Source organism: Ursus arctos, unplaced genomic scaffold, assembly GCF_023065955.2.
Source record: "Ursus arctos isolate Adak ecotype North America unplaced genomic scaffold, UrsArc2.0 scaffold_23, whole genome shotgun sequence".
NCBI classification, from domain to species: Eukaryota; Metazoa; Chordata; class Mammalia; order Carnivora; family Ursidae; genus Ursus; species Ursus arctos.
In genome coordinates, this window is record NW_026622908.1 from 41,977,523 (window position 1) to 42,109,792 (window position 132,270).

General features: G+C 55.4%; 13 protein-coding genes and 1 pseudogene across 29 annotated transcripts; 7 read left to right on the plus strand and 7 right to left on the minus strand.

Moving 5' to 3' along the window:
* Window positions 1-5,194: 5,194 nt before the first annotated feature.
* AP5B1 (adaptor related protein complex 5 subunit beta 1) lies at window positions 5,195-16,170 on the minus strand. Of its 2 annotated transcripts, none has more exons than XM_057317410.1 (3): window positions 15,737-16,170; window positions 7,900-8,067; window positions 5,195-7,795 (listed from the first exon to the last, which is right to left on the minus strand). In XM_057317410.1, the coding sequence occupies exons 2-3, from the start codon at window positions 8,047-8,049 to the stop codon at window positions 5,312-5,314; spliced, it is 2,634 nt and encodes an 877-aa protein (XP_057173393.1). In that variant the 5' UTR covers window positions 8,050-8,067; window positions 15,737-16,170; the 3' UTR covers window positions 5,195-5,311. The 2 variants fall into 2 exon arrangements, with proteins under 2 accessions (XP_057173393.1, XP_026338974.2); XM_026483189.4 differs by lacking the exon at window positions 15,737-16,170 and adding an exon at window positions 8,410-8,482.
* On the plus strand, window positions 15,444-26,681 carry OVOL1 (ovo like transcriptional repressor 1). The gene is made up of 5 exons (XM_026483204.4): window positions 15,444-15,529; window positions 15,920-16,095; window positions 23,036-23,253; window positions 25,011-25,200; window positions 25,459-26,681. The coding sequence occupies exons 2-5, from the start codon at window positions 15,996-15,998 to the stop codon at window positions 25,752-25,754; spliced, it is 804 nt and encodes a 267-aa protein (XP_026338989.1). The 5' UTR covers window positions 15,444-15,529; window positions 15,920-15,995; the 3' UTR covers window positions 25,755-26,681.
* LOC113244095 (uncharacterized) lies at window positions 17,764-54,977 on the minus strand. 12 transcript variants are annotated; one of them, XR_008961098.1, is made up of 12 exons: window positions 53,033-54,977; window positions 51,627-51,682; window positions 47,602-47,881; window positions 29,793-29,868; window positions 28,224-28,398; window positions 27,644-27,825; window positions 26,669-26,784; window positions 25,080-25,172; window positions 24,687-24,807; window positions 24,159-24,441; window positions 20,942-21,028; window positions 17,764-18,126 (listed from the first exon to the last, which is right to left on the minus strand). XR_008961098.1 is itself a non-coding variant. In XM_044378420.3 (8 exons), the coding sequence occupies exons 3-8, from the start codon at window positions 47,680-47,682 to the stop codon at window positions 25,139-25,141; spliced, it is 645 nt and encodes a 214-aa protein (XP_044234355.1). In that variant the 5' UTR covers window positions 47,683-47,881; window positions 51,627-51,682; window positions 53,033-54,977; the 3' UTR covers window positions 24,902-25,138. The 12 variants fall into 12 exon arrangements, 1 of the variants encoding a protein (XP_044234355.1); XR_007188746.2 differs by having other exon boundaries at window positions 26,688-26,784; window positions 29,793-29,920; XR_007188748.2 differs by lacking the exon at window positions 24,159-24,441 and having other exon boundaries at window positions 26,688-26,784; window positions 29,793-29,920.
* Window positions 54,978-55,380: 403 nt separating this feature from the next.
* On the plus strand, window positions 55,381-67,316 carry SNX32 (sorting nexin 32). The gene is made up of 13 exons (XM_026483186.4): window positions 55,381-55,564; window positions 63,094-63,198; window positions 63,589-63,699; window positions 63,840-63,961; window positions 64,161-64,284; window positions 64,446-64,550; window positions 64,744-64,849; window positions 65,020-65,095; window positions 65,342-65,381; window positions 66,159-66,245; window positions 66,364-66,523; window positions 66,606-66,691; window positions 67,017-67,316. Exons 1-13 carry the CDS (start codon window positions 55,529-55,531, stop codon window positions 67,068-67,070), a joined length of 1,212 nt encoding a protein of 403 aa, XP_026338971.3. The 5' UTR covers window positions 55,381-55,528; the 3' UTR covers window positions 67,071-67,316.
* Window positions 67,317-68,384: 1,068 nt separating this feature from the next.
* On the minus strand, window positions 68,385-71,971 carry CFL1 (cofilin 1). The gene is made up of 4 exons (XM_026483187.4): window positions 71,850-71,971; window positions 69,615-69,922; window positions 69,265-69,341; window positions 68,385-69,048 (listed from the first exon to the last, which is right to left on the minus strand). The coding sequence occupies exons 1-4, from the start codon at window positions 71,850-71,852 to the stop codon at window positions 68,936-68,938; spliced, it is 501 nt and encodes a 166-aa protein (XP_026338972.1). The 5' UTR covers window positions 71,853-71,971; the 3' UTR covers window positions 68,385-68,935.
* Window positions 71,972-73,003: 1,032 nt separating this feature from the next.
* On the plus strand, window positions 73,004-79,698 carry MUS81 (MUS81 structure-specific endonuclease subunit). 2 transcript variants are annotated; one of them, XM_026483175.4, is made up of 17 exons: window positions 73,004-73,081; window positions 74,394-74,586; window positions 74,674-74,803; window positions 75,039-75,124; window positions 75,673-75,771; window positions 75,889-75,957; window positions 76,120-76,205; window positions 76,734-76,874; window positions 77,045-77,140; window positions 77,232-77,353; window positions 77,446-77,543; window positions 78,051-78,167; window positions 78,266-78,361; window positions 78,525-78,653; window positions 78,726-78,829; window positions 79,350-79,433; window positions 79,525-79,698. In XM_026483175.4, exons 2-17 carry the CDS (start codon window positions 74,452-74,454, stop codon window positions 79,589-79,591), a joined length of 1,659 nt encoding a protein of 552 aa, XP_026338960.3. In that variant the 5' UTR covers window positions 73,004-73,081; window positions 74,394-74,451; the 3' UTR covers window positions 79,592-79,698. The 2 variants fall into 2 exon arrangements, with proteins under 2 accessions (XP_026338960.3, XP_057173269.1); XM_057317286.1 differs by lacking the exon at window positions 75,673-75,771.
* A 673-nt stretch (window positions 79,699-80,371) lies between these two features.
* Window positions 80,372-86,708, minus strand: EFEMP2 (EGF containing fibulin extracellular matrix protein 2). Of its 3 annotated transcripts, none has more exons than XM_026483179.4 (11): window positions 86,573-86,708; window positions 86,128-86,245; window positions 85,850-85,898; window positions 84,988-85,194; window positions 84,251-84,373; window positions 83,851-83,967; window positions 83,585-83,704; window positions 82,207-82,326; window positions 81,993-82,119; window positions 81,547-81,742; window positions 80,372-80,672 (listed from the first exon to the last, which is right to left on the minus strand). In XM_026483179.4, the coding sequence occupies exons 2-11, from the start codon at window positions 86,236-86,238 to the stop codon at window positions 80,511-80,513; spliced, it is 1,332 nt and encodes a 443-aa protein (XP_026338964.1). In that variant the 5' UTR covers window positions 86,239-86,245; window positions 86,573-86,708; the 3' UTR covers window positions 80,372-80,510. The 3 variants fall into 3 exon arrangements, with proteins under 3 accessions (XP_026338964.1, XP_026338962.1, XP_057173270.1); XM_026483177.4 differs by having other exon boundaries at window positions 80,372-80,669; window positions 86,573-86,656; XM_057317287.1 differs by lacking the exon at window positions 80,372-80,672 and adding an exon at window positions 80,932-81,012 and having other exon boundaries at window positions 86,573-86,656.
* Window positions 85,736-93,523, plus strand: CTSW (cathepsin W). The gene is made up of 11 exons (XM_026483181.4): window positions 85,736-85,791; window positions 90,039-90,195; window positions 90,478-90,562; window positions 91,412-91,525; window positions 91,916-92,070; window positions 92,165-92,261; window positions 92,360-92,440; window positions 92,545-92,670; window positions 92,867-92,931; window positions 93,007-93,210; window positions 93,292-93,523. Exons 1-11 carry the CDS (start codon window positions 85,772-85,774, stop codon window positions 93,400-93,402), a joined length of 1,215 nt encoding a protein of 404 aa, XP_026338966.2. The 5' UTR covers window positions 85,736-85,771; the 3' UTR covers window positions 93,403-93,523.
* Window positions 93,524-93,689: 166 nt separating this feature from the next.
* Window positions 93,690-97,790, minus strand: FIBP (FGF1 intracellular binding protein). The gene is made up of 10 exons (XM_026483184.4): window positions 97,567-97,790; window positions 97,165-97,363; window positions 96,856-96,982; window positions 95,896-95,996; window positions 95,275-95,408; window positions 94,830-94,938; window positions 94,690-94,753; window positions 94,330-94,416; window positions 94,145-94,242; window positions 93,690-93,816 (listed from the first exon to the last, which is right to left on the minus strand). The coding sequence occupies exons 1-10, from the start codon at window positions 97,649-97,651 to the stop codon at window positions 93,747-93,749; spliced, it is 1,074 nt and encodes a 357-aa protein (XP_026338969.1). The 5' UTR covers window positions 97,652-97,790; the 3' UTR covers window positions 93,690-93,746.
* Window positions 97,791-99,824: 2,034 nt separating this feature from the next.
* Window positions 99,825-100,828, plus strand: CCDC85B (coiled-coil domain containing 85B). Its single transcript, XM_026483174.4, has one exon. The coding sequence runs from the start codon at window positions 99,982-99,984 to the stop codon at window positions 100,588-100,590; it is 609 nt and encodes a 202-aa protein (XP_026338959.1). The 5' UTR covers window positions 99,825-99,981; the 3' UTR covers window positions 100,591-100,828.
* A 612-nt stretch (window positions 100,829-101,440) lies between these two features.
* FOSL1 (FOS like 1, AP-1 transcription factor subunit) lies at window positions 101,441-107,228 on the minus strand. Its single transcript, XM_026483172.4, has 4 exons — window positions 106,961-107,228; window positions 104,787-104,984; window positions 102,932-103,039; window positions 101,441-102,515 (listed from the first exon to the last, which is right to left on the minus strand). Exons 1-4 carry the CDS (start codon window positions 107,048-107,050, stop codon window positions 102,096-102,098), a joined length of 816 nt encoding a protein of 271 aa, XP_026338957.1. The 5' UTR covers window positions 107,051-107,228; the 3' UTR covers window positions 101,441-102,095.
* Window positions 107,229-120,125: 12,897 nt separating this feature from the next.
* On the minus strand, window positions 120,126-122,340 carry CUNH11orf68 (chromosome unknown C11orf68 homolog). Its single transcript, XM_026482878.4, has 2 exons — window positions 122,204-122,340; window positions 120,126-121,528 (listed from the first exon to the last, which is right to left on the minus strand). Exons 1-2 carry the CDS (start codon window positions 122,338-122,340, stop codon window positions 120,772-120,774), a joined length of 894 nt encoding a protein of 297 aa, XP_026338663.2. The 3' UTR covers window positions 120,126-120,771.
* Window positions 122,341-122,543: 203 nt separating this feature from the next.
* Window positions 122,544-126,821, plus strand: DRAP1 (DR1 associated protein 1). 2 transcript variants are annotated; one of them, XM_026483170.4, is made up of 7 exons: window positions 122,544-122,821; window positions 123,070-123,142; window positions 123,258-123,351; window positions 123,643-123,762; window positions 123,862-123,976; window positions 124,213-124,301; window positions 124,650-126,821. In XM_026483170.4, the coding sequence occupies exons 1-7, from the start codon at window positions 122,780-122,782 to the stop codon at window positions 124,753-124,755; spliced, it is 639 nt and encodes a 212-aa protein (XP_026338955.1). In that variant the 5' UTR covers window positions 122,544-122,779; the 3' UTR covers window positions 124,756-126,821. The 2 variants fall into 2 exon arrangements, with proteins under 2 accessions (XP_026338955.1, XP_026338956.1); XM_026483171.4 differs by having other exon boundaries at window positions 122,550-122,821; window positions 123,883-123,976.
* LOC113243940 (cytochrome c oxidase subunit 6B1-like) lies at window positions 125,270-131,655 on the plus strand (annotated as a pseudogene).
* Window positions 131,656-132,270: the final 615 nt, after the last annotated feature.

The following is a 132,270-nucleotide window of genomic DNA, read 5'->3' on the forward strand; positions in this document are numbered from 1 at the left end:
TCGATCCCAGATCGCTGGGATCACGCCCTGAGCTGAAGGCAGACGCCTAACCGCTGTGCCACCCAGGCACCCCATGGGTGCCCAATTCCTGAAGCACTTGTTGAAAAACAGAAAACTGTTTCCTATGGCCTTGATACTTGAAGGACAACTTGTTTGAATATAAAATCCTTGGTTCACCAAAAGTGCTGGCCCACTGCTGTATTGCTTTGTATGTTGGCTTTTAAAAAATCTGATGCCATTCTGATTCCTTTGCCTTTGTGAGTTATTTGGTCTTTCTTCCTGAAGATCTTGAGCTTTTTTTTTTTTTTTTTTTTTTTTTGAGAGAGATTGACAGTGAGGGAGCCAGTGGGGGAGGGGCAGGGTGAGAGGGAGAAAGAAAATCTTAAGCAGGCTCCATGCCCAGCGCAGAGCCCAACCTCACTGAGAGCATGACCTGAGCTGAAATCAAGAGTTGGAAGCTTTGGGGCGCCTGGGTAGCGCAGTCTTTAGGCCTCTGCCTTTGGCTCAGGGTGTGATCCTGGCATTGCGGGATCGAGTCCCACATTGGGCTCCTCCACTGGGAGCCTGCTTCTTCCCCTCCCCCTCCCCCTGCTGTGTTCCCTCTCTCGCCGGCTGTCTCTCTGTCACATAAATAAATAAAATCTTAAAAAAAAAAAAAAAGTTGGAAGTTTAACCAACTGAGCCACCCAGGCGCCCCTTGAGAATTCTCTCTCTCTCTCTCTTTTTTTAAAATATTTTGAAATCTAATGGTTTTATGAGGATATGTCTCAACATTGATTGTTCTGGGTTAATTTTCCAAGTTTCCCAGTGGGCCCTTCGATGTGCAGATTTTTTGCTCTTGGAAAGTTTTCTCGTAGTGTTAAATATCAGCTCTGGTTCACCGTTTCGTTTTTCCTCTAAGACTCCAATAATACAAATGGGATTCCTTCTTTGACAATCTTCCACCATTATTGTGTTCTGACTGCGACTTCTTTATCTCATTTTCATTCTCTTGGTTGTTTTTCTTTCTTCAGTGTCCCTTATTATATATTTATTTGAGCCTATTCTCCTTTGGGCATCTTACAAGGTAATCTGTATTCTGGATAATTTTGTCTGTTCTTCCATTTCTCTCCTGAGTTCAATCAACCTTCTTCATTCTTTTCCTGCGTTCTATCAATTTCCATCCTTTTCAAAATTTCTCATTCTGGGTGAGTTTGCGCATCCTCAAACACTTGTTCTGAGCATAGGTAGCCTGTTCAGAGTGCGTGTTCAGCTTCCTGCTGCTTTGTGGCTGTTAATTCAGGGATGTGTGTAAATTTCCCTTGGTTGATATGCAATGAAATTCATTTTTTGGTGTGTTGCAATGACTCCATATGAACCTGTTAATCTTTCCTTGCTAATTTCTGTGGCGCTGGGCATTTTCTTCCAAGTTTACTGCTCCCTCTTCTGCCTCATCTGCGGAGTCCAGATGCTTTCATGGGTTTGTTTGGAGAGTGGGGAGGGAGCTGTGGGTCCTTGATTTTGTTCTTTCGTCTTGCAGAGCCATGAAATTTCTCCATTTGCTTCTCCTTTGACAGCCAAATGCCAAAAGGCGCTTCTCCCTTCCTTTTTGCCCTTTGCTCTCCCCAAATCTGTGTGTTTCAAGACTGCCCAGTCAAATCACCACGTACTTTGAAATCCCTGTCTTGTAGTCAAAGCGCTGACCTGCCCTAGACATGTCTTTACCTTTTCGGACTTGAGGTGGACTCAGTCTTTCTGGGAGGTCTTCCATCAAGCGGCGGCCCTGACTAGCTCCCCTCTTCTCTTCTAGTTTCTCTCTGCCAGTCTGCCCAGAGCCCGTGTAGGGTGGGGCTGGGACGGGGACGTGGGAGAGCATGAGCTGTCACTTGTTTTGTGCTTGTTTTTACTTACAGGTAGTTTTAAGCTCGAGCATTTTATCTCCAGGTTATCCTGAGGGTTGGTTTTGTGTGATTATATCTTTCTCTTCTCTTTATTCCATATTATTTTTTTGGCGTGGAGGCGATGGGACCCTGTGCTGCTACCAGCACTGTCTTTACCCATCTGGAAGTTTGTCTCAAAATATTCACTTCTCATCTCTCCAGCTTTGGGCCTTGCTAGTTCAGAGTCCTTGGTACCAAGAGTGAATGCTAATGGACACAGCCCTGGTTCTTTTGAATGGGAAGGGAAGAGCACTACCTTGTCATTTTGCCCTCTTCATGCCTTGGAACCAATAGCTCTGAAAGGATGACTGGTCCTGGTGATCAAGGAAGAAATTGTTGTGGCCACACAATGGAGAGGGAGGGGGAGTCCCCAGGACTGCCAGGCCCAGTGATGACGTTCACTCAGAAAACTAAAGACACTCAACGCAGGCAGACTTACCAAGGACTCAGGCCTCTCAGGGATGAAGATCACCTTACTAGGTCAAGAGCCTTGAAGGAAAAAAAAATATATATATATATATACACACACACACACACACACACACACACACACACACACATATGTATATAAAATGGATCATAGAAGAAATAAGTTATAAATACCAATCTAGGGTTGAGAAAGAAAATACAAAATGCCCGATTATATCTGAATTTCAGAGAAACAACTTTTTTGGGGGCGGGGGCACAAGTATGTCCGAATGTTTGGGACATATTGATACGAAAAAATTATTTGTTGTTTCTTTGAAGTTACCTGGACACCCTGTACAATATTCTTATTTGCAAAAGCTGGAAGCCCCAGTTACGGCCTTGTAACTCACTGCACAATACTTTCCTCCTTGCAAGTAAAATATAGCTTAACCAATATTCCTCCCCATGTCTTTTCCTCTGTGTCATGTGAAGTGTGCGTTATAACTGATTACCTTCCTAATCCAGTGCGTTCGCTACAGAATCCCGGGACGGGGTCGTGACTCAACTATCAAGCATCTCCACGTCCACGAGCATTTCTGCAGTGGCCATGCCAGGGTGGGGGTGGGGGGCCAGGAGCCCGAGTGCTGGCAGGGAATGTTTTGCCCCAGAACCGACACTCTACGTTTCAGTAGCCAGAGCTGGTCTCAGGGCCGGGCCTAACCTCAGGGAGGTGGGGAAAGGTATGAATGTACCGGGAAGTGGAGAACCAGCAGCTGGCCCACATTGCTAATGTCCAGACAGGTGGCCAGGGGCTGATGGAACTTGGGGTCTTCCCTTTTGGGAGGAAGTCTTGGTTGTAGGAGGGGTTGTTGCGGGAGCAGGTGGTTGTTGCTATGACCTTCGGGAAGCTGGAGTGTGAGCAGGGGTACGTGGGCATGGAGCATGCACAGGGGTGGACCGTGTGGATGGCGTGGGCTGGAAACTCATGTCCATCCCTACCTTCCTAGGCGTACCGAGAAGATGCAAAGCTAAGAACTTGAATTACTCAGACATCACTTAGTCCAGTTAAGCACATGCGTGCCTTGTGAATTCTGCTCCTAGTGAGTATCCCAGGGCAATTGTTGCAGAGACACGTGAGGGGACATATATGACGTCCACTGTGCCAGGTGTGTGTGTGTGGGGGGAAGTTGGAGGTCATCCGGGGCCCAACAGTGGAGAAGTGGGTGGATGCATGGTTGGCTTGACAGACAAAGGGATGGTTGGTGAGTCCTTACACAAGCCAGTGATCTTAATCTTAGGCTAAGGATTAACCCTACCTCCCGCGTCTGAGGCAAAAAGAAAACAACTGTTCTCCAGACTCCCCTCTGCTGGAGGTCCGTGGGAGACGTGCACGGCCCACTCACTGATGCCCTCTGAAGGACCTGGGCAGAGGGAACCAGGCCGAAGCCATCTGGCAGCTTCGGGAGCTCAGCCTCTCTGTAGGGTGCCCGCACGCCGGCTTCTTGGGGGTCAGGAGGCCGTGCTGGCAGCCCCACCCGCCTTCCAGCGGCCGTCCCGGCACCAGGTGCTGAGAGGAGCTGGACGGCAGGCAGGGAGGGCAGTGTGTTCTAGAACTCACCAGTGCCGAGACTGGCTCCCCGAGGCCCCCTTCTCTAGCCTTCCCAGCCGCCTTGGAAGGAGCCAGGTGTCCGCAAACAGCTGGATAAGCTTGTTTCCTGGAACCAACCCCTTCCCGATTTGCCGTAGCTGGCCCAGATCACACGAGATCGCCATACCTCAAACTCGGGACAGACCTCCGGGCCTGACCTGGAACAGCCCTGCTTGTCCCAGACCCTGCTTCCCTTTCCCATGCTGCCACAATTTGGAGGGGCAGGAATGGCCCACAGGAACTTGTGGGCCGGAAGCCCAAGAGGAAGGGGCCCTTCGCCAGCAGAACAGTTAGGCCTGAGCCCCTGGTCCTTCAGGGCCCAGCACTGCTGACTCCTGCTCCTGTGACCTCCCAGGGGCTGGCCCCAGGACGGGGAGGCCTGGCCGCTCTGTGGCCCTCTGGCCTGTGCAGTTCTCCCTTCTGATGGTGTGGTAATGGAAACCTGCTCCGAGATGACAAAACCCGATTACTAACCAGCTGGGTGACCACAGGAAAATCATTCAACCCCTCTGGCCTACAGATTTCCTCATCTGCGGGGCCCTGCTGAGCTGTTGCAAGCATGCCGTGAGGCACCATCGTCTGTGGAAAATACCAGCTTCGTGCCTGGCAGCAGAGTTGGCCTCCATACATTTGAACCCAAAGTATCTCACATGTTTGGAAAAAGGACAAGGGGGACTAGTTTTTTCTACCTGGAAAATTCTCAGGTCCGCAGGTTGGGTTGGAGTGAGGAAAAGTCGGCTTTGCTGTAGCGCATGTCGGGGGGCCTCCCTCTCGCCGGCTCCCAGGCTATGCTGACGGGCCCTTCCTGGAGCTGGCTCCGAACACCACAGCATGGGGAGCCCCCTCCCCGGGAAGGGGCCACCGGACCACTGCAGCCTCCTGTTTCTGGCCTTTGGACCGTCGTCCTAGCTAGTCTGAGCTCCCTGGGGCAGGGACCCCACCAAGCTCTGGCGCTGAAAAGCCTGGTCCCCGGTGAGGAGGCCTAGGGCCAGCTCCCACGTTCCTAAGTTGCTCCATGGCTTTGGGCTGAGCCCCAACCCTCTCTGGGAAGCAGAGACAGGATATTTTTTCTCCTCCTTGCCGGGCAGGAAGAAACTTTGGAGCCCTGCAGTACGGGGGTTCCTAGTCTGGAAGTTTTCCAGGAGCCTCTGCCCCCCGCCCCAACCCTGCCGTGTGCATGCCCCCACCCAGGGCTCAAAAGAAAACAAACTAGTGAAGGTCATTGGTGAATGTAAGGTTTGTTTCTTTTTTTAAGAAAGGAGCCACAGGACTGTGTTCTGGCCCTCAGTGCCCTCCTTGGGCAAGATCATCTCAGGGTCTGGCCTGGCCTCCGGGTTCAGACAGCGGCTGACAGCCCACGGAGGTAGTCCCCGGCCAGAGGCAGCACAGCCCAGTCGTCTGTCCGTAGGGCCACGGGCACTCCGTCCGCCTGGGCCGCCTCCAGTCGCAGCAGCAGCCTCGAGTCTGGGGGCAGGCGGATGGCCACATGGTAGCTGGTGGGGGGCTGGGCCACCACCACAAAGGGCTCCAGGTGGCATGACACCAAGGCCTCCAGCCCCTGTGGCCCAAGAGGGCACCAAAGGCGACTCTCGGTGCCCTTTGGCAGGCAGGAGTCCCAGAGCTCCTCGAAGAAGCCCCGCTTGTCCCCGTCGGGGGCCTGCGGGAAAGGCAGGAAAAGGTCAGCGAAGTTCACAGGCAAGGGCGGCAGGTGGGCATGGCACGTGAGGCCAGCGGGGGTGGCGTACAGCGCACGCACGCCCAGCTGCGTGGGAGCCGGGCGGCGGGGCTGCAGAGGCAGGAGCAGAGGGGGGCAGGGGCGGCCCGGGAGCAGGCAGGGCACGTGGATGGCCCCCAGGGGTGCGTAGAGCTGTCCTTCTACACGGAAGCGCAGCTCCAGAGAGTAGACGGGCTCCAGCACCTCCACGTGCAGCCGCAGCACAGGGACCGTGCCCACTGCTTGGCGGGGCCCCACACTCAGCCGGATCGGGGCCGGGGCCTCCTGCACCATCAGCACTGCGGCGAAGCCCTGGTTCTCGGCCACCAGTGAGGAAGTCAGTGCAGGGGCGGCCAGCGAGGGGCCCAGGGCCACCCCCAGCTTGGGCCCCGCCAGGTGGGCCAGGAGGATGTAGTAGAGGCGTGCGTGGTCCCGCCCATCGGGGTCCTCCAACTGCCTGGCCAGTGCCTGCAGCAAGTCGGCCAGGCCTTCCCCGACACCCGCCCGCAGCAAGGCCCGGCAGACCTGCAGCAGGGCCTGCTGGAGGCCCCAGTCCGTGCAGTGGGCCGCCGCGGCTCGCAGGAAGCCGAGGGTGGCACTTGGAGTGTTCCCGTCTGCCACTTTCGCCAGTATCTGCAGGTGCCAACGAAGGGCCTCGTCCCTGCCCGGCCTGGACACCACCTCCTGCCGCAACACCGCTCTCAGGGGCTCCCCCAGCTCAGGGCCCACCCTGTCCAAGAGATCCACAAAATGGGGAGCCAGCGCAGGCCGGGCTCGGTACAGCCGGGCCAGTCCGTGGGTCAAGGGCGTCAGCACCGCAGGCTGCGTGGCTAGACAGTGAACGACCAGATAGGAGGCCTGGAAGCAGAGAGTGGCCAAGGCCCGGGGGCCCGCATCCAGGGCTGCCCTCTGCCGCAGGCCAGCCAGCAGCTCCTCCAGGTACTGCCGGGGGCTCCAATCCTGGCCTTTCTCCTCCTTTTCTTCATCTTCCGCACAGAGCAGGCACAGCAGATGCAGGCGGGCCAGGAGGGCCATCGGGTCATGCAGGAGACTGGGCAGGAGGCCGCGGCACAGCCGGGGCCCCAGCAGCAGGGGGGCGGCCTCCTCGCCTGTGGGGCCTAGAGGCCAGTTCTCAGGGAAGTTCAGCAGGCAGTGCAGGTAGAAGAGATGGGTGGGCAGGGGCAGGGCTGGGTGCTGGGCGGCCAAGGTGAGCCGGCGGAGCAGCAAGGCCTCATCCTGGGCCGTGAACAGGGCTTCGCCAAAGGCCGCCTTGAGTGCCAGAAGGGCATGCAGCAGCGTCAGCTGGGCCGTGCCCAGAAGCCGTACCAGCTGTGGCTTGAAGAGCACTGGTGGCTGCCCCCGAAGACCCCGCAAAGCCCAGCCCAGCAGCCACAGAAGCTGGGCCTGAGCCACCGGAGTGAGCAGGTAGGAAGAGTCCAGAAGCTGGGCCACAGCAGCCCGCAGCTCCCGGGCCTCCTCAGGACTGGGCTCCAGCACTGCGAGGCCACACTCCTCCTCCTCAGCTGCCGGCCAGCTGGGTGCCTGGGGCTGAAGGTGGGCATCCCCTTCCTCGGCTAGTGCCCAGTTCCAGGGACCACCAGCCGTGGGCGTATCCCCCGCCACGAGCAGGCCCTGCAGGCCCGCCCTCGCCCTGGCCTGTATCACCAAGGTGTTGCGCAGAGCAAGTGCCAGCAGCAGGCTGAGCGGCTGGACTGGCCCTTCCTGCCCCAGCAGGCCCCGGAGCAGCCCCAGGCAGCCCCCCAGCAGCCCAGGCTTGCAGCTCTCCAGCTCCCGCAGGCACTCACACGCTGTGGCCTGCAGGGGGCGCTGCTCCGAGGCGGGACCAAAGCCTCGCCCCAGATCGCGGCCCGAGGCCAAGCCAAGAAGTAGGGGCAGGAGCCGGCGGGAGGCTCCCGAGGTGGGGCCCAGCGCATCTCCTGCCGCCAGGGCTGTGGTGGCCGCCAGTAGCAGGGGCCGCCGCAGGGCTGAAGGCCGTGGGGGCAGAAGGACCAGGGTGTCCAACAGGGAGGTGGCGGCTGCCTCGGCCGCAGCGGCGTCCGGCCACAGCTGGGCTGGGTACTCCAGGCTGAGGGCCAGCAAGGAAACCTGGGGATGGGGGATTTGGGTGGGAATCACGAAAATGAGGTTCGGGGCGCGGTGGGCTGAGGTGACCAGATGGGCCAGGGCAGGGGGTGCACGCAAGGGCCTACCTTGGCCTGTTCGCTCAGCTTCTCACTTCTCAGTTCGCTCAGCAGGTCACGACCCAGATCCTCACCCTCGGGACTGGCCATGAAGGCGGACGGGCTGGTCCGGAAGGCGCCCAGGCGCTGGGCCCAGGCTTCCCGGCTCAGGGGTCCCATGGTCCGACACCCAGGACCCTGCAAAGAAGCCAGGGAAAGTCAGGCCCGTGGCCGCCAGAGGGCGCCCGAGCAACTGCGCGCACCCCGAAGGGGCCGCCGTCACCCCGGGGCCGCCTCGCAAATCTCAGCCGCCCCCTGCCACACGCAGACGCCGGCGGGTTCCCCGCGCCCGGATCCCGAGATGAAACCCAGAAGTTTCGGGGGCGACGCCAGAGCGGCAACCAAGGGTCCCCGCGGGGCAGGGCCGCCAGCGCGGGGTGCGTGCCGAGGGCTCATTAGGCCGCCCGCCAGCTGCCGGCACCGAAACCACAGCGCCGCCCCGGCCCCCGGCGCCCGCGGTAACGGGCCGGCCGCTCTCACCCCGCCTGACTCAGCCGCCGCGGGCGCTCAGGCCGACCGGCTCCTTCCGGGCGGCGGCGCGCGGCGGGGCGGGGCGCACGGCGCGTGGGCGGCGGGGGCGGGGCCGTAACGGGGCCACCGCCTCCCCTCCCGCCCCGCCAGCAGGTGCCGACTCGCCGGTTTCGCTGGGGCTGAGTAACTGTCCCGCTGCGCGCGGGCCCCTCTTCCCCGAAACCGCCTCAGGCCCGGGCAGAGGCGGTGGAGTTGAGTGGGCCCGGGCTCCCGGATGCCGGGGTCCCGTCCGCTCGCGGGCTGCGATCCAAGGGCCTTCCGGGGGGCATCGCCCGCCGTGCCCGCGAGGATGGCAACCAGCGCGCCCCCCGCCGGCGTCCGGGCGCTCCGCACCCTCCGGGGGGCGTGGGGTGCGGGTCTCTGGGCTCCCAGGGTGCCCGCTGGGGGGTGTGCAAGGTGCGGTCCAAGAGCGCCCGCAGGAAGTGCTCCTCGCAGCCCCGGCCGAACCGGTCGGGCGGGCGCCTCAGGGCTTGGCTTCGCTTCTCCGACGCCGGCCCCGGCCCCCCACCGGCTGGGCTTGGGGGCGCGGAGCCGGCGCCGGGGTCACCGCGGGCGGAAGCTGCTGACCTTTGCCTTAGGCCATACCAATAGTTGACAGGCGGCAAGGGCTGTGGCAGCCGAGCCAGGGTGAAGCTGGCAGGGCAAGGCCATAATCCTGGGTGAAGCGGGGAAACAACGGGATGCAGACGTGCCGAGCAGCCGGCCCGGTGGATCGCACACGGCATGCCTAGCACGGACGCGGAAACAGACTTCGCCGCCCAAGACCCAGGGCCAAGCAGTGCACGAACCCAGCACTCTTGAATTCCAGTGGGCTGATCAGAGCTGTTTGGCGACACTCAGGGGGCTTGCCTGGAGCTCACCAAGCAGCAGTGCCTCCTGGGCCCAGGACCCACACGGCAGATGCCCCACTGACCGCTGGCTTCCGGGACCCAGAACTGCGGGCGTCCAGGCCCCACAGGCTACAGTAACGCCTTTGGCTCTAATTAGCCGCCTTTGAAGATGAAACAGACCTGAGCCCCCATGTTAGCGCTGCCAACTAGTTTCTCTCCTTTCTCCAGGCTCCGAGGGCCCCTCCCTACCCCGTCCTTCTGCCCTCCAGATGGGAGGTGGTAGGGAGTGGTGCAGTAGAGAGAGCTGGAAAAGAGGCTGTCTGGGTGCCCACGGTGCCAGGGATGCCAGGGGGATGGAGATGGATCCACCCCGAGGGACAGGTCCAGCTGGAAAGCCTGGTCCCAACTCCTCTGGGCCCTGGCTCCATAGTTGACTCACAGGCGGCAGCCCCAAACCACTTCCCTCTAGGTGCCTCAGTTTCCCCATCTATAAAATGGGAGTGATGACTCCCGCCCAAGAGACTGTGGGGTGGGGCAGCCTGGCTAATTAAACCTAAGATGAAAGAGGCCAGGATGAGAGCAGCCTTGGGAGGGAAGGCAGCTTGGGGGTAACAAGGAGCCTGTCTGGTTTCCCTGTCTGAGGCCCAGAGGGTGCTGATAACTACACACCCCTAGCCCTCACCACTCACAGGGAAGGAGGAATGATTATTAAACCTCTTTTACAGCTGAGGAGACAGGCTTCAAAGGGTCAGGAAATCTGCCACTGGCTTTGGCCCTCATTCCGCCTCTGACAGCAGCGTTTCTGAGCCTTGGCTCCTTGGGGCCGGGGGTCTGGAGGGAGGGAACCTGCGTGTGGTTCCCGGTGTTGTGGTGGGTACATCCACACGGACTCCCAGGCTCAGAGCAACCCTGGGGCACCTGGGGATGGGTATCATTCACAGATGAGGAAACGAAGGCCCGGAGAAGTGCAGTCACTTGCCCAAAGTCACAGAGCCCCTAAGAGGTGGAGCCTGGACGTCAGCAGACAGCCCCTACTGCCCCTGACTTGGCCCTCCTTCCATACCAGCTACCGTCAGCCCTCTTGGGTGTCCAGGTCCTGGGATGGGCTTCCCCCTTACCTGCCTGCCCAGATGTCCCTGCCCTGTTCCTCTGTGGGAGGGTGGCACTGGTCTGTCCCTGGCACAGGCCAGGCACAGAGCTAGGCTCAGCCCACCAGAACCAAGGGCATGAATCTGCAGTCAGCAGGCCTGTCCAGGAAAGTGACCTCCCAGCCAAGTGGGCCCACATGTGGGCTGCAGCCAGGTGGCTAAGCAGGGAACTCCCGCACTCGATGTTCACACCTCATTCCTTCTCTTCCTGCTCAGTTTCCAGCCTCCCGGGTGTAGCCCAGCTCTGGGGAGACAGCAGACACAGGGCTTGGAAAAGAGAAAGTCAGTTTCCCAAGGGGTCCTGAGCCTCAGTTTTCTCATCTGTAAAATGGAGACATGGCCAACCCATCTTCCCAGCACTGGGTGCTCCCTGGGGATACAGGGATGCTTTAGAAAGAACACATCGATAGGCAAATCCATAGAGAGAAAGCTGAGTAATGGATGCCGGGGGTTTGGGGAAGAGAGGAATGGGGAGGGACTGCCAATGTGTACGGGGTTTCTTTTGGGGTGATGGGAATGTTCTGGAAGATCGTGGTAATGGCTGCACAACTCTGTGAAGATACCAAACCCCCTGAATTGTATACTTTAAAAAGGTGAATCTTATGGTATGTGAACTGTATCTGAATAAAGCTACTACAATGGTGTTAAAAGAAAGAGGTCCTTTGTATACAGAACTTTCGAGAGGAGAGGGGGTCAACAGACAACAAACAAACAGGACAAACCAAAATTTCACAGAGGAAAAGGTGCTGCAAGGAAAACAGGACAGGGTGATGTGCCAGAGGTGACCGGGGGACAAGGATTTAGCTAGGGTGGTCAGAGGGGCCTTTCGGAAAGGGGGGAGGGACACTTGGCTGAAACCTGAATGACAAGAGGTAACCAGTCATGGAGTGGGGAGAACCGTTCCGGGAGGAAGGCGCAGTGGAGGAGAGGCCTGAGCAGGACCAGGTTTGGGCGGGCTCCGAGGATGGCGGGCACACGCAGAACCAGCAGGAAGGGAGAGGTGAGCGGTCAGGAGGCCAGGAGGGACCAGAGTGCACCAGGCCTCCAAGACATGATTCGAGCTGCCCTGGGAGCCGCTGGCGGTTTGGGCTACGGGAGACCGGGAGACCGCTGGCTGCGGGTGGGGGAAGGGGGCCAAGGTGGCTCAGGAGGCTGCCCTGTGGCCAGGTGAACCGTGACAGGGCCTCGGCCCAGGGTGGTAGCTGCGGGGCTGGAGGTTTGCGCACAGGCTGGCTGATTTGGGAGCTCCCAGGACTTGGCGGTGGGTGGACGTGGAGGGTGAGGGAGGAGGGGGACAGATGACTTGGGGCTTTGGTCTCCGCGATGGGGAAGGCTGTGGGAACTGAATACGGTCTGGCAGGCCAGGCACGCAGCCACCAGGACAGCCTCCCCTGGCTCCTTGGCCTCCTCCAGCAGGAACCTTTGGCTTCTCCCTGCACGGCTCCAGGGGCTCCGGGGGCCCAGATGGCTACTGCCCCCCCCCCCCGCTCCACCGAGGGAGCCTTTGTCCACCCCGATGGCGGGACGGTTGGGAGGCCCACGGGCAGGACCTCCGCAGCGGCGGACGAGTCGGTGTCCGGCCAGTACTCGTGGTTTCCCAGGGGCTTTGTGGCCTCCGCGAGGCGCTTGTGGAACAGCGCTGGAAAGGCCACGGTCTGAGACACTCAGAGGCCTCGGTGGCCGGGGCACCATCAGCCTTCTTTAAGGCTGAGTCCCTTTTCGAAGGCTGCTAGACTTCTGGGCAAAAGCAAATCAACAACATCTCTTGACCGCTTTGAGGAACAGAGCTGGAACTGGGAGCCCCACTTTACAGATGTGTAAACTGAGGCCCTGACAGGTTAGGTGGCTTGCCTCAAGTCCCCAGAGACTAGAAGTCTGGGGCAGCCCAACTCATCTCCCGGACGGAAGCCCTTCTGTCTTCAGCCTCCCTGCTTCCCAGCCCCTGCCCCACCTCCACCCCTCCAGGCTCCCCTGCTAAGCTTTTTCGGAGAACAGTTAGGGGTTGTTCCAAGCCTTCTCCATCTAACTCCTGCCCCAGCTCTCCCCGGGCTTCTCAGGCTGGGAGCCCAGCACCAAAGGCGGGAGCCAGCCACCATTCTTTGGGGAGCACAGTCCTTGCTTGCTTGCTTGCCGGAGTTCTGCCTTCCTTCACACCCCTGTCCACTGTACCAACAAGAGAGGTCCGCTCAGAACACCTAGAATCAGCTCATGGCTCTGTGTGCAGGCGGTCCAAGCCACCATCACCTCCTACTTACTTGTCTCTCTAGTCCTCTGTTCTTCCACGGCTTCCCACCACTCTGAGCCTCCCATGACATGGCACAGCTGCCTCTTCAACCTCAGATCCCACACCCTCCCGCCCCCTCACAATACCGCCTCGTGTTTTGGTTCATCTCACAGACACTGGGCTCACTTCCACTCTGGGGCACCAGCTGCTCCTTCCATGGATCCGGCTCTCCCCTGCTCGCACAGCTGGCCCCTACCGCTTTCTCAGGTCTCAGCACCCCTGCCTGTCACTATCCCAGCATCAAAGTCATGCATCACTCTAAAAGTTTCCTTCTGTCTTGCGTCACAGAATCAGTGCCAAGCAAACGGTAGGTGTTCGATATTTGCAGACTGAATTAAGGAATACGAGTGGATGATATCCGACACTGTGTGAACGGAGCAGAAGGTGCCTGCCGGCACGGAGCCCACGGGTTAGCCTGCTGTTTATCCAAGTTCACGCTCATTGTCTCGTTCTGGGGCGGCTTGTGAACCACAGACTACAGCCTATGGCTCACATCTGACCCGCAATCGTATTTTGACTTGTCCCATGTTTTTTGTTTTTTCTTCTCAGCCAACTTTTAAAAATTGGTACATTTCACACACAAATCTGGATTTTTGGCTTTTTTTCAAAAATGGACAGATGTGGCCACATTGGGTTTCTATGCTCAAATGACATGACTGTGACTGTCCCTTTCGATAGGCACATTCCCCACCGTCCCCACCATCTCTCTCTCTCCCTGACACCTCGTGTCTGTGGCCTTCTATCACCGAACCTACCCTATTGCTTTCCTTATAATAAATTTGCTCCGAATCCATGCCTCTGCCAAAAGTTGGAACATGAAAGCCTGAACGGGTCACATGAGTCAAGAGAAAGAGATATTCATTCATGCAACAAATATTTATCGATAATCCACTATGTGCCAGGTACAGCTGTAGACATGGAGAAACAGCAGCGGACAGCATGGGGGATGATCCCTCCCTCCGGACATGTGGAACATTCTTTCTGCAAGTGGAGACATTTGAGTGGTTCCTTCCTAACCGCCCCTCCCCCCCATGAGAAAGACTGTGCTTCTTGTGTCCCAGTCATCAGTGAAGACTTCTTTTACACTAAGCACTTACTGTATAAGAAGCCCCTGTCCGGGTCTGGCACAACCAAAATGCTCAATAAATACTTGTTGAATTAATTCACTAAATTTACCTCCTAGACAGACTGTGTTGGTCAATGTTGTTTCTCCGGGATTTATTCAAAAGGTAAGTGCATAGTAGGTGCTCGCTTCATGCCAGTTGAACCAAAGGGTGCAGGTAAGAAGGGAGGGCGGACAAAGTACATTTGGGGTGCAAGAAGGCAAAGCCCTGGGAGAGGAAGGGGCAAACAGGGCCGTCCCTGCCACTGCGGGAGCTCACAGTGACCCCAGGAGGTAGGTGACAGGATTCTCAGGTGATAGACTAGGAAACAGGCTGGAAAGGAAAGCCCCTTGGCCAAACTCACAGGCCCCAGCAGGGAGTGAAGGAGGAGGCCCATCTGCCCCTGAAGTACAGTCTCCCCACCAACCTACGGGTGCTCCTGGACCACCTGCGGGCGGATACAGAGGGCCTGCCCGGAGTCGGCCACCAGCCTTCTGCCCCCTTTTGACGCCTGACTTTTGAATTGTGTGAATTCATTTATCAGGCTCATTTCCTCTTCATCTGTTCCAATACACGTTTAACATGTGGGAAAGGTGTATGCGTGGTAGAGATCCTGAAATGTTTATTTTATATGGGGGTAGAAGTCCAGCTAAAAGGAGGAAGGGGGTCCCATTCCTGACTGCAGTAGGCCAGCTGGTAAGAGTGGCCCAGCCGAGGCCACAGTAACTTGGAAAGAACAGTGCTCGGAGGGTGGGCCTCCCTCCAGCTAAACCTGGGGGCTGGGCAGAGCTTGTTGGAGGGTTGGGGGGAGGGGGAGGGTGTGTGTCCTAGGCCGAATGTCAAGAGGGTGGGCTGTGGGGGGGGAAGCAGACAGAGCCTCTGCCTTGCACTGGCTGCAAGCAAAGTAGGTTAGGCCTGACTGTTTCGGACGTCCTCAGCCTCCTCGGCCTTGTTGCACCTGAAATCTGGCCCTCTGGGACCAGGGTGAGGGTGTTTGCGGGAGTGTAAGGCCCGATGAGTAAGGCGCTAGGGTCTGGATCCCAGTGGACTTGGAGAGGTTTAAACGCTCCTTCCTCCACGGAGCCTTTCACACTCCCCCCGGCCAGAAAGCGGGCTGCGGGCAGGGATCAGCGATCTGCTCTCCGCGGGCACTCTCCGCTTTGTACTGTGGCCGCGTCGTCCCCGCGGGCCCGCCCACCGGTCTACGCGCTCCTGGGGCCTCGCGTGCCTGCCCGCACGGAGCCGGAGCCCGGCAAATACCTCTGGGCTGAACCACGAATTGCTCAGCCAGGCCTTCGGGATCCGGGCCGCCTGGGCCCCGGCCCGGTTCAACAAGTGTGGGCGGGGCCGCCGGTTCCCGCCCGACGGCTTCGCGCCTCCCCAGGCGCCCGGGGCGCGCCGAGCCAGGCCGGGCCCGGCCCCGTTGGGCGAGTTTCATTTCATCACCCGCAGAGCATGCGAGCGCGGGTGCACATAACGTTGCCCCCTCCCCTCCTCGGCTCCTTCCGAAACTCCGAAGCTTCTGTTTGCGAAAGCTGGCACTCCCGGCTGGGAGGGCCCGGGAGGGCGGCGGCCCGGCCGGCGGGGCAGCCGGGCGCTGGGGGCCCCACGCCGGCCCCCCGCCCCCGCCCGGCCACCCCGCCCAGGCCTCGAGGCCACCTCACCGGCAGCGGAATGGAAACCGGTTCGACAGGTAACAAATAGGTGGGTTGTCACCGTTATTTCCCAACGCATGCGCCGTCGCTCCCCGGGACGCTCCAAGCTAATTAGCTCAGATCACCCCCCCACCCCGCCCCAGCCACCAACACACACCGCCGCGAGCCAATAAAGCGTGAACCCGTCCGTCCGGCTCGCACTTTAAGACTTCCCGAGCGGCCGCGGGGGACGCCAGTCGAGCCGGGAGACGCTTACCTGCCACTTCCCCCGCCGCCCGGTGCACCTGGCTGCAAGGGCCTCCGTTCGGAGGAAGGGCAGCGACGGCCCCGCGGAGTTGGAAACGGGCGCGCGCCGTCCCGGGCACAATCTCCCCGCAGAACGTGGGGGCACTCGGACGACTGGTTCCCTGGACTGCCCCCTCCCCTCCCCCGCCTCCAGCTCGTCCGGGGAAAGGTGGGACGGCTCCCGGCTCTAGTTACGGAAGCGGACGGTGCCGGGCGAGGAGGGTTCGAAAATGCCCCGCGCGTTTCTGGTGAAGAAGCCGTGCGTCTCCACGTGCAAGAGGAACTGGAGCGAGCTCCCCGACGAGGAGCGCGGCGAGATCTACGTGCCAGGTGAGGCGAAGTCCGAGGCCCCGAGCCCTCCGCCGCCCTCGATCCTGCGGCGCCCGCGGGGCTGGGGGCCCCGTCCTAGAGGCGGGCGTGCCGAGCGCAGCGACGCGGAGCCCGGCTGCGGGCGCAGCTGGGGCGCCCGATTTAATGTTTAAGCGGCCTCGGCCCCGTTAGCCAGCGGCGCGGGGGGAGGAGGAGGGAGGAGAGGGGAGGGCAGGGCGGCGGAGGAGGCGCCGAGTGGGGGCGGGGGCCGGCGGGTGGGGGCGAGAGCCGTTCCCAGGCCCCGCGGCTGGGCTGGGGGCAGGCGGGTCCGTTGCGCGCGGGCCCGCGCGGAACCGCCCTCCCCTCCACCGGCCGGAGCTGCGGCGCAGGGGAGGCAACGGGGTGTGTCACCTCTCAGGCGACCCTCCACTCTCACGTCGTAAATCCAGAAAGCCGGGACTTTTATGAGGCGGGTGGAGGGCACTGGAGCGATGCCACCTTGGGGGGGGGGGTTAGGGAGCGAGCTGGAGTTTCGGCCGCAGTTTGTGCAAAATATAAAAGAAGACTCGTTTAAGCCGCCTTCATGGATCTCTCCGTCTTCCCCGCACTCTGGGGGCCAGAAAGTCGTGGTGAGGGTCTGGCCGCCGGGGGGCTCCCAGCCAGCCGCCCGGCGGAGTGCGCGGAGACCGTGGGGAAGGCACCCGGCTGCAACCCGCTTGTCCTGAGGACCAAGGTGGGATCAGGTCTCACCGCTGTTAGAAACGCGCCTCCTTCTAGAGGACAGGGTTGCAGAGGACATAGTTGAGTGGAAAGGGTTTTTCGGGAGCCCAGCGCACAGCCAGGGGACCAAGCCCCCGGGGCAGCTGGTGCACCCAGCTTGTTTTTGGAGGACTCCTTGAAAGCGTCCGAGTCAACTTTGAATGAGTAACCCGAGTTGTTTCTCCCAGTGGCATCTTCCTCTGGAAGCCCTGAGAACACTTCTGTGCCTTCTGTCCTCCTCCACCCCCAAGAAAATCTTTAGTCAGGAGAAAGCCAGCTTCCCTCGGAACTCCCCCTCCCCACGCCTTGGGGGTGGGGCGGGGGCCGCGCTGCACACCCGGCCCAGAGCCTCCAAGGGAGGGGGGGGGTTGTAATTAACCAACCGACTTTGACCCTTGATCTGCAGGCTCCCTGGCACCGCCCCAGGCCTTGTAGGAAAGTGGTGAAATGAGGGCGGTGAGGGGCCCTGTAAGGGCCCTTGCCTCAGTTTCTCTCCTGAATAAATTGGTGGAGGCAGTGGGTGTAGTGGTGAGATCTCAGTGGCCTGACCCGCCAGGATCCAACGGCCTGTGACGCTGTTGGGAGGTTTCACAGCTTAACCTTATCTCAGGCGCCCTGGCGCTGTTTCTACCGCCTCCTTAAAACAAGGGGAAACTGAGACCCAAAGGCAGGTGAGCTGCCTGCTCACCTGAGGTGGATTAGCTGTGGGCCCAGGATCCCGTTTATAGTTTCCTGCCTGACCAAGGTCCCTGGCGGTCGGCTCATTGGTGGTCTACCTCCAGAAGAGCCGGGAGAGGAGCGGAGCCCCCTTCCTCCCTCCTGCCTCCTCCCTCACCTGTGTTTGTCTTGCTGCTCAGCTGCTCCTTCGGATCTGATAAACTGAACTTGGACTGTGTTAAAGGTGAGCCGAGCCTTGCCGGAGACTCAGTGTGCTGTTAGTTTTAGTTTTATTTCACATCCCAATCAGTAACAGATCATGTGTTGACTTCTACAAAGGACAAAGAAATTCCGTTTGTTCGAATCATTGACTTCCTTGCATCCGGGTGATTTTCCCCACCACGTTCTGGGGGCCGTAGTGGGAGTGTGGGGGAGGCCTCCAGCCCAGGGGCTGTCCCATCAGGTGATGGCCAAGGAGGGCTTCTGGGTGGTCTGGGCCACCTGCTGCTGCTGTCCAGGTGAAGGGAGCTGTGCAGGCCTCTCACCCTACAGGATCAGCCCAGATGCTTGGGTCCGGGTCTAAAGCTGGAGGGCGCAGGTGAGAATTTGCCCTCATCGTTCTGGGGAGGGAGAGTCCTGTGGGGCGAAGCAAAGGGTAGAAGGCAAAGCACTTAATTTAGCCTCTAAAAGCCATGTGGCCCACTGGAGAGTTTTCCCACAGGTTTTGGAAATGAGAAAGGGAATGTTCTTGGGCCACGCTTGGGTGCTTCAGATGGCTGGAGAGTGGGGAGTGTGTTTTGTGGTGGCTTGTCCCCTGGCTGAGCCATTCCATCACTAGCCGACCATGACCCCAGGAGCCGGCTGGGCACGTTTCCTTCACCCCACCTCACAGACTCAGCACGTTGTGACCAGCTAAGCATTGACCCGGGTCCTGCTGGGAGAGGCCCCGAGGGAGCTGGGGAACAGGGAAGCGTTTGAGGTCTGACCTTCCTGCCAGGGCCCTCTGAGACCCTTATGGCATCAGAGAGCCCCTGGAAGGAGATACTTTTACTGACTGAAGGCTCAGGGCGCCAGTCTGACCAGCACTCTAGCCTCTCTCCCTCAGGCATGATTCTGGAAGTTCCCACCCCCAGGGCAGAACCTTTTCCTGGCCTCACTCCCCTTCCAAACCCAAGGGAAAAGCCCAGAAGTGGGCACAGGGGTCTGAAAGGTCATAGCGGAAGGGAGATTGCAGGTTTCCTATTTGGGCCCAAGAGCCTGGCCTGAGCCCTTCACTCCCCACCCCTCATCTCCCAAGGCATTTCTCCTTTGCTATATCAGTATTAATATGCAGGGAGCAATGCTGGCTTCTCGAGAAGGAACCTAAGCACCTGTACCCAAGAGCTAAATCCCATCTCTTGGACTAAAGGGGAAGCCAGAGAAACAGGGATGAAGCCCCATACTCCAAGCCCTTGCTGAGTCACAATGAAAAGCCAGGAAGGTCCTTGAGGGTAGATGAGCCTGGAGAAGCCTGAGAGCTGAAATGACACCCTCCCAGATGGGGGCATCTCAGGGCCTCTTCTGGGCCCCCATGCACCCCCTTCCTGGCGTTGGGGCCTCTGCAGTCTGTCCTACCAGTTCACCAACACACGCCCACCCCAGGGAGGCAGCCAGGCGGAGGTGCGGGAGACGGGAGTTGCTCAGCCCGGCTCTGACTGCGCAGTGCGGGAGCCTGGGCTGCTGTCTGTCCGGGCCAAGGTGGACAGGCTTCTCGGTCCGCTTTGGGCCCCAGAGTACATGTGTGTAGGTGGGAGGGAGTGGGGGTTGGGGGGAGATCAGGCCTCCAGTGAGGGTCATGCTTCTAATTCCTGGGAAGTGCTGGCAGGGAAGGACATGTGTGCCATGCTCTCCAGGGAGCAAGGCTGGGAGCGTAGGAAGCCAGACAGTGGATGGGGACAGAAGAGCAACTTGGGCCTGGGCAGTGGCCTAGATGGGGCTCCTGCCTGGCCTGTGGGGCGCTGTCCCGTAAGCTGCCAAGCTGTTTGCTCCAGGCTGGGGTGACCTGAGGCAGACTCCTGCCAGACCGTTTGTCCCAGAAAGAAAGCAGGTGAGAGCAAGTCCTCTGGGCACAGGGAAGACTAGAGCGAAGGGTGGCCACTGTTGATGTTCATTTTCGTTCGGAGTCCCACAGGGGTGCCCAGCCCCGTGCTGGCCAGAAAGGTGGGGGAGGAGGCAAGCGGAGGCACAGTCCACGGCTGGTGAGGGCTGCCCACCCTGGCGCGGGGCTGAGGTGCCCAGTATCAACTTCGTTATGGACACAGTGAAGAAGGCAGTTGGGAAAGGGGAGAAAGACACTGCCTGCGAGAGCAACTTGGCATTCACAGAGTGGAAGCCAAAGGCTGAGGAACGGGCCCGTTGTGTTTCCAGGGCTGCCCGCCTCTGCCAGTTGGCTGGCACTCACTGCCTTTCGGGCACTGCTAGCTGACCTGCCGGGGCTGGAGGAGGTGGGCACAGGGGACCCCTGCCTTTCCTGATAAGGGGGCAAGGCCACCTCACAGCAGCATGGGTCTTGCTGATACACTGTCGCTCCCCATTCAGAGCTGAGTCACCCCCCCCCCCCCAGGTCAGCACCAGCTCCCATGTGATCAGAGGTTAGGCATCCTCACATGGGCCTTACCCGCCCTCCCTAGAGAGCAGCCCTGACCTGAGGCCTGGCTTGGGGTAGGACCTAGCCCTCTGTCCAGTATTTGGCCAGCAGCTTGCAGTCTGCGACAGAGGGGACTTTCTGGGGGCGAGAAGGGGGGAGCTGGCCCTTGGGTGGAAAGCTGCCCTGGGCCCATGCCCTCAGCGTCATCCAGCAGAGGTGAGCTGGGCCAACGGAAGGGGAGCCAGCGAACCCCTGAGGGAGTACAGAGAGGGCCAGCTGGTCGGCCTTGCCTGTACCCCACACCTGTGGGCGGGCAATGAGTAGCCACGGCCTCCGCCTTGCCGGAAACATCTAATTAGGGGACAGAGAGCAGCCCAAGCAAGGCCCAACCAGTTCTGCTTCCTGCCTCCTGCCACCCAGTGACACCCAGCGACAGGAGCGGCACGCCGATGAGCATTCCGTGTGCGTGCGGCAGCGGTCGGGGCATGCTCTCGGGGGGTGGCGGGAAGACAGGTTTGGCGGGGTGGCTGGGATGAGGCAAACATCCCCATCCTGGCACCCCGTGGCTGCCCGGCCAGCCTCGCTGGCCCCTGGCTCAGGGTAGAGGCAACGCAGAGGCCAGACCAGGCAGGCTCCCTCCCTGCACCCTGTTCCTCTGCACCAGCTCGGCAGGGTTGCTGTGGAATAGGAGAGGCAGGCATAGGAGATAGGTCTCCCCAGCTGGCGTGGATCTGTGGATCTGTGGATCCTTAGCGCCCTCCCCGTGAACGCCGCCACCCCCCAGTGGCACAAGGGAGCCAAGAGCACAAACTGGTTAGCCCTCACCTGCTGTCACTCCTCCCTCTGCTGCTGCTTGTGCAGGAGGTGTGGCCAGGCTCCAGCTTCCAGGAGCTTCACTCACGCTAGCCGATACTGAAAGACAGAAGAGGGTAGAGGTTTCTGTTTGTCTCTACCTGGATTGAGAAATGGAAATTGTCATTCAGCTTTGAATTCCTGGCCAAGATCTCTCTCCAGTAGCTGGTAAAGTGGCATCGGAAGCTGCCAGCACTCTGACACACCCCTGCCCCCTCCCAATCCCCACCCGGTGTGCACGGACAGCCGTCACTGCGGGGAGGCCGGAGGGACCCCGAGAGCTTGGGCCTGCGGGCCAGCCTCCCAGAATTCAGAGAGAGGCGCCAGGGCAGCTCAGAGGCCGGGCCAGGGCCAGGCACTGGTGAATCAACTCCCGGAATGAGGTGGCTCGTTAAAGTCCCCTGGACAGACGGACGCCAGTGCCAGCAGAACGGGTTCTGGGCGGCAGGCAGGCGCATTCTTCCCTTGTCAGACCTTTGTTGTGTTTTGAGGGGGCGAGAGTCAGGGCCTCTCCCGAAACTTCTTTGGTGCTTTCATATTCACTCTTCCTCCATTAGTAGTTCCTCGACCTTCCCTGTCTTCTGCCTCCAGCCCCCCTGCCCTGGGGCCACTCTCCCTGGGCCCCCGGCCTCTCTGTCTCAGCAGCTCTGGGCAGGGGGTGTGCTGGGCCTTGTTCGCAGGTCTGAGACTTTACTCGGCCTCCTAAGTCCTTCTCCCGGAAGCACATGCATCCTTTCCTTCCTGTGCCCCTCTTGATTTTTTCCTTTTGAAGCTTGGAAAGTGTTCTTAGCTTACGGGGCTTAACTGCCGCGGACCCTTGCACAGCAAGACGGGCTTGAACTGCGCACAGGGCCACTCAGACAAGGTTCTTTCCGCAAATACAGCGCAGTGCTGTAAATGCATTTTCTCTTTCATAAGACTTTTTCGTAGCACTTTTTTTTCTCTAGCTTACTTTATCGTTATGACACACAGAAACATACAAAGTACGTGTCACTCGACTGTTTCTGTTCTCAGTAAGGCTCTGAGCAGTTATGTTTTGGGGGAGTCAAAGGTTATATTCGGATTTGCGACAGCCTTGTTAAAGGGTCAGCTGTATAGAGTTTAGCCCTTGGGAAAGACAAATACTGATAAACGAACGCGTTAACTAGTTTGCCCCCCGCTTTGCTCAGCTTCGAGCCCGTGCCCTCTGTGCGCTCAGGCAGCTCTTCGGGTTCTCTGCTCCACAACTGGGGGGTGGGGGGAGGCAAGCCTCTCTGGCCCCGGTTGGTGTGAGGTGTGTGTCGCGGGGAGCGGCCACCGCGCAGGGCTGCCAGGTATCGGCGCCTTGGAGGGCGGAGGCTGGGAGCCCAGCCCTCACGGTGCTGCAGCAGCGAGCGAGCGGTCCCCGCTGTGGGGGAGGCTTGCATAAGAGCTGGGCACACGGCCCGGAGACTGTTAGCGCCATCCACCTGCCGCTCCCTGACCTCCTCCCTGCTCCACCTCACCTGGCCTGTTTGCCTGGCAGTGGGAGCGGCGAGCCTAGAGCCCCGAGGAGCTGCAGCAGCAGCGGACGCCAGCCAGCCCGGAGGACCCCCCGGTCCCCCCCAGGCCAGCAGCTAAATCGGCCCGAAGCAGCAGCAGCCCAGAGTGGCCCAGGCCACCAGGGACCCTTCAGGGCCAGGGATGGATCCCTGGGCTCAGAGCCTCTGGTGGTGCCCCTTGTCCACGCAGGAGCATGGATGAGACCTGGAATCCAGAGGGACTGGCCCAGGTGGGGCAGGCGGACAGCTCTGGAGGGATAATTGGCAGGGCAGGTTCGGTCCTCCCAGTTCCGCTAAGACACAAATTACTCAGCGGGCAGGCCTGTGGGCTGTGGTGCTTGGCGGCCGTCACCTGTAATTACCTTAATGGGGCAGGAGGGAGGGGCAGCATGTACGGGCTGGGGGCAGCCTGCTCTGCCATGTGCCTGCAAGGGGCAGGCGGAGGCTCCTGGGCCCAGCCAGCCCACGGCCAGGCCAGCTTCCTGAGAGCCCACTGAATCCTGTTCTCCCCACCAAACCCCTCACCTGGCTGTTCTTCTCTCTGCAGTCAGTCTGGGCTTCTGCCCACCACAGCCCTACCAGGAGCCAGAGCCGTCGGTGGCTGAACCCCCATCTTGCCCCCTGGTTTTGGACATGAGCCTTCGGGACTCCAGCTATAGTGTGGCCCCGGGGCCCTGCGTGGTAGCCCAGCTGCCCTCTGAAGACATGAGTCGCTTGGCAGACCCCCAGAGCAGAGACCATGGCTTCCTGCGCACCAAGATGAAGGTACTGACCCTCCCACTGTCTCCGAGGACCAGGAGCGTGTCTGTAGACCTGTGTCCAGCCCACAACACTGGGTACAGTGAGACCCAGGCAGAGGCTGGCCTTGGATCTGGGTCTAGGTTTCTGCTGAGAAGTGGACCCAGCGGGGCACAGGTGGGTGGTGGTGGAAAAGAAGAGAAGTAGGTCTAAAGTAACAACGTCATGCATTGGGAAGAAGCAGCAGGGTTCTAGAGACATTTTGCCCTTTGGAGTCCATTCCAGGAGTTGTTTCGGTTTGTTTCTGGCCTTAAGGGGACCCAACTCTTTGCACGTCCTAGGATAATCGGGAGACATGAGCCCAGCTCAGCCCCTTCTCCTGGCTTCCCCTCCGTGCTGCGTCCACAGTGAGCTCTGGAGTCCACTTGGTGGTTAGCTGTCCCTTGAGGCATGTGCCCAGTGGTCTCCACCTCACCCAAGTGTGCCACTTCCAGCCCCGTCGGCACCTGAGGCCTCGCATCTAGGGGAAGGGGGGGCGGCCTCAGCGGTGGGAACCGTAGGGAGGGCGTGAGGCAACAGAAATGCCCCTGCTTTCGAGGAGCGCAGACAGCTGAAAGGTCTAGGGTCTGGAAGCACCTGCCGGTAGCGATCTAGTGGAAGGGTTCTTGTAGCTCTATTCTGTGTGCCAAAGGACTGAAGAAAGCTGGCAGCGGAATGCCCTTGCTTCCTCCCTTCCCTGTGTAGGCCAAGCCTGTGTTGTAACTAGAGGGGAACCACCCAGACATGTGCTGCTTGGTTGGCCAGGGAGCCAGCACGGTGGCCCCGAGCCCCTGTGGGCCCTCCTCTCATCCCGTGGACCCTGGTCGGTAGGGAGGGCTGGGGGGAGGACACAGGGCACAGGATGGCCGCGCACATGAGGAGTGAGTCCTGACCTGAAAGGTCTTGACTGGCTGGCAACTGGAGGGCTTTCCCTGGGGCCAGAGCAGTAGAGGAGGGGTGTGGTGTGACAGGGTGACGGGATGAGGTGCCAGCAGCAGGGCCACCCGCCGAGCATAAGCTGCCTCTGGACGGTCATGGCCGTGGAGGATCGAGACCATGTCTCTCTGTGCCAGCCACACGGCCGGAAAGGCACTGCCGCCACTCGGAGCAGCACCCCTCCCGAGGGGCAGAGGGTGGCCAGGATTTGCTTCCATATGATCCAGGGCCAGGGGGAGGCTGGGAGGGAAAGATAAACCAAGACCGGCCCTGAATGACAGTCACGGTACTCAACTCCACGTCTGAAAAGATTTGGGATTTTCCGTAGTTACAAAAGAAATGACAAGGTTTATAAGCAAGAGGGTTGTGAGGACGGCAAGGGGCCTCCGGTCATAGCGTGTCAGGCCTGGCTCCAGAAAAGCCAGGGGCTGGGCTCCAGGCTCTGAGCGGCGGCCTCGGCCTTACGGGGCTGCCCCCTGTCTTACCTCAGAGAAGGCGAACAGAGGGTACAGGCACAGACCCGCCGCTTCGAGCCCAGTGAAGGGAGGCCTTCCTAACAGGTGACGGTGACCCCCGCTGTTTCTACACGTAGCTCGCTGCCCGTCTCTAGAGATGGTAAAGGCGCCGGGTGGCAGGGGATTTGGGAACCGACAGGAGGCCTGACCATTGACCCGAAGGTCCCTTCCAGCCCCTGCACGGCGGATCTGTGAGCCAGCGGGGGGCTGGGGGCCAGCGTCTGTATCCTCCCAGCATGCCCACCTGCAGCCCCCGCCCCCAGACAGCTGTCACACCACCATCCTCGCCCACAGGTGACGCTGGGGGACAGTCCCAGCGGAGACCTCTTCACCTGCCACATCTGCCAGAAGGCCTTCACCTACCAGCGCATGCTGAACCGCCACATGAAGTGTCACAACGACGTCAAGCGGCACCTCTGCACCTACTGCGGGAAGGGCTTCAACGACACATTCGACCTGAAGAGACACGTCCGCACCCACACTGGTAAGAGGAGCCCCTTTGTGGGGGGGCAGTGAGCCCCGCCAGCCCCTTCCCGGCGGCGGATGCACAGCCCGGGAGGGGTGTCCCGGAGCTCAGGCCGGAAGTCCCCCTCGGCGCGGCTCCGGCCCCCAGGGAGCTGGAGACAGGACAGGCCTCCTCTGCTCCTTTTGCCCCGGGTCAGGTGGCCGGTCCTCCGTGCGTTGGGGAGGCCGCTCACAGGCCTCCTGTGGGCTCCCTGACACCGGCGCCGTCCCCCCGCAGGCGTGCGGCCCTACAAATGCAGCCTTTGCGACAAGGCCTTCACGCAGCGCTGCTCCCTGGAGTCCCACCTCAAGAAGATCCACGGCGTGCAGCAGAAGTACGCGTACAAGGAGCGGCGGGCCAAGCTGTACGTGTGTGAGGAGTGCGGCTGCACGTCTGAGAGCCAGGAGGGCCACGTCCTGCACCTGAAGGAGCACCACCCCGACAGCCCGCTGCTGCGCAAGGCCTCCAAGAAGGTGGCCGTGGCCCTGCAGAACACCGTCACCTCCCTGCTCCAGAGCAGCGCCCACCTCTGAGCAGGCGCCCGGCCCGGCTCGCCTGCCCGCTGTCTGGCCGGGCCGCCCTCCCGCCGCCTCTCGCGGGACGCGGTGACCGGCCCGGAGCCCCCGCGCACACGTGCCCGCTCAGGCCCCGCACGGAGCTCCGCTCACGGGTGCATTCTCGTCTGCTGGGCGAGGCCCGGCTGCCTTCGGTGGGAAGCAGCCCCCCTGCAGAGAGAGGACTTCCCTCCCGGAGGCACATGAAGATGCTCCTGCCGCTTCCTCCTGGGAGCACAGCGGCGGGAGCACCGGCCCCCACGGGCCCCCCCGCCGCGGACAGCAGAGGGAAGAGCCCGGCGGTGGAGAGCAGCCGGGCAAACCGAGGTGCTGGGGGAGCCAGCCGCTGCCTGCCCCGTGTGCCTCTCACGCTCAGGGCTGCGGGGGGGCGGGCGGGGGCCCCTCTGACAGGGAGAGGCGTACGCGTGCACAGCTGTGGACGTGTGCGTGCACAGGAGGCCTTTCCACACATCACCTCATTGTTAGGATATCGATGACAAGGTGCCAAGGAAGTTTTATTTCCTTTTTTTAAAGATGACACATGTACAGATATTAATATATTTTTGGTGCCGATGGCGGCTATTTTTAAGAGAGGATGGAGCTGGCTTTTTTCCCTCTCCATGCAGTTCTATTTATCCTGGACATTTCATACCTCCTCTGTGCCTTGGCTCTGGGGGGGCCTGTCCTGAGTCACCCCCATCCCTCCTGTGTCCCGGGATATCTCACCGGAGACCCTCCTCCAGTGCTGCCTGGGGGCCGCACTGCACTTTTCCACCTTCCCCTTCTGCTGGGGTCGCCACCGGCTCCTCCCCGCCTCGCTCTGCCTCCCTCCCACATCTGTTCAAGGCATGCCTGGGGGTAACCAAGAGCCTGCTTGCCTCCTAATAACAGACCTTTTGTGCATCAGCTCACCATTGCGGAGGCCAAGAGTTTGTCCAGCTGCAGCTGTAGGAGAAAGGCCGGTGGGGTGACGAGTCTTTGATCCGCCCAGAGTCCACCGTCTGAGACACTAAGGAGAGAGCAGGACCAGGCTGCAAGGCCTGCCCTTTCCCTGTTGAGTGAAAAACCCTAGGGCAGCAGCAAAAATGGGGGCGGAATAATAACCAGACCCATCAGAGGCCTCTCGGGAGGACTGTATTAGAGGGCTTCCAAGTGATATTTGTAGCCTATTTTCTGACACTCTCGCATGGCTAGGCTGGGCTGTGAGCCCGTAAGGAGCGAGCCATCCTGGGGCTGGTTGGCTCCATCGGAGGAAATCAGCCACCAGGCTTTATTGGTGTGGCTGTGTTTCCTGCTAAAAACAGGAAAGGGGGTGTGGGTCAAAAGAGAGAGGGGCAGGGTTGGAGCCAGCCTGCCAAAGAATGAGAAGGCAAACTCGAGAGAGGTCCAAAGAAGGCAGGGGGCCGGGTGGCGCAGTGAAGCCGAGCCCCTGGGCAGAACCTGCCCGCGGCTGCATGGCCCCAGACCGAGTGGAAGACGCTTCTCAGAATGCCCTCTGACTGTGTATAGATTGTTCTGGAAGCCTCCTGTTTTATTTTACTTTAGAGTGTCCGGGAGCTGCTGTGTTCTGGGAGTGCCATAGTATGAACTAACCTCCTTGGGGAAGCCCTCGTTTACGTCTCCGTGTCCCCGCGCTCCCGCAGTCGGACGGAGTCCTGATGCTTTGTGTCGTCTGCTTTATTTTATAATTCCCCCCCAACTATTAAAATCAAAGAATTATCGTTTTCCGCGTTTCTGCTTTTTTGTCTTACCGGCCTCTTTTTCCATCTGCAGGGAAATTAATCAGAACTGTTGTTGCATTCTAATCCTAGTCAAAGCTTCCCCCTCTTACGGGTACAGTGAGCCTCAAGCCAAGCCGAGAGTCTGACCTGCATAGATGGAGCGGTCTGCCCGTGATCTTGGCACTCGATGCCTGCTGACCCCTGGGCCACAGTCGCAGGGCCTCCCCTGAGCTTGCTTCACGGGCCCGGCGCTCCCGCATCCTGACGTGGCCCTCCGCCAGGCCAGTGTAGTCGCTAGGGGTCCAGTTTCCGCTTCTCTTCCTAGCACCCTGCCAGGGCCGCAGAAGGAAGACGGTGATCCCCAGGGACAGGGCACAAAGGTCACATCACTTCCGGGTCAGGCACCTAGCTGGAGGGATGGCCACGTTTGTACGGCCCGTATTCTGTGCCGGGCACACTTGTGTTTCACCCACATTAGCTCGCTTGATCTTTCAGCCACGGCCCGGAAAACGCTGCCATCAGCGCGGGCAGAAAGAAGTTAGGAAGTGGGCCCTGGGTCTCCTGATGGACTACAGTGGAGCTGGGGTGCGAACGAGGCAGCCTGGCTCAGGGGCTGTGCTCGAAGCACCCTATGCCTGCTGCTACAGAGACCAGGGTGCAGATGGCCCCTCCGGGCCGTTCAAACCAGACCGAGTTTACAGGTTAACGGGCCTTCCCCGTCACCTACCTAGGATCGCTTGGGGAGACCTGATCACTCTGGGGACCCTGGTCCCCGGGGTCCAGTTCAGTGTTCTTCCATCGCGTCTCCCCTGCTAGATGGACACCAAGGAGGGGGTTCGCTGCCAGGCTTGGGCCTTCGATGTGATGTTCCAGGAGGTGTGAAAAGGGTTCGTGCCCTGGTGCTGTGGAGGAGAAAGGAAAACACGGGTCTGACCTGGACGGCTCCCTGCGAGAAGCCCAGAGGATTGGCAAAGGCCCCTAACCCTCCTTATGTCCCTTTAAATAGCCAGAGGATTTTTATCTCGAGAAGCCTCCCAGTGTGAAAGGCCGATCAAATCCCATTTTTACCAGTCCCAAGATGAGCGGAGCCCATTGTTGGGAACCCGGATGATTAACTGCTATGTCAACTTCAGGAGGGGCCGGGCCGGGGATAAGCTTCTGGGAAGCCAGGGGTGGGGGTGGGGGAATGTTCCTGGGGCTCCCTGTGAGCTTCTGCTTTCTCTCCCACTCTTTAGAAGCCCTCCAGCATGGGACACCTCTCCGAGGAGCCCTTCCCCCATCTCGAGGGCCCGTATGACCCGCAGACCCTGTAACATGGGTGCCGTGAGAGAAAAAGGAAAAGTACGGGGCCCTCCGCCGGCTGGGGAAATGGGGCCCCGCCAGCAGGGAGAAGAGAGGAATGGGGGTCAACATATAACCGACGACACGTGTGTCACCAGACTACAAAGGCTGAGGGGCCCAAAAAGGAGTCTTTGGCATCGGAAAGAGTAAAGACTTCTTGGAAGAAGTGGAGCCCCAGCTGGGCTGGAAAAACAGGGGATCTGAGTAGAACCGAAGAAGCAGGAAGGTGTTTTGCGGGGGTGGGGAGAGTGGGATCAAGCCCAGAAAGGAAGAGGTGTGGGCAGAGGGTCTCACTATTTCCATCAGCAGTCTGCGTGCTTGCTTCGTTCATTCAGCTCCCAGAGCATTTTGGAACCCCGCCCAGGTGCCCGTCAGAGCTTATAAGACAAGATTCTGACAGGAGAGGGGCTGGGGCCTAGCAAGGGGGCCTTCCCGAGGATGAAAGCAGCGTCCTGTTTTTATGGCCAAAAACCAAGCAAACAAATGTCGGGTGGGAGAACGTCATAACAACAGGAAGTGCTCGGAAGGTGTATACCTTTCATTTTTACGTATTTTCTAATTTTTTTTTTTTTTTTACAATAAGCATGTATTATTTTTACAACCAGAAGAAAATAAAGTTGTAAAACAGTTTAGGGGGTTTAGTCGACACAAAGTTCAACACATCAATGGGGAGATGGGGCTGCCTCCCCCCCCAAGCCAGCGTGATCTTGGACAACATCAGGAGCTTGGCGTCAACAACCGGTCTCACCTCCCTGCAGTCTGGGCCGGTCACCAGTCAGCGGGTTTGAGGCCCGGCCCTGTCTCGCGCTGTCTGTGGGGCCTTGAGCGAGTGACCTAACCTCCCAGTGTCCTCATCTATAAAATGAGATGGGTTCCTGAGTTCGAAAGTCCCTTTCTGATATATAGACTTTATCTCCAGTCCCCCGTCCGGGATGAAAGCTTGGAAGGAACTCACTGACAACTTGCCGAGGAGAGGAGGGGGCGCCGGAGGCTGAGAAGCTGGTCGGTGAGTGGTGACGAGCAGCTATGTGCTGGCAGTGAAGAGAGGGAGAGCCTTACTCTGGTGGCTCCAGCTGGCAGAACCTGGGCCGAGAGGTAAGGATTAGACGGGGGCAGACCCCACTGCAAGGAGTAGAAGACTTCCAAGCCCGGGCAACGCTTACCCAGGGGTGGCTGCATGGGGTAGCGGGGAGGGGAGGGGAGCCCCGGGCACTGTCACCGGAGGGCTGGGGCTGCGAAGCCATTTGTTAGCGATTTCTAACAGGACTCTGTCATGGGACTGAAGGCTGGACAAAACAATCTTCAAGACTCTTTCTACCCACGAAATTCTAAAAGGCCAGGCCAAAGTGCAGTGGTCATGACTCCCAGGCCTGTTTACCATTCCCAAGAAGGCAGAGCCGGGGTGGAATGCTAGTGAACAGAATGCAATGGGAAAGACAACACTGGAAAGAGACCAGTGGGGGGCTGTCTCGTACGCTGGGCTTGAGGTGATGGAGACCTGGACTGGCTGGGGGAAGCAGACCCCTTCTCACTGCCTCTGGCCCTGGCCCGTCCCCTAGGGCCACCCAGAACCAGGCCACTCCCTCAGGAGATGGGAGTCACCTGACCCAGGATGTCCCACGCTCTTTGAGTCCAAGACCAATGTGCCTTCCGCCGTTTCTCATGCCAGGCCCCCTTCCCGAGTTTCTAGAGTCTGCTTTGACATTGCATCCCCCATCACCCAGGCTCACACCTCCCAGCTTTTTTTTAGTTCCTGTAGCCAGTCAACTCCTCTCAATGCTCCCTCTGAGACTGCCCTTCTTGCCTGGCAGCTCTCCCCCTGGCTGGCAGGCTCACTGGCATGTGGGGCTCAGGCCGTGCGCCGCTGCGGGGCCGGCGCTGGAGGGGAGGTCGGCAGACGCGCGGAGCCTGGTCCGGGCCAGGTCGGTGCATTGAGACATCTTCCAGGTTCTGTTTCCTGAATATAAGAGCTAGGTCTCAAGCGACGGATTTCCTCTCTTCCTCACTTACTCTCTCTGCATATACTGGGCAAGAGCTTCTACCCTGATCAATCTTGCCAAGTCCAGTAGAACACAAATCAGGGGTCTCACCAGGCGCTCAGAGGAGAGAGCAGGGGGCCAGCTGGGCCGCCTCGATTGCAAACGGGGCACCACTGGCCCTTAGACCTCTCCCACTTCAGGCTCCAGGGGCCGCCACCCCCACCCCCACGGAGAAGAAAGCTGGGAAGTGAGCGCTGCAGGGTGGGCTGCTCTGTGTCCGCGCTGCCGGGCCTCACTGCCCGCTGGCATCAACAGCAGCCACCCCATTCCTGAGAGCAGAGGGACGCAGACAGGCTCCTGGGGCACCCGGTGTCACTCACTGCTGACCCCAGAACTCTTGGAGCGTCCGTTTGCCTCAGGCGGACACGTCAGCAGTCCTCTAATAGCAGCTAATCACCGCTTCCACTCGCTGAGCTCCTACTACGTGCCGGGCAGCATCGAGCTTCGCTTCCCTCTGACGTCACCACTAATCCCCACAACGACCCTAGGAGGTAGCTATTACTGTTCTATTTTTAGACAAAGAAATTGAGGCTCAGGGAGATTAAATATGTTGCTCAAGGTCACGTGGATAGCGAGGAAATGGAAGATGTTTTCCTTTCAGTTCTTGTTCTCTGGACCCTCAGCGCCTACTCTGTGTCAGGCACTGTGCTGATGCATTGGCTTTGCAGAGATGAACGAGGCAGGGGGCCCGGGCTCCGGAGGTCACCTTCCGCTGGGGGAAACGGAGGTGGCCCAGTCCGTGCGGGGGGTGGGACAGGTGCACGAGCGGGTGAGCCCTGAGGACGGCAGGAAAGGGGCCAGGCTGCCCCAGGGCCCCACCCTCGAGCAGAGGTCTCTGGAGCTCCCCAGTGTCACCCACGTCAGCAGGGTTGAGAAAAGGAAGGGAGAGAAAAAACCCGACACGGTTGAGCACCCACCTCCCATCCGTCTGGTGTACTAGGCACCAGCCCCAAGGTCGGCGCTGTTGCTGTCTGTCTAGACGAGGAACATGAAGCCTAAAGAGGTCACATGCTGTCAAGGTCACCATGGCCACCTGGCACCTGTGTGGAACCCCCAGCCTCTCACTGTCGAGCATCACACTGTCTTCCCAGAAAGTATGTGGAGATAGAAAAAGAGGGAGTTCTGGAAACTCCTAAGCCCGGCTGCAGGGAAAAAGCCAAAGTGCTCTGCAGAGACCAAGGGGGCCAAGAGCATGAGAATCTAGCTCCTACCATAGAAATGCCAGGTGTCTCGTTCCTGTTAAAGTCACAGCCACAGCCTTCTTCCAAATACGCCAAACCCCGAGAAAGGGTGGGAGGGGAGCCACTTAGGGGAGTGAGAGCGGGTCAGGGCGTTCCAAACCCACAGGAGCCCCGAAGTGAACACCCAACATCCACCCCCATGTGTACCCTGACCTCCTCCCTGCAGTCCCAGCTTTCCAAGGTGGTGATCTTGGCGGGGAACAAGCTCATCCTCTCCTCACCCCCTTGGCTTGTCCTGTCCAGCCGGCTCCTGCCCAGCCCCCTCCCGGCCTCCCCCGCAGTGTGGGGGGGACTCTAGGTAACAGGCCTGGGCACCTCCTCCTCCCCACGCGCAGGCTGAGCTGCTGAAGGACACCAGGAGAACTGGTAGGACCTGCGTCCCTTTTGCCAGAGGCACAAACAAATCTGCCAGCGGTAATAACAGGGCAAAGGAGCGGACTGCCTGAGACTCAGGAGGAGGACCGCAGGCTCACCGCCAGCCACCCCTGCCATGAAGGCCTTGCTCAGAAGCAAGAGGGGCCCTTGGAGAGTGCGGTTCTCTCCACTCCTGCCATGGGAGACCTAATACTTCCTCCCCCACAAGATGGTTCTCTGCTAATACTAACACCCCCTAAGCATTCTCTTCCAGGGGTTCTGAGTGGCTCATGTCAGGGTTTTCTGAAATGTTATGCAGGAGCCTCAGGGGGTCCACCATCACCCCCCCAGCCAGAGGCTGGTGTAAGGGGAGGAGGTAGTGAGGTTTGGGAGGTCAGGGCAGAAGGGATGAGAGCCATCCTTACCAGCCCTGGTGCCTAGGTGGAGAGGAATGGCGCTCCCTAAGGAGGCCAGAGCGCGTGTGGGGGTGAGCACTGGAGGAGGAGCCTTTTACAAGGTTTACTTTGTTTGGGGGGAACTTGTTACAGAAAAAGTAGAGGGAAAAGAGCGAAGCACCCAGGGTCTGGTTGGGAGAGTCGGGGGAAATCCGTATGTACCCAAATTCAAAATAGTGCGTTGAAATGCGGTGTAAATGAGTTTGAAGCAGGTACAATTTCAGCCTCAATAGAAAGAGTTTATACATATCAATAAAAAAATACACATTGTTGAAAGCTGTAAATAGTATGGATGGGCTATTCATGAATGAGCTTCAAATGATAAAAATCATATGAAAAAATTCAGCTTCATTCAAAATCAAAGAAATGAAAATTAAAATCAGATCTAGAAGTCTATCATAAATCGGGTCATAAAAATGAAGAAATAGGAACAATCTAAATATTTAACTCTAGAGTACCATTAAGAATCATAATGAAATACTATGTATCCAATAGACATGATGTTATAAAAATATTTACTAACAGGAAAACGTTTGCAATATGTTAAGTTTAAAAAGCAGATTCTAAAACAGGGTTATAGGTAGGCCCATTTTACATTTTGGTAAACACAAGTGAGTCCACGCATACATCATAAAAATTACAGAAGACTGAACACAGCGTTTATCGTTCTGAGTTATTACTCAGTGGGGGAGTTCTGATTTTATTGTCTGTTTGTATTTTGTACTTTTCCTACAATGATCCCATTTTGATTTTGCAAGGACAACTTTTGGGGGACTTTGAAAGAGTCTTTGGCAGAGGAAATGTACGAAGAGGCTGATGTTGGAGGTCCCCGGGGTTCAGAACTAGAGGTCAGTAAAAAGATCCAGGAATGACAACTCTGCTGTTACTCTGAAATCTCTAGGGGGCCCCTGACCTTGTAGAGAAAGCCCAGAGGACTTGCAGTCAGAGGATGAGTGGATCTTAGTCTACCAGTTGACCCTGAGGAAGACACTGTATCTTTCTGAAACTCGATGTCTATAAAGTGGAAATAACAGTAACGCGGGATTATTGTGAGGATTAAATAAGATAATTATTTGCTTTGTGAGGTACAAATCCCTAAACAAATGTGAGATGTTGTCGTTAATAACATTCATCTCTGGCTCAACCTTAGCAGGAAAGCTGGCCAACTGCAAACTGGTCAAGTTCGCGCTGGCTGCTGAGAATGCTGGGTACGTGAGAGGTGAGGGGCAATTTTCCCATGTGGCTCAGGCAAACTGATGTCCTGGTCCGTGGTAATAGACTATGAAAGGCAAAGAAAGTAAACTTACTCTGAGCTCAGAGGAAGGTGTTTGGGGACCTTCTGACTGCCCTCTAAGGAAAGAATACATAGCCTGTGATGAGAAATCCCTGGTTAGTCACGTGCTGGGCACTGGGAAAGAGGAGAAACAGCCCGAAGTACAGAGGTCTATAACTCCCTTTACCTACACTTGTTTACTGATGTTTTGGCAAGATGCTTGGGGGCTGAGTTGGGTGGACCAAGGATGCCACAGCTTGTCATCTAAGGAGACTGGGAGAGGTTGGGTGGTGGTTCTGGTTAGATGGGTCCGCACCCTGCACGAGACGAGGGAAGTCATGGCTTCTGGGCGGAGGCGGTAGGCACGCTCATGAATCATAAACCCCTCTCATTCATAACTGGTTAGCTGGTTCTTACAGGGCCACGCACGGTTTTTACGCAGTATGGTGCCAAACGTACACCCTCAAAGAGCACCGCTTTCTTCATCCCACTAGATGAAAGGGATTTATTGACCAGATGACAAGCTTTCTGCGTACCGACCACATGTGGACACTCCGTCTTGACCTCGCCACTCCAAGGCCTTTAGATGAGACGCACGATCTTCACTCTCCTTTTCTTTCTTTTTCTGCTCCTTTTAGGATGCCCCTCCTGCCTCTCTTCCTGTTTACCTCCTCTTCTGCTTCGGAGTTGGTTTCGTTGCTCTTCCTCTCCTTGTTCCTCAGGTTGCCCTCTCCTTCTCACAGCCACCTTCCGTGGTTCTGGATCCAGGCAGCATCTTCTTCTGCGCTCTTCATGTCAGAGGCACCCGCCACTCGGGGCCACCCGATGCTGGGGCATCCTGAGCTAGGAACGCCCCCCTACATCTGCAGTGTGAGGCTGCCCCTCCCGGGGGGTCCCTGAAGCTTTGGGTTCACGAGCTTCTTTACTCCTTGTTTCACCTAGTGCCCCCCTCAATTATCTAACAGGCCTTTTCAAATCTTTCTGTAACTAAGTTTTTCTCCTAATCCCCCTGGCAACTCTGCTCCCCTGCCCCCCAGGCCCCTCTCTCTTCTGCGGGGGGGCCGCTAATCTATCCGTACCTTGCCGGTGCTGACATGCCCTAGACCGAAAGCGTGTTCCAGGTGTGGCTTCGCCTCCTTTGGTGGGGGGAAGAGGCAAGGACAGTTGTGTGCTCCTGTCGGCTGCCCCCACCTCCACTCTAGGCTTTTCTAGGCTCTTCTGTTTATCCCTGCGATCCAGCCGAGAGCCAGGATGACAGTGTTTTCTGTCTCTTTTATTCCTTAGAACCTCACCCCACTGTATTTTTTCCAATCTAGATCTCATTTCGAAATCTCCTCCCCAAAGGGTTTCCCAATGCCTCCCAGTTTGGAACCAACCTGCTGTTTACAGTACACCCAGATCAGGAATAGAGACGTCAGGGGGCAGATCTGATACAACGCCCCGAAGACACTCAGGAGCCCGAATCAGTCATTGGACTGGTGGCACCTGAACAAACAAAGCTCTTTCCTCCTTATCTCCCAAGATGGAAGAAACCAAGTAGGCTCCAAGCTGAGAATAAGGACTGGCCAGAAGGCAAATGCCAACTTGGCCACATTCCTTGCCCGGGGAGACGTGTGAGGAAGGGCGGTCCCTGCAAGCCCAGCCTGCACCAGGGGAGATCTCTCGAAGCAGCCCACAGATGCTCTGCCCCTCAAAGTGCCCAGTCCCTCCCAGGGGCCGTTTCATAAGACTATGCACCCTAGTTCCCCACACAGGACTAATGGGGTAGATGTCAGGCCCTAGAGACCCTGAGTCCGAAGCAGCCTCTAGAACAGAGAAGTGGGTTTTGTTGTTTGTTTGTTTGCTTGTTTTTGAACAAGTAGAGCGGGTTGTTCCCTGCATACAAAGGTGACCCACCAGCCACCTTGGTAACCTGACAGCTCTCTGTCACCAGCAAGGAGGATGTACCTGTGGTCCTTCTTATTCTCCAGAAGAAGCTGAAGGATCAGTTGGGGGTTGAAAGGGAACCCTGGATCTCTGCATCACGTTCTGGCCAACAAGATGTTCCAGCTGCTGAACGTGGAGCCTGACCCAGGGCTCGATCTCAAGACCCTGAGGTCATGACCTGAGCTGAAACCAAGAGTCTGACACTCAACCGACAGAGCCACCCAGACGCCCCTCAAAGCCCCAGTTCTGCATCTGATTCCCAGAGAGCCAATCCCTTCATCTAATGAACAGAGTGCAATACGGACATGAAGCCGGCCTCTGGAGTCTCTTGTCACCCTCTCTTTGACATGAATGCTGCGGACAGGAGCAAAGCCTTTGTGCTCCTATAATTTGAGGAGAGAAAACACCATCTGATGCCACAGTAAGCTCCTATTCTTGGCACTTGGTGTCACTCTTGCTTCACCTTGCCTGAGCTCGAGGCTTTCCACTGACCGGTGGTGATCACCACAGAGGGACAGAACTCGCTCTCCTCCCTCTCCCTTCCCCCATGCGCGCGTGCGCACACACACACACGCACACGCACACATGCACAAATGTCCGGGCAGGAACCCAGCTCTCCTGAGGAAGGGCAAATGTCCAGGCAGAAGGATGACAAGAGTGCCACATGGTGAATGATACGAGGAAGGGCCTCATCTTCCCTGAGAAGGCTCGGGAGGAATTGTTGGTCGCTGACTTCACCAATGTTTTCTTAACAACTCCCGATTGCTCAGAAGACAGTCTAACAGCACAAACATGCACGTACAAACACTGAGAGTCGCTTGACATCAAATTGGCAAATTTTGGTGACAGAAACACAGAAATGACCTATTTACAGTTGCAAGGCTTGCTGTCTCTCTCCTTTTCAAGACCTTGGCTACCAAACCTTTGTCAATCCCCAGTGCAGCGTTTGACACATTTTTTCTGCTAAGAACACTTTCAGCAACCAAATAAATACTGTATTCCCTTTTCGTTAGCCTAATATTCTTCTTGTAAGAGATCTAACACCTTCACCACCCATGAGGGAAGGTGGTGCGGGGTGAAGGAGAGGCGTGAGGGTCCCTAAATGAAACAGGCTTAGTGAGGAACCACTCCCCAAGAAGAGCCAGTCTGGAAAGGGCCGTCTGGCCCAGCCCTCCGCCGTCCTATCTGCAGCAGGTGGCAGCATTACGGGCCTGAGAAGCACGAGGATGTCTAGCTTACAGGGTTTGCGGTTACTCTGCTGTTCCCTGATCCCGGGCTAACTGGCTGTTCTGAGCCAGAGCTCTCTGGGAAGGTGGGGCTTCACTGTGCCCTCCCAGCAGAGTTCTGACATCTCAACACACCGGGGAGCAGGGCTCACCATTTCCCCACTGCCTCGTCTTTGGAAACATCTTGTGCGAGTGCATCCTAGGTTCCTAGGTTCCACCCAGATCGTCCCACCTAGAGTCTACCTTTTCATAGTTCCTGGAACAGGGGCTGGAAGTATCTAGCTTGCAAGTCGCACCGGAGGTGCCTGAAGGCCCCTTGATGCGGAGACACCGTGGCTGAACTACCACGTATCCTATATCTGGAGATAAGAGTGTTGATGCCAAGGTCAGGAAGGAGCAGCTCCCACCAACAGCACCGTGTGCTGCTGGGTCCCAGTGCCTCCTGCTTTCTCTAGGGCGGCACCCCCAGGGTAGCAGAGGGAAACCCTAAAGGGTGGGGGTACGTGAAGTGACCCGAGGGTAGTAGCGAGTCCGGCTGCACCCTTCTGGAAGTGATTCAGAGTACTTCAGGACCTTTATCCCATTGATCTCACTAATACCCAAGGAAAGAAAGAAGGAAGGAAAAGGGCGGAAGCCTTGTCATTTCGTCAAAACAGAGTGAGCGGGGCGCCTGGGTGGCTCAGTCAGTGGAGCATACGACCCTTGGTTTCAGCTCAGGTCATGATCTCAGGGTTGTGGGATCAAACCCCATGACGGGCTCCACACTGGGCATGGAGCCTACTTTGAAAAAATTAAAGAAAAAAAGAAGAATATACAAACCTAAAAACAAGGATCCTGGCCCTGCGGCCTTAGCAAATGAAACAGATGGCTGATTGTGTGTCCGTGTGTGTGTGTGTGTGTGTGTGCGTGTGTGTGTGTGTGGAGGGGGTCCTCTACTCTGGCGGTCCCTGGTAATCTGACAATTCGGACTGACTTCAAAAGATGGCTGACTTTGACCCCCTCTATGCTAAAAAGCGTACCAAAGCACAAACACCCCCTGCCCTGCCTTCCTCAAACTGTAAATAACAGAGACGCTCACTAGAGTAATTAGAACAAAAACTGTCAGCTAAGTGGTTTGAGAAGGTGTGGCTGGAGCATTCTATGTGTTTTCTCCAAAGCCGGACGTGCAGACCGTCCAAAATACAAGTTTAACGAGCTTATAAATTTGGAGTGACTCTTCATATCTTGTAGTGAGGCCTGGAGTTCAACTACTTCTCCCCTGACATCAAAGAGGCTGCGACAGGGTGCTCGCCCCTGAACATTTCCTCCAGAGTCTGCTCCGAGGCCTTCGCCCTCACAGTTTCTCCATCTGCCCGCACAGGCAACAGACCCAAATGATTCTGTCCCCAGGGCTTTGTAGAGGGAGATGACTCGGTATTCGAAGATGCATCGTGATGTTTGATCTCCTCCCTCCCTCCTTGGTCTGGAATACCTCTCAAAGAGCGCCGAGATCCTTTACGAACTTAGATGCTTCTTGAAAGAGATGGTACCCACCCTGGTTAACTCCTACAAATTCACAAGCTTCTCGAATGTTCCAGTTCAAAGCATTTTAATTTCAGTAATCATCGTTTGCTATAGTGCTTTCTAGCCTTTTCTACCTGCAGTAGTTCTAAACATTAATGTAATTGAACTTAACAGAGATTGTGCGTGAATGTGCCACAATGTGGCAGACGAATCACAGAAACAGTGTCTTGCTGACAGGGCAGGTTGAACACAGGAACAGTCCTGTCAGCACTGTGGGCCCACGTAGGACTACAAATCCAAAACAGCCGCAGGTGCTCCCATGAGGCACGCATGGGTGACGTCACTCTCTGGGGCTTGGCTACCCCGGCTGGATCTAAGATGCTTGCCCTTTCCAGTCAGTTTGTTTTTACAACCAATATCTGGGCTGCCACTTCAATATTTTACTCTCTTTCTGATCCATGCCGGCCCGGAGACTTAGATAAAATAAACCCGAAGCGGAATACTTGGTCACCACTTTTTCCAGAGCCCCAGGACAGCATTACTAATATCCGGGACTGCGCGCGACCTTGCTATGCCACACCATGGGGCGATCTATTAATTAAACAGACAGCCAACCTTATAACTAGGTCAACCTTCTATCTTCCAACTTCAGCCCTTGATTCCATTCCTTTCTCTCCAAGATTATTTAGAGGAAAGTTCTCACTGACCAATATCGTGGACGTGTTCTCCCCGTGCCCCTAGGTGGGTTCCTCAGTCCACAGCTAACCCCGAATACCCCACGACTTCTGACATCTACCCCAGTACGCAGAGCCTCCTCTGTGAGTTTTTATTTTTCAGACTCGAGCATTCTCACGGGTTTTCCTGGGATTCTGAGGCTATAACCAAGACAAAAGCCAAGTCCCAATCCTGTGTGTGCTGGTTCAATGACGATGAGGGAATCTCAGAAAAATCTTCATGACATCCTAAGAAGTCGTGGTGCCAAAGTTCCTGACGCTACCCTGCCAGCCCTGAACCAGGTGAGACACAGACCCGCCCTTCCCTGGGCTGACTTAGCTCCCCCAGTTAGACATGCACATCCGTGCTCTCTCCCCACTGAATCAGTGCCCAACCGGTTACCTCCCCGGGCTCCTCGAGGGCATCACCAAGCAGAAGTCCTTCCTAGGGGGGGACAGCGCCATTCGGGAAGCCTAGCATCACCCCGAGAGTGCCACCCCAACCCCTCTGCCTTCGGTAGATACATGGGGAGGACTCAGGAAAGAGGGGTGTCTTGGGATGTGGCAGCCCGGGTCCAAATGAGTAACTGAGCCCAGGGGGCAGGGAGAGGGCCTGAGCAGGGAAGGAGTTTCCTGAGACACGGCTGCACAGGTCTGAGCTGGAGGCCGTGCTAGAAACTGAATGACGAAACAGAAACGCCTTCATAATGGTGATCAAAATCCCAGATTAGCTTGGCTGGCTCTCTTTTCCTTTTTTTTTTTTTTAATTTATGTCCGTATGAATTTTTTTCCTCTGGGCACGTGAAACCCGCACTTTGTCTCTTCTTCAGTACTCCTCCAGAGGCAAGAGACGTGGGAAGCACCAGGTTGTGCTACCATGCCAGATGAGGTCACAAGTGGAGAGCTCTTTCTCCTGACGTGCATCAAATCTAACCAATAAATGTGTTGGTCTGACATTCACTGAGTGCTGCGAACCAGTCACCCCAGCAGTGAGGAGCCGTGAAAGGCACAGTCTCTGCCTCCGGGAGCTTGTGTGGGACTGATCAGGCCAGCGTGGCTCTTCCTGGCTTCCTGCACCTGCCCTCAAGAGAGTCTGCGCGAGGTCAGATTTTTCTAAAGGGAAGCCTCAGCCCTTCCTGACTCGCTGGGTAATCAGACCCTTTATTTTCACTTAAGACTCATCTCCCACTGGTAACAGCTTGTGACAGTCTCCAGGTTGTCTGTCCTCTTTCCTACTGAAATGCTCTGGAAGAGCCTCACGTTTAAGTCAGTCCAAGCATGAATCTCTGCTGAAGGCTCTTTCTGTAAAACGAGCAAGTCTTCCCAAATTTGTTGGCCTCAGCTGGGACTGGCATAAATCATTTTTTCTAGAATTGGTCTCCGTTGCATGTTCCATATTCTTTTCATCTTTGATTGTTTTTAATTACCAAAAAAGAGGTTTGCCGCCTAAACTGCAAAATGGTTGATAACCCATTTCCTCTTTTTGCACCAAAATCTTTAATGTCCTACAAATACAAGTAATTATTACCAACGGACTTGCATCATAGTGAAAAAGGAATCGGAGGTATCCCCACCAGCGCAGGGAGCTCGGTGGGTCCCAGCTCTGCTTCACTGCGGGGGTAAGGTCACTGCTTAGGTGATGACACCTGTCACTGCTCACGGGCCTCTCTGGTGACCACACTTTCAGAACTGAGAAGTGGTGGCAGTCTGAGGCATGACCTGGTAAAGGGCCGGTGTATCTTCTTGTCTCTGAAACTGAGATTGTCCTAGGAAACTGATGCCACATGGCTGCCACAGGACAGCTCTGAAAACCATTCTGTGCTGCATCCAGCCCAGGGCCCGCTCAGGGGTCTCTAAATCATCTTGTCCCTCGTGCTCAACCTAGCCCACACCGCTTGGACACCCGGTGTTTGTACCATTGATTCAAGCAGACATGCAAATAGTCCTTCAAACTGCCCTATCCACCATGTTCATTTTCCTTCCTTCCCACCAAAGCCGTCTCCCCTTTTAAGAAGAGAGGTATCAGCAGTCAATGAACATAACTGTGTCTACTTGTTCCCGGGCAGGAGGCGTTACCACACTCTATCAAACTGGCTCTTTCCAGATTAAAAAGTAATTATTCTAAAAGAAGCTTTTATGGTTCATGTTAAACCACAGCCCCAAAGCTATCAGAACCGGCACTCGGGACAAATGCCAAAGAGGACAGTTGTGGGCATCTCGCTGAGAAGCAGCGAGAGGGACCCACTCGAAGGAAGCGAGCTCATATGCCCATGTTAAAAAACAGTAAAACGTTGGAACCTGTTCAACCACCCTACTTCAGTTAGAAGGCACTTTTTAACAACATTAGGAAAGCGAAACTAGCTGTGGGTGGGGTGGAAATGCTGCCAGGTCACCTTGCCTAAAGAAATGCGCTCAGCGCCTACATGACAGACGTGCAGCGCGGGCACCGCCGGGGCGCCGCTGGACCACGTGGCTGCGAGGACCACGCTAGCAGTTTTTGTAGCTCCCTGCCCGGGGGCTGTACCTAGGTTTTGGTGATCACTAGGCTCGTCACTTGAGGTAACTTGGGTTCCCAGCCATGATTTGTTATTCCACAGCGTGATTAAGAAACAATCATCTAGGAAAACACAGATGCGCGCCTCAGTGTGCAAGAAAGGCCGGAGGGTGCGGAGAGCTTGCTGGGTCAGGAGTCTGGGGGGGTGGGGTGCGGTGCGGCAGGAGGGCAGGACCCAGGAGGTCTGGGGAGGCGACTCCGAGGCCAGCCTCGCAGCGCCCTCTCCTGGAAGGCGGGAGCACACCAAGTGCGCTGGGCCGCTGCGGACCAACCCCGCAGCTCTTCTCCCAACCAGGTGCATCACTGACCCCTATTGGGCAAAATGCTTTTCAGCTCCACCAGACAGAGGGCTAAAGCCAAGTAAAATCCCCACCAGGTGGCGTGAGGCAAGACACGGCGTTCTAGGTCTCCGTTTTCCCATCTATAAAATGGGAGCAACGCTAACAATAGCCGTCCGCGCAGACCTCCACAGATTGCTATCAAGAGGAAATGAATGAAGGACCGCTGCTTTCACCTTAGCCTGCCTTCCCGCTCTCTGCCCTAACACGATCCAGGTCAATTCCCTGAGGTGATCTTTCTTTCCAGTGTCTCTGAACTAAGGACATAATTATAAAAACAATACGGTCATGTTAGCCTAAGCTTTACTAGCTAGTGGTATCTCACTGCTGGTAGCTTTAATAATTCCACAAATGTTGGGGCTCCTGGGTGGTTCAGTCGGTGGAGCAACCGACTCTTGATTTCAGCTCAGGTCATGATCTCAGGGTCCTGAGATCAAGCCCCACGTTGGGCTCCAAGCTCAGTGCGGAGTCTGCTTGTCCCTCTCCGTCTCCCCTGCTTGCTGTCACGCACTCGCTCTCTCTCAAATAGTAAATAAAATCTTTAAAAATTTTTTTTTTAATTCCGCAAATGTTTTAAGCACAATTTCAAAGCGCTTTTTTCATATAAGCATTAATTTATTTTTCCTTTTTTAAAGATTTATTTGTCAGAGAGAGAGAGGGAGAGAGAGAGCACAAGCAGGGGGAGCGGCAGGCAGAGGGAGAGGGAGAAGCAGGCTCTCTGCTGAGCAAGGAGCCCGATGCGGGGCTCAATCGCAGGACTCTGGGATCATGACCTGAGCCGAAGGCAGACGCTTACCTGACTGAGCCCCCCGGGTGTCCCAGGCATTGATCTAATTTAAATTAATTTTCTGGTAATTATGCATTCAGTGTCTAAATCCCCACTAGATTATGAGTCCCCTAAATGCAAGAACCTGCGTGTCCTTTGTCACTGTTGTGGTCTCAGTGCCTACCTAGCGTAGAACCTGCTGCCTAGTAGGTGCTCGATAAATATCTGCTGGATAAACACACGGATGAGTCATGGAACTGGCGAAGGCCAGTCAGAAACAGAAAGGACAAAGTCAGATATGGGGGGGGGTGTCTTTTTTCAAGAGCCGTGACATAGACTAATATGAAAAACTTAAGAGTGGGATGATGAAAAAGCTTGAAACTAGACCGAGGCGGTAGTTACACAACAGTGTAAGCGCTACATGTCAGGGGGTCGTGCACTTTAACGTGGGTAATTACACGTTGTGTGAATTTCACCACAATAATAAAGAAATGAAAGGGCAGAGGTGTAATATAATAATTATAATCCTGATGGTTTAGACACTCTACAAAAACTTGATAAAGTCAACACAGAGAGGATAACTTTTACACAGTGCTTGATGGCGGACATAAATACTTCTATAAATGATCTCATCTGCTCCTCCCAACAAGCCCACAGACTTGCAGATGAGGAAACGGTGGAGTCCAGGAGTTCAGCTGGTGGCTTCTTTATTTCTCAAATGAGCCAGACCACTGCCACTGGGAGGATCTGTCCCCTGGGGCCCCCCTCCCTGGGAAGGACTTCCTCCAGACCGCGGCTTCTCCCTCATCTCCTGCGGGGCCCTGCTTCCAGTCACCTCGTCGGAAAGGCCTTCCTAGCCACCCTATCTCAAAGAGCAGGCCCCCCACCCCTGCCTCGGGTCATTCTCCCTTATCTTGCTTGGTTTTTCTTCAAAATTCTCAGCTCAGATTACATATTGACACAGTTTTTCTGTCTCCTTCTGTGACAGCCTAAGCTCCAAGAGAACAGGGATATTTGTCAGTTTTGTCCTCTGTTATTGTCCTGACACCTGGCATAGTGCCTGACAATGATGGGTGCTTACTAAATATTTGTTAAATGAGTGAATAAGTCTAATTTTACCATGCACTTGGCCGATCTTTTGGGGAGCCTAGGTTTTTTAGGCCACACCACAAAAATGAAACTACAATGCGACTGAGATAAAATACCAGTTGTTCTAGTCCTGTAACGAAGTGCCACCTGGTTCGCAAATGAATCCCTGCGTGCTAATCTTGTCCCCAGGAGCAGGGCACCTGTCTGTTGTATCCCCAGCCGTCAGCGTAGTGCTAAGTCCCTAGTATTGGTGCTAAGTACCATATTGTCTATATGATATCAGTAAGAAACAATGGTTTCTGAGTGTCACGGACAAGAACTGAAGGACTGGCTGCCACACATGCTGGGGTCCCACCCTGGGTGTGTACATCGGGGGTGGGGAGTCTCTGAGGAGGAAGGGAAGGAGGAAGGAGAATGTGCGGGACAGGGGTCAAAGTCCACAGAGCAGCCGTGTGGCCTCACAAGTCCAGGGTAACTGGGTACAAATGGCTCCAGACACTGAATTGATCTGTAATACAAATCTTATATGATGACATCAACTCCCAGGGAAAAGCTTGCAGGGCTGGGTCACTGTGGTCTGATAGTACAGATAACCCTTTCGAGATGGACAGTGAACCTCTGAGACCCACTGGCCGTCCCAGAATGGTGCCCGGTGGCCTCTGAGAAATTCATGCCCGGCAGCAGCTGCCTTCCCCCAGTCCCTGAATCAGGCGGCCAGGCATGAGGAAAATGAGTCCGGTGTCACAAAGAACACAGATTAGGAGTCAAAACTCCTGAAGCTCTGATGTCAGCTCTATTTCTTGCACCTGTTTGAACCTGTGTCTCTAAGCGTAGTTTACAAATTGCGGACAAACACACAAGCACAAAGCCATCGTTTGTCCCATCTGATCACTGCCATGGCGATTATTACGTCGTAGACATCACAAAATACTTAATATGGAAAAATACCTGTTTGCCATCCTGGGACTCACGTTAACTTAATTGTACAGAAACATGTTTTCAAATCTGTAATAAATCACTACACTTAAAAATCAATATTTCAAAATTGAACTTCTGCAGAGAATTCCAAGCTACAGAATGTAAGCTATGCCCCCCCACGCATACGTGCACACGTATTTTCCCCAAAAGCTTCCTTATAAGATGTCTAAAGTACACAGCTCACAATTCAAGCAAATAATAATTTACTGAACCAATTAAACAGAAAAAAGTCACAGCATGATTTGTAACGCTGCCATTATGTCTGCCACGTTCCATGGTATGACTGATATTTCCTTCTACCTGGTGCTGGTTTCAGGAACTATGACCATTCACCTTTGGCCTGCACTACCTGTATGGAACCCTCGTCTTGTGGACACTCAAGTGTGAATGGGCAGTTATTTTTTCTCAGTTCCCACAGTATGAAGGGAAAAAACAACGCAAAACATGCTGTTGTTTTTAGCTTATATTCTCCAAAGTTCAAAAAGAGTATTTAACCATCCACGGAAGCCTGGGCTTGACACAGGGTTCAACGCACACACACAGCCTAGCATCAAACTGGACCAGCTTGTGGCTGAGAGATGCAAACTCAGGCACATGTGGAGGTGGGCACGGATCCCAGGCTGGTGGGCTCTGGCCCACTGGGGAGCACAGGTCCCAGCCGAAGGAAACACAGAATAGGCAGCAAGGGTTGCTGCTATATGGGCCCAGTATGGCCAGATCTTCTCACTTTTCAAGATAATCCAGCAGGTTTTAATGTGAATCTCAAGATTTTTAAAATGTTAGCAATTAGTTCTAAAAACTTATTTAAAAATATTCGGTAAACCAAACATGACATGGCTATGGCCTGATGTGGTGCCCAGCAGCTTGTTTGTGAACTCTGGGGTGGTGGGGGCAGGAAGTGGTTCCAGTGGGTTCTAGGCCCTAATCTGCCACTCATTAACTGCTTCCTAAGATGGTCACTTCACTTCCCAATCACTTGGTACCGAAATCCAGTCAGCTGCTGACGCTACTGTGTAGAAGCTAAGGGTGCTAATTCCCTTGGATTCAAATCCTAACTAGGACCCCACTGTATACCTGCCTTGTCACTTTGATTGACGACTCCAGGCTCCGACTTCCTGTCCTATAAAATGCACAGTAATACAGCCCCTCTCTGGGGCTACTATGGGACTACATGAGATCCCGCATGCAAAGTGCCCACCTACAGAGTAAGCGCTGGATGACACACATCAGCTGTGGCTACCTGTAAGCCTGGCGCCTCCATCCTCACCATCTATTCACAACTAATTAGCAATCCTGTTCGCTAGGACTTCTAAAACCCTCTCCAATCTATCCTCTGGTTTTTGCCCCACTTTCTCTGCCTTAGTTCACAGCCTTGACCTCTTTATCTTGAACTGTTCATTCTAATGGTCTAATGATCACATCTCCTGCTTTACTGAGCACCTACTCAGCACCCCACTCTGACCCACTCTCATGCTGCACCCACTTGATTCCATCTCTCAGCTTGGTAAACTATGTAAAGCGAAGATCTCACGGTGTGATTCTCCTTGTCACCTACAGAGCAAAGGCTAACTTCCTCAATCCTGCAGTCAAGGCTGTCCCCAGCCTCTCCCAAGCTCACATGCTGCCAGTCTCTATAATACTCTCTCTGCTTCAGCTGCACCAAACTACTGTTCTTGCTCTCTCCTGAGTGAGCCATGAAGTCCCCGGTCATTATCAGCAATCTTCTTCTTTCCGCTGAGAAGGTTTATTTGTCCTCTCCTCATCCAGTGCTGACTCCTTATCACCATACTTCTCACCAGTCCAGCCCCAGGTGGTAAACTCCATGAAGAAGCCTTCTCTGATTGCTCCCCTAATCAGCCTCAAGGCCAGGCCTTCCCTCTTCTGCAGTTTCACCACACTTAGTACATGGCACCCTCCTAGCCCACCTCACAATGCATGGACATCAATCTATAGAGATGTCTGTCTCAACAAGAGATAGGAGGCCAAGGGCAAGAACCTGGTCCTACACATTTGTTGCATTCCCAACTGGCACGTAGTAAGTGTTAGCTGTTTGCTGAATGAATTAATGGGACTAGCAAAGGGGGTATTTGACAAAAGCCAAACCATAATGTCATTTTTCACACATCCTGTTGCAAGAAACAGGGATCTTTGGGAATATCCAAAGAAAGACTAGGATAATGGAGATACATAAAATCACTCAGGAGCCCTCAATTCCCTCAAATGTGTTCATTTTGGTTAATTTTAGTAAAAAAGGATATTACATATACAAAGTTCTAGCTACCTAGATGATTGAAAATATCTGCACTTACAAGGTGGCTGCCATTTGTCCTGGTGTCTTGATCTTCACTTTTTCTTTCCGTGGCCTCAGTGGAATGCATCTGGTATCCCATGAGAAAATGTAATCCACCCAAAGAACAAGTCAGATTATTTGGCTCACGATTTATATGCTATGCAGTGCCATCTGAGAGACCCACACAACTGTCTTGACCTCATGCCTGTGTAGTCTTCCTATAAGAGAGGCAAAAATGTCTCCACCCCTGAGAATCAGCAGAGGAGGCTAGGAGTAGATGATCTTGGGAAGGCAGAGATCTGGGGAAAAAAAATAAACATCATTGCTCTTTGGCATTTATGTTCTTAAAAACTTGGCACTGAAACACTCAGTCAACAAGCTTCACTGACTAGATGGAAGGGTTGTTACCCAGCCTCATTCCCCACCCCCTGGGCAGGATTGCAGGCCTTGCTTTGACAGGCTGGGAAATTGAGTAGCAGGGCTTGTCTAGTAGGAACAGAGTGGGAAGTTCATCAAAGTGGTTTCCAGTGCAGCTCTGGGATCAGGCTGCCTGGGCCCAGGGCATGGCCCTGGTAGTTTCTAGCTGGTAGACCTGATAGAGTAATAGTTCCTGTCTCAGAGAGTTGTTGGAAGGATTAAATGAGAGAGAGAGCATGTAAAGTGCTTAGCACGGTGCCTATGAAATTATTCAGATTATTATAAGAATTCAGTAATTGTTAGCTATCATCACTTGCCAAAAAGATCCTACTCCTAGGTTTGAGCCTTTTGTAGCTTATCTTTACAACTCTGCCCACACCCAGTATCTCTACTTTATTGTCTAGCTATGGGATCAGAGTTTCTAGGGAATGGAAGAAAGAGCAAGCTATAAAATTCTGACCAACAAATAAGCAGAAATAACAGAGGCAAAGAGAAGAAAACAGACTACATATACAGATCGCCTGGTCACGTGCAATGGCTCAAGCATAAAAATGGATATGGACTCTCAATGGCCATGAAGGAAGGAAGAAAACAAAGGGGCCTGCCTTTAAACTGCTGAGGGAAAACTCTATACCTAGACAAACCTCAAGGATGGAATAAAGACATTTTCAGGCATTTGAGGCTTCAAAAAATGGGAGATATTCTAAGGAACAGGGTAAATTATTACAGCAATTTCTCATTAGATGTTAAATAGTATCGACACAGGTAATGTCACTGAATGTGACTTTAATTCATACCACAAATACGTGCTGAGTGCCTACTCTGTGTTGGTTAGACAGCAGACTAGAATAGGTAACCCAACAGGCACACATTGATTCCCACATGGAGCTTACATTCTAGAGGGGAAAGATAGATAATAAACGATGACAGAAGGGAAACTTGGAGTCAGAAGGTGATAAGTGCTACAGAGAAAGAAACCAGGGCCTATAGTTCCAACTTCCAGTACATAAAAACTACAGTGGTTAGAAGAGTGAACTAAATGACACCATCTAGACACAATCAGATAAATTAAAAATGCTAGACATCTATAAGCAAATAGGCTTGAATTCTTTAAAAAAGTCAAAGTTGTTAAAAACAAAATTAGAGGAGATTAACGTAGATTAAAAAGAGTTAACAAGCACATTCAACATATGAGCCCTGCTGAGATGCTGGGCCAAGGAAAAAGGTTATAAAAGAACTTTTGGGGACATAGAAGGAATTTTAATATAGATTGAATATTAAATGATATTAGGGAATTATTATTTTTTTAAAAGATTTTATTTATTTATTTGACAGAGAGAGAGAGCATAAGCAGGGGGAGGGGCAGAGGGAGAGGGAGAAGCAGGCTCCCTGCTGAGCAGGGAGCCCGATACAGAGCTCCATCCCAGGACCCTGGGATCATGATCTGAGTCCAAGGCCGATGCTTAACCAACTAAGCCACCCAGGCACGCCTAGGGACTCATTCTTAATTTTTAATGTATTAAATTAAAATAATTTTAATTTACTTAGGTATTATGGATATGGAGAAGACTGTCTCAATCCTTAGGAGATATGTGCTGAAGTACATACAGACAAAGCGAACAGGGCAAATTGTTATCAGCTGCTGAATCTAGGTAAAGAACATTTAGTTGCTCATTGCTCTAAACTTTCAATTTTTCCATATATTTTTAAATGTCCAATATAAAAAGGCGGATAAAAAGGAATGGAGAAGATCAGAAAAAGCAAGTACAGACTACTTTTTGGAGGAATTCTGCTGTAAAGGGAACGTATTAGTTTCCTGGAGCTGTTGTAACAAATTCCCACAAACTGCATGGCTTAAAAAACAGAAATTTATTCTCTCTGGAGAATAAAGTTCTGGAGGCCAAAAGTCCAAAATCAAGGTATTGGCAAAGGCTGTGCACACTCAGAGGCTGTAGGGAAGAATCCATTATTTGCCCTTCCAACTTCCGGTGACTCCTGCCACTCCTTGACTTGTGGCCGAACCACTGTAGCCTCTGCCTCTGGGGTCACATGGCCTTCTCCTCTTCTGGGTGTCTGATCTCCTTTGTCTCTCTCTCATAAGGACACTTGTGATAGCATTTAGGGCTTACCCAGATTATCTAGAATAAGCTCTTCCTCTCAAGAGCTTTAACTTAACACATCTTTTGCCATGTAAGGTAATATTCACTCTTCTGCCATGTGACGTAATATGCAGAGGTTCCTGGGAGTAGGAAGTGAGTGTCTCTTTGGGGGGCTACTTTTGTGCCTACCACAGGGTGCAAGAAAAATGGGGCAGTAGCTGGAGGGGAATGTGGAGTCAAGAGAGGTTTTGTGCTTTTTCAGCGATGAGAGTGATTACAGCATGTTTATAATAACTGACGTAGCACTTTGTTGTACACTGAGGTTTATTTGTTCATTGTGCTAGTCACTTTCACCCAGGAAAATTCATAAAGGAAATAGCAAGTTACCTTCAAGATGAAAATCAGGGTTACACTTGAGAATTCAATTAAAAACAATCAAAATGTAATGGAGGAGACTTTTTGTCAAACATGGCCGATTGAATACACACATATGTTTATCTCCAAACCCCACCAAGATTAAAATAAAAGGATAAATACAATATAAAACAATAAAGAATGAAGACCATCAATTAACAAGCCCCATCTGTGCACACAGAGTAAAATCAAACATTTTAGGAAAACCTCCAACACACACACACACACACACGCCAGAAAAAGGGGAGGAGAATTCCAAGGAAATAATATGAAAAGCAGAACACTTAAAAACAGAAAAATTCTTCCTTGGAGATCTAAGAGAACATGTACACAAAACAAAAAACAGAAGTGCTCTATATAGGGGCGCCTGGGTGGCGCAGTCATTAAGCGTCTGCCTTCAGCTCAGGGCGTGATCCCGGCGTTATGGGATCGAGTCCCACATCAGGCTCCTCCACTGGGAGCCTGCTTCTTCCTCTCCCACTCCCCCTGCTTGTGCTCCCTCTCTCGCTGGCTGTCTCTATCAAATGAATAAATAAAATCTTTAATAAAAAAAAAGTGCTCTATACAAAAAAAGCAATCAATGAATAAGAGAGAAATTTAAAAAAAAACTCAATAGAAAGGATAACAGGTAAAGTTAATGAAATTGTCCAGAGAGTAGAATGAAAAGAGAGGGACAAAACTAGAAAAGAGATAAGAGCTCTAACTCAGGCTCCAATGTCCTGCAGTAGAACCACAGAAAACAAGAGAAGAGGGCAGGGTGAGCCATTGGAGCGGTAGAAAACAGGTAATTTATATAGGGAAGAAAAACAGGCCATAACCATAGAATAAAAATTTTTTTTGAAGAATAAAACTGCAATTATAAACAGCAACACTCAGAAGTTAGGAAAGAGTGGGGCAATGCCTTTACAATTCTAACGGAAAAATATTTCCAACCTAGAGTCCCATAACAGCTAAGACTCATGGCTCTTCATCCCCATTCCCTCCTCACAGACTCAGATGCTGTCCCTTCCTCTCTCATATTTACCCCTTCAACGTCAATAATGTTATACTTGGCTCTAATTTCTCCTCTTTGACTTGCAATATTTTCACGCAGATAAGGCGTCACAAAGTTTACCTCCCATGGTCTCTTTCTCCGGAAGCTGTTAGATGGTGTGGTTGGCCAAAATGAGGCTGTAAAACAAGAAAGAGGGAGAAGATCTAAGATCCAGGCAGTAGGAGAGCCAACAGAGAGGAACAGAGAAGTGTTTAGAAGCCCAGAACGGCAGCAACGGGGCAAGCCTAGAATGCAGCCAGTCTGCATCAGACCCAGAGGATAAAGGACTCAAAGGAGGAAATTGCCAGAGAAAAAATGAAATCGATGAATTATCATTAGGTTTGACTACATGAACAAGACTATGACATGAGGCTTACAGATCTTTTGGAGGCTTTGGGGAAAATCAGCAAAGGGTATGTAGAAAACAATAAAAAAACATGAGCCTATTATAAATTTGTGTCATGATATTTATGATATGATGAAGTTTCTACTCCTCAGAAATATTATAGACTCTTTTAAGATTTTATTTACTTATTTGACAGAGAGAGAGAGAGCAGAAGCAGGGGGAGCTACAGAAGGAGAGGGAGAAGCAGGCTCTCCATTGAGTAGAGAGCCTGCCGTGGGGCTTGATCCCAGGAGCCTGGGATCATGACCCGAGCTGAAGGCAGACACTTATCTGACTGAGCCACCCAGGCGCCCCAATATTACAGACTTTAAAAAGTACATGGAGGGGGGGCACCTGGGTGGCTCTGTCAGTTGAGTGTCTGACTCTTGGTTTCAGCTCAGGTCATGATCTCAGGGTCGTGAGATGGAGCACTGCAATGGGCTCCCCGCCAAGCCTGCTTAAGATTCTGTCTCCCCCTCTCCCTCTGTCCCCTACCCCCCTTGTCTCCCCTCCCCCAAAAAAGTATATGGAGGGAAAAGGGTGAAATACTTCTTTCATCCAAACTATGCATGGCTGCTTTTTGCCACCTCTTACATCCCTATCCAAGAGACAAACAGGATCTAAGAGCCTAAGTTCTGACATTGATGTCTTGACAGTAGGCACTCAGGGAGTCTTCTCCCTTTCCTGGGATGGCATATGGAAGTCATAGGAGAAAGCCCCAAAGGAGACTGACACAAGGGGAAAAGTCCACGTGATGAGATGAATAACCAAGTCAAAGATGGAAACAATAATAACACAAACAGTTGAGGCAACTTCATATCGAGTATGAGCAACTCAAATTTGATGTGTGGAGGTGAGGGAAACCCACGGAAATGGTGATCATGGTGAAGCGAGCCCAGCATTATTCTGGCTACATCTGGAGGCTAGTTAGAGGGAGGATCCATGAGGATGGGCTTGGTCCGGATGTATAGGGCCCCGAGAGGAGCCTGTCCCATTAGATTGTAAGACTGGCTTAAATGGGAGAGGAGCACACAGAATGAGTAAAGGAGGCAACTTCAAAACCCAACAAACATAATCATTATGATGCGATTTGACTTCTTACTTTTTTTCTTCACTTCTTTTCACTTGCTTGTGTCACTTTGGAGACCCTCATTCCTCTTCAGGATCCTCTCTCAGAAGTTTTCTTTGCTCGCTCCAGCTTGCATCTTCCTTCACAGCCTTCATTATCTACCCTTTATCCTGCTGTAATTCTCCATTTTTCTCACTATGCAGTCTTCTCTTACAACCAAACTAAATCGTCTAGCCCCTCCCAAAGCCATTTCTCAAACATTTCCCAACAAGCCCTTCAGTCACAGCTCTTCTCCAAGAAAACAATCTCCACCTTTCCTTGACGTAGCAACACATTATCAGATCTTTTCTTTCTCCTCAAAATATTCCCATTTCCCTCCTCATTCTTCTTCATTTCCTTTGGCCCCAGCCTCCACCTTCATCCTCAAGAGTTCTTCATTCCCATGCTCTCCTTTCCTCTCTCATATTTACCTCTTCGGGGTCAACAGTGCTCTGCTCGGCTCTAATTTCTCCTCCTTGACTTGCAACACTTCCTCTAGCGGCCTCTCCTTCGTTAGCTTCAGTCCTTCATCTGCCTCATTCACCATTACCTTAATCTATAACCTCTGTCTCTTCCATAGAAACAGATTCATCGGCAATATCATTCACGCCACCCAAGACATCCTCCTCAACTCCCACTGTTTCCTCAGTCCCTTCTAGCTCATTACTCCCTTCCACCCTTTCAAAAGGATTTTCCATCTCAGCATCAGTAACTTTAGTCCATTTTTCATCACCAGTAACTTCTACCACTCTTTCAGTTGTCTCTTCAGTTATGCTCTCCATTCCTGAACCCTCCAGCTTCTCTGCACTTGACTGCAGTTTATCCACGGTGGATCTCAGATCCTCTCCACTACTTCCCAACTTCTCTCCCCTGGATTCCCCTTTCTCTCCACTTGACCTCAGGTTCTCTTCACTCAGACTCAGCTTCTCACCACTTGATGTCAGCTTCTCTCCACTTGACCTCAGCTTTTCTCCATTTGACCTCAGCTTTTCTCCACTTGATCTCAACTGCTCTCCACTTGATCTCAACTGCTCTCCACTTGATCTCAACTGCTCTCCACCTGATCTTAGCTTCTCTCCACTCAGCTTTTCTCCACTTGACCTCAGCTTTTCTCCACTTGACCTTAGCTTCTCTCCACTTGACCTCAGCTTTTCTCCACTTGACCTTAGCTTCTCTCCACTTGACCTCAGCTTCTCTCCACTTGACCTCAGCTTCTCTCCACTTGACCTCAGCTTCTCTCCACTTGATCTCAGCTTCTCTCCACTCAGCTTCTCCCCACTCAGCTTCTCTCCACTCGACCTCAGCTCCTCATTCTGCCCTAGTGTATGTGGTCTGGATCTCAAGTCCTCTCCTCTGATCCCCACCCCAGTAAATTTCAACCTCTCTTTAAGGCCAGACCCCCTCCTAGGCCCTGCTGTAGTCCCTGCACTCTCAGATTCAGTACCTATTTTCCCTCTAATTTCTTGCTTTCCCCCCATCTCCTTTGGGCTGTTTTTCCCTAAACCTGCTGAAGCCTGTAATGCACTTGCTACACTGTGCAGTAGCTTCATATCCATCCTTTCCTGACTCTGGCCTGACTTCACTTTCAAGACCATTTTTTCCGCGTCTTCCGGTCTCCAGTACTCAGAGTCAAGCTTTGGGTCGCCCATCCTAGGCTTTTGTGTATTTCTACCCACGAGCTCCATTCTCTTCCCGATCACAATGAGTCCGTTCCAGGGCACCCACAATTTTTCTCGCAGCATCTGTGCCTCTCTGCTTCCCGATTCCAGGTGCGACCGCCTGTGGACCCGGGTCTGGCCTAGGGCGCCCTGGCCGCGGGCCTTGCGGCGTCTCCTCACGACTCTGTGCGGCTTACCCCGCAGATCCCTCATGCCCCAGAGCGAAAATTCTAACGGAGCCCCTTTCTCCACATACACTAACCCTCACCCTTATCCCTGGTCCACCATCCCACCCCTCCTCCCCATTCCCCCCACCCACCCTCCCACCCTGCCCACTGGCCCGCCGCCTCGCCCACCGCCTGGAGGGCGCGCGACTAGGCTAGTGCGCACGCGCAGACCGCGCGAGGCGGTTGGAAGGCACTGCCCGGAGCTGCGGCAGGCGACAGACTGCCAGCCTGGGGGCGAGGGCTGACGTGATTCGAGACCTCTGTAACCCCAGAAACCCCGACTCCAGCCCCTATGCTGTCGCCCGTTCCCTGCCCCGGGTTACGCGCTTCCCCTTAAAAGCTGGGGCCAAGCAAAGGAACGACAGGCGTTGCAGCCAATGGTGTCGCTCACGGTGAACCTGGTAGCCAATCAAAAGGCGCAGCTGCGAAGGAACGGGTGGGAACCACGCCTGATTCCAGGTGACTCCTAGCAGGGAGGGGAGAGTGTCTCCGTCAGCTGATAGGGTCCTGTGCCTCGGGCGAGTTACCGGGGGACGAAGCTGCGGCAGCGCGCGGGCAGTAGCCAGCCGCGGAATACTTGTGTGCTGCAGCCAAGAAGACGGGTGATGGAGGGGCGTCAAGAGGCTGGGAAGGAGAGCAAGGTAAAGAAAGGATGCAACCCCCTCCCAACCTCCACCTCACTCCATGATAACCAGTGATGCCCAATCAGGGAGTGGGGCGTGTGTGCGTGTGTTGGCGCGCACGCGTGAGCTAGAGAGACCTGAGCGAGGGGGAAGGGGGTGGGGCGCCTCTGTGGCACCTGCATGGGGACTGATGAGGATGCCAAAGGAGGCAGGGTTCACCTTTGCCCTGACAGATGGAAAGAGACCTGTCACTGCCTCTTCTCCCCTCCCCAGGACCAACTCATGATTCTGGCTTAATAGGGACGAAGAGGAAGGAGGGATGTTAGGGATTGAGAAGAGGATGGAGTACCCCTCTCCTTTGCCAAGGGAGGAGGAATCCAGTTCACTAATTGCTTCGCTTGTGTACCTGTGTTCATATAATCATAAGATCATTAATTCTTCACTCTTTCCTCTTGATTTCGTTCAACAAATACTTATTGAGCACCACTGGGCTCACAGAGGTGCACACTTCTGAGAATTGGAGGCATGTGCATAGTGGGCTGTGGCTGAGGATAAGGATGGAGTCGCTGTGGTCCACCCTTGAAGTCCCATCTCCCTCAAGCAGTCACCAAACAATACAGGTTAGAGCAGAGACACTAAGGCAGCAGGAGGGAAACAGGAGATTTAGGGGCTCATTGTACCAATGAGCCAGATTGTGTGTGTGTGGGGGGGTGTTGCAGTTGGACAAAGGGGAAGGCTGCCCTGGGGATGTCAGAGAAGCCAAGTGAGGAGTGGGGTTCAAGTGGAGTTTGGAGAGGTGAGAGGGGCTGAGAGACACAAAGTATAGAGCAGAAAATATGTTTCAGTGTTTATGTTCATATTCATGGCTAAATCAGTTAATATATGTAAAATGCTTAGATCAGTACCTAGCATAAAGGAAGCTCAAGTGTAAGTGTTAGCTATTATGTTGTGTTGTTACTGTTATCATATGGGATGTATACTGGGCTACCAAACTGATGGGTCCATCCCCAAACTTCGTAGGTGCCAGACTCTCTGAAAGTCCCCTATTAGATCCTGTCCTCTAGAGTAAGCATTGCCTTCTCTAAGATTCTCCTTTAAATAGAAAGAAATGAGAAGAATACTAAATGAAGATGTAAATAAAAATATAATAGGATAGAAAATGAAATACTATAAAAATTCTTGACTAATCTAGGGCCGCCTAGGTGGCTCAGTTGTTGGGCGTCTGCCTTCGGCTCAGGGCGTGATCCCGGTGTTATGGGATCGAGCCCCACATCAGGCTCCTCCGCTATGAGCCTGCTTCTTCCTCTCCCACTCCCCCTGCTTGTGTTCCCTCTCTCGCTGGCTGTCTCTCTCTGTCAAATAAATTAAAAAAAAATTTTTTTTTTTAATTCTTGACTAATCTAACAGAAGGCAAGGAAAAAAGAATAAAGCAACAACAACAACACAAAAACAAATGAGAAGAAGAAAAAAACAAAAAGCAAGATGGTAGGTTTATAGCTTATGTCGGTAATTACAGTAATTATGAATAGACCAAACACTCCAATTAAAAACATATTCAGGGAGCGCCTGGCTGGCTCAGTTGGTAGAACATGCGACTCTTGATCTCAGGTTGAGACTTTGAGTCCCACCTTGAGTGTAAGGTTACTTAAAAAAAAATTGATACTGGATTTTTTTTCAGATTGGATTTTTTTTTAAAGTAGGCTTCATGCCCAGTGTGGAGCCCAGCATGGGGCCCAGCATGGGGCTTGAACTCACAACTCCAGATCAAGACCTGAGCTGAGACCAAGATTCTGACACCTAACCAACTGAGCCACCCAGGCACCCCTCAGATTGGGTTTTTTAAAGATAACTATATTCTGTCAAACAACACATATTTTAGGGGCACCCGGATGGCTCAGTCAGTTAACCGTCCAATTCTTGATTTCAGCTCTGGTCATGATCTCAGAGATCGTGGGATGGGCCCCTCACTGCCCTCCATGCCCAACAGGGAGTCTGCTTGAGATTCTCTCTCCTCTCCCTCTGCAACCACCCCCCACACACGTATACTCTCTCTAAAATAAACAAATAAATCCTCCCCTTTTTTTTAAAGAGACATACCTTAACTGTAAGGACACAAAAAGAATGCTAACCAAAAGAATGCTGTCATGGCTATACTAATTTCAGACAAAGTAGACTGTAAGACAAGAAGTATTATTAGAAATACAGAGGGACATTTTATAATAAAGAGTCAATTCAACAGGAAGATAAAATAGTCCTAAATTTATATGCAACTAATAGCATCATTTCAAAATATGCAAAGTAAAAGATTACAGAATTAAAAGGAGAAATAGACAAACTTACAATCAGAGGTTTAAAACAACTCTCAGCTGTTAGAACAAGCGGACCAAAAAAAAAAAAAAATCAGTAAGGATTTTGAAGATTTAAAATACCATGGTTAGAGGTGCCTGGGTGGCTCCGTCAGTTAAACCTCTGCCTTTGGCTCCGGTCATGACCCCAGGGTCGTGGGATCAAGTCCTGCATTGGGCTCCTTGCTCAGCAGGAAGCCTGCTTCTCCCTCTCCCTCTGCCTACCTCTCTGCCTACTTGTGCTCTCTCTCTCTGTCAAATAAATAAATAAAATCATAAAACACCATGATTAATCAACATGATCTGGTTGGTTTGGTTAGAGCTCTGTTCCCAAAAACTGCAGGAAACACATTCTTTTCAAGTGCACTTGAAACATTTACCAAAATACATTATATGTTGGGCTATAATGCAAGTATCAAGTTTTGAAACATTGAAATCATAGAATGAGGTCTCTGTCCCAGTAGAATTAACAGGGAATCAGAACAAAAAGAAAACTAGATTTCAAAATATTTGGAAAGTAAGCAACATGCTTCTAAGCAATTCATAGGTCAAAGAAGAAATTAGAATGAAAATTAGAAAAAATTTTAAAGAAGCAATTTTGAAAATATGATATATCAAAACTGGAGATGCAGCTAAAAAAGGGCCCAGGGGGAAAATTACACCTCCAAATGCATGTTTTAGAAAAAGAGGAAGGTTGAAAAAGTCAATGATTTACATTTCTTTTTTGTTTTGTTTTTTAAAGATTTTGTTTATCTGTCAAAGAGAGAGAGCACAAGCAGGGGGAGCAGCAGGCAGAGGGAGAAGCAGGCTTCCAGCTGAGCAAGGAGCCCAATGTGGGACTCGATTCCCGGACCCTGGGATCATGACCTGAGCAGAAGGCAGACGCTTAACTGACAGCCATCCAGGCATCCCAATGATCTACATTTCAGTCTCAGGAAACTAGAAAAAGAAGAACAATTTAAATCCCAAGAAAGTAAAAGGAAGAAAACAATAAAGAGCAGAAATCAATTAATGGAAGATAAATATACAAATATAGAAATTCAATAATGCCAAAAATAGTTTTTTGAAAATACAAAAAAATTGATAAGCATCTAGCAAGACTGATAAAAGAGAGCGAGCAAGAGGGAGACTGAGAGGGAGGAAGGGAGAAAATATTAATTACCAATATCAGGAATGATAAAGTGCACATTGATAGAAATGTTTCAGGCATTAAAAAGATAATAAGAGGGGCGCCTGGGTGGCTCAGTCAGTTAAGCGTCTGCCTTTGGCTCAGGTCGTGATCCCAGGGTGCTGGGATCGAGCCCCGCATCAGGCTCCCTGCTCAGTGGGGATTCTGCTTCTCCGTCAGCCTCTGCCCCTCCCCCCGCTCATGCTCTCTCTCTCTCTCTCTCAAATAAAAAGTACAATATTAATAAATAAATAAAATTAAAAATAAGAGTATTTAAGAACAAGCTTATGCCAACAAATGAGAGAATTTAAACAAAATGGACAAACTACTTGAAAAATGCAACTTACCAAACCTGAAACAAGAAGTAGAAAATCTCAATAGTCCTATGTCTATCATAGGAAGTAAATCCATAATTAAAAACTTTTCCAAAAATACCTCTCTAAGCAATATAATTTCACATGTGAATTCTTCGAAGCATTAAAGGAAAGCTAACACCATTCTCATATAAATTATTCCAAAACAGAAATAGAAGGTGCAATTCCAACTTATTTTAGGCGGACAATATAACCTCGACACAAAAACCTGTCAAGAGGGGGTGGATGAGGGCGATAGTTGCACCCTGTGAATATACGTAAGATCAATAAACTATGCACTTTAAAATGGCTAAAATGGTAAATTTTGTGTTATGCATATTTTACTACAAAAATCCTGTCAAAAACGTTAAAAGAAAGGAAAAGTACAGGTTAATCTCTCTTGTGAACATAATGGAAAAATCACAAACAAAATATTATCAAGTTGAATAAGCAGTATATAAAAAGATAATACTTCAGGGCATCTGGGTAGCTCAGTTGGTTAAGCGTCCAACTCTTGATTTCGGCTCAGGTCATGATCTCAGGGTTGTGGGACTGAGCCCTGCCTTGGGCTCCACACTCAGCGCAGAGTCTGCTTGTCCTTCTCCCTCTGCCCCTCCCCCCCGATCACTCGCTTGTATGCTCTCTCAAATAAATAAATAAAATCTTACAAAAAAAAACTAAAAAATAATACTTCATGATGAAGGCCTTATTCCAGGAATGCAGGGTGGTTCAATATTTGAAAATCAATCAGTGAAATTCGAGACGTTACAGAGTAACAGGAAAACCCATTTGATATCTCACTAAAGGGAGGAAACATGGATAAAAACCAACACTCTTACCAAACTAGTCATAGAAGGGAGTCTCATTAATCTGATTGAGGATTAATCATCTTCAGGATTACATTTTGAATGCATTCCCTCTGAAGTCAGGAACAAGGCAAGGATTTCCTTTTTCACCATGTCAGCATTTCTGCTTTGTACCAGAGGATCTAGCAAGTGCAATACGGCAAGAATAAGAAATAAAAGGTATGGGGCGCCTGGGTAGCGCAGTCGTTAAGCGTCTGCCTTCGGCTCAGGGCGTGATCCTGGCGTTCCGGGATCGAGCCCCACATCAGGCTCCTCCGCTGGGAACCTGCTTCTTCCTCTCTCACTCCCCTGCTGTGTTCCCTCTCTCGCTGGCTGTCTCTCTGTCACATAAATAAATAAAAATCTTTAAAAAAAAAAAAGAAATAAAAGGTATAAAGGTTGGAAAGGAAAAACAAACTGTCATTAATTTATATTATAGGATTGTATGTGGAGGGAATCCAAAATAATCTACAAACTATTAAAAGTAATAAGTAAATATAGCAAGGCTCTTGGACACAAAGTAAATATATAAAAAGCAACTGTGTGTTTCTACATACTAGCAACGAATAACTAGGGAATGAAATTTTAAAAGATATTTCAAATAGCAACAACAATTAAAAAATCATAAAATACCTAGGAATAAATCTAACAAAGATGTGCAAAACCTTTACAGAGAACACTACAAAACATTACTGAGAAACGTTAAAGAAGGGCTAAATAATTGGAAAGATATTTCATGTTGATGGATTGGAAGGTTCAAAATTGTAAAAATGTCTATCCTTCCCAAATTGACCTATAGATTCAATTTAATCTCAATCAAAATCCCAACAAGTTTTTTTGGTGTAAATTAACAAGCTGAGTCTACAATTTATACAGAAATGCAAAGATCTATAATAGCCAAAATGATTTTGAAAAAGAACAAACTTGTTAATTCTGTCTGATTTCAAGTTTGTCAATTACAGTAATCAAGACAGTGTGATATATCAAAAGTACAGACATACGGATCACTGGAACGGAACAGATAGTTGAACTGATAACACTGAAGTCAATTTATTTTCTACCAAGATGTGCACCAAAGCAAATCAATACTCAAAAGATAGTCTTTTTTTTTTAACAAATAGTGCTAAAATGACTAGCTATTATATGGAAAAATGAGTCATAACCCATACCTCACACCGTATACAAAATGAAGTGAAGGTGGATCATAGACCTAAATATAAAAGCTTGAACTATTAATTTCTAGAAGAAAAAACATTGGAGAATATCTCCATGACCTGGGGGTAGGAAAAATTTTCTTCAGGAGTATACAAAAACCTTAATCATAAAAGAAAAGACTGACATATTGGAGCTTGTAAAATTATAAGTCATTAAGAGAGTGAAAAGGCAACCCAAAGAGTAGGAGATATTGGCAACACATATAACTGACAAAGGACTTGTCTCCAGGGTGTATAGAGAGTCCCTACAAATCAATAAGAAAAAGGGGATCTGATTTTTAAAAGGGGAGAGGAGGGGAGGAGAAAAAGACTTGAATAGGCACTTCACAAAAGATCTCCAAATGGGCAATGGATACATAAAATGGGGTTCAACATCATTCCTCACCAGGGAATACAAGTTAAAGCCACAATACGCGAATACCATACCCCCACCAGTATGGCTAACATAAAAAAAGGCTAACAATTCTAAGTACTGGCAAGGGTGAGGTGCAGCTGGAATTTTCACACAATGCTGGCAGGAGTATAAGTTTGTACAATCACCATGAAAAACTGGCAGTATCTACGAAAGCACTTAAACACATGCCTTCCCTATAAAAGACATATGCAAGAATGTTCACGGCAGCTTTATCCATAATAGGCTAGTCTTGAAATGATCTAAATGCCGACCAACAGTAGAAGAGATACATAAACCATGATTTATTCAAATGGAATACTACAGAGCGACGAACGAGAAGTACTTCTGCACTCAACAACATAGCTGGATCGCACTAGAGACCATGGACACGAGAGTGTATATCCTGTGTGATTGCACTCACCTAAGTTTTAAGTCCAGACAAAAATAATCTGTGGTAATAGAAGTCAAAATAGTTGCCCATGGTGTGTGCAAACGTGAGCCAAAGTCTGGGAAAGGAGAGAGTGAGGGGATGTGAGGGGTGGGCAGGTGCCAGTTTATACATTGGTGAGCAATTCTTGGTACAGTGGCTTCTTCCCTTCACTTGGCACAGTGGTGTAGACAGAGTGGGTGTTTGAAAACTGTGTTGAAAAGCTCAATGCAAGAATGAACTCGTAGTTTGGTGCCTCAAGGATTTTTTCACTTAGAAAAAGACACGTGCTTTGCCCACAAGACAATGCCTCTTGGCTCTAAAAGCGGTGAGTGGAATGGTCTCAGGAACCCCCCAAAAGGGGTGAGAACCTCTCACGTAGCTCACTCGAGGCCCGATGAAAGGGCGCCTGAAGTAACCAGCTGGGGAGGAGGTGAGCTGGTACCTGGAACAGTCCTTGGGGTTTGGAATTTGAGAAACTGGGTTCAAATCTGGCTCTGCCACTTTGCAGCTGTGTGATTTTGGACAACTTATGTCACCTCTCTGGTGGTCTCCATTTCCATATCTATAAAGTGGGGAGAAGTCGGCCTGCTTCTGAGGATGGAAGTGTGGGGAAGAGTTGTGTGATTGTAAACCCCTGAGCAGTGACTTATCAGGATCCCTCTAGGGGTGGCCGGTGAGCCCAGGGCATTGGGGAAGCAATGCTGCTGCGGTGGGCTTTGCGAGAGGACCTGGAGTCTGCGGTGAGGATGTGGTAAGGGGCTGTGGGCAGTGGTGTCAGAGACCTCCCCTCCCCGGCAGCCCTCCTCCGTATCGGTGGACCTGCAGGGAGACAGCTCCTTACAGGTGGAGATCTCTGATGCAGTGAGCGAGCGGGACAAGGTGAAATTCACCGTTCAGACCAAGGTGAGGCTGCCAGGGGGGCGAGAGGGCCATTCAGACAGCTGCTTGAGGAGCCTGCTTCCCCCAGCCTCGCTTGCCTGGGGGTGGGGGGCAGACGCCAACATAGACTTTGGGCCCTGTTCCTCAACCTGGCTGTCCCTGCCCCCTGCCTCTCCAAGAAAGCAAGCGTCTTGTCTAGTCTCCAGTTGTCTTTTGCCTCCGGCCCCACATCCTACCCATCCCCTGTCCATCATCCTGATGGAAATCATGGACATCTGAGCCACCAAAGCCCACCTTGGGCCTCGCCTGGGATGTGGGATTGGGGAAGTCCAAAAGTGGGTGCCCAGGATGCTTGTCGGGTACAGGGCTTGGGAGGGGAGGAGAGACACCTCAGACAGACTTCCCTGCTTCCAGAGTTGCCTCCCTCACTTTGCCCAGACGGAGTTCTCAGTCGTGCGACAGCATGAGGAGTTCATCTGGCTACATGACGCCTATGTGGAAAATGAGGAGTACGCCGGCCTCATCGTGAGGAAGGGCTGGGCGGGCTGGGGCCGTGAGGGGCCTGGGCGCTTGGGTGGGGTGGAGGACTGGGCGACATTTCTGGGTGTGGGTGATGCCCTTCTCAGCAATGAGGGACTGGCCAGCTCTGTCCCTCCTTTGAGCAGATCCCTCCAGCCCCTCCAAGGCCAGACTTTGAGGCTTCAAGGGAAAAGCTGCAGAAGTTGGGTGAGGGGGACAGCTCCATCACGCGGGAAGAGTTTGCCAAAATGAAGCAGGAGCTGGAAGCGTGAGTGCTATTTCCCTTCCTTGTCTGTGATGAAGCTCCAGCCCCCCCCCCCGCCCCCGCCCTGTCCTGAGAGTCCCAGGATTTCATCACCTATGGCTAGTTGGAGACCCTGACTTCTGACCCCAGGGCTTCTGAAGGGGAAGGGAGCAGGATAATCAGATCCAAGGAGGGCTCTTGAGCTGCCTGCTATCTTCTGCAGGGAGTACCTGGCTATCTTTAAGAAGACAGTTGCAATGCATGAGGTCTTTCTACAGCGCCTGGCGGCCCACCCCACCCTGCGTCGAGACCACAACTTCTTTGTCTTTTTGGAATATGGCCAGGATGTAAGCTGGGCCAGAGCACAACCTTGGGTCACCCTTGGGGGTGGGGGTAGGGCGCTAGGCGGGCTCAAGCCTCTGCCTCATCAGCTCGAAGAGTGACATGAGCCTGGGCTGGGAGGTGCGAATGCCCAGCCAACACCATACTCTCCCCATGTGTGCTTCAGCTGAGTGTCCGAGGAAAGAACAGGAAGGAGCTTCTTGGGGGATTTCTGAGGAATATTGTAAAGTCTGCTGATGAAGCCCTCATCACCAGCATGTCAGGGCTCAAGGTGACCCCTGGGACCCCTCTGTGGATTCAACCCAGGGCCTCAAGTCCAAAGCCAACATTGAGGCCCAAGGTGGCTGTGGGAGGGAAACCACTGGTGGGGCATGGCCTAGAAGGAAATTGTGCTGCCCCTGCCTGTCCAGGGCTGCCATGTCCCTGCTGACTCAGTGTAAGCGGCTCTTGTCTGGCTCCCTTAGGAGGTGGATGACTTCTTTGAGCATGAGAGGACCTTCCTACTGGAATACCACAGCCGCATCCGGGACGCCTGCCTGCGGGCAGACCGTGTCATGCACTCCCACAAGTGTACGCAGGGCCCAAGGGACCCTGGGTTCCCTGCCCCTTCCCCAGCATTCCTACTCCCTGCAGGGAGAAGAGTGCAGGAAATGCCCTGTCTCTCTCCATGACACAAACACCAGGGGTGGGGCTTGATGTGCAGACCAAGGGGGTCTGATGGAGGGCTGTTCCCCCAACAGGCCTGGCAGACGATTATATCCCTATCTCCGCTGCACTGAATAGTCTGGGAACACAGGAAGTCAACCAGCTAAAGACGTGAGGACTCCCTCTCACCCCTCCTGCCCCCGCTCTCTCTATGCCTGTAATACCGTGTCTGCCCACGAGGGATCATGTGGAAATGTACTAGCAGCTGTAGGTGGGAGGTGAAGTTCCTGCTGGGATTTGGGAGAGAGGGAGATTTTCCCACTCCGGGGCATTAGGGAGGGCAGCGCTAAGGGCAGGGAGGCTTCAAGCAACACCCTCTCAAGACTCCTGCCCTAACTCTTCCCCACTGCCCCCTAGGAGTTTCCTCAAATTGGCAGAGCTCTTTGAACGACTAAGGGTGAGTCCTGCCTTCTGTATTGGAAGGGCACCCAATCAATGATCCTTTGCAGAAACAGTCTCCTCCCAAAAGAGGAGAAAGCTCCAGGATCATTTTGGGACGTTTGGTGATAACTTGGGCCCAGTGATACCCTGGACTCACCCTCAGTTAAACCCTAGTTTAATGAGATGGAGGGAGGAAAGGGATCCAGTCTCAAGTGTGAGTGTGTGTGCGGTGATGGGGGCAGAGGTGGGAACCAGGCCTGGCAAGCCATTTACAAGGATGTGCCACGTGCCGCTGGCAGGCTGCACCGCATTGCCAACATCCTGCACCAGACACACACTTCCTGCACTCTTCTCCAAGAGTCACTGCGGTGTGCCAATCTTTCTAAAATGTCTGCCAGATCACCTCTCTTTGCTCAAGGACCTTCAGTGGCCCTGCCCCTCCCAGAAACTCCCCAAAACACAAAGCCCAAAGTCCTGAGCTTGTATCTTAGGTCTTTTGGGATCCAGGAACTGGCATCCAAGTGTTCCCACTGATCTCATGCTTCCCTGAACGCATACGAGGCTTGCACACCGGCAGAGCCTTTGGCTGTTGTCGGACTCCCACTCAACCCCCAAGATCCAGATCAGATGCCACTCCTCTGTGGTTTTCCTTGGCCTGCTCCCCTTCACATCAGGGCTTGACCTAGAGTGGTTATCAAGTGACTCTGCTGGATATTGAGACAAGCAGCAGCATCCCAGCCCTTAGCTGCTCCTCTGCAAGCTCCCTCCCCAGCCTCCTGACTTCTTGACTCAGAAGCTGGAGGGCCGAGTGGCATCTGACGAGGACCTCAAGCTGTCAGACATGCTGAGATACTACATGCGAGACTCACAGGCAGCTAAGGTGAGATACGGCCCCAGAGCAAACCTCAGGGCTGGAAGACAGCGGGACTGGAGCAATAGGGGAGGGCAGGTGGACAAGGTCATGGGGCAACAGTGATCCTGTGCCCTGCTGGCCCCAGGACCTGCTGTACCGGCGGCTTCGAGCACTGGCTGACTATGAGAACGCCAACAAGGCCCTGGACAAGGCACGCACCAGGAACCGGGAGGTGCGGACTGCCGAGAGCCACCAGCAACTGTGCTGCCAACGCTTCGAAAGCCTCTCCGACTCAGCCAAGCAGGGTAAGCCCCAGGGCCCCCGAGCCTGTGCCACTGGGCTGCCTACCCTGCCAGGGTCCCCATTTCTCCTCCCTCCCCTCTCCAGAGCTCATGGATTTCAAGTCTCGCCGCGTCTCCTCCTTCCGCAAGAACCTCATAGAGTTGGCAGAACTGGAGCTCAAACACGCCAAGGTGAGCCCTCCATCCTCACTGTGCCCTCTTCCTGCCTCCCTGCCATCCACTCCCAGATCTCTAGGTTCTTACCAAGTCCTGGCAAGCATGTGTTGGCGGGAGGTGGTCTGGCAGCCCTCAATGACTTTCAGGGTCATTTCATCTTGGACCAGGACCCTTCCCTTCCCATTATTAGAAGCTTTCAACAAATGGCAGCTATTATTGCTGAGGACAGGAATGCAAGAGGGAGGGGGGCATGAGTTATAGGTGTGGGAAGAACAGCACCTTTTATTGGGGAACAGAGTAGCAGTGGGTGGGGGACATCAAAGACCTCTCTTCTATGCAGGCCAGCACCCTGCTTCTCCGGAACACCCTTGTCGCCCTCAAGGGGGAGCCTTAGAGCAGCCAGAGCCTACTTCAGAGCCTTTAGTAGAAGAGTCCCCCAGATTTCCCACCCCAAGATACCACCTCCCCCATGACAGCAGCCACTAGCCATGCCCCATGATCTCCCAGGGCAAGCCCAAGCCCCACAACTACCCAAAAGTGACAGGTCCTGCAAGAGGAAGCTAGGGCAACATGGGTGCCATTCTTGGCCACAGGTAAGAACCCCAACCTAGGGGAGGCTAGGGGCCTGGACCTCCCTCCACTCCTGGAGGTTGGGGAGCAGCCCCCACCCACCCTCTGTCCCCCCACCCCTGAAGTTCATTTGTCCCCAGCCTGTTCACAAATAAAAAGCCTGCTTTTTGTAACAAGGAGGCCTGCTTGTCCTTACTTCCCACAGCTCCAGGGCCCACCAGGCACACCTTAACTAGGGCACTACGGACACCAGACCCTGGACACACCCCTGCAGTGTCAAAAGCAATTACCCTTCTTGCTTCCCACAGAGAGATACTAGCAAGCTCCCAAAACTAAGGAACCAGCTTTAACAACAAGCTTCCCCCCCTCCCCCAGTTCAGTTGTTTGGGGAGTGGTAATAAATCCTGCATTCACACCCTTAGGCTAAGATTTCTAGGATACCTTTACTCCTAGGCAGGTGAAAACGCAAAAAAAAGTACAGATTGGAGAGCCTACAGCAATGCTGGCAAAAGGCTTGGAGCTCCCGCCAACACCCTCTTGGTTAAACACAGGGAGGTGGGACCTAAGACACTTGGGTCTGAAGTCCTGGGCTCCACCTGGCTTGGCCCCACCCTGGACTCATCACATCTGCAGAAGGCCAAAGGCTCAACTTGGCTTCTGACTCACAGCAGCCACTGGACCCAGCCCTCAAGGATGAGTCAGCCATCCATGAAAGAAGGCAGAGGAAAACCAGAGAGAACCTTTAAGACAGAACAGCTCAAGAGGCACTCTGTAACTTGCAATCTCACAGCCCACACTTGGCAGGCCTGGGCACAGAGAATAGGCCTCACTGCCCGGCTGCCCACCTGGTTAAGGGGTTACAGGATTAAGACTTCAGGCACAAAGCCCCTTCTGCCCAAAGGGCTCTTGCAGCAGGCAGCAGACACACCCTGGTTCAGCTAACTCCGTAACAGTCAGTTTGGGCCCAACTGTGGTACCACCTATAAGTGACAGCTGTCAGAGGGAGGCTCAGCCAGTCGCTGGGGCCAAATGAAGGGGGTGGATAGAGGCTGGGTGTAGAGAAGAGATGCTGTTCATTATCTCAGCATACCTTCCCCTACAAGGTCCCTTGGGCCCCAACCCTGAAACAAACATCCCATTAGTGAGGCCTTTTTATTGTTGTGTGTGTGGTTTTTTTTTTTTTTTTTTTAATTGAAGGTCCCTACTGGTCCTGCTTCCATGGGTGGCCAAGACCAGGGGAAAAGGGGAGGGTAACCAGGCGGCGCAAGAAGGGGTCATCTCCACAACATTCCATTTATACACAGAACTAAACAGACAAGCACAGAGTCACTATTGTGGTTAGAAGTTGGCAGCACGGGAAAAGGGAGGAACAGGTGGGAAACTGGGGTGTCGTTAAAAAAAATACAGGCCCCCCCCAAACTGGGGTGCCTGGGGGGAACTTGGTCTGCTTCAACCCAAGAGGAATCAGAAGATCAAAAGCGGTTTGGGAACGCCAGAACCGTCAGGGATGGAGGGAGGAGGAAGGTCCAGGGGGTGAGGGGGGCTGTTTGGCAACTGGGGTGAAGGGATTGCCCTCCCCCTGCTGGGATCCCCCCAGCCCCTCCGGTCTGGCAGGAAGGGGGCAGCCTGCAACCCCCATGGGCAGGGTCTGGGGCTGCCAAATGCTCCAGGCAGGGGGCTGGAGGGGGCTCACAAAGGCTTGCCCTCCAGGGAGATGACAGCACTGCCCCCCAGTTTCTCTGCCAGGGTGCAGCGGTCCTTGACCTCCTCGTAGCAGTTTGCTTGTAATTCATGCTTGATCCCTGTGAGGAAGAAGGGGAGCGTCTGTGAGCAGGATGCACTAGGGAAGGGGAAGCTGGGGTTGGGAAGGAGCCAATCAGAACAGATGGAAGAAACAAGGTTACCTTCCAGCAGACAGGGAAGAGGAGGGGGAAGGTATCTCATATACCATGCCCTTCAGCCCACCCTGCAGCGAAAGCCTGAGTGAAAAGGGACATGGCACCAATGCGGGCCCTTACCCGTCAGCTTTTTCTTGATGGCATCCTTGGAGCTGGCATAAATCATTTTGCTCTTAAGGGGTGCAGACTCAGGTGCCCTGGAGAGAAACAACAGTCAGAATACGCAACAAAGTTCCCTCTCCAAGTCTGCAAGTGCCTCAAGTGAGAGATGACTTCAAGAAACCCTTGAGCTGGTCCCCAGCACTCAAGCTTTATCCAGTTCCCCACTGGCAAGTGTTTTGTTACAATACACTCCCCCCAAACACACACCTCTGGGTTAACTGGGCACCACAAAGGTTTCTATCCTGAGAAGGAAGGGTGAGGCTGCGCTAGGGCAGGTAACAGGCAGAAGTGTCTGTAGGGGAGCTCACCAGAAGATAAACACCAAGTCCTCCTTCTTGCTCTCCTTGGTCTCATAGGTTGCGTCGTAGAGGGCGTAGCGGCAGTCCTTGTCTGGCAGCATCTTGACAAAGGTGGCGTAGGGGTCGTCTACAGTCTGGCCCACATCACCTACCAGGATCTCCTTGCCCTCCTCCAGGATGATGTTCTTCTTATCCTCGCTCAGGCAGAAAAGTACCGCCTTCTTGCGCTTCTTCACCTCCTCTGGTGTCGAGGACTTGCGCACCTTCATGTCATTGAACACTTTGATGACGCCATCAGAGACTGCCACGCCGGAGGCCTAGGGGACGAGCCACATACACTTCATAAAGGAAAGACTGTGGGACTCCCCCCGAAGTCCCTCCTTTGCAATCTTAAGAGATCCATCTTGGATGCCAACAAGTCTTCAACCAAGAGACCATTAATCCCCTTCCCAAGCGAAGTGTCACTACTTTCCCACCAACACCACCGCCACCGTGCAAGGACCAAATGAGACACACAACCCCAGGATGGCAGTCATAGAAAAAACCTCTAACCATCTAATTCAACACCACTCCTCTTCACCCAACATCTTACAGACCAGAAACTGAGGACCTATAAGCAGCAGAACCTTGCTTTGATATGACGCCAGAAGTAAAAGAATCCACAGGCTACTGACTCACAATACTCCCATCTCAGCTTTTGGATAATAGCGCTGACTCAAAACTTCACAGATGGGAAAGGGAGACCCAGGCACCCAGGTTATAGCCACCTCTTCTGGAAAGAGAACCAGGACCCCACAATGGTAGACAGGACACCAAGTTTAACAGTTCTGTTAAGTCCATCAGAACTACTCAGTGCAACTGTTCACAAACCATCCTCTTCTCTGCTGGGGTCTTCTTCAACCAGGGCAAGAAACACAACCCCTAATTAAAGCCCTAGCCCACTGACTCCCCGTTTCCCCCGCAGAAAATGTAGGACCCAAAGATCGCTGACAAAAGTTAGCACGTCAAACCCAAACACCCACGGTCCTCGAGAACTCTTTAAACGTCTATTCTGGGTCGTGTTGGCGGGACACCGTAGCCAGGAGGGGGGCTGCTGTCCACAGTGAAATCTGCCGCGCCCCCCGCTCCCGGAACTGCAGAGGAAGCCGGCCACGTGACTCAGCCGCTTCCGGAGTAGGCGGGGAAAAGCGCTCGCCCGCGCCGGGCCCCGTCCGGGAGAGAAAGCAGTACCCAGAGGCAGTAGCACCCCCAGGGCCTCAACCCCGAGGAATCACCTTTACCGACCGGCGTATCAGCCCCCTCTGCTGCCGGCCGGAGCCTGGACAAGTTACACAACCTTCAGTTCTCGTAGCCCTGGGGCCGAACACAGGGGGCGGGGTGGTTTCCGGGCGGTGCCCGCCTGGGTCACTTCCCTAAACTCGGCTCCACCCTCAGGCCCCATCCGGGAAAGCCGAAGGCCCCGCTTGTCCAGGGCTTCGGGCCCAGCGGCGGAGCCTGAGCGTGTGCGCACGCGCCGGCCGACAGTGCCGTTCCAGCCTTCGCCGGATGTACAGGAGTAGAGAACCCAGATCGCTTTGTGGGCTCCCTCGTAGGGCCGTGATCTCCGCGGTGCAAACTCGCGGCTCCAGGTCGCGCGGCGCAAGCCCCTAATCCCCAGCGCCAGCACCCGGACCCTCCGCCCCCGCATCCCCGTTGGCCCTCGGCCCTCCGCCCCCGCCCCTCCCAGGCGCAGACATCCCTGCCACCTGCTCTCTACAGACCCGCCAGCCGAGGGAGGGTGACGCGGAGACAGGAACAGCCCTTGGGTGGGGCGCGCGCGCCGAGACCGCTCGCGCGCTTTTCTTTCGCCGCCCCCGGGCCGGGTTCGGATGCCGCGTGCTCCCGTCGAACGCGCGCCCCCGTGAACCGACTTGCCTCAGCGCGCGCCACCGGCTGCTCCGCGAGGGGCGGGCGCGCGCGCGCCACGGACCCCTCCCCCACAGCCGGTGTCCGCGCGGGCGCAGCAGCGCGGTGGGGGAGGGGAAGGGAGTCCAGGGGGCGCGCGAGCGACGGCCGAGCCAGCCCTCCCCAGCGTCCGCGGGCGCGCACGCGCGTCCCAACGCCGCCCGCCCCTCAGCCCGAGACCCTCATCCCGCCCGGGGCGCTGGGGGAGGGGGTGCCGACGTCGCTCCCCCGTTCCCTCCCCCGCGCGCAGAGGACCGACTCGCAGCCGCCTCCCCTCCGTCGCCATGGCCTGCTACTCACCATGTTTCCGGAAGCGAAAGGGAGATAGCAAGGAGAGTCAGAAAAGATGAGAGCCGCTGCAGCTGCTGCCGGGATCCGACTGAACGCGGCCTCTCCCGGCCCCTTCCGTTTAGTATGAGCCGCACAATGAGGGGCGGGGCGGGCTTCCGGCGCTCCACCCACGGGCTGACGGGAAATGAAGTCCAAGGGTTTTGCGGCGTCCTCGGGCTCGCTGGGTAACAGAGTCTTTTTCGCTCGCCCGCCTCCCAGTGCCACATTACATGCTGGGAAACGTAGTCCGAGACAGCCAAGAGGGACTGGGCTATGGCACGGAGAGCGCGCCCATTGGTCGAATTTTCCAGGAAACGCTCAGCTGAGCCAAAGGCCCCCCCGTGCTAGGTAATGTGACCTGAAAATGAGCCCTCGACCTCGCTGGTCTTCACCCGCGGTGAAACTGTTTCCTAAGATCCATCTTGGCAGGTTCTGGTCTGAAAATTTTGAGTTTAGTATTTTGCTTTTCTGAATTGAAGCAACTATTATTGGCCTGGAATCCAGTCCTAGATAGAGCATGGAGATTCGCAAGTGTAAAGCGTCTTCAACCCGATAAACAATTCACTGAGCACGCTTCATATGCAAATCCACTCGTCTCCTGAGAAAAGGCCATATACAACTTCAATAAAATTAGAATAAGAGAAAAACAAGAGAAAGGCTACAAGAAAGACTTTGAAAATAGAGCTTTGTCCTTGTTTTAAAGATGTCTGGCAAATTCACGAAACAATAAAGGGAGAAGGGCGGGGGTTTGTGCAATCAATTCAGATTGTGTGCCTTTCACTAGACACAGTGAAAAGAAGACATAGATATTAAACCAGATTTAATCACGTTCTCGAGTGGATAGCCAGGCATACGGTTAACTTAAAACCCGGAAAAATTAAGACACAGCCCTGTTATCCTAAGTTTCAAAAAAAGAAACGGATGGGGACTACGGGAAGTTTTTGTTGGCCTCGAACGACGACCAAGGCCTTAGGCTCTGCCGAAAGACAATGCAGAGTCGCAAACAAGGGAACTGGGGGTATTGATCCCATCAGCGGAATAAAGAGCGTAAATGAAGAGCTGGAAGCCTGGTCTTCAAGACCGGGAGTGTGGCACCTCGCAGGGCATGCCGGGGATTGTAGTCAGGGACGTCCCGCTGCACCGCCCACCACCCGAGTTCCCGGGAGCCCCCAGGTCGAGGTCGCTGCTCGACCCCCAGCCCGGTAAGCGACCCTGCCAGAAAAGGAGACTGGCTCCACTTTTTTCAAGTCTCGTAGTTTCCAAGAGTAACGGGGCGGGGGGGGGGACTTCGAAGTTACCCTGGAGACACGCTCCCGCCCGCCCCTAGCCACGGGATGCCCTAGATGTCCTTATTAGGACAAGAGACTAGAGGAGGTGGGGCCAACCCGAACGCCCGAAGGAGGCTCCTTATAAGGCAGCCTTGGGAGGGAGGCGGGAGTTCGGAGCTGGCTGGGGGCGGTGGGGGGGCCGGGTTCGTGGCTGGGCGGAGTCTGGAGGGGCGGGCCTGGAGCTGCGGTGCCCTCCTCTCCGCTCCTCGAAGGCCCCAGCTCCTCGTGACTTCCGTAAAACAGCTGTGGGAGAATGTAACTCCCCGGCGAAATCCTCGAGCCGAACTCGGCTGTAGGTGTCCTTCAACCTCGGACCCTTTTGAATAAGGGTAAACCTAAGCCTCCTTGAGGGTCTCCCCCTCCAATGAGTTACAAAAACGACTATGTGTTCTCCCTTTCGACCTCCGTCCGGACTCTTACCTCCAGTCTGCTCCCCTTAATCTAACCACGCGCCCATCTCGGACCCCTCTCCCCGCCCTGAGGCCCGGCACCTCCTATTTGTCCGCCTTCTACTCGTTCTCCGTTCCCCTCTGCCCTCCTAGCTTTGGCCTTCCCTGAATGTCCCCGACTTCGCGCCCCTCCCTCACTGCAGGATCTCCACACCCCGCTCCCTCACCCCAGCTCGGGATCACCTTTTCTTCGGAGGGTCCTTTAGCTCCTCCTACATTACCTTTATATCTTCATCCCCTATACCCCTTTCTAGATGTCCCTCCTACAAATATGCCTGCACTCATTTGTTCTCCACCCCTCCACTCCCAGCCTTTGGGCTTTTCAGAAGCCCAGTCCCTCTCCAGCATCCTCAGCAAAGGTGAGACTGAAACTGACAGCCTCAGGTTCCTCGATGTTAAGCACCACCCCCAGCCAGCCCTCCCAGCCACACGCGGGCGCTGTCGGCCTTCCTGTCCCGCACAAAGAGGACCCCGCTCTCGAATCTGGGATGGGAGGAAGGGGCGGGTCAAGGCTCTGGGGGTCTGGGTGGGGCCGGTCCAAAAGGCGGGTTTGGGCCGGGAGGGGCGAGGGGGTGAAAGGCCGTAGAGAAAGTATTCGGCACCAACCACTTAGATTAGTGCAGGGGCGGGGAGGGCATCAGGAGGCTGTTCTCTAGTTAGTACCCCGCGTGGGGCCACGTGATTGGAGAGGTCCCGCCCTCAGGCTTCCGAGCCAGGTGTTCGAATCCCGTCTCCAGAACTGGCGGCTTCCCAGTCGGGTCGGCGCGAGGCGCCAGAGGACCCGCCCTGAGGCTAATGGCAGCGCCGGTCCGCTTGGGCCGGAAACGCCCGCTGCCGGTTTGCCCCAACCCACTCTTCGTACGCTGGCTAACCGAATGGCGGGACGAGGCAGCCAGTAGGGGGCGCCGCACGCAATTCGTGTTTCAGAAGGTGGGTCCCAGCTGGCGGCGGACAGGTGCGGGCGGAGCCAGACAACGAGGCCCGCCCTGACCCAGTACGCTACCCGTGCCCCGCCAGGCGCTGCGCTCCCTCCGGCGGTACCCACTGCCTCTGCGCAGCGGCAAGGAAGCTAAGATCCTACAGCACTTCGGAGACGGGCTCTGCCGTATGCTGGATCAGCGGCTGCAGCAGCACAAAACATCAGGCGGTGAGCTCTGGAGTCAGGGTCGGTGGTCCCCTGAGCCTCCCCGAGGCGCAGCTTCCGTAACCACCTGGGATACCTTAGCTTCAGGCTCCCCACTCACGTCCAAGTTGCTGTTTGACCTCAGGCTAGTGGCTGACTTGCAGAACCTCACCCCTCTCACCTACCACATGAGCTGGCAGCGTCCCAGACCTTCCCGCCTGCTGGATTCCGTGGCATTGACTCTTTTCTGCTCCCGCAGGTGACCATGCCCCGAGTTCACCATCTGGAGAGAAGAGTCCAGCCCGGGAAGGGCCCCTTGCCAGAGTCCAGGACTCTTCCATGCCAGTGAGAAGTGGGCGAGGGGAGTTAAAAGGAAAGTGGGAGCACTAGGAGTAAGGTTTTCTGGCTTGGGGGACTTGGCAGGCCTGGGTCCAGATCTGCCATCAGTGATGCCTGGCCGTGGGCAGATGAACTACTCTGGTAGTTAGTTTTCTTCTCTGTAGATGGAGATATTGAATGATAATAGTCAGGTGAGCGTTCCATGATCAGGCTATTTAGGGGGCCAAGCCCAGTAAGTCCTGAGGATGGCTATTATTGGCTTTTCTTGCCTTACCACCTCTGTTCTGCAAGGGATGGTAGAACTGAGGCTGGGCCAGGCAGATTACACCGCTCACCCCACTCCCACCCCACAACCATCCCACTGTCTCATCCCAGTTTTACAGGTCATCCCGTCAGCTGACCCATTTTCCAGACTGGGAAACTGAGAGGCGGCTGAGGGACTTGTTCAGAGCCATGTAGCCTGCTGAGACAGAACCCGACCCTCAGCCCTGCCAGGGATTCAGTTCACGATGGCTGATTGGTTTCCGTATTCAAAGCCTCGGTGTATCTTTCAGATTCCAGCCCAGCCCAAAGCAGGAAGCTCAGGCAGCTACTGGCCTGCGCGGCACTCGGGCGCACGCGCAGTGCTGCTACTGCTCTACCGGGAGCACCTGGTGAGCTCTTGGCTGTCCTGGGAGTCAGGAGCACCCAGGCAGTGGGGCCTGAGGCTCCTGGAGGAGGCCGGCCCCAGCACTGAACCTACCTTGGTTACATTTCTGCCTTGGTTACAGAATCCTAGTGGCCACAACTTCCTAACCAAGGAGGAGCTGCTGCAGAGGTGTGCCCAGAAAGCTCCCAGGGTGAGCCCTGAGGTGGGAAAGGAGGGAGCCGAGTGGCTGTGGATCAGATCCTAAGCCCACCAGAGACTTCTCTTCTTGGGAGCAAGCAGTGGTTTGGGGCCCAGGGAGTTGGACTTGTGGTGGCACCGGGAGCTTTCTAAGGGTTTCCTCCCCTATGGACAGGTGGCCCCCGGGAGTACTCGGCCCTGGCCAGCCCTCCGGTCCCTCCTCTACAGAAACCTGGTTCTCAGGACACATCGGCCAGCCAGGTGGGGTCAACTACAGGGGGAGGCAGGAGGTGTGTGTAGGGGGGGAAGAAAGTGCATGATGTTCTGTGGGGGGCCCTATAATCACCCAGCAAATTGCAGGTCTCGTGCTGTTGACATGGGTGTGGGAAGGGAGGCCTTACTCCCGGGAGCCCATACCGTCAGAGTACCAAGAGGATCTGAGAGACCAAGCAGTAGGTAGTGGGGAGGAGAGGGTCCACAGGTCACTGGAAGAGCAGAACGGCCTTTGCTGAGGACACAGCATTTGGACACGTCTTAGAATTGAGCGGGGAGAGACGCAGGAGCAACAGTCCAGAGAGGAGGGAAAGGTGCTCTGAGATGTGCTTGTTGCAGACTGAGAAACGTCCCTGGGCAGGTCCAAAGGAGGCTGATCTGAGGAACGAGAACACAGCCTGGGGGTGACTTGTTTGTGCAGGGGTCGCCAAGGCTGGTGAGACCCGCCGAGCTGGGGGCAGGCAGGAGAGCCTGCCAGGTATGAGTGAAAAAGGGAGATCTGTGTTCATCTACCAGGTACTCCCTGACTCCGGAGGGCCTGGAGCTGGCCCAGAAGCTTGCTGAGTCAGAGGGCCTGAGCTCACTGAATGTGGACATCGGGCCAGAGGAGCCCCCTGGAGAGGAGCCAGAAGTGCCAGGAGCAGCCGCTGCTGAGCTGTGAGGAGGAGGGGGGAGGGGAACAACAGGGGAGCAAGAGGGGTCCCAGAAATGAGGCCAAACATCTATAGCTGAGCTGCCCCACCCACTGTGGTTTGCCGGGGGTGGGGGAATGCCTGGCACTTGTGTTCCGGCCTCAGACACACCAACACCCCCCCCGCGCCCCGTAGTGGCGCCAGCGAAGGGAGTGCCCAGCAGCCACCGCTGGAGCTCGGGCCTGGAGAGTACAGGGTGCTGTTGTGTGTGGACATTGGTGAAGCCAAGGGGTAAGTGTGGGGGGGGGGGGAAGCAAAGGAGAGGATTCTGGGGTGGTGGCAAGGGGCCTGCCCTGATCTGGGCCTCCTGTCTCAACTCCAGGGCGGGGCACAGGCCAGGGCTGCTCCTTGAGCTCCAGCGGCTGCATGTGACCCACACGGTGCGCAAACTGCATGTCGGGGACTTCGTGTGGGTGGCTCAGGAGACCAGGCCCAGGGACCCAGGTGAGGGGTATGGGCACAAGGGCGGCTATCAGAGGCTGGGCCTGGTGGGGGGGGAATGCAAGCCAATCGGACCTTTCTTGGCCTCCTGGCAGCAAGACCTGGGGAGCTCGTCCTGGACCATGTCGTGGAGCGCAAGCGGCTGGACGACCTGTGTAGCAGCATCATAGATGGCCGCTTCCACGAGCAGAAGGTTCCTAGACTGGCCTCGCCGTGCTCCCCGTTCCCTGTCTGCCCTAGGGCCCCTCTGCAGCCCAGGGGTGTCCGGGGCACTTTGGGCTGCCCTCAAGGCAGAGCTCCCATAGCCACGCCCCCATGAGAGCTGCCCCCGGGCAGCCCCAGATCAGAGCCCTCGGGCCCCTGCAGGTGCCCAGTAGACGCGCAGGGTGACTGGGCTGGGTTGAGGAGCATGTTCCAGACTCCTTGAGTGGCCAGGCCCTGCAGTCCAGGCTAAACAAGACCCAGACCTCAGTCTAGGCACTGGCTTCTGGGCTGACCGCATAGTCAGAGACCACGTGTAGGCCAAGAGAGGTTTGAAGAGCGGACATCATTCAGAAATGGTGGAAGGCTTTTCCGGGCAAAGGTGACAGCGTGAGCAAGGGGGAGGTCCTCTGAGACAGGCAGAGAAGCGAGGGAGGACCCGTGACGATTTCGAGGGTGACATGACGGACAGCTGGCACCTGCCCCTCTGTCTCCCCAGTTCCGGCTGAAGCGCTGCGGCCTGGGCCACCGCGTGTACCTGGTGGAGGAGCACGGCTCAGCGGACCGCCTCAGCCTTCCTGAGAGCACGCTGCTGCAGGCTGTCACCAACACTCAGGTGAGCCAGGGGGGCCAGGCCAGCCTGGCAGGGACCCCGCAGTCCGCGGCTCCAGCCAGGAGTCCCCTTCCTCGCTGGGGTGGGTTCTTCTTCCCCAGGTCATCGATGGCTTCTTCGTGAAGCGCACGGCGGACATTAAGGAGTCGGCTGCCTACCTGGCCCTCTTGACGCGGGGCCTGCAGAGACTCTACCAGGTGAGGGGGTGCACGTGTCCTCGGGCCCCGTGCTCCCCGGGGAAGTGGAGTGAGCCAGATCCCTGTTCTTCAGGCTGGCCCACGGAGGCCTAGGACTGGGCAAGGACTGGCTGGGCGTGGTCCCCTAGAGCTCTGTCCTGGCCTCAGTTCCCTCTTTCCTCAGGGCCATACGCTCAGCAGTCGCCCCTGGGGAGCCTCAGGTGACCCAGAATCAAGGCCAGGGTCCTCCCCAAATCCTCTCTGCTCACTCCTCACCTTCAACGACTTCAACGCAGGGGCCATCAAGAACAAGGTACTGTCTCCACCCAGTCTTCCTCACGGGGCCCGCCCCGGCCCCCTCCTGACCAGCCCTCCCCCATCCCAGGCGCAGTCCGTGAGGGAGGTGTTCGCTCGGCAGCTGATGCAGGTGCGCGGAGTGAGTGGGGAGAAGGCAGCAGCCATCGTGGACCAGTACAGCACCCCTGCCAGGTAGGCCCCCCCAGAGCTCCTCAGGGGCCCTCTGCCCCTGCCCTACCTGCGTGGAATTGAGCTCTAGCCATGCTTTGTGGAGGGGTCCGGCTCTGCGAGGGCTGGACATACCCAGAGATGGACGGACCCGACTGCGCTCACAGAGGTCCGATGGTAAGGCAGACAGGGCCAGCTAGGACCAGACGGGATCTCAGCCACTAGGGGAGCCCACAGGAGGGAGGGAGACCTTCCACCCAGTGTAGCAGAGAAGGCTTCCGGAGGAGGGGGTTGGGCCAGGAAGACAGGGCCAAGAATGGCCATACCTGGAGAACATTTGCAGCCGCATGAAGGGAGAGCGAGCTGGATGGAATAGGGCCTTGAATGCTGGGCTCAGGGAGTGCAGCAGCGGTCCCGAGTCCTCCACCCCTTGCTGGCCCCTTCTGCTTGTCTCCCATGATAGTGGCCTAGCCACCCAGAGTGGGCCAGCTGTCCTGCTTTTGTCAAGCTTTAGAAACTCAAACACCCCAATCCACCCCCCCAGCCTACTGGCCGCCTATGACGCCTGTGCCACCCCCAAGGAACAGGAGATGCTGCTGAGCACCGTCAAGTGTGGCCAACTGCAGAGGTGACGGCAAGGAAAAGAGCCCAGAGGGAGTGGCTGGGACTGGGGTGCTCTGTCCCACGCCTGACACTCACCTGCCTCTCTCTTTGTGCAGGAATCTGGGGCCCGCTCTGAGCAAGACCTTGTCCCAGCTCTATTGCTGCTCCGGCCCCCTGACCTGAGCTACGCCGTGAGGCTGACTGTACCCCCCGCCCCCCTTCACAGGCTAGCCAGCGTTTTACTCTGAATCTGTTGGGCTACAATAAAAATAAAAGTATTTGCAGCTTTATGTATTATGGAGATGGTGCCAGGCCCCGGCGGCCTTGTGAAGTGTCCAGACGGGAACTGGGGAGACCAGCAGGTCCGGTGGTTTTTAAACTGAGCTCCTCGGGACCCTGGGGTTCCCCGGGGAAGCATCGAGACCACCAGGGAGATGGCGTCAGTGAGGCGCTGCAACTTTGAATCTAGTTTATGTCATCAGAGTTCCCTGATGACATAACATTTCCTTCGATAACAGGTTCTGTGTTTTGGAAAAGAAATGTGTGGAAAGCACTCATAGTCTAATTGCCTCGTTTTATGGATTGGAAAACTGAGGCCCGGGAAGCTGCCAGGGTTTAGCCAAATCGATAGTCTGAGGCCAAGCGGGGATTGAAACCCAAGGCCTCCATTGTCTACAGTGGGGCTTCCCAGGTCCCCTGCAACCAGTCAAACCCCAGTTCCTGGGCTGGGTCCTGGGGTCTGCAGCCTTATTACCTCCTTCCTTTTCAGAGTGATTCTGATGTGCGTGGTACGCGGACCAATCCGTGCCTTGGGGATGCAGTTCGCAGCTCCTGTCTCTGGGGCCCCCTGAGCCTGAACGGAGACACCCCCGCTTTGGGTGATTGGCCCGCCTCCCACAGCCTGACCCCTTCCACAGTCCAGGGTTCACTACAGTGTGACCCACCCACCTCAGCCGCCAGGACTCCTTCTTTCTCCCTTTATTGCCTTTCTCTTTCTCCTCTTCACAACAGCATCTGCCCGCGCAGCCAAGCAGTCATCCTTGAGCCCCAGGCTCTTGGGCTGCAGGAAGCCTCTCCCTCCCTGAGGGCTCCCACCCGCTCCTCAGAACGTGTAGGCCCCCACGAAGACGGTGAGTCTCAGTACAGAACTGGCCCGGTAGCTCATGAGGGAGTTCATGGTGACCATCTCGAGGTCCAGCACGTACTCCCGGGGGCCCGTCACAGGCCGGGCGAGGACCAGCATGGCGCTGACATTGTTGATCTGCTGCAGGGCACAGTGGAGGGGGGGACATGTAGATTGCGTCAAGCTACATGCCAAGACCCTGCCCCGGCATCCCCTCCCTGTCCCGTATCATGAACCCACAAGCAGTTGGCTGTGAAGTCGAGAGCCCGCCAGGCTGTGACCTCAGGCTCTCATCCGGCTCTGTGATACCCTTGACATCTTGACTGGTGCACCCAGGCCCCTGCCCTCAGAAATCTCCCTCTGGAGTTCTTCCCACCCTTCCCGTCTAGTTGTCTAACCGGGGTCAACTGATGATTCAAGGCCAGGTGGGAGACTCTGGGGAGTGGTGGGGCCTTTGGTGACCCAGAGCAGGCCGACTTCCCTTCAGAGCATCCGATTTCAGAAAGAGAAAACAAGGACTGATATCAGATAAACCCTTGGACCCCTCTCATTGTGAGTCACGCCTGGGCCCCTCCTTCCTAATAACTCCACCAGCAGAGAGCTGGATTCTTGGGCCCCAGGCCCCCACACCAACCCCTGCTGCCTCTCTTCAAGGCCCAGCTCCATCTGCTTCCCTTCCCCAGACTCTGCTGTGTCTGTTACCTGGGCAGGCCTCTCATGCCAGTGCCTTGTTCTAAAGGTGAAGAAACCGAGGCCACATACGGAAACCAGTGCAGGGACTCAAACCCCAGTGTCCAAGTGCCTCGTGAGAATTGCATTTAACGACGGGTAGTTTGTACCCAGGGAATTTAGAATACCCCTACCTTTCTACAGAAATTCCACCTCCCGGGGGGCGGGGCTTTGAGAGAAGAGGCGGGACATGGTGGTAAAGCCGAGTCTCCCACTTAAGGTTTCCTGGAATTCAGTTTTGGATTAGGCATGTCAGTTGAGGGGTGCAATTAGGGGAAAGCCTTACCCTAATGTAGAAGTCCCCCTGCGAGTTTCCCGCGCGGATCTGAAAGGCATTGTAGGCGCCCGGGTAGACGGAGGTCGCTTGGATCTGGAACACATCCGCGGGCACACTCCGCTCCGAGGTGATACTCATGTAGCGGTGCACGATGGACGAAGGCTGCTCCCGGCACAGGGGGTTGGAGGCCGGACAGAGGCAGCGACTAGAGACCCCGAAATGGGGACACACATGAGGTCCTGGCCCATACCCCAAATTTGGCCCCTCCCCTAAAAATAGAGATTCCCAATGGATCCTCCCACTCCTGCTAGAACGATTCGCATGGTTTAGTCATGAAGGACTACAATTCCCATAGGCCCTCGAGGCTCTAGCCTGCCCCAATGGCAGGCCGTCAGCCGCAGAGCCCTCTGGGAGTTGCAGTTTCTGCAGGGCGGTCCGGCGTCGCGACGACTCACTTGTCAGACACCTGGACGTAGGGCTCCACGCAGCGGTTGGTGTCCACGCAGCGGTAGCCCCCGTGGAAGTTGACACAGGTTTGGGCCTCAGAGCACTGGTGCGCGCCCGACTCACACTCATCAATGTCTGTGTCAGGGGAAAGGGGCTGGAACCCAGACATCAGGCCACCAGCCCCTGATACCACCCTCCCCGCCCCACCGGGGCCACCTGTACCTTGGCAGAGGCGCGTGGCCAGCAGCTGGTAGCCCTGCGGGCAGTGGCAGGAGAAGCGGCCAGGCTCGTTGACACAGCGGTACTGGCAGAGGTAACTGGAGTAGCTGCACTCATCAATATCTGAGGGAGAGTGTGGACGAGGGCTCTGGACCAGGGGCAATCCTCTCAGTTCAGTCCCACAAAGGTTTACAGAGAGAGCCCGGCCGTATGTTAGGCTCAGTATGGAAAGACAGGCGGGCGAGACAAACCCTGCAAAGCTCAGTAAGGGGACAGAGGATTCAAAGAACGGTCTGCCCAGACTGCCCAGCTCCCAGCCCTCTCTGCCCCAGCACGGCAAGACAATACCAAATGGAAGCACTGTGAATCTAGAGGCTTGGTTTTTAAGTTCTGACCGAGTCTGGGGCACCTCAATGTCCCTGTCAGTAAAATGAATGGGTTAGACTAGACGAGCCTTGAGGGCCCAACCTGTTACGGTTTTCAGTAACTTGCCCAATTCTTGCATCCCACAACCAGCCTAAGCTTACAGTCTCCTCCTGCCAACCGCGAGCTCACAGGTTCCTGCTCTGGTTACCCTCATGCTGCCTAGCACCGAGCCAGGTACTAATGGGGCCGTACAGCAGCGAAGCATAACATAAACAGGGTACCTGGCCAGCTGACAAGGAGTGAGAAGTCCAAAGTGGAACCCTGGTGCCACCTCACCCTAGCTGTATGGCCTTGGGCAAGTCACTTAACCTCTCTTCGTTGAAGGACTTCACGCTTACTTTTTTTTTTTTTTTTTTAACAATCTTCCCCCAAACACCTCGAGGGAGACATTACCGTCCTTGTTTTGCAGAGGAAAGAAAAATTCATACTTTCATCATAAGATTGCTGGCTGGATTAAACGAGGCCAAGTATGTAAGGGAAAAGCACTGCATAGGGAAGTGTCTCAAAAACAGTAGTTCGCTTTTAAAACGTTTGGCTTGGGACTTGATGAAGCCTGTCTTGTTATTGTCCTGCTTCGTCCTCAAGACAACCCATTTTACAGAAGAAGAAATGGGCTCGAAAGAGTGGTGGGCCCTAGCAGGATTTGAAAGCAGGTCCACCTCACTCCCAAAGAGGGGAGCACTCACATCCTTGTCAGTCTCCCCACTGAGCTTCAGTGCTCCCTACTGCTCCTCTCCATGCTTCCCCCGCCCCCCCGCCCGCCCAGGCTGGGAGGTCTGCTGGGCAGGTCTGCAGGTGCCCTACAACCAGCCAGGGGTGGAATACAGAGGAGGCAGGACGGTGCAGAATGGATGGGACATGGAGGCATCAAATGGAGGAGTGTGGCAGGACACACAGCATGACACAGGGCCTGGGGGACCCATGGAGGAGCCCAGGGGAGAGGGGGAGCTCTCACCATTGCAGGAGAAGCCATCCCGATGAAGCTCATAGCCCTGGTGGCAGCGACACAGGAAGGTCCCATAGGAGTTGAAGCAGCGCTGCTCACATGGAGCCCCCATGTCACATTCGTTCACGTCTGGGGGTTCAGGGGAAAAAACAGGAGGCATGAAAGCCAAGGAGCCACCCAGAGCACCCACTTTCCCTAGGCTGGTCAAAAAGAGAGCTCCGGCGCCCCACACCGCCCTGCCTGGGACCCAGGAGCCTGGCCTAGCCCAGCCTCACCTACACAGGAGCGGTTGTTCGGCCCCAGCTGGAAGCCCGGCTCGCACTGGCAGCGAAAGGAGCCGGGGAGGTTGACGCAGCGGTGCTGGCAGTACCGGTAGCGGCACTCGTCTATATCTGGGAGGGAGGCGGGGGCAGAGGGAGCAGACGGCACGGGTCAGCTGGGACTCATGGCCTCCCCACCCATAGTCTCGCCTGGGTCTGGGGTGGCTGAGTTGGGCCAGGTCAGCCAGGACTCACACATAGACCCTCACAGTCCTGGGACCGGTGACAGGAAGGCAGAGGTGGCAGGGGACGAGGGCCGACCCTGACAGTGGGCTGGTATGGGGGTCAGGTGCTAAGGTGAGAGCCAGGCCAAGGGCACGGAGCAGGGACTAGAGAGGCTCTTCCCCGGACTCACCCACACATTCAGGCCCAATCTTGCGGTAGCCGTCAGGGCAGGTGCACTGGTAAGAGCCGGGCAGGTTATGGCAATCCTGGCTGGGGCGGCAGTCATGCAAGGCCTGGGCACACTCATCCACGTCTGCAGGAGACACCACTCAGCCCCCGCCTGAGGGCCCATGCACTACCCAACGTGACAGACACCTCCGCACGGGAGGACACAGGTCACGTGCGTGGATAATTGGTACTCGCAAGAAAGAAGCACATGGATTAGACCCTCCCGACAGCACAAATAACAGTCCATCAGCCTGGGACTGGGAGCCAACAGGAGAGGCACCCCTAACCTGCGAGATCCCATGCTAGAAGTGCATAGGAGATAAGGCCCTGCCCAGACTCCCAGGAACGCTGATTCCAGGGCCTTCCTCCAAGGCCCATGGCCCCCAGGGGTGGGGTTCAGATCAGGAAGAGGGTAGGGGGCAGAAGCTGAGAGGCAGAGCTCTGGCAGTGGGTCTCCAGCAATTGAGAAGGGGTTCCAGATGCGGGCTGGAGCAGTGGGACAGGAGCCGGGAGCAGTGGGACAGGAGCCGGGACCACCTGCGGCAGGCCCCACACAAAGTGAGGAACCGGATGGCAATCCCAGTAGCCTTGAGGAGCCTTTTGGGCAAGGGAGAAACTGAGGTCTGAGTTTTTAAGACGCAATGATAGGTGCCTGGGAGGAGGACTGAAAGCCCTGGTGCTAAGGGGACCCTCACTCACCCACACAGCGCTCTTGCTCGTCAGGTTCGTAGCCTGGTAGGCAAGGGTTGGGGTGTTCAGCGGGGGGCACTGGTGGTGGCGGTCCCTCGCCATGCAGGTCATTGATGACGGCAGCTGAGCGGGGCAGGCACAAGTAGCCCCCATAGTGGTTGATGCATTTCATCTCCCCCTTGCAGGCCTCGGGGATGGTCAGGCACTCGTTGACATCTGCAAAAAGGGGCCTGCTGGGCACAGCCAGTCTCCTGGGCTGGCTGTGAGGTGGGTGGCAGGCAAGAGCCCAGCTCGACCTTCTATAAGCTGTGTGACCCAGGCAAGGCCTTCTCTCTCTACTCAACAAGCCAAGGTTGCCTGCCCAGGACCCCCTCCTAAGGCCTGCCAGGGCTGATGGTGGGGCAGGGTGACTGTTCCCATAGTCACCCCCATACTCTTGTCCCCTCTTGGGGGACCCTCCCCAAAGCCCTCCCCAAAGCCCTGGCCCTGGCTCAGCCCAAGAGTGACGTGCAGGTAAGGACTCCTCACCCCCACCCCACAGACACTGCGCTCCCAGGACATGATGGGACAAAGCTTGATAGGGGAGTGGTTAGAGGTATCCAAGACCCAGCTCCTCTGGGCAGTGCCCTGTTGCTCTTCGGGCTCCTGAGGGGTGGGGGCAGGGTGCCCTGGGTTTCTCTGAGAGGGAGGGGCCTGCATGGCTTCTCCACCCCTAGCTGAGCAAGCCCCCAGAGAATCAGAGCTGGCTTCTGCCAAGCCAAGCTGGGCAGAGGACAGGTCATCTGGCTCCCCGATGCTGCTCTTGGAGCTAAGGTGACAATCCCTTTCCCCATTCCTGGGGGTGGGTCAGTCACCCCGGTGGCACACTCACCCCGGCAGTGCTGGCTGTCAGGGTCCCACTCATAGCCATCTGTGCATTCCTACAAAGGGACCACAGATGACCAGTAGTCATCCCCAGTCCCCTTCAAATGACCAGGCCAAGATCAGGGCCTGAGCCTGGCCACCCTCCCAGCCTGCTCCAAACAATGGCCCCCAGCTGCTTCACCAACCAAGGGAGGGGAGAATCTTCCCCAGCAGCAGCCACCCCAGGATCCTGGTCTCTGTGTCCCTACCCAGCCCATCCCAGGCCAGTGGCCCCACTGTCCCCACCGTGTAGCTGTCGGGCTCCTCCGAATCCTGGGGAGACGCTGCCCCCAAAAGCAGCAGCAGCAGCGCCCAGAGCAGTAGAGACCCGGGGAGGCAGGAGGCGAAGGGGAGCATCCTGGGGCTGGGAGGTGGTGGCGGTGGAGGGGTGGTGGGGGGAGGGGGGTCAGGGCGCTTCTGCCACGCACCCCCCATTCCCCGAACCAGGACTCAGAACCCTGGCCCCAGCCGCCTCCCGCTCGGGACTGGGCTTGGGGCCCCGGAGCTTCCCAGGGCCGAGGGCCCACTCCTCCCGCAGGCCAGGGTTCGGGGCCCAGCCGTCCGGGGCCGCCCCGCCCCCGCCCGGTCCCCCAGTGGCGCGGGCCGAGAAGCGCGGGCCTCTCGGCTCTGCGCTGACGCCGACTCGGCCGAGACTCAGGCTCGCGCCCTCCCCCCACGGACGGCCACTCACTTGAGCCCGCGACGCCCCCGCGGCCCGCGTCTCCGGCGGCTTGGCTGGTTGGGGCAGTGCCTGCGGGCAGACGGACGGGCGGACGGCGCAGCTCCCTGGACGCGCGGCCCCAGGAAGCGCCCCCCGCCCGCCCGCCCGCCGCGGCGCGGCCCACCCCGGCGCCTCCGCCCGCCCCTCGGCGGATTCCTGAGCCCGCGCCAGGGGGAGGGACCCCGACCCCCCGCTTCTCCGCCCCCGGCCAGCCGCAGGCCCCCACCCGGTCCCCCGCGGCGCTGCCCGGAGCCGCCTCCCGGCGCAGGGCCAGGGTCCCCCTAGCTCCCCATCCTGGGGGCATGGCCTTGATGCCAGGCCCCTCAGACTCACCCGGGAGCCCCTAGGCCCTCACTTTGCGCACCCCAGAATGTCATCCTGCGCACCTGGACCCTACCTAATCTGGGCTCCTAGAAGTCCACCCTGTGCACCCACATCTTAATGCCGGGGCCTCCACACCCTGCGCTTCCCAGAATGTCATCCTGGGCACCTGGACCCCACCTAATCCTGGGGCTTCCAGACCCTCGCTCTACGCCCTCCAGAATTTTGTTCTGTGCCCCCGGACGGTCACTCTGAGAATACCAGAATTGCATTCAGGGTCCCTAGACCCTCGCCCGAGGACAAGACGCTCCCGGGCCCAGAAATGTTCATCTCTGTCCCTTCTCTTCTCCATCCCTAAGGCTGTCAGCCAGGTGGTCCCTTCACTCGAGGACGGCCTCCTGCCAACATTCGGTCCGCGGAACTACAACAGTTTGGGAACGGGGTCCGCATTGCTTTTTGGCCCAGAATGAATGGAAGCCCCTGAGAAGGCAGGCAGGGCTGAACTTGCGCGTACAGGACGCCAGGGTCCGGTGCCAGTGCCTTACCCACCCTCCTTCCAAACGGGTCCCCACCCCCACGCCCCCAACTTCGGGGTTTTTGCCTTCTTTCTCAAGCAGAGGGCGCGCCTTTTGGGGCGGAGTTTGGGCGGAGTTGGCTCCCAGGAAGGGGCGGGGTCTCCTCCTGCCCACGTCTCAGGGCGGGGCCAGACGGGAAAGGGCCGCGTGTCCTGGGAGCTCCCGCCGGGGGGCAGACTAAGTGCGGGAACTGCTGAGCCCTCCCTTCCCTTTCCCACCCTTGTTTATCCTCACGATCGCCCCCAGTGCAGCCCCGCCCAGGAAGAGGGTGTGCTGATGGGGGCACGTGGGTCCCGAGGTCAGCCCTTGGGGTTCAAGGTGAATTGGAGAGTGCATCCCCTCTACCCCCCAGATCCTTCCCAGCCCCGGAGGTGAGGATGCTAAAAGTAATAGCTCTTTAAAACCAAAAGACAGCCAATAACAAGTGCTGGCGAGGATATGGAGAAATTGGAACCCTCATACACAGCGGGTGGGAATGTAAGATGGTCTTCTTTGGAAAAGTTTGGCGGGACCTCAAAATGTTACCACATGACCCAGAAATTTCACTCCCCTGTATATACCCAAGGGAATTGAAAACATATGTCCACTCGAAAAGATCTATGTACAATATTCATAGCAACGCTATTCGTAAGAACCAAAATGTAGTAACAATCGAATGTCCATTAATTGATGAATGGATAAACAAACTGTGGTAACAGGATGGAGTGCTACTCAGTCATAAAAGGAATGAAGTCCTGATGTGTGCTAAAACAAGGATGAGTCTTGAAAATATCACCCTAGGTGAAAGAAGCCAGACACAAACATCCTCATATTCCACTTACAGGACACATCCCGAATAGACAAATCGAGGAGACAAGTTAGATCAGTGTTTGTCAGGGGAAGGGGGGACAACGGGTGACTGACTGCTCCTGGACATGGGGTTTCTTTTCGGGTGATGAAAATACTCTGAAATCAGATGGTGGTGATGATGGTTCAGTTATGCAAATATACTAAAACCACTGAATTATATAAAGTTTTTTAAAAATTTTTATTTATTTAAGTAATCTCTGCACCCAACACGGGGCACAAACTCACAACCTTGAGATTATGAGTTATGTGTTCTTCCAACCGAGCCAGCCAGGAGCTACAGTGAACTGTATACTTTAAAAGGCTGAATTTTACGTCCCGTCAATTATGTCTCAATAAAGCTGTTATTTAAAAAAAAATAAAAATAGTAGTTCTTGATTATCAAGGTGTAACCTTTCCAGGCACCAACACGCACCTCATGTAATCCTCCTGCCAAGCCAGGGAAGGGGTGCTGGTATCACCCTATTTCACAGATGAGAGAGGCTGAGATTTGTCCAGGAACAGCCAGAACAGTAAGGACAGGATGTGAACTCAAGTCACTCTGATTCCAAGACTCTCTGGGCTCTCTGCCTCTGAGGAGAGTATTAAGGACCCACCATTTGAACACCTATTCTGTGCCAGCCAGGGTCACAGGTGCCCACAGTCATTCCACTCAAAGCACTTGTTGCCACTTAGAGATGAGGATCTGAGACCCAGAGGGGAATGACTCACTTTTGAGTCTTTGCACTGTTAGGCGTGAGTATGCCCACCACTCGGAGTTGCCTCCCCATGGCGCTTCTCCTAACCTCCAGGACCCTGAGCTTCCCTGCTCTCATCCCTTCTGCACTGCGTCTGGCTGCTCATCCCCATCCCCAGACTGTGATAAGAATGAGGAACAGGATGAGGCAGTAGCTGGCAGTTACTATACCCTAGACCCTGAACTCTCCTGTTTAAAACCCATGACAACCGGGGTACCTGGATGGCTCAGTCAGTTAAGTGTCTGCCTTTGGCTCAGGTCCTGATCCCAGGATGCAGCCGCACCTTGGGCTCTGCTTCTCCCTCGCTCTCCTGCTCCCCCTGCTTGTGCTGTCAAATAAATAAAATCTTAAAAAAAAAAAGAAAACAAAACCCATGACAACCAATTGTTAGGTCTACAAACACCCATCCAGCCTGCTCCGGGCCTAGGCCTGGCCTGGATGCTGAGGACACGGGAGCATCGGGGGCTTCTGGGGTGGCCGGGATGCGGATACCAAGTGTGCGCAGGCACAGCCGGGGCTCAAGGGGCTGCAGCTTACACCAGAGGATGGGAAGTGGGGAAGGCTTGGAGGATGACCCTTGAGCCGACTCAGTTTCTCAGGATGAGCAAGAGTGCTTCCCCAGGGGGCAATGACCACTCTCCATCCCCACTCAGGGGTTAGAAGCCTGTGGCACCCACAGCTCCCTGGACTTCCCTGTCACGACACTGATGGCCATATATGGCACCTGCTCACTTAGATCTATTCCTGTTTCTGTAAGGACATATCCATCTTTGTATCCCTAGAATTGCCCAGAACAGGGTGGGCAGAGGGGCTCTGCTCAAGAAAGAAGAAGGGTGCAGTGGGAGGCAGGCAGGCTGAGGGCTGTATAGGACAAAGGCCTGAAGGCCTGAGGCAGCTCTGCGCTCAAGGGGTCCACCTCCCCCTCTCAACCTGGTTTCTCCTTTGCGGTTTCTCCAGCTCCGCCCTCTCAGCCCCTCCAGCTTGGTCTGTACAGCTTCCTGCTCCCAGCACTCTCGCCTACAGCACCATGGCACCAACTGTCTACCTTTCCTGCCTCCTGGCCCTGTCGGTGGCAGGCCTGGCCCAAGGCGTCAAGGGCTCCCTCAGGAACCAGGTAAGTGCTCCCCCCCTTTGCTTCCCATGCTCTTCCCTCTCCAACACTCATGCCTGGGGCTCACCCTTTCAGAAACAATTGCCTTACTCCCATTTCTCAGAGAGAGCAACTGAGGCTGGGGAGGTGATTGACGTATTGCCATGAAGCCCACGCTAACGCAGGGAGACAGAGCAGGCTAAGTGGCTGATCCCCTAGCCCCATCCCTGTGTGGCTGGAACGCAAGGTGTGGTCTCAGCGAGGACTCCTCACTTGCTCTCCGCCGCCCTCTTGGTTCCTCTCCAGGACCCAGGTCCGCAGCCGCTGGAGCTGAAACAGGTCTTCACGTTGTTCCAGATCCAGTACAACCGGAGCTACTCAAACCCAGAAGGTATCATGTGGCACATACATCTCCAGTCCCACCCCCAGCCCCCATTTAACAGATGAGGAAATGAAGATTCAGGGTGGGGAATGGGCTTGGCCAAAGCCACTCAGCAGGACCGCTGGCAGCGCTGGGGGTGTACTACCTGGTTTCCGAAATGCCCAGGGTGGGGGACAGGATCATGCTTTGCTATGAACTTGGAGGGCAGGCAGCAGCTGCTGGGGGTCTCCCCCAGCCCCAGAGGACCCCTCACTTCCACAGCCACTTTCCTGTCACTCTGCACAGCACGCAGACTACATCTAGTCATGAGTTCATTCGGAAACACCAAGGATAGTCATCTTGCCCCCAAGCTGGGGACTCACTCTCCATGCCCATGAGGTCCCAGCCCTGCTCCTGCTCTCTGGGTCTCACCTTCCACAGGGGTATGGTCTGTGGGCACCTTTCATCCCAGGCTGCCCATGCCATGGGCCCGTACCCGCCCCCCCCATCTTTCCCCACCTTCATCATGTTCCAGCTCGGAACCTGCAGTCAGAGGTGTGAAGTGGAGGGGGAGAATATGACCCTGCAGGAAGCCAGTCTCTGACTACCCACCTTTCCCTTCTTAGTCACTCCGCCTTCAGACCCTTTACTTGTCTTCCCTGTGGGTAGGCAGAGATGCCCCCTTATTGCCTTCGGGGAAAACCCAACCCTAGAGGGGCTGGGGAGCCATTTCCTTGGCCCAGATGTCTGCAGTGGGGCCTGTGGCGGCCACAAGAAAGGAGCCACTGCTCACTTAGGTGGGTGTGGGGGGGGAGGATGCCCGGGCTGTGGCCACTTCCTGCCTCTGGGGGAGGCTCGAACAACCCCCTTCTGGTCTAGAGTATGCTCGTCGCCTGGACATCTTTGCACGCAACCTGGCCCAGGCTCAGCAGCTGGAGGCGGAAGACTTGGGCACTGCTGAGTTTGGGGTGACTCCATTCAGTGACCTCACAGGTACTGGACACTTCCAGAACCCTAGGTGGTGGTGGGGGGGAAGCAGAGGCTTCTCCAGGGATCCTGGCAGATGGACAGGGCAGACCTTCAGCTTTCATTTCCCAGAGAGAGGGACCCTGAGGACCAGAGGCCTGGTTGCTTGCCCCGAATCACAAAAAGCAGGGGTGGGTCTGGGTCCTAGTCCAGCTCAGGGATGAGGCAGCAAGTGCAGGGGAATGGTTCCTGGGAAGAAACTTGGCTTCTCTCTGGGCCTCAATACCCTTGTGCTCATCCCCCAGGGTATTATGGGGACTCAAATGACTGAGCATGTGGCTGGTTGGAGTGGGAGAGGCAGAATATGAGGGAGAAGCGATCAAAATTGCAACCCTGGTGGCCCCGTCTATCCCCCAGAGGAGGAGTTTGGCCAGCTCTACGGGCACCGGAGGATGGTGGGAGAGGCTCCCAGTGTGGGCAGAAAGGTAGGGTCTGAAGAGTCGGGGGAGTCAATGCCCCCCAGATGTGACTGGCGGAAGTTGAAGGGCGTCATCTCACCCATCAAGCGGCAGGTATCTGCCCCCATCTGGCCCAGTCCAGCCTCGGTGGCGGAAGGAGGGGGGGATGAGGCCCGGACACCTTCTCACTGCCCCCCTTCCCGGCTAGGAAAACTGCAACTGCTGCTGGGCCATGGCCGTGGCGGGCAACGTCGAGGCCCTTTGGGGCATCAGATACAACCGGTCTGTGCAAGTCTCTGTGCAGGGTATGGCTGAAAGAGGGGGGCATGTGATGGGGAGAAGGGGGAAAAGGGCGGGGGGAGGCCAGGGCGCAGGCAGCCCACATTGTCCCTTCTTGCACCAGAGCTGCTCGACTGTGGCCGCTGTGGAGATGGCTGCAGGGGCGGCTTCGTCTGGGACGCGTTCATAACTGTCCTCAACAACAGTGAGTGCCCTGCCTCTCTGGGCAGCTTTTGGGGGCAGGGGTGAGGATGGGGGGGTAGGGATGTTCAGGAGCTGAGCCTCCACCGTGGCCTTGCTTATCCCCAGGTGGGCTGGCCAGCGAACAGGACTACCCATTCCGGGGGAACAGTAAACCCCACAAGTGCCTGGCCAAGAACTATAAGAAGGTGGCCTGGATCCAGGACTTCATCATGCTGGAGGATAACGAGCAGAGTGCGGGCAGAGCGGGGACGTGGGCCGGCCTGGGGGCACAATGACAGGGACAGACAGACCAGGACAGAGGCAAAAAGACTGGGCGAGAAACAGAGATGGAGGGACAGAGATGTGGGGGGTGGGGTGGGGGTGGAACCACGAGCCAAGAGCAGGGGGCACAGAGGAAGCAGGGCCTAACCGCACCTTCTACCCCCAGGAATCGCCTGGTACCTGGCCACCCAAGGCCCCATCACTGTAACCATCAACATGAAGCTCCTGCAGGTGGGAGGGGGCTGGGAATGGGGGGAGGGGCATCCAGGGGAGGTGGCCTCAGACTCAGCCCCTCTGCCCTTGCAGCAATACCAGAAGGGTGTGATCAAGGCCACACCCGCCACCTGCGACCCCCGGCTTGTGGACCATTCTGTCCTGCTTGTGGGTTTTGGGAAGAGCAAGTCAGTGGCGGGGAGGCGGGCAGAGGCAGGCTCATCCCAGCCTCATCGTCGCAACCCAATCCCGTACTGGATCCTGAAGAACTCCTGGGGTGCTGAATGGGGTGAGAAAGTGAGTGTGATCTACCTGAGGGGACGGGGCAGGACAGGCCTCTCCCCACCTTCTGGCCCTGATGTCCCCTGGACTTCCTAGGGCTATTTCCGGCTGCACCGCGGCAGTAACACTTGCGGCATCACCAAGTACCCGCTCACGGCCCGCGTGGACCTACCGGCGAAGAAGCGCCCAGTGTCCTGTCCTCACTGAGCCTGCGCGGCTGAGCCTCAGCCCTCTCCTGCCAGGCCCGCTGCCTCCTTGCTGACCCCACCCCAGGCTTTTGCCTGTCCTCCTAATCTTGCTATGGCTTGAATAAACCAAGACGAGCTCCCTGTCTTGCAAGTGAACTCAGCTGCGGTGGGGAAGTGGGTGGGGAGAGCAGACACCCCATACTCGGACGCATCCTATAGTCTCTGTGGGGCCCCCATCCACATACATCCCTATACGTGTTCACCGTTGACACTCAGGGACAGACACGTGCACTCCCGTGCACAGGCTCCTCCAAAGTCACGGCAGGTTTATTGTCAGTGTGGGCAGGGCGGCAGGAGGGGACCTCAGTCATGATAGAGGCGCAGGAGGCAGCCACGGAGGGTGCCCATGTAGCGGTCCCAGAGGGCCTGGTGCCTGCAACGGAAACAGTGACAGCGGCCATCGCCTGAATCCCCACCACATCTGAGATGCTGCTCCGAGAGCTCCATACACCTGAGTGCTTCTGCACGCCTCACCCTGCTCTTATGATCATTATCATTATCCTCCCACGTTACAGGGTGAGGCGTGGAGAGGTTCAGCAGCTTACCCAAGATCAGGTCACAGTCTCTAAGAGGGGGGGCCCACAGAAAGACTTCCACCCCTAGGGCAGAAGAGGGAACCCTAAGTCTGCAGGAGGGCCAGGCCCTGGCAGGAGGCTGGCTACAGCAAGGCCAAGCTGGAAAGGAAGCTTAGGGTCTCTCACCGGAAGCCATCCAGGGAGTGGACAGATGCCGAATACTGATTCAAGAAGAGCCGCACGTCACTCAGAGGCCAGTGGTCAGAACGGCAGGGCTCCACGAACTGTGGGCCCAAGGAAACATCTAGCACCGGTTCAGCCCAGGAACAGGCCAGGTTGGGGATCAGAGGGCAGCAGGCAGGACAGCTCACCTTCTCCACGAGGTCCACAAACAGGTCTCGGACATCCTTGTTGTGGGTCAGCTTGGCAGCCACGTTCACCAGCCCACGGGACAGGTTCTGTGGGGCAGAGAGCCTGGGAGTTCTGCCTTCTGTCCCAGAGGCTGGAGGCTGAGCCCAGAGGCTGGAGGAGTGGCAGGCCCCTCCCCAAATCCATCCACCTCCCTCAATCAAATAACTCCCCAGTGTGCCCCTCCCCTCTGCCCGAGGTGGATAGAAGGAGCAGCAGGGCTACCTGCCGGTCAATCTCCGGCATGAGCAGAGCTGCCCAGCGGGGACAGTGCAGTGAGGCTGAAGATGCCCAAGGGACAGAGGCTGGACTGGGCCACAGACCTTGAAGTTGGCTTCCATCTCAGAGAAGACACCAAGCTTTCCCCGAAGTGCAGTACACACCAGGCTGCAGGGAGACAGGGTAAGCCCAGAGGTGCCTGGGCCCCCACTCGCGCCCCGGCCCGAGGACTCCCCAGGGGCACCTCTTGTGCAGGTCCAGAAGGTCCTTGTCAGCCACAAGCATCTTGAGCTCCTTCAAGTCCTGGAGAAATTCCTTGTCTAGATCCACATCCATGTCATCCACCTGGGAGTCTGGGGGAGGCCCAGCAAGGGAGTTGGGGTGGGGGTAACAAGCCCTCCGGTGCTATCTGGAGCCTTCCACACCCACCACCTCAGCGCACCCCATGAGACAGAAAAGGAAGTGTCGGAAGGGTGCAACGACCTGCCCCAGGCCACAGACAAGTGGCGGGCCCTCTGGAGTCGAGCTGTGCGTGGGGACACGGGGCTCTGAGCAGTGGTGGCTGCGGTGGGGGCACTGAAGAAGAAAGGATGCTGGCAACTGGGGCCTGCAGGAGAACTGCTGGCGGGGAAGCAGGCCCTGAGAAGGTGGGGAGGTATCCGGGCACCTGGGTGAGTGGGGGGCCTCACCAACGGCACCGAGGGTCCAGTTCTGGATCATGAGTTCAGCACAGTAGGCAAAGTCGCCAAAGCTCAGATACTGCAGTTTTTTCTTTCCTGTCTCAAAGCGGTTGTTGGCAAAGAAGACGATGGCCGCGTAGTCCCTGCAAGGAGGGGAGAGTGGGCCTGTCAGGGTTTCAAATTCCTAGCGAGCAGCTCGCCCCTGTGACACGGGTGGGGCATCCGACTTCTGGCCTATCTCTGCCCCAGCTCACTACATGACGTGCTTCAAGCCCCTTCTCTCTGGGCCTCCCCATCTTCGTACAGAGAAGCTTTCAGCCCAGGTCGCCTAAGGGGAACAGAGGGAGACCTGAGGATAACAGCTACCATTTACTGAGCACTTTCTAAGCCCCATGGGCTGCACCAAGGGCTTTACATGTGGCATCTCACAACAGCCCCCCTGGTAAATGACCAGGCTGGGAGCTGAAGCCAGGCCAGTCGGATCCAGAGCGCAGACCAGGAGTAGGAGAGCCATCCCCCAATACAGCCAGGAGGTCAAATGGGTTGGGGCCGGGAAGGTGGACCGCCTCATGGCCCAAGGAAGGAGCATGCAGGAAGGGGAGATGGCTGGCTCCCTGCTGGGCCCCTCACCTGGCCAACCGGTCGGACAGGAGGAAGTGTTGCTGAATGTTATCCACCAGGGAGCCCCGCATTTCCTCCACCACCTTGAAGACTCGCTTAAAGTTGTCAAACTGTAGGGCAGTTAGGGAAGGAGGGAGGACTGGTCAGAGGCTGGTCATCCAATAAACTGGTTATTGAACATCCCTCCCTCACCTATCTATCTGTCCAGTAAACAAATGCTGACTTAGCATGTGGTATTCCTCAATAAACTATTAACTGTTAGTACCTGTTATCAGTTCAAGCATCTTGCCCTGGATAAATGTTTACTCACTCCTACCTCTGAATTCCCCCTATTTTAGCATCACGCTCGCCAGTTTTCATGAGCTTGTGCTGGAACTGACCGTCCTGGCTAAGGCACAGGAAGCAAAAAAATGAGCAAATGCTCAGCTGTGCGGAGGAGTGCACAAGAGATACACAGAAACAATATTAAAGGCCCAGGAGGGTTACTTCTCCCTTCTGGCCACCAAAAAGCCTTGTGGAGAAGGTGGCATCTGACCCCCTGCTTTGTATTTCAGGGGGGAGATAAGGCCAAGAACAGTACCCTCCAGGCAGGAGTAGCAGGAGCAAAAAGAGAGCCAGGGGCTGGAGAAATATAAGCTGAGAAAGTCTGGCAGAGACCAGAGCACAGAAGAGTATGAAGGTCAAGGCCAGGGTGTGTGGCTACTATCCAGGATGGAGTGGGAGAGCCAATTAAAGTTTATGAGGAGGGGAAAGCTATGGTCAGATCTGAGCTTCTGAAAGAGTAGCTCCAGCAGGGGAGTAGGAGATGCTTTGGAAGAGCAAAAAAAGGGACAAGAGACTGGGTATGAAGCTGCTGCCACAATCCGAGGTGGGGGAGGAGAATGGAGCTGGGGCAGTGACCAAAGGGATGGTGTAAAGGGGCAGACTGGACAGGGGATCTTGTGTTGGGGGCAGGGATGCAGTGCCCACTTGTCTCCGGCAGCTCTTGAGGGTGATGCCTGTTTTGGTGCTGATGTCGTCCAGGTCTTTCTTGGTGCCCTTGGACAGCTTCTTGCCCAGGACCTCCCGCACAAAGGCCTCGTCAAAGGCATAGTACCTGCGTGGAGGCAGAGGACATCACTGACTTTCCACATAGGAGGGAAACGGGGGTCCGGCAGGGCCTAGGTTTGGCCCCTCCTGCTCTCAACTTTTTCAGACCTTGTGTAAGTCCCATCCCAACCTGGGCCTCAGTTTCGCCCTTCTAAATGGGTATATGGTCAGACTGGCTGGGGTCCCCACCTCTCGATGAGCAGCGCCTGTCGGGACGGAGGGATCTGGAAGATGAGCTGGTGCAACAGCTTGGGCGGTGCGTGCAGCAGGCGCTCGAGCATGTGGAAAGTACGGTAGTGGTCCATGGTGTCGCTCTGCAGCACCGCGGCCGTGGCGCCCGTCTGCTCCAGGATTCCCGAGCGCACCCTCAGGGCCACCGCGTCGCTCACTGGGGAGTAGGCGCTAGCATTAAGCCCCGCTCCGCGAACCCACAGGCCCTCGGGGGGGGGGGGGTGTCCCAAGTCCGACTCCCAAATATCCCTTACTCCCTCTGCCCACTTCCCTATAGGACGGGAGTCCTGGCCCCGCCCCCTCTCCCATCCCAAACAACCGCCCCTCCTGACCCACTCCGCAGACGGCCCCCACACACACCCGAGTAACCATCCAGCCAGAGGCGATACACGTCTTCGTCGATGAGGGTCGTGTTCCCCACGAAGATGTCCAGCTCGCTGGTCATGGCGAAGCCCGGACCCGGGCGCACCTGCAGCGCCCGGAAGGGAGCGAGCACTGCCCGGGCCAGGCGCGCCGCCTGCAGGATACTTCCGGGAGCGCGGAGATTCGGCGCCCGGCACCCGGAGCCAGAGAAGGACCACTTCCGGGACAAAGAGGGTGGGGGCAGAAGCGTCGAAGGGAGAGGAGTAGCTCCTCCTCCCGGCGGGAGGGGCAATCCCAGGCTCCTCGTCCCCGCCCCCGGCCCTCACCCCCACCCCTATCCTGGCCCAGTTTGCCGGAAGACATCGGGAGTGGAGGCTAACGGCCAGTGCCCCTGCGCCGGCAACCTTCCCCCACACTTCTTCCTGGCTTTTCTCCCACTTTCTCTGCCCTTTTCTGGGCCGCCCATTTTGACGTGTATCTTAAATGTAGGGGTTTCACAGGTCTCTGTCCTAAATCTTTTCCTGCAAAAAATATGTCTGACCTAACTTCCAAGGGTCCTTGCTGGGAGCCCCTCAGTCCATCCTGAGGCTGAACACCTCTTCTGGGCATGGGGCACCTGTTCCCATGGTTTTAACCCCCCATCCCCGCACTAATGACCTCTCTTACTCTGCAGCTCAGAGCTCTGGCAGGAAGTCCACATCAGGAGGGCTGCCTATCTGCTCGTCTTTCTATGCTGTCTACCCTACAGGCCCCTCAAAAGCTAGACAGCCCTCTTTCCAATCTGTTTCTTTCCTGCATTCCTATCTCAGTGACAGTCCCAACATTCACCCAGTTCTCGTGCCAGAACCCTGGGCTTTCTCCCAGAGTCCTCACTTCTTACATTCTGTTCTGATTTGCCTTCTGAATATTTCTAGGATGTTTTGTCCTCTCCACCCCTACTGGCACTGTCCCAGCCCAGTCCTTCTGCGTAGCTCTACTTTGCCCATTGACACAGTGTTCTTACTAATCTCCCTGCCTACATCTCTTCCCCGTGGTCCATCCCTCACTGAGCAGACTGAATAATTTTTTAATGCGTATTTTAAAATGTTACTCCCCTGCTTAAAATCCTACTGGCCTGTGGCAACACTCCAGCCAACTACCTTTGTTGCTTCTCTCCCTCACTTTACCATTTTCTCCACACAACTACCTTTCGAAAACTTGGAGCTACTCTCTCCGATCTTAAAGCAGCTAGGCCCCCAGTGTCTTTCAACACGCTATTCCTGCTCCCTGAAATAGCTTTCTCTTTACTTAGCAAAGTCCTATACATTTTTCGGGCAGCTCAGATTACCACCTCTTTGGGGAAACCTTTTTTTACGGGGGGTGGAGATCCTTCAGACCATGCCCCTCCCCCGTTTACTTCTGGTTTAACACACCCTGTCTCCCCCACTAAATTATAACCCCTTTGGGCACCTGGGTGGTTGAGTGGGTTAAGCGTCTGCTTTAGGCTCAGATCATGATCCCAGGGTCCCGGCTTGAACCCCGCATGGGGCTCCCTGCTCAATGGGGAGTCTGCCTCTCCCTCTCCCTCTTCCCCACCCACGCTCGTGCTCTCTTTCTCACTCTCTCAAATAAATAAATAAATAAATAAATAAAATCTTTAAAAAAATAAATTACGACCCCTTTGAGGACAGGATCAGAATCTTAGTCGAGTTTATTTCTGCCAGGGCTTTGCACACAATAAAATTTTATTGAACAAATGAATCCCTGTATGCGCCTCCCCATCCCGGGCAGGAAACGTTCCATGAAAGGGTAGGCTGATGGTGAGTCAGGCACGTTTGGACTCAAGGTTCCGAAGAGTTGGGAGCGACGTTCAGTGAGCCGAGACGAGACTCTCGAGCATGAACTAGGCTAGGAAAGTTGAGCGAGAGTTAAGCTAGGAAACGAGATCCATCCGGGTTCCGTCGGGGGCTGGGCATGAGAGTCGGTGGCCGACGCCGGAGTCTTGGTTCTCGGGAGCTGAGAGGCCTAGGCGAGAGCTTGAGGAAGTTTGGAACTGGGAAGTACGAAGCACCTAGTTTGGGGTTACCTGTCGCGGAGGACGGTGGCGCTGGGACCCAGGGTCCAACGCGGTCAGTAACTCCGCGGTCTGGAGTGGGCGGGGAAGGGGCGCTCTCTTTCTCTGTAGTCCGTGATCAAGTCCCGCCCTTTTCCGGGGAGCTTTCCCTGGATTGGCTGTCCTTCCTTAACGTCATACGGCCCCGCCCCGGCGCGCGCCCCGCCGCGTGCCCACCCCCGGGCGGCTGCTGCAGCCTACGCTACACTGCCACAGCCTGCCGCCCGCGGAGCCGGAGCCCGACCCCGAGCGCGCAGAGCTCGACGTGGGCTCCTGGGCCGCGGCGGCGGGCAGGCGATGCTCCAGACGCCTGAGCAGCCATGGAGGGCGAGGCGGGCGGCCTGGAGGAGCTGACGGACGAGGAGATGGCGGCGCTGGGCAAGGAAGAGCTGGTGCGGCGCCTGCGGCGGGAGGAGGCGGCGCGCCTGGCGGCTCTGGTGCAGCGCGGCCGCCTCATGCAGGAGGTGAATCGGCAGCTGCAGGGTCACCTGGGCGAGATCCGCGAGCTCAAGCAGCTCAACCGGCGCTTACAGGCCGAGAACCGTGAGCTACGCGACCTCTGCTGCTTCCTGGACTCGGAGCGCCAGCGCGGGCGGCGCGCCGCGCGCCAGTGGCAGCTCTTCGGGACCCAAGCATCCCGAGCCGTGCGCGAGGACTTGGGCGGTTGTTGGCAGAAGCTGGCCGAGCTTGAGGGCCGCCAGGAGGAGCTGCTGCGGGAGAACCTGGCGCTTAAGGAGCTCTGCCTGGCTCTGGGCGAGGAGTGGGGCCCCCGGGGCGGCCCCGGCGGCGCTGGGGGCTCAAGCACTGGGCCGACACCCGAGCTCGCCTTGCCCCCCTGCGGGCCCCGCGACTTGGGCGATGGAAGCTCCAGCACCGGCAGCGTGGGCAGTCCGGATCAGTTGCCCCTAGCCTGCTCCCCAGATGACTGAGGGCTCAGCTTCCTTCACGTCGACGCCCGACCAGACTGCTTCCCAAGCACCGGGACTGCGGTGGACCTCGGGACCTGGACGCCGTCCTGCCTGCGCACGAGGGGCCGCTGGCATGGATTTGGAAACTCTGGCACTAAAGAGGGCCCCTCGCTCTCCTCGGTGGGGCAGCAGGGGGACTGGAGGCTGGAGCGGAGGGACTTGCTGGGGGCGGGGTGGGGGCTAATAAACTGGAACGGAAGCAGAGCCCGTGGCCTGGGCAGCGTCTGTTTGGGACTCGCCGGGGTGGGGACGAGGGCGGAGACGTTAAGACAGGGTACCATTCACATCCGGAGGGGCTGCAGGTCTAAGGTGGCTGACTCCCCGACTACCTCAAGCCTGGGGCGGGATGTGGGACCGTGGTAGGCCCCTGGCTCCCCCCATTAGGCCTCGGGACAGGCCGTGATCCGGTCCCTGAGGTGGCTCCAGCTCCCTTCCCGGCTCCTTCCTGTCCAAGACAATGGGGCAGGAAGCAGGTGTTGGGGGCCTAGAACCCACTCAGCGGCCTCCCCCGAGGCTGGAAGGGGCATAACAGCGCCCTCCTGTGGCCCACGCAGGAGCGCTGTGGGCCCCCATCAGGAGGAAGACGATAATCCTTTTGGCTTGCACCCAACAGCACTCTATTCCTCCTCTCAGTCCTGGAGACGAGGCAGAGCAGATGTAACCTCATTCGTCAGATAAGACAACTGGTCCAGAAATATCAAATAATTTGTCCAAACTCATGCAGTTAAGTCCATAGAGCTGAGACCGGAGCCTAGGGCTTCTGGTTCCAAATGTTCTCCCTTTCGCTTCTGGGTTCAATGAGACCAGGCCAGAACTTCGAGGCTTTTATTCCATTTTGGCAGGTTTGTATAAAAATACTCTCTGTAGGAAAATAAATAGCAGCTGCCTTCGTTGTGGAGGCTTGGATTCCCTGGAGCTAAATTCTCCTCAGAGCTGGGGGGCTGCAGGTCAGCTCATCACAGAAGCCTCTGGCACTCTCCTACCATTCAGGAGAGGCCAGCAGAATGCCCTGGTTCAATCACTTGGTGCTGCTGGCAGTGTGGGGCTGGGTGAGTTAGTGTTCTAGGCTGGTAGAGTATCACCTTCGGTCAAAGTAGGATTGGGTGCATCACAGGAAGAGGGTGATGAAGACTATAGGTGTGGTCTGGAGGGACTTAGGGCTCTAGAGGAACTCTAGGGATCTACAAAGTCCTTTTTGGTCGCCAGGAGTTCCCTTGCACAAATGGGAAATATTTTGTTTCTGATTTGTGCAAATTGTGCTAGAGAAGCCAGCTCTGGAAAAACAGTGGGCAGCTTTGGTGGCCCCAAGCTGGCTCTACTAGGAGGCAAAATACGTTCAGTCTCATCTGGAGGGATGGAGAAGAGCCTGCTGGGGATGGGCATGGGATATGGTCCAGACCAGCTGGACCAATGGGTGGGGAGACATTGGCTAGAGTGGCACCCGCGGGTAGGGGGGCTGGGGTGCCTCATAAGGCAAGGAGGGTAGGGGAGCCGAGAGGGTCAGAGGATGGGTCCCCGCTGCTGCTGCTACTCCTGCGATGGGCTGAGGAGCAGGGCTCAGGGGTGCTGGGGTAGGTGAAGACGGGACTAGGGGTGAAAGGAGTCAGGGAGGGTGTGGTCATGAGCGTCGGGGTGTGCAATGCTTCGGGTTCAAGCACAGACCCCGAGGAAAGAGAGATACAAGGTACAGGGCGGGAGGGGGCTGGTGGGCTGCTGGTGCCGCTGGTACCGCCCGTGCCGCCAGTGTCGCTCTCCGTGGCCCCTTCCGGGATTTTGCAGATGGGGCGGTGGGCTTCAAGGACCAGCTCCAGGCGCTCCTTCTGCTTCTGCAGCTCCTCAATCTCTCGTTGCAGACTGGATTTCTCGTCCTCCAGTTTGTCAGTCTCCTGTGGAGTGTTAGGAGAGGAGTTAGAAGATGAGGGCTGAATACCGTGTAGCCTCCGGAGCTGGTGGTAGTTGGGGGGTGGGGGTGGGTCTCCAGCGAGTCTGGACTACAACTCCCATGAGCCCTTGGGAGAAAATGGGCTCGACTCCCATCAGGCCCGGGAGCATCTTAGAAGGAGGTTGTCCGCCGAAGCTTTAACTCTGCTCTGCTTTGCTGGGAGTGAGACGCGCTGTAACTAATTTTTAATCGCTTTTTCCTCGTGGTTTTCTCGGAAGGACTGCTCCTCCGACGGGAGCCTGGGGGAAGGGGACTTCGTATACGGCCGCCCTCTGGGGCCTCGCAGGCCCAGGGGAGCCGCGCCCCTCTGAGGTTCGGTGGACCAGGGCCTGGACACCCTCCGCACCGGCCGGTGCTCACCGCCTGCAGGAAGTCGGTCAGTTCCTTCCTCCGGTTCCTGCACTTGGCCGCGGCCAGCTTATTCCGCTCACGCCTCACTCGACGGCGCTCCTCCTCCTCCGGGCTGATCTGGACGGGTAGAGGGAGTAGTGAGGTAGACCCTGGGCCCTGGTTGCCCGGCATTGGCCTTGTGCGGTGGCCCAGTGCGAGGACCCTGGCGGAGGGAGTGACAGAGCCCTGTGCTTCAGGGATCACACTCCACCGCGACCGGTTCCCCGCACTCACGCTTTAATAAGATTGAATTAATCAGATGTCCCTCTCACCCAGCTTTTGCCTCCTCTGATTCCTCTCTCAGAATGCCCCCCCCCACACACTCCACAAACCTCAACCCCCCCCCTCCCCCATCATCTCTCAGGACTCAACCGAGATGGGCTCTTCCAGGAAGCTTTCTCTCATTGCCCAGCCAGAAGTGGCCTTTCTTACTCTGAACCCCTGGGGCCCAGCCACTCCTTCTCGAAGGACGCTCATTCTTTTCGATCTCTTGATAACCAAGTGTCCTCTTCCCCAGAGGTTGTGAGCACTAGGAGGGGTTAATGAGTGTTGCCACTGAGTAAGTTATTTTTTATTAGGAACCTATTACATGCCGGCTAAGAGCTTTACACAGATTCTTAACCCAGCTTTCCATGTAAGGAACTGAAGCCGGGAGAGGATGAATAACTCGTTTATGGTCCCAGAGCAGAAATTAAAATCCACTCACTCTATTCAACATTGAGAGGCCTGCTGACGGAGACCACCTCCCCCAAAAGAACCCCGCTTAGAGCTCACAGCCCCAGTCTAGGAGTCCCAGAAACAAAGAGCCCCCCCTCAGGACAGGGCTGAAGAAGTCCAGCAGTCAGTCTGTGGGGCTCACAGCATGGTCCTCTTCTCCAGTTGGTCATAAAGACCTGTCTAACTGCACATCTTCCCAAGATCCTGACCTCTTTCCTCATCTTCTACCCTGCTGTCAGGACAAGCTCCTTAATGGGCCAGCCTCACTCCATTACAGTCACATATACCAAAATGAAGGAAGAGCCACTCCCTTAAAGACCCTCTATCTCTTATTTATTTTGGTAAGGACTTTTTTTTTTTTTTTTTTTTTTTTTAGCACTGTGAAAGCAGGAGCCCTGGTTGGGGAGCCAAGCGTTCCCAGCTCACTGTGGTTCGAACCTCTGTTAGGTCTGGATGAGATAGTGTGGCTTGATGGTAGGATCTCACTTTAGAATTGGAAAGACCTGTTTCATTGCTCACTACTTGGGTGATCTGGGCAAGTGACTACCTCTGTGTGCCTTCATTTCCCAGCTGTAAAATGGAGAAAACCAGAGTGCATTCCCCAGAGGCTTTTTGTAAAGATTATATGAGATAGGGAAACTTAGACCTAGAGAGTAGCTGCAGGGAACCCTCCCCTTTCTGTTCTCTCCCCAGCTACATAGACAGTACACACTCACCATCACCATACATGTCAGCAGGTGGGGACCCGCTACCGTCCACCCACCTTTCCACACGTACACCTTACATGTTCTCACCTCCACCTCCAGTCTTGCTCCTGCCATCCCCTCTACTTGGAATGTCTTTTCCTTCATCTCTATCTATGCAAATCCTACCCATCCTTCTGGGCTAATATACCTCCAGCTCCAGAAAGCTCTCCCTGATCTAGAAGCAACCCTCTGGATCACCCCAGGGACTCCTGTTACTTTCTGTCTTGGCCAGAAGTCACCAGTGGCCCTACCCCCACCACGTCCCCCTTTTCTAAGCCTGTGTTCTTTTGGCCAAGAACTTGTCATCTGCACCTCAGCACCCCCGTGGGCATCAGAACCAGTGTGATGCCTCTGCTACTTACCTGTTCACAGGGTCGGCGACGCACCCCTGGATGTGGCCCTAGGGCCCGGATGACTCCTGGCCGGGGCTGCGGGGGGCTGTACTGGGGGTAGGCCAGAGGCCTGGGGTAACTGCTGGGTCCCAGGAAGTGAGGCTGCACCATCCACTGTAGCTCCTGGCTGCCACTCACAGCGTGGATGCTCGGCACGGGGTGGAACTTCTGAGGGTCAAGAAATGGAGAGCCAAGGGTGAGGTCTGTGTAGACTGAGGGCTTCCCCTGGACAGAAGCCACACTGCCATCCACCCTCAATGCAGCTGCTGGTTCCCAGAGACACCTTGACAGAGACACTGACCTGGTGACAAATCCCTGCTTATGAGCTGTGTGACTTTGGGGCAAGCCTCATAACCTTGCTGTGCCTTCATCTCCCTATCAGAACTAATACTTCTAAAGTACGAATTCCAGGCACTGTCCCAACCATTTTACAAATACTGACTCATCTAATTTGCCCAACAGTGTCTTCATTTTCAGACAGGAAAGAAGTTGTCCGTAGACACATAGCCAGTAAGTGGGAAGTGGAGTCTGGGCCCAGGCATACTCCTGTACTCTGCCTGAATCCCATCTGCACAAAGAGGAGAATCCCAGCTCCTATCTCCGAGGCTGGCCATGAGAATCCGGTGAGAGAGTGTGTGTGACAGGGCCTGGTGAGCGGCTGGTGTCCAGTGCACAGGTGCCCTGGGTGTGGGCTGTCCCAGTGAGCTCTTAGCTCAGCCACTTACTGCCTATGACTCTGGGTAGGTTATTTAACCTCGATGTGCCTCAGTTTCCTTGTTTTTAATACTGTCATAGGTGGGGATTATGGCATTTCATTGATGCTAAGAGATGCCCTTTAGTAGCTCTGAAATCACCGTTCACTTGGCAACTTTAGAAACATTTAGTGGCACAAAATAATGGGTTTTCAAATCAATGAATTATTAGATTCTGTGAAATACAGTTAAGGAGGTAGAAACCTCCCCAAACCATGCGGGCTGCACTGTATGCACTCCATGTATTACCTGCCAAGATTTTCTTTCCTCCAGAAATCTGAAGGGGTTGAGATGGGGATTCAGTGTTGGGGAGGAGAACTGGGTTCAAGCCTTGGGGCTGGGCCCTGGCTCCCAGGCCTCCGGGAAGCGCTCCGCAAGCCCAGGCAAGTCCAGACAGCGGTGTCCCTGCAGGCCCAGTGGCCCAGTGACCCCAGTTCCGGGACCTAGGCACCGCCGGCGGCATCTCCCGCTCCCGAGGTAGTCCGGGCCCGGGCCACTCCGGGCCAGGAAGGGAGGGGCGCCCCGGGTGAGTCAGCCACCGTGACTCGGCTGCTGTGACTCGGCGGAACGGACGCCGCTCCTTCCCTCCCCTAGCGACACGTGCGCGCTGCCCCTCGACAGGAAATGGGCACCTGCAGCCACCCAAGTCCCCCCAACCTGCAGCGGGGCGCCGTTCGGTGCCGAGAGAGTCGGGGGCACGGGAGCTGCCCGCTGCCAAGAGCCCGCGCGTCCCGGCATCTCGCAGTCTCCACCGTCCCCGCCTGTAAAGGGGTCGAGAACCAGTCTCCCGGAGCCCACCAGGCTCCACTGCGCCAAGAAGGCGATATGTACTTGGCGACAGGGTAGAAAGGGACAGACAAACGGATACACAGACGGTCACAGACTGTGCTGAGGATTCCCAGTCTGTCGGGGCTAGCCTGCCGCTGGATCCCGCCTCCCTCCTATATGGGGACTTCTCGGCCTCAGCCCAGACCCCGGATCCCGGGAATTAAGTTCGCGTTGGATCAGACCCCCTCTGATCCTGTCGGAGCTGGGACTAATCCTGGACTAAGGGGCGCCCTTCTAACGCAGACAGGACAAAGAAATTAGTCGTGGACGGGAGGAAAGAAGGTAACAGAGACGGCGGGACAGATACACAGCAGACAGCGAAGGAAAAAGGGGCGAGCGAGAGGGGACGTTCGCAGATCTTTGTGCGCCCGCCGCGCGTTCCCCTGGGCTGTGGGGGAAATGTGCCTCTAGACGGTGGAGAATGGGCAGCATCCGCGGCCACGGCCACGGCCCCAGATCCAGTCCCTACTCCTGTTCCCGGACCCAATCCCAGAGTGTGCGGAGCCGACCGCAGCGTCCCAGGCGCTGTCCACCCGGGAACCCCAGGCGTCGGGTCCCTCTCACCTGCTGGCCTGAAGTGGGGGGCTGCGCCGGTCCGCCGTACGCACCGCCGGCCCCGGAGCTCGGTCCGGGTTCCCCAAAGTCTCGGAACATGCCCTGGCTGGCTGCTTTGTGGGGTCCGCGTCGCCGGCTTCGGTTCTGACTCACTTGCTCCTCGCCGAGTCTTTTCTTTTTATGAATGAAAAGTTCTCGGGCTGAACCACTTCGATTGGGAGGGGGGGGGGAGCGGGCGATTTTCAACGGCGCTGGACACCTCAGGGCTCCACCTCCCCAGACGCGCCGCCTTTTGCCAGTCAGCCCTGAACTTGTCCACGCCTCCTACAGTCCGGGAGCCGCCTTTTCGTGGGGAAAGGGACTGACCTGGCGTCCCCCGCGGCAGCTGCGGGTCGGCCCCCTCTGACGTAGTTGCCCATACATGGTGCAATTTCCTCGCCTCGCCCAGGTGGAGCCGAGGATTCCCCCGCGGATTTACGCACCTGTAAGCTGCTGGGCGCCCCGCCCCACCCCGCTCGCGAGCCCAGGCTTTGGGCCCGCCTTCCCGCTGCCGGCAGCAGGCCCCGGAGCCCACTCACCGCCTGGGCTGGCCTCGGTTTTTGCATCCGTCAGATGGGACGAAGGAATCACGCCTTGCAGCGCGTGGGAGGTCGGAATGAAGAATGAGAAAGGGGTCTGGAAATAGTAAAGTGGGTTATAAATGTGACTGTGGTGGTTATTATTTTATTTACCGGGTGCTTACTTCATGCTAGGATCCGCGCTCTTGCTATCCGACGCTTCACACCTGCTGGCATCGTTTTAAGGTTCAGGTATACTAAAAAGTGGATAAATGATAATCCAGGCTTACCAAAAGGGTGGTATATTTTAAATGTTTACACTGAGCAAGTTAATGGTTTGAAGTACCCGCAAATACAAGGCAACATGATCGTGCTACTCATAGGATATTTTCAGAATTTATAACAAGTTTTAGTTCAGAGCCTCTATACGAGGTTAAGAGCCTGCAGAGTTTGCAGCGGGACACAGTTGTCTTGCGGTCTGATAAATGCCATCCTCTTTAAATACTGTCACCACTCTTTGGGGGCTCTGTGGCCACCAGCCTTATTTGGAGATTATGTCAAAGGTCTGTATGAATATGAGGCTGGGGCCAAATTTCAACAACCAAGGCCAACAACCCTGGGGAGTAGGTACCATTGTCATCCCCATTTTACAGATGGGGATACTAAGGCCAAGGGATGTTGAAATGAAGTGCCTTATATCACTAAGCGGGTGGCTGAAGCAGGTTCCCAAATCAGGGCTGTGGGAGCTCCAAGCCCACGCTCAGGCCAGATTGCCCAAAGCCCTCCCAGACACTTTTTCACAGGTGCAGGATGTCAGTGCTGAGAGGACCACCCCAAAGCTTCTCTGCTTCCTCCCACGCTGCAGATGGGAAAACTAAGGCGAGAGTAAGGGGCTGCCAGTGTCACACAGATACAGAAAGCGAGTTGGGCTCTCCTGCTTTCCACTGCTACCTCCATTTGGTCAGCTCCAGTTTTGTCCTCAGAGAAGGAAGAGTTCGGGGGAAGTAGGGCCCTGGGCTGCCCTCCTTGGGGACTGAAGCTAGGGGTCTGTGGGTGCACTCAGGATTCAGAGACAGAAGGCCAGCTTGGCCCTGGGCTTTCAGTCCCAGAGCTACAATTTTCTGTCTCTGTGACCTTGGGTGGGTCACCTTCCCTTTAAGTCCCAGTCCCGATGGGAATAATTGAGCCTCTTGCTGACCTCATGGGGTTGCTATAGGATGAAATGAGATCATAAATGTGAACGTGCTTTGTAAGCTAGAAAGTGCTGTGCACTCGGAAGCTGGTTGCCGGCTTGGTGCGTCTCCCTTGCCCTTGTTCTACCCAAAGCTTGTCTTTCTCTAAAAAGAAAAGAAACAACAGAGGTTTACCAGAATGAGAAATATAGAAGTGAGAGAGACAGAGGGTGAGAGAGATTCGAGGCAGTGTGATCCATGGAAAAGAACATGAATGCTGGAATCAGACAGCTCTGGGTTCTGGAGTTTGAACTCTGGTTAGGCTGCTCACCAGCTGTATACCGAGATGAGACACACAATCTCTCAGAGCCTCTGTGTCCTCCTCTGTCGAATGGACACATAATGATAACTACAGCTCAGGGTTGTTAGAGAATAGGAATAAAATAATATCACATGTTTAGCCCGGCATATAGTAAGAACTTGACAAATAACAAAAACAAATACACGTGTTAATAGAAAGCTCCAGAAGTGGGAGCCCTTGGAGTTCTGGTCACATGTTTAGGCAATCATGCAGCACACACACTAACTGATGTTTGAACTCTTTGGCTGAGCCCAAGTTGGATGGGTCAAGGTGACAAAGGCGGCCAGATGGTGGCACACATGAGGGCTGACACAGGTCTGCTTTGACTGCAAACGTCCATCTGATCCAGAAACTACCACCCTGTCCCACTCCCCCAGCATCCTGGGGCAGTGACTGAGCAGGAGCTCAGGTCTCAAATCCCTGTGTGTGTGTGTGTGTGTGTGTGTGTGTGTGTGTGTGTGTGTGTGTGGTGTGTGATTACATGGTTCTGAAAGTCCCTTCCTGCTCTAACCGTTGGTGGAGCCACAAGGAGGTCCTTTCAGAGGCAGCACATTCCAAGCTCCTCAGTCACTAACTCCTGCTTCGCGGCTGCAGAAACGTTCCTGGCCCCTGACCTCACCCGCTCCCACCCAGGGAGGCCAGGCGAGATTCCCAAGGGGCCACTGTGATAGCAGGAGTCTGGGAGCCCAGAGGTCTGAGAAACCAGGGCACTGTCCCATGGCACCCTGTGTGAGCCTGGCTCAGTCTCTTCCCTCTCAGAGCCCCAGAGAATGTCCACCACTTGGGGCTGCTGTGAGGCAAAAGGAGGCGATGGGTGAGTGTGCTTGGCACCCAGCAAGTTCTATCAGTGCCCCCAGGATATTGGGATATTGTTTCATCTTCCATTCACTTTTTATTTTTTTTAAGATGTATTTATTTATTTGAAAGAGAGAGAGAGATTGGGGGGGGGCAGAGGGAGAGGGAGAGAAATCCTCAAGCTGACTTCCCACTGAGTGTGGAGCCTTAATCGGGCTCCATCCTGTGACCCTGAGATCATGACCTGAACTGAAATCAAGAGTTGGACGCTTAGCCCACTGAACCACCCAGGCACCCCTCCATTCACTTTTTAAATCGAAGTTTGTTTATTTTATAAATGCGGTTGAAATTTACACAACATACAATTAACCATTTTAAAGTGTAGACTTCAATAGAATTTTGTGCATTCATAATGTTGTACAATCACTTCTCTCTAGTTTTCAAAGTTCTTTTATTATCCCAGAAAATCATCCCATTCCCATGAAGAAATCACTCCCAATCCAAGGGGCGCCTGGGTGGCACAGTGGTTAAGCGTTTGCCTTCGGCTCAGGGCGTGGTCCCGGTGTTCTGGGATCGAGCCCCACATCAGGCTCCTCTGCTGGGAGGCTGCTTCTTCCTCTCCCACTCCCCCTGCTTGTGTTCCCTCTCTCGCTGGCTGTCTCTATCTCTGTCGAATAAATAAATAAAATCTTGAAAAAAAAAGGAAAAGAAATCACTCCCAATCCCATCTCCTGGGAACCACGAATCCTCTTTCTGGCTCTATGAATTTGCCTATTTTGTACATTTCGTATAAATGGAATCATACAATATGTGGTCTTCCACGGCTGGTTTCACTTAGCATCACGTTTTCCAGGCTCTATAATGTTGTAGTGTGTATCAATACTCTGTTCTTTTTCCTGCTGAATAATATTCTATTGTATGGATATACCACCATTTATTCATATGCTGATGGGTATTTGAATGTTTCTCCTTTTGGGGTATGATGACTTAGGCTGCTATAGACCTTTGTGTGCAAGTTTTTGTGGACATATGTTTCATTTATCTTGGGTATGTACCTAAGAGTAGAATTGCTGGCTTACCTGGTAATTCTCTGACCTTGTGAAGAACTGCCAGACGGTTTTACAAAGTGGTTGTACCACTTTACATTCCTACTGGCAGCGTGTAAGGGTTCTAATTTGCCCAGATCCTTGCCAACATTTATGATTTCCGTTTTTGAAATGAAAAACATCCTAGAGGGTGTGACATGGTATCTCATTGTGTTTTAATTTGCATTTCCTTAATAACCAATCACGTTTCTTGTTGAATATCTTTTCATGTGCTTTTTTGCTATTTATATGTATTTCAGGGACAAATATCTATTCGAGTCCTTTGCCCATTTTTAATCTTTAAGTTGGCTCCATGCCCAACATGGAACTTGAACTTACAACTCTGAGATTAAGAGTCCCATGTTCTATTGACCGAGCCAGCCAGGCGCTCCTAATTGGGTTGCTTTTTTGTGGTTGTTGAATTATACAAGTTCTTCATATATTCTGGATATCCAACCCTTATCAAAAATATGATCTGCAGATATTTTCTCCCATTCTGTAGGTTGTCTTTTCACATTTTTCATAACGTCCTTCGATGCACAGAAGTTTTTAAAATGTTTATGAAGTCCAATTTCTGTTTTTTCTTTTGTTGCTCATTCTTCCAGTGTCAGAGCTATGAATCCATTACCAAATTTGGGCATTTACCCCTACGTTTTCTTCCAATTGTTTTATAATTTTGGTTCTTATATTTAGGTTCCTGGCTAAATTTGAGTTCAATATACATCTAGTGAAGTGTGCTCATCCAACATGTTCCATGTATGTAAATCCGTGTAGCTACTGCCCTCATCACGATAGAGGACATTTCTAGCAACTCCCAAGCTCCTCGTGGCCCCCCTCAATCACCACTCCCCACCCACGGGTACCACTATTCTGACTTCTAGCATCATCGATGACTTTTGCCTGTTCTTGAGCTTCGTATAAATGGATGTGTCCTTTGGTGGCCGATTGCACTCATTTCTCCAGGATAAGTGCCCAGGAGTGGAATTACTGGGTCACAGGGTACATGGACGTTTGCCTTTGATTTTCTCCAACAGTCCTTCCGAGTGGTTGTACCATTTTACCTGTCACCAGCAGTGGGTAAGGGTTCCGGCCGCCCCCCACCTCATGGTGACATTTTAGTTCACTTCAACCAACATTTCTTTCCCTTGGTCCTGGCCCCATCTTCCGCCTCCTGGACGCTCTCCACAGCTTCCAGCTCGGCTCCTTCCTCTCCGTTTCCCACCCGCAGCCTGAGGGAATCTTGTAAAATTCTGACCATTTCACTCTCAGACTTGGACCCTTCTGAGGTCTGGCACCTTTTGAGTTGCTACGCAGGAGGACTGAGGCCTGGAAAGGAGTGGTGTGGGTGCCTCACATACCTGCTGTTCTTTTAGGTTGATTGTGGGGCTTGGAGGGCCGTGAGGATAATGCTCGGGGCTCATGCTCACTGAGCTTTTACGAATTGTTGAAAATAATCTATTTATTTATTTATTTAGTTAGTTAGTTATTTTTTTAAAAGATTTTATTTATTTATTTGACGGAGAGAGAGACAGCCAGCGAGAGGGGGAACACAAGCAGGGGAGTGGGAGAGGAAGAAGCAGGCTCCCAGCGGAGCAGGGAGCCCAATGTAGGACTTGATCCCAGGGACCTGGGATCACGCCCTGAGCCGAAGGCAGACGCTTAACGACTGAGCCACCCAGGTGCCCCCTTAAAGTAATTTATTAATCCCCACAACAATCCTGTAGAGATAGATAATAATATTATACCCATTTTACAGATTAGGGAATGGCGGCCCAGAGAAATTAAGCAACTTGCGAAAAGCCTCACAGTGAGGAAATGACGGAGCCGGGATTTGAACCTATGTGTCCATCTCCGGAGCCCGGGCTCTTCACTGCTTTGTTAGTCTGCCCGTTGAAACTGGCCAGAATCCTTAGCATGGCATTCCGGGCCCTTCCAGAGGTAGGCTGCCTGCCTAGGCTCTACCCACTTACTCTATGTGCCCCAGACTTGCTGCTGAACCGAGCCTCTCACCTTCGCACAGGCCGTTCCCTGGGCCCAGGATGCCCTTCCTCATCCCTCCCCAGCCTGGCCAATCCTCTCTCATCCTGTAGATCTCAGTTTCCCCACCACTTCCTCAGGAGGACTTCAATGAGTCCCTAACCTAGGTTAAATTCCTTGTCTGATATGGTCCCATAGCACTCCGCAGGATTACTTTTTTTTAACCTGCTCTGAAAAAATTTTAAATATTTTGTATTTAAAATATCTTAAATATTTTGTGTTTGGGGGATTTTATAGATATTATTTTAGCTTATTTTTTATTTTATTTTTTAAAGATTTTATTTATTTATTTGAGAGAGAGCGCGAGAGCAGGAGTGGGGGGAGGGGCCGAGGGAGCAGGAGAAGCAGACTCCCTGCTGAGCAGGGAGCCCAAGGAAGCAAGGAAGCTGATGTAGGCCAACGCCAGCGGATTTCAGGACCCCCGAGATCATGACCTGACCCGAAGGCAGACGCTCAACCGACTGAGCCACCCAGGTGCCCCTTAAATTATTTTAAAACATGATCTTTATTTTTTACTTTGTCTTCTATGTTTAAATTTTTCGTTGCATTTCTCTTTCAACTAGGTAATACATTTACATGCTTCCAGATCCAGAAGCCACACAGGGTACACGGTGAAAACTACACTCTGGTGGGACCACCTTCTCGTGTATCTTTTTACCCAGAAGGTAGCCTGCTCTGAGGCCTGTTTTCTCCTTGCTGTTTTGTTTTCTTGTATCTTGGAAATCCTTCCACCGAGTATTATGTAGATCTGCCCCATTAAAAAAAAAACAACCTGCTTCGCTGAACTATATTGTATATTCAATAACACGTATTGGTCAGTTGTTTGACCATTTTAGACACCTGTGTGAGCACCTTCTAGTCAAAATATAGAATGTCTCCCCCCCGCCAAGTTCTTTCCTCCCTCTTTGCAGTCATTTGCTCCCCCCTCCCCCAGGACGTCACTTATCTTCGTTCTATTGCCACAGATCAGTTCGGTCTCTTCTTCTGGACTTTCACACCAGTGGAGGCCGCAGTGTGAGCTCCTGTGTGTCTGTCTTCTGTCCCTCACCACTGTGTCTGAGACTCGTTCAGGTGCGTGGAGCAGTTCACTCCTTTTGATGGCTGAGTCCAATCCCATTGCACGCTGGACCAGTTTTACATCCATTCTCCTGAGTTAACTGAATATAAAGTCGAATGGAGCCGGCTGTGGGAGAGGCAGGGATGATTAAAGACTTGGTCTTGGCCCCAGGGCAGTTACAGCAGCAGAGAGGTGATCAGACACTGAGGAAAACAGCCCTGGCAGTGGGTCGACAGTGCTGGGGGCAGGAGCTGGAGAGCACTGGGGCACCCCAGGAGCCCCCAGGAAGGAAGGATTCTTTCCCACTGGGGGAGGACAGGCTTTCTGGCAGAGGAGAATTTGAGGTTGGGGGAGCTATGCCTGGGGTTGAAGTCGGTGAGCACAAGGGCCTGGGGGTGGAGAGAGGGGAGGCCTGGGGACGCTGAGGTCCAGAACATGTGGTGGAATGTGTGTTAGGCTGTGAGCTAGGAGGGTGGGCAGAGTGAGGCCTAAGCCAGCGTCCTTGAATGCCCCGCTGAGGAACTTGACTTGGGCTGGGAGACCAGGGGACTCCTGAGCGGTGTTTGAACAGGGAAGCGACCTGCGCCCAGTTCGCTGAGGCTGGAGTCTGGGGAAGAGGGGGCTGTAGTTCCTTGTGGGAAGGTCTTCTGGGCCCGGCCTCCAGGCTCTCAAGGTCAGCGGGACTCACGTGGTGGGCCCCGGGTGAGGAAGAGGATGAGGTACGAGGGGGGCGGGGGCTGCTGTTTCCAGGGCCGGGGTATCACTCTACCCGTTCCCCAGATGCCCCCTGGGCGTGCACAGGTGCCTGTCTCCCTGCTGTCCTTTGAGGCTCATGCCCCCCTGCTACGATGGCAGTCCTGTCCCCAGGAGGCAGATGAGGACTCTGAGGCTCCAGAGAAGGAAAGGGGCTGGATTAAGCGGGAGTCAGGGACAGAGCTACCATGTCCCCACTCTTGTCCTGGGGTTCCCTCCCCCACCAGCCACCTCTCCGGCCCAGGACATCCTGGAGAGCATCAAAGACAAGGTCCCAGCCGCCTGCATCTCTGATGGGTTCTTCAACCTCAGGCCGGTCCCTTTTCCTCTGGGAGCCTCAGTTTTCTCTTCTTGTAGGTGAGTAATCTACACACTGTGAGCCCTAAAACCAGAAGCTTCACCGGAGAGTCACCTGGGGGAGGGGCAGGGCAGACCCCCGGGTCCCTCACCCCTGCTCCAACCAGCACAGCTTAGGGAAGCAGCAGAGGATAACCACAAGAGTTCTGGAGTCAGGTGGCCTGGGTTGGGGTCCCAGCTCAGCCGCTTTCTGGCTGTGTGACCCGGGCCATTCTCTTAACTTCTCTATGCCTCAGTCTCCTCATCGTGAAAATAATATAATGATTGTACCTGCTTTTCAGGGTTGCTGGGGGAGTAAATGAGATAAGGTGTGGATGGCACTTAGCACAGGACTGGTTTCCTGCAGAAGGGCTCAGTAAGTGTTAGCATTTTCTTGCCATAGAGTTTTGTGCCATGTGGACCATTCCCTCTGCACAAAGGGCATCGAGGGTCCTGCTGTCAGTGCTCAGGATGGCTCTGCCAACTCAGCCTAGCCCCTTAGGTTTCTTGGAGCAGCTCTGGTTCCCTGCAGACCTAAGCCCAGGGCAGTGAGGCCCTGCACCCAGTTCTTGGGCTCTCCTCACTGTCCTGGACCTGAGGCTTACCCCCACCCCTGGGCTCCAGGGTGCCGCTCCTGCTCCGGGCCAGGAGGGGGATGAAATGCTTAACCTGGGATAAAGGGCTGGCAGGCCTAGGCTGGGCCAATAAACCACCCCACCCTCACCGGGAGGACCTCTGGGCACCCATGTAAACTGAGTCATGGGGGGCAAGGGGGTGAGTCATGCAGCCTGTGAGTGGGAGCCAGATGGGGCAGAACTTGCCTGTGGAGGGCCTTTGGCCATGCCTCATAAAGCCACAACTCTCAGGGCCCCTCCAACACCTGGTGGGCCCCAGCCCGCTGGGCCGAGGGGCAGGGGTCTGGGGGCTGGGCTCTCAGCATGCACACCAGCGCCTGTGTGTTCCCGCGTGAGTGTGTATGTTGGCAGCGGGGAGGGGAGCGAGGCTGGCAGACCGGAAGGGGAGGCTCTGGCTCCAGAGGAAAGGATGGGGGTTTGGAAAGGAGTCAAAGCCCTAAGAGAAGAAGATTTTGGCGGGAATGCTTCTCTGCCCTCTCCTGGCCTCTGGGGGTTTGGCTGATTTTTTCCCTCTGCGGGACAAGCTTTCTCTTTTTAGCCTGGGAGGAGCCAGGGCCAGTTGGTGACATGTCTCTCCTCTAGAGTTGCCAGGAGCCAGAGCTGCTCAGTGACCAGGGACACAGCTCCCTGCCACACACAGAGGTGTGTACGAGCACTTTGGGGAGTTGTGGAGGCTGCCAGAGTGTTTCTAGCCTTGACCATGGCCAAGTTACTTCACCTCTTCTGGCTGCAGTTCCCTCCTCAGTAAAACGAGGGCTGCGAGGACCTAAATGCAGTAACGCACGCAAACTGCTTGGAGGAGCGCCAGATGCGGACTAGGTCATGTGCCCGTTCGCTCTTACTATCTAAGCCCCAGCATCCTCAACTAAACAAATGGGTGAGGGGACGGGGCCAGAGGCACCTCGTGTCTGGCCATTGCTTTGGTTCCTGTCTCTGAGTTCATTCCCTGGGAAGATGCCCCCATGCCCGCCCCACTGCCTGACTCTGACCCTCTGTCCAGACCGGGGTTGGGGGGGTGGGGGGGGTTTCATGCCCTGCTGGAAAGCCAATAATCAAGGAAAAATGGGTTCAGTGGGTTTCTGGGCTGTGTGCCCTCAGGTTACCCCCTCAGTGTCTGGGGGCCCTCAGGTTACCCCCTCAGTGTCTGGGGGATGCGCGTCAGAGAAGTGGGGAGTTTCCCTCCCAGGATGAATCAGCTGTGTGACCCAAGCCTCGTCCCTGCCAGGGCCCCTCCCAGCGGGCGGGAGTGGGGTGCAGTTGCCTGGCTGGGAAAATCCCCAAAACCTCACCAAAGCCCTGGCTGAAACTTTCTCCCAGCTCAGCTGTTTCCTGTCTTCCCTGGCTCAGCCCCTAGCCCCATCTGAAATCAGGGGTCGGGTAGATATTCACCCCATTCCCTGGCCAGCCCCTCTCGAGCCTCCTTCCTGGGGTTTAGGGGTTCACAGGCCACGTGAGTGGGAGGGGGTAGATTGTGGGTGTGGGGTCTCTGTTCCCTGGCTGCAGTCATCTTTTATGTGGTTTTATAAAAGAGGGATGAGCATAGGGGCTTGTCCAAATTTACTTTGCCTAGGCCACCCTGGGCCTGGGTTGTTTCCTTACTCCAAACAGGGCAGACTCCTCTGCCAGCCTGAGGGGGTGAATCTTGGCGAGCCCCTGGCCTGGTAGGGAAGCATTCCTTACCATAGGCCTGGGAGAGCCTTCCTGCTCAGGTAGGCTTAGTCACTGTACTCTCTGGGTTTCAGTTTCTCCGTCAGTAAAATGGGAATCTGAGTCTTGGCCCAGTCTGTTCTCCCTGGCAGTTCTGGGACCCAAATTGTGTGTTTTACAAATCAGATCCTAAGTCCTTGCTGGGGCTTATTTATCTCTGCAGCCCCTCACTCCAACAGCACTTTCCTACTGTGGGGGCTTGACGATGCCGTCAGGCGCTCTGGGGTTGGATGACCCGGATTCAAATCTTGGCTCTGCCTCTTACGGCTTTGTAACCTGGACCCAATTATTGAACCTCTTTGGGCCTCAGTTTCCTCTTCTGCAAAATGGCAATAATAACAGAGCCAGGTGAGACTTCAATGATGGAGGGAAACACTTAGCACAGTGCCTGGCTTTTGTTATGAACGGAATGAGGAAACAGGCCTGGAGACAGAGAGTGACTTTCATTCAATCACTCATTTATTCAATAACGTTTATTTGGCACTTGTGCTAGGCCAGGTCCTATGCTGGACCCTGAAGACACCCTGTGAGATAAGTGGAGCCACTGTCCTTGCAGGGGGTCCCAGACACGCAGATGAGAGCCACAGTGTGGTGGGTGTTATGGGATCCTGGGGTGCGGATGAATGGGGAAGGAGAAATCTCTGGGAGAATGGGCTGGTAGGTGTGAGGGGTGTTCAGCCAGGAAAACACGTAAGGGTCAGGCACACCAAATGGAGGTGACAGCATGAGCAAGGCACAAAAGTGAGAAAGGACAGCATGCATGCAAGGAAACACCAGGCAGCTCATACTTCTGGAACGAGAAGGGTAAAGCAGAGAGTGAAGGAGTCCAGAGGAACAGGCAGGGGCTGGATTCGGTTGGAAATTTGGATTCGGAGTTTAACTTATGGAGAGGTTGCTCTGGCCAAGCACTGTGCTAGGCTCTTGTGACAGGGCTGAGATTCAGACGTTCTTGCTTTCACTAAGCCCCACAGTCTGGGCATGTGGTTTAGGGACCAGCGGGAGACAGGCATCAGTTGAGCGATTACATAAGTAACCCCCTGATCCTTGCTGAATGACAGGTGTTCGAGCAGAAGGAACGGCCTGAGGCCCAGGGCTGCATGCCAAGGGGTGAAGGAAGTGCCAGTTGGTTCCAGTGCGGTGAGCACAGGCAGGAAGGGGCACCTGAGGGAAGCTGGGGCTTGGCAGGGGTCTAACTAAGGTCATGTCCGCCTCAGGAGAGTGGACTCTATATTGCAGGCTATGGGGAACCGTGGAAGGGCTTTGAGTAGAAGAGGGGCATGGGTAGCTATGCAGGAGAACTGGCTGTGGGGGGCTAGACGGGGTCAATGAGAGGGAATGGGGCAGAAGAGGCAAGCTGCAGTGGTTCAGGAGAGAGAGGACTGGGCTAAGGTAGGGCCATGAGGATGGAAGAGAGAGGAAGTGTGAAATGCTTCATTAGGAAAGGAGAATCAGGTGCTGTTGATACCACCTGGGCTGCTTTGTGGGACCCATCAGGGCCTGGCAGGATCGCCCCCCCCCCAAGCCTTGGCCCAGTTTGGTCAAGTGCAAAGCACAGCTTGTCTGAGGGAGGCAGGGCAATGGGCTCCAAGTCGGAGACCACCTAGCTCTGGGACTTCCCAGGGCTGGGCTGAGGGAACTCAGCCCTGGGGAAACTTGGGGTGAGGAGGAAGCTGGGGAGGGGGCTGAGCCAGCATCTCATGACTCACCCACTTCCACCCAGTCAGCCCAGTGGCATCTCCGCTCCCCTGCTCCAAATTCCAATTTGGTGAGGCTGCTGGAGGCTGAGTCAGCTCCGGCACGGCACGAGAGCAGCGTCCCAAGGGGCTCCTTGCCAGAAACCCTGGCCTCCAGCCAAGGCCAGGGCTAGGCACGGGGCTGGGGGGTGTTGGAGCCAGGCTCCCAGACTACAGCAGCCTCAGTTGAGCAGCGCTGCCCACGATCTTGTGAGTGAATGTGCCTTGTGGGTTGTGAGTTGTGAAGAACTCACGGTGGGTGAGGCCCTGGATAACAGTCTGAGGAGGACGCAGGGGCCAGGGTGTTACGTCCTACTCTGCTCAACTCACTGCATGACCCTGAGAGAACTCCTTTTCCCTCTTGGCCTCCATTTCTTTGACCACACAATGGGACCAACATCTCCCAAGCAGGTTGTGAGACTTAAATAAGACAGATGGAAGCTTTGCAAACTGTCCGGTGGCCCAGGACAGCCAGGTTGGGAGAAGTGAGTCTAAACGCCAGAGCTTCCAGAGTTCCTTATGGTCATGCAGGTTGTTTACCGCATAAGGATGTCCGACCCAGGCTGTCAAAATCTAGCCCGTCCTCTGCTCACCAGACCGTATTCCCTAACCTAGAAATGCCAGGGCCAAGACGGTACCTTTCTCGAACTGACACAAATACACCCTGCGGGCTAGCAGTATCCCCTCAGACTTTACTGGGTCAAGCCCCTAGATTTATGGGAAACCACTGAGAAACTGATTCTGATTCCTGGGATGGAGAAGAAGCAGGACTGGCTTTGCAGAGGCTCTCAGAGGTTCCCAGCCTTGGCAGTGAGGTGAATCTTATTACTGGGGGCAGTCAGGGGTGCCCACTTAGGGCAGAGAAGCAGTCTCTTCTGGCCCTGCCTCTCTCCAGCGACCAAAGCAGGTAACCACCAACACAATATTTTAAAAAACACTCAAGACACAGACCCAAATTGGGTTTTATTGAAATGCCAGGAGCAGGCACATGTCAAGGTGGTGAAGGAAGGAAGAAGATGGCGCAGGCTGTATGAGGTGGCAGGGAGGGGCAGGCCCCATGTCCATGGCCCTGGCATCCCCTCTCCCTGCCAAGGGCTGAGTGGGTACAATCACCCCCTCCCCCCTAACAAAATAGCATGCTTAGGCCTGCAGGGCCTTTGCCCCCTGGACTGTGAAGGCTCCAAGAGGGACTGGAAGCACTAATTTTTCTCTCTTGTGAGGGAGGAGAAGGAAAGGATTCGGGAGGAAAGGGAGGTACAGTTGGGGATGAGGGTGGCCAAGGAAGGCTCTCCTCCTGGGAATCTGTACCCAGCCTGTGGTCCTGGATGACAGAGGGGAGCAGCAGTGAAAAGAGAGGCTGAGGGTCCGGCCCTCAGGGAGCCAGAGCCTCCAGCTGGTGGGGACTTGAGTTAGCCCTGGACAGAAGGCAAGAGTTCAAAGGGATTGAGGATGCAGGCAGTTCCCGGTTGACCTAGTCCTCAGAGCTAGGGGGCTCAAACTCCATGGGACAAAGAGAAGGAAGACGGGAGGATCCATCCCTAGCAGGGAGTGGGGGGAGGGGGGCAGAAGGTGGTCTCCCCCAGTTGGCCACACTAGGTCAGTTCCACATTGTTGGCGCGGTCCAGCACACGGGAGCCGCGGGTACTGCCCCCCAGCTGAAAACGGCTCTCATAGAGAGTGGGGCAGAGATGCCAGCGGTTGGCCCGGTAGATGCCCAGGTAGGTGTAGACGTCAGGCTTGTAGGTGAGCAGGCACTTAATGCCTGCTGCACGGATGGCCGCATCCGCCTCCAGTACACCCAAGCGGTCCGTGAAGTCATCTGTGTAAACACAGATGACTTGGCGCCCACCCTCCCTGGCCCGTGGGCTCACCTTGGCCACCTGAAGCCGGCCCTCCACCACAGCCCGAGCAATGCCAGCCCAGGCGTGGTCCAGCTTGAAGCCAGGTGCCAGGTGTATCAGCCACTTGCCAGAGAGCACATGATGGGTGATGGCCAGCTGGCGCAGCGTACTCGGTGTGATGGGCCGCCCACTGGTCTGCAGAGCCTCCCAGGCTGCCTGCAGGCCCTGCACATCGCCCGAGTTGGGGACATAGCCCTGCCCATACGCTGCAATCCAGCCCACAGGCTCAGAGTTGGGTGAGCCAGGGTCCCCATAGCGAGTAACTTGGGATGGTGGGTACTTGGCCAACCAGGCATCCAGCTCGGCAGCAGGTGTGGTGCGGGCATCAAACACTAGCCAGGGGTCCATGTCAGCTGCCATGGCCTCTGCGGCCAGGTGCTCAGCAGTGAAGCCATCCTCACGGCCGCCTGGAGAGTCTTCCTCCTCCATGTCTTCACCTGGCTCCATCCTGCTGTGAAGGAACCGAGTTAGGGCAGGTCCAGGACAGATCTATAGTTTGCTGGGCCCTACCAGGTGCAGCCAATGAGCTCTGTGGCCTTAGGCAAGACTTATCGCCCTGTGCCTCAGTTGCCTCATCTTTACCGCGGACAATTGTTCCTGTCCCCCAGAGCTGCTGAGCATTAAACGCCGGAGGTGGAATATGCACTGCATAAAAGTTGTTGCTTATCTTATTATCACTCCGATTTACAGACCAGAAAACTGAAGCTCAGAGAGAAGTGACTTACCCAAGGTCACACCTGCAATGAGTGACAAGGCCGAGATGTGAATTCAGGTGTGGGAGAAACCGGCCCAGCTACACCTCCTGGCCCGGCCAGAATCCCGAGCGCTGGAATTTAACGGAGCGAGGCAAAGAAGCGCACGTTCGCGCAGCATCCAGGCAGGCCCAGTAGGGCCAGACCCCCGAGGCTGGTGCTGTCGGGCCCACCTGAAGACGAGCACACTGATGCCCAGAAAAGGCAGTGACCGGTTCAAGGCCAATGGGGCGGTGGCCGGACTGGAACCCAGGCTTGTTAGAGCCTACGAGAGCGCCAGCCTCGGGCCCGCCGCGCCCGCCGCCATTAGCGCCCACAGCCCGAGCCGCGCCCCCGCCCAGCCCTGCCCCCTCCCGCAGCCCCGCCGTCACCTCCGGCCTTCGCCACGCTCGGCACCGGCCCAGCCCCGCGCCCGGTTCCGCTCCTGCCGGGGCTCTGCGCCGCCGGCGCCGCCGCCGCCGCCGCCGCCGCCGCGCCCCACCCCCGCCACGGCTGCCGCCGCCGCCATCTTAGCGCCCGCCGTCTCAACAACAACTTTATAGACAAGCGCAGCACGGGGCGGGGCCACAGGGACGGTCGGCCTCGCCGCGGGGCGGGGCCTGCGAGGGGAGGGGCTGACCCCGTGGCGGGGGGGCGTCGGGGAACCCGGGGCGGGGCGGGGCTTCGGGGGCGGGGCTAACGTTCGCTCTCTAGGCTTGGGGGCCGGCGGGAGTGGCGGTCCGGTCGGGATCGACGCGCACGGTCAGGGAGGCTCCAAGGGGAGGGCGCTCCCGGCCCTGAGAGCGGCGTCTTGACCGGCGGCGCTAGGACCCCGTGGGGAGCGGCGGGGGCGGAGCAGGCGGCACCAGGACCCAGGGGAACCGCGGCAGGCGGGCGGCGAGCAGGCCCGGGGGCCGGGAAGCTGCGGGCGGCGGCGCTGGGCCCGGCGCGGCAAGAGAGACCCTGAGATGCCGAGCAAGAAGAAAAAGTATAACGCGCGGTTCCCGCCGGTGAGCACGTGGCCGGGCCGGGGAGGAGCGGGCCGGGCTCTCGGGAGGCTCGGGCCCAAGCCGGGCTTGGGGGGGGGGCGGGCGCATCGCGGTGTTCGGGGGCACGGACGCCCCGCCCCCTTCCGTGCTCTCCCCGCGTCGGTGCCCCCCGCCCCCTTTCTCCCGGGATACCCCCTCTCGTTATCCCCTCCCAGCACCCCTTTCTGGGACGGAGGTGACAGGGTCCTAGTTTTCTGCCCCCTCCCCAGGCGCGGATCAAGAAGATCATGCAAACTGACGAAGAGATTGGGAAGGTGGCGGCGGCAGTGCCTGTCATCATCTGTATCCTGTCGGGGCCTGCCTGGCCAGGTTGAGGGACGTGGGGTAGGGAGGGAGCCCGGGGTCGCCTTGTTTAGGCTGGGGATCCCCCACCCGTGTTCTCCTTGACGCTCCTCAGCCCGGGCGCTTGAGCTGTTCCTGGAGTCGCTGTTGAAGAAGGCTTGCCAGGTGACCCAGTCCCGAAACGCCAAGACCATGACCACATCCCACCTGTGAGTGGCCAGGGAGCTGGTTGGGCCCAGTGGGACCCCGCCCCAGGAGTTCACACACGTAGGGGTTGTGGGAGGCTGCTGGGAGACCAGCAATGCCTCAGACAGTGGTGGGTTTGAACTGGGGGAAGAGGGGTTGGCTGGGCTAGCCAGGCGGGCGGGTCAGGTGGTGGAGATGGGGTGGCGGTCTTCCAGGCTCCATTCTCCCGACATCCAGAGACCCATGCTATCCCTTGCTAAGGGCCCAGACGTCTGGGCCCCATCTGAATGCCATCTTCTCCCCACCTCTTCCAGGAAACAGTGCATTGAGCTGGAGCAGCAGTTTGACTTCTTGAAGGACCTGGTGGCCTCTGTGCCTGACATGCAGGGAGACGGGGAAGACAACCACATGGATGGGGACAAGGGTACCCGCAGGTGAGGAGCCAGGGCCAGGTGTCCAGGCAAGGAAGGCCAAGGCCACTGGGGTTGGGGGTGGTTGGGGGGTGGTCAGGGAGTGGTGAGATCTCTGGGCAGATGGACTGTACCTTCCCGAAGGGGCCGGAAGCCAGGCAGCAGTGGCCGGAAGAATGGTGGGATGGGAAGCAAAAGCAAGGACAAGAAGCTGTCGGGGACGGACTCGGAGCAGGAGGTGAGTGAGGCCCCCAGCCCTCTACCCTACCGCATGGTGTGGAGACGACAGTCTTGCATCAGGCCTTGCTGGCTGGACACCTGGTTCCATCCTCACCTATTGTCTTTTGTAAACTGGGGCTATAAAGGTCAGGCTACAGAGGTCAGTGTCCTGTCCCTGCCACTCCCAGGGGTCTAGGCTCTCCAGTGATGGGCTCACGCTTTTCTTGTCACCTCTGACCCCTGCCTTGTTCCCAGGATGAGTCTGACGACACAGACACTGATGGGGAAGAGGAGACATCACAGGCCCCACCCCAGGCCAGCCATCCCCCTGCCCACTTTCAGAGGTAAGCGGCTCAGTGGCACCAGAGGGGGCTAGCAAGCTGTGCAAGGTTGCCTTGTCTTTCTTGTCCTTGCAGCAGATTTGGGGAATGGGCGGGGAGGAACTGAGGAGGGCCTAAAGGCAGGAGACCGCTCTCAGAAGGTCTCCTCTCCCACCCACACCCAGCCCTGTTGCATGGGGCCTCGGCAGGAGCTGTGTGACCTGCTCTGGGTCCTTCCCTTCTCTGAGCTTGGCTGCCCCTTGGTACAGAGGGCCACGGGCTGCGTGCTCACAGGGGCGGGGTGGGGCCCAGTGGGCGGGAATGGGCACCAGAGAGGGGTCTGATCTTTCTCTCCTGCTTTCTGCCCTGCAGCCCCCCGACACCCTTCATGCCCTTCACCTCGACTCTGCCTCTGCCCCCAGCACCCCCGGGCCCCTCAGCACCTGACGCAGAGGATGAAGAGGACTATGACTCCTAGCGCCCTCTGCCCCCCAGGCCACACCCCCTTTTAGTTGGTTTTAGTTGCTCTGGGGGGAGGAGAGAAGATAGAGCTGTTCTTAAATTTATTAAAAAATTAATAATAAAAGGGAACACCAGTGTCTGTCCCAGCCTGTGTCCAGGGCTCTGTGGCCACTTTCCCATCCAGCCACCTGCTTTCCCGATGCTCAGCTGAGGCCAGGAGCAGGGGCGGGCAGGGCAGCAGCTGAGTGAAGGGGGGGTCCAGAGGCTGCAGTTCTGCCAGGGTAGGAGCAGGGTAGGCTGCTGGCAGAGGGATGGTAGGCAGAGTGGTGGTGTAGGGTGGCACCAGAGGGGCTGGTTATGCTGGGGGACAACCTGTTCCGTTGTGCCGTGTGACCCTGGAAGGGTTCCTATCTTTCTTTGAGTGGCCGCTCCTGTCTGATGGAGACTGTTCTGTCCACTGCGGACTGCTGCAAGGGGACAGACGGGACGGACAATGGCAAGAGGCTTTGCCAGCTGCGTAGCCCGGTGCCATGAAGGGCGTGTGGGAAGGGGCAGCGGAAGTAGAGGTAGGTGTGACTGTCAAGGGCCTTGAAGATTAACTTTTGAGCAGGACAGTGACCCATGTGGTCAACCTGCCCCCATTTGTGAGCAGACCCTGGAACCGTGGGGTCCCCAAGGCAGACGTGTGCCTTCAGGGAGTCGGGGCTTGGTGAGGCTGGGCAGGAGACAAGGCGGCCGGTGGGCAGACTTGAGGTGTGTGTTATCAGTAGACTCAAGGGTGCCGTGGATGGACTGGCCGTGGGGCTGCAAGGGAGGGAACCCTTAGGGACTGCCAGCTTGCCTTCTGCAGCGAGTGGGGCGGGGGCTCTTTTCCAGCTGGAGGACTTAGAGAAAGCAAGATTAGGTGTCAGGGTCACAAGTGGGGCTGTGGCAAGTTTCGGGTGCCCGTGAAGCTGCTGAGGGGAGGCCTAGAACGGGCCCTGGAACGGTAGGGGCCTGGAGACAGATGTGTGAGCCTTGAGAGTAGGTGACCTCGCCCCAGGGAGAGGGGGAGGGCCCGGGCAGGCCACCCAAGGAGACTGAAGAGCAGCCGCACCCAGGGCCCCCCCCCCCCCGGGAGCCACGGGTGGTACGTGGCCAGGTGTGTCTGGGAGTGGTCAGCGGTCACAACAGCTTGCAAGCTTCGGGGAAGGCTTGGTGGTGGCCGACAGTGGGAAGCTGGAGGTGAGAAATGAGGTGCGGGGAAGCAACGTTCAGGGCTGAGAAGCGGAGATGAGAGCCGTGGCTCAGAACGAGGACAGAGGGACACTTTTTGGTTTGTTTTCTAAGAGAGCAGAAATGCAGGTTGTAGCAAGGGAGGGGACGGAAGGACGGCAAGGAGGCTGATGCAGTGAGGTGAGCTTGCCTGAGGCTGACCCCAGCGCGACCAGGGTGAGGTGGAGGACGATGAGTGGGTTTGGCGGGAGCATTGAGGTGTTCCGTCTTTGGGGCGTAGGAGGCCAGGTGGCAGGCATGGATGGGCCCGGGCGCCCGGAGCCGAGGGGCACCTGGGTCCTGTCTGCCTCTCCTGTGGTTATAGTGCCCCTGCTGGCTTTTGGGGACCGTCTCCCTTCTAGTCAGCCTGTAGTATGTGCAGCTGACCCCACCCCCTGTGAGGCGAGGGGTGGGGACATTGCACCACACAGTCTGGCCACAGTGAGTGGTGGAGGCCGGGTCGTGACCCTAGAAGGCCCGTCAACGCACCCAAGCCCTTGGGACTTTAAGTGGGACCATTGGGGAAGGGTCTTGACAAGATGGCTAGCTTTGCCGTGGCACTGGAGGCAGCAGGAAGCCCTTTCCGGAGTCCTGGTGAGGGTGACGGTGGCCACGCTGGGGTAGCAAAGCTGGCAGAATGTAGGCTGGGTGCTGCCGGCAGCCGTTTCCCACCCTGACGGGTGATCCTGGATGAATGAAGTCAGCACAGGAGAGCCAGGAGCCTCAGAGATACCCATTTCTGATGACACCGGGACCCCGTGTTGCCTGAACCCTGTATACCTTGGACTTCTCAGTCACGTGAGCCAATAAACATTTTCCCCCCTCGAAGCCAGTGGCTTTCGGTCATTTGTAACTGAAAGAGCTCTGGCTGCCGGGACCGTGAATGGGAGGCGGCCCAGGAGCAGGAGCAATCTTCCCTAGCAGCCAGCTGGGCCCAGTCCGGGGAAGGTGGACACTTGGGTCCGCGGAGCCAAGGGCATGCCACGCAGGTGTGATGAATGGGGGTGGGAGAGGAAGACCCCCTTGGAGCCGGTGGCTGGGCTGTGTCCGGAGATGAGGTTCTGAACTGAGAAGGTTCGGAGTGACGAGGCTGGGGATGACTGGGGAAGGCAAGGAGGCCGGGGTGCTGGGAGCAGCCTGCAGGCAAAAGGCTTGAGGAGGCACGGGTGAGGGGGAGACGCCTGGGAGCTGCTGGCCTGCATCTCTGTGTTCTAGGCCTGCTTCTTTTTTTTGTTTTGTTTTGTTTTGTTTTGTTTTGTTTTTAGAGATTTTATTTATTTATTAGAGAGAGAGAGAGACAGCCAGAGGGAGAGGGAACACAAGCAGGGGGAGTGGGAGAGGAAGAAGCAGGCTCCCAGCGGAGGAGCCTGATGGAGGGCTCGATCCCGGGACTCCGGGATCACGCCCCGAGCCAAAGGCAGACGCTTAACGACTGCGCCACCCAGGCGCCCCTCTAGGCCTTGCTTCTTCAGCCTGGGTGGTGGGCCGATGAGTATAACCTCTGGAGCCAGGCCCTGGGTTCAAATCCCGACTTCTCCATTTGCTAGCCTCGAGCAAGTTCTGTAGTTTCTCTGTGTCTCAGTTTTGTCATCTGTAAAATGGGGCGAGAGACTACCTAGGTTAGTTGTGTACGCTCTACCGTATATACTAGTTATTAGTTAGGGCAAATGACTGATTTAAACTCAAAATACATAGGCTCAGACGCAGTCGATGTTTTTTGCTTGCTCGTGTAAGACCCATTAATGGGATTCATCTAACCAGTGGCAGTGTTTCTCCAAGAGGGACTTCAGGGCCCAGGCCCCTTCCATCTTGGGGCCCCACCGTTTTCAGCCCACGACTTTCAAGGCCACTGAGGAAGGGACAAGCTCGTAGCCCACGGAGGTGTTTTGGGGCCAGGGCTGGAGGTGGCCCCATCGCCTCTTCCTCCTGGACCTGTCGCAAGGTCCCACCTGAGGGAGGCTAGGAAGAGTGGTCTAGCCCACCGGTGTGACCGACTGGCTGGTTCTGCCGCAGGACCTCACAGGCCTTTGGGAAGGGCTTGACCCAGCCTTTGCCAAGTGTTAGGAGTGCAGCCTCCTGAGCTGAGTGAGGCCAGGGGCCCGGTACCCCTGACTGGGCCTGGCCTCTAGGTGCTTCCCAGGAATGAGAAAGATGGCTGTGCCCGGCGGGCACCACTGGATACCAGGAGCCGGCAGCTTGTCAGCATTCCATCTGCAGAGCTCTGTCTGGGCCCGGATGATTTTCTCCCTTCATTCTCTAGTTCCCTGGGGAGCCTTGGGCCTCGGGCCAAGTCCTATCTGAAAGCCTCAGCGCAGCCTTGCCCCACCCTGGTCTGTACGTGGGGCCAGTGTGTGAAATGGGCGGCCGCTTCCGAGGCAGCAAGGCCACCAGGAGCTGCCCCCCTCAGGTGAAAGGTATGGACCCACCCCTCCTTGCCAAGTGGAGAGGCTCCCTCCACGGCGCCCCTGAGGATTCAGTCAGCAGAGTGCCTTGAGCTCCCAGCACCCTCACTCAGCAGGGAGAGGTGAGGCCACCGTCACCCACCAGGAGCTGGAAACGGAGGGTGCTGGGGCTGAGGGCTGCCGAGGAAGCCAGGAGCACCGGAGCTCACACTGCTGGGGGCGATCTCAGAGGGGGATTCCCTGGGAAACGGTGTGGCAGCTCCTCCTTGAGTCTGTTGACCTACGCTTCCCCGCGGCACGATAACGCTCCTAGGCACGTGTCCACCAACAGACACATGCAGGAATGTTCCCAGCCCCCAGCCAGAGACAACCCGAGTGTCCAGCAACGAGAGCACGAATAAAGAAATGATAGAACATTGGGCAGCGGAAGAGCCATAGAGAAGCACTAACGAAGTCACGGGCGGACCTTGTAGACGTTCCGTTGAGCAGAAGAAGCCAAACACAGGACTACGCCCTGGGAGCTCATTCATTCAAAGGCGTTCAGGACCAGGCAGTGGGAGTCAGTATGACGCGACCGCGGGGGGAGGGGGCTGGCTGGGAGGCCGTGCAAAGAGCCCTCTGGAAATAGTTTACCGCCTGAACTGGGTGGTGCTTGTATATAAAACTACATTAAAGCCACGTGTTTAAGATGTACATTTTTATGATAACCTCATAACGATTTTATCTATTGGGAACCCGTGGCCTGCTAGGCAGGGATGATTATGTGTGTTCTCGGACTTTATGGCTGATGGGGAGAGAGAAGATAAATAGTATGTCAGGTGGTGGAACGTGCCCTGGGGAAAAGAAAGCACAAGGGAGCGGTCGGGAGTCTGGGGGCAGGAAGGGTGGCCCCAGCCATCCCATACGGGGTTCGGGGGAGACTCTGACAAGGTGAGATTGGAGAGAAAACCCCACTAACTGAGGAGCTGTCTGAGGAGAGGGCTCCAGGCAGAGGGCCAGCGAGGGCAGAGGCCCGGGGGATTGTGATTCGATCCTGGCAGGTTTCCCGATGGGCTCCCCCAGCTCCCACGACCTCAGCCGCGGCCCAGGAGCCTAATTTAGGACCGACTAGCCCTGTACGCGGCCTGCCTTGGCTGGGGGGTGTTTTTGTGGCAGCCTCTCTCGGGGCCTCAGAAGCTTCCTGAAGGGGAAGACGGTAGCGGTGTAGACACAGGAGGAGCTCCCATCCACACCTGCCCTGTGGGGGGCCCAGGGGCCCAGTGGGTGGGGAAATGGGAGTTCATGGCCTCCTCTCACCCGAGGGCCATCCTTTCTCAGGTTCGGTTCCAGGATGTGCACGGAACCAAGTTCCCACCATTCCAGGCCATGGGCACAACGGCAGGGGGATGACACCCGTGACCCAGATGCTCCACCAGGGGCCTGATCCCTCTTCTCCTTGGGCAGAGCCTTTGTGAGAGCGGCGGGTAGCTCTGGACACCCTCAGGGGACTCCTCGTAGCTGGGGAGTGGGGAGGAGTTGGGTGACCCTCCCCTCCTCTCAGCGGAGTGCACTTTATTCCGAAATCATGTCCTTCCTATTTTGTGTGCATGTGTACGTTCAAATGTCATTAAGAGAAAAAACTGGAATGAGGACTAGGATCTCTGCGCTCACCCCGGCGACCGGAGAGCTGCAAAGGAAAACCCGAGATCCCACATGGCACCTGTCAGACTGGCGAGAATAGGAAGGTACATAAACAGGGCAGCTGGCGGAGAGCCGGTGACGGAAGTCTGGGGCTTTTGGTGGGAGTGTCAGCCAGTCAGGATGTTTGAAAGGACAGTCTGACACCTACGTGCCCCCGGCAGGTCCACTCCTGGGTAAAAGCTCTCACAAATAGACAGTTCGTCGGTATGGTTTGAGGTGGTGAAGAGCCAGGAGCGATGTGCCAGCAGTGTGGACAAAACTGAAACACACAGTGTTGCAGGAAAAACAGAAAAATACAGACCCAGGTCTACGGCAGAGCCATGTTTATGGAAACTAAAAACACAGAACATCTTGTATATTTCTGCCAATTACTCGGTGACCGGGGGCAACGGCCAGAAGGTCTCTCTGCTTCAGTTTTCTCATCTATAAAGTGGGGACAATAGTAACAACTCCGTCAGGGACACGTGACGGTGAAGTGAGATTTGATACATTAAGTGCTTAGCAAAGTGCCCAGCACACGGTGAGCGCGGAGTAAATGGCCTCCCGTCACTGATGCATGCGGAGCTCGCTGCCTAGAAAGCAGATTGGAAGGACATGTGTCAAACACTAGAGCAGGGGGGCTATGGGATGCTGGAGTAGGACTGGGGATGGGCTGGAGGGAAGGTTCATTTCAAAGGGAGGCGTTTTTGGGACTGTGGTGACGCACAGAGTGCCCCAGACCAGGGAGCACGGCCTGCTCCAGTCTATGCTCCCAAGTTTAAATAAAAATGGAAGATATTGCCAATTGTCATCTTCCAAATGGATGGTGTCTCGTAAGGACAAGAAAACAGTGGCCCTGCAGTGTTTATGGGATCATGTATGTTTTTATCATTCACTCACTCAACAAGTATTTCTGAGCATCTGTTCTGTGCCAAGCCCTGTTCTGGGCTCTGGGGAGGAGCACACAAAAGATTTTTTTTTTTAAACCATTTTATTTTTATTTAAGGTTATATTTAATTTACTTATTAGAGAGACAGAGTATGAGCAGGGGGGAGGGGCAGAGGGTGAGGGAGAAGCAGGCTCCCTGCCCAGCAAGGAGCCAGGACCCCAGGATCAAGACATGAGCTGAAGGCAGCCGCTCAACCGACTGAGCCCCCAGGCGCCCCAAACACACAAAAGCTTTGACCACCTGCGGCTTCTGGTCTGACTCTGTTGTCTCTGCTGAGGGTCGCACTGAGCTGCGAGCTGCTTCAGGGCTCTCTTTGGGACTCAGCATCAGGGCAAAGACATCAAGACCAAAATCAGGAACTACTAGACTTGCCCCTTTGGACAGCCAGTTCCCCAATTAGAACCAGACCAGGAACTGCCGGCAGGACTACCTGGATTTCCACCGCAGTGACTGCGAGAGGGGCGATGTCTCCATGTGCGAGAATTACCGGCCTGAGTACAAGTCCCTCTGCCCCGAGCCCTGGGGGTCAGCCTGGGACAACCGCCGGGCAGAAGGTGCGTTACCTGCGAAAATCTCAATTGGCTCCACCCACCCCTCTCCTGTCCTCCATCCTTCTCCCAGGGTGGTGATGGGGGACCTGGGTACATGGTGACCCCACCCTGGGATCCTGAATCATGGCTTAACTTATAACACTCGTTGGAAACGTGTAAGACTGTGTCTGTGTAAGAGAGTCAGATGATCGGGCAAGAAGCTGGCGGTGGAATTAGAACCTTGACCAGAAAGAGGGGCTTCTGGGTGATTGTTTTTTTCTGCTTTGTTTTGTTTTATGTTATTAAACTGACCACCTTCTCTATACCAAGAAAAAGAAAAAAAAATTGACACCCTGCTCCCAGTGGGGCTTCCGTTCCAGTTGGGGATGGTGTCACTGGCAGACCAAAAACAAAAGTGCGAACACCTAAGGCCTGGGTGGTGGGAGTCAGGAAGGGGAAGAAAGCAGGGAGAGGGGAAGGGAGAAAGACAGGGCGTCAGTGGGCTCACGGATCCAGGGGCTCAGAGGCGCGGCCCTGGCCACCGAGTCCTCCCCCCTTGTTCTGTGGGGGGCAAGCTGTGGGTTTCCAGCCACAGGGTCTCAGCTGTGGCCCGTGCCCTGGCACCGGGGCCAGTTTCGCTTTCCCCTTCCCCTAAGTGCTTCAGTTCTGTTTCTGCCTCCTGGGTTCTCTGCCCCTGCGCCCCTGCCTGCCCCTCTGTCTGGAGCCACGTCTGACCT

What these genes read in the sequence shown, in the direction of transcription:
- FIBP (XM_026483184.4), bottom strand. Translation starts at nt 97,651, where the DNA reads ATGACCAGCGAGCTGGACATCTTCGTGGGGAACACGACCCTCATCGAC. An exon ending in CAGGCGCTGCTCATCGAGAG is followed by an intron (nt 96,983 to 97,164) that starts GTGGGGACCCCA and finishes GCCTCCACGCAG; the next exon opens with GTACTATGCCTTTGACGAGG. An exon ending in TCAAGAGCTGCCGGAGACAA is followed by an intron (nt 95,997 to 96,855) that starts GTGGGCACTGCA and finishes ACTGCCCTACAG; the next exon opens with TTTGACAACTTTAAGCGAGT.
- DRAP1 (XM_026483170.4), top strand. Translation starts at nt 122,780, where the DNA reads ATGCCGAGCAAGAAGAAAAAGTATAACGCGCGGTTCCCGCCG. An exon ending in ATAACGCGCGGTTCCCGCCG is followed by an intron (nt 122,822 to 123,069) that starts GTGAGCACGTGG and finishes CCCCCTCCCCAG; the next exon opens with GCGCGGATCAAGAAGATCAT. An exon ending in CCCCCTGCCCACTTTCAGAG is followed by an intron (nt 124,302 to 124,649) that starts GTAAGCGGCTCA and finishes TCTGCCCTGCAG; the next exon opens with CCCCCCGACACCCTTCATGC.
- LOC113244095 (XM_044378420.3), bottom strand. Translation starts at nt 47,682, where the DNA reads ATGGGATACCAGATGCATTCCACTGAGGCCACGGAAAGAAAAAGTGAA. An exon ending in GGACAAATGGCAGCCACCTT is followed by an intron (nt 29,869 to 47,601) that starts GTAAGTGCAGAT and finishes CTTCACTGCCAG; the next exon opens with CACATAGCTGCTCGTCACCA. An exon ending in CTCTCCTCGGCAAGTTGTCA is followed by an intron (nt 28,399 to 29,792) that starts GTGAGTTCCTTC and finishes TCTCCTCCACAG; the next exon opens with CACCAGGGCACGAACCCTTT.
- FOSL1 (XM_026483172.4), bottom strand. Translation starts at nt 107,050, where the DNA reads ATGTTCCGAGACTTTGGGGAACCCGGACCGAGCTCCGGGGCCGGCGGT. An exon ending in CCCCCACTTCAGGCCAGCAG is followed by an intron (nt 104,985 to 106,960) that starts GTGAGAGGGACC and finishes CTTGACCCTCAG; the next exon opens with AAGTTCCACCCCGTGCCGAG. An exon ending in GTCGCCGACCCTGTGAACAG is followed by an intron (nt 103,040 to 104,786) that starts GTAAGTAGCAGA and finishes CTACCCGTCCAG; the next exon opens with ATCAGCCCGGAGGAGGAGGA.
- EFEMP2 (XM_026483179.4), bottom strand. Translation starts at nt 86,238, where the DNA reads ATGCTCCCCTTCGCCTCCTGCCTCCCCGGGTCTCTACTGCTCTGGGCG. An exon ending in CGAGCAAGAGCGCTGTGTGG is followed by an intron (nt 84,374 to 84,987) that starts GTGAGTGAGGGT and finishes TGTCTCCTGCAG; the next exon opens with ACGTGGATGAGTGTGCCCAG. An exon ending in AGGGGGACTTCTACATTAGG is followed by an intron (nt 80,673 to 81,546) that starts GTAAGGCTTTCC and finishes TGTGCCCTGCAG; the next exon opens with CAGATCAACAATGTCAGCGC.
- CTSW (XM_026483181.4), top strand. Translation starts at nt 85,772, where the DNA reads ATGCTGCTCTTGGAGCTAAG. An exon ending in TGTGCAAGTCTCTGTGCAGG is followed by an intron (nt 92,262 to 92,359) that starts GTATGGCTGAAA and finishes TTCTTGCACCAG; the next exon opens with AGCTGCTCGACTGTGGCCGC. An exon ending in GCTGGAGGATAACGAGCAGA is followed by an intron (nt 92,671 to 92,866) that starts GTGCGGGCAGAG and finishes TTCTACCCCCAG; the next exon opens with GAATCGCCTGGTACCTGGCC.
- SNX32 (XM_026483186.4), top strand. Translation starts at nt 55,529, where the DNA reads ATGGAGGGGCGTCAAGAGGCTGGGAAGGAGAGCAAG. An exon ending in TTTTGGAATATGGCCAGGAT is followed by an intron (nt 64,285 to 64,445) that starts GTAAGCTGGGCC and finishes TGTGTGCTTCAG; the next exon opens with CTGAGTGTCCGAGGAAAGAA. An exon ending in CTCCGACTCAGCCAAGCAGG is followed by an intron (nt 66,524 to 66,605) that starts GTAAGCCCCAGG and finishes TCCCCTCTCCAG; the next exon opens with AGCTCATGGATTTCAAGTCT.
- CFL1 (XM_026483187.4), bottom strand. An exon ending in GACTTGGTGTTTATCTTCTG is followed by an intron (nt 69,342 to 69,614) that starts GTGAGCTCCCCT and finishes GTTTCTCTCCAG; the next exon opens with GGCACCTGAGTCTGCACCCC. An exon ending in CATCAAGAAAAAGCTGACGG is followed by an intron (nt 69,049 to 69,264) that starts GTAAGGGCCCGC and finishes TCTTCCTCACAG; the next exon opens with GGATCAAGCATGAATTACAA.
- MUS81 (XM_026483175.4), top strand. Translation starts at nt 74,452, where the DNA reads ATGGCAGCGCCGGTCCGCTTGGGCCGGAAACGCCCGCTGCCGGTTTGC. An exon ending in AGGCTGTCACCAACACTCAG is followed by an intron (nt 78,168 to 78,265) that starts GTGAGCCAGGGG and finishes CTTCTTCCCCAG; the next exon opens with GTCATCGATGGCTTCTTCGT. An exon ending in CAGTACAGCACCCCTGCCAG is followed by an intron (nt 78,830 to 79,349) that starts GTAGGCCCCCCC and finishes CCACCCCCCCAG; the next exon opens with CCTACTGGCCGCCTATGACG.
- OVOL1 (XM_026483204.4), top strand. Translation starts at nt 15,996, where the DNA reads ATGCCCCGCGCGTTTCTGGTGAAGAAGCCGTGCGTCTCCACGTGCAAG. An exon ending in CGGCGAGATCTACGTGCCAG is followed by an intron (nt 16,096 to 23,035) that starts GTGAGGCGAAGT and finishes TTCTCTCTGCAG; the next exon opens with TCAGTCTGGGCTTCTGCCCA. An exon ending in TCCTGCGCACCAAGATGAAG is followed by an intron (nt 23,254 to 25,010) that starts GTACTGACCCTC and finishes CCTCGCCCACAG; the next exon opens with GTGACGCTGGGGGACAGTCC.
- CUNH11orf68 (XM_026482878.4), bottom strand. Translation starts at nt 122,340, where the DNA reads ATGGCGGCGGCGGCAGCCGTGGCGGGGGTGGGGCGCGGCGGCGGCGGC. An exon ending in GAGCGTGGCGAAGGCCGGAG is followed by an intron (nt 121,529 to 122,203) that starts GTGACGGCGGGG and finishes CCTTCACAGCAG; the next exon opens with GATGGAGCCAGGTGAAGACA.
- CCDC85B (XM_026483174.4), top strand. Translation starts at nt 99,982, where the DNA reads ATGGAGGGCGAGGCGGGCGGCCTGGAGGAGCTGACGGACGAGGAGATG.
- AP5B1 (XM_057317410.1), bottom strand. Translation starts at nt 8,049, where the DNA reads ATGGGACCCCTGAGCCGGGAAGCCTGGGCCCAGCGCCTGGGCGCCTTC. An exon ending in AGCTGAGCGAACAGGCCAAG is followed by an intron (nt 7,796 to 7,899) that starts GTAGGCCCTTGC and finishes CCCCATCCCCAG; the next exon opens with GTTTCCTTGCTGGCCCTCAG.